The sequence below is a fragment of the Daphnia magna genome, linkage group LG7, assembly GCF_020631705.1.
Source record: "Daphnia magna isolate NIES linkage group LG7, ASM2063170v1.1, whole genome shotgun sequence".
Taxonomy (NCBI): domain Eukaryota; kingdom Metazoa; phylum Arthropoda; class Branchiopoda; order Diplostraca; family Daphniidae; genus Daphnia; species Daphnia magna.
In genome coordinates, this window is record NC_059188.1 from 2,308,674 (window position 1) to 2,446,904 (window position 138,231).

General features: G+C 39.2%; 10 protein-coding genes, 7 long non-coding RNA genes and 4 pseudogenes across 20 annotated transcripts in view; 12 read left to right on the forward strand and 9 right to left on the reverse strand.

Annotated features, from left to right (window-relative positions):
* The window catches only part of LOC116927885, a 10,566-nt gene extending 5,507 nt beyond the window's left edge, over positions 1-5,059 (reverse strand). The window contains exons 1-5 of one of the 2 annotated variants that reach the window (XM_045176635.1): positions 4,766-5,059; positions 3,057-4,200; positions 2,911-2,988; positions 2,410-2,844; positions 1-2,339 (exon numbers count right to left, since the gene is read on the reverse strand). The exon at positions 1-2,339 is cut by the window's left edge and continues 5,507 nt beyond it. In XM_045176635.1, the coding sequence (XP_045032570.1) occupies positions 1-2,339; positions 2,410-2,844; positions 2,911-2,988; positions 3,057-4,191 (3,987 nt within the window). In that variant the 5' untranslated portion in view covers positions 4,192-4,200; positions 4,766-5,059. Of the gene's footprint in view, positions 2,340-2,409; positions 2,845-2,910; positions 2,989-3,056; positions 4,211-4,765 lie in introns of both variants that reach the window. The other variant, XM_045176634.1, reaches the window with a different exon arrangement.
* A 1,819-nt stretch (positions 5,060-6,878) lies between these two features.
* Positions 6,879-7,432, reverse strand: LOC123474160 (annotated as a pseudogene).
* Positions 7,433-8,770: 1,338 nt separating this feature from the next.
* LOC116927891 lies at positions 8,771-9,825 on the forward strand. Its single transcript, XM_032934931.2, has 2 exons — positions 8,771-8,896; positions 9,003-9,825. The coding sequence occupies exon 2, from the start codon at positions 9,030-9,032 to the stop codon at positions 9,546-9,548; it is 519 nt and encodes a 172-aa protein (XP_032790822.2). The 5' UTR covers positions 8,771-8,896; positions 9,003-9,029; the 3' UTR covers positions 9,549-9,825.
* A 703-nt stretch (positions 9,826-10,528) lies between these two features.
* Positions 10,529-12,518, forward strand: LOC116927887 (chromatin assembly factor 1 p55 subunit). Its single transcript, XM_032934927.2, is given in 8 exon segments — positions 10,529-10,687; positions 10,750-10,897; positions 10,964-11,109; positions 11,167-11,336; positions 11,338-11,372; positions 11,454-11,826; positions 11,891-12,103; positions 12,170-12,518. Coding segments are annotated over 8 exon segments (1,287 nt in total). The 5' UTR covers positions 10,529-10,665; the 3' UTR covers positions 12,350-12,518.
* A 1,281-nt stretch (positions 12,519-13,799) lies between these two features.
* On the forward strand, positions 13,800-28,675 carry LOC116927894 (BTB/POZ domain-containing protein 6-A). Its single transcript, XM_045175873.1, has 5 exons — positions 13,800-14,002; positions 26,100-26,188; positions 26,590-26,886; positions 26,940-27,321; positions 27,535-28,675. The coding sequence occupies exons 1-5, from the start codon at positions 13,958-13,960 to the stop codon at positions 28,018-28,020; spliced, it is 1,299 nt and encodes a 432-aa protein (XP_045031808.1). The 5' UTR covers positions 13,800-13,957; the 3' UTR covers positions 28,021-28,675.
* Positions 17,327-18,058, forward strand: LOC123474048. Its single transcript, XR_006648667.1, has 3 exons — positions 17,327-17,554; positions 17,674-17,748; positions 17,830-18,058. It is a non-coding gene; the product is annotated as an uncharacterized LOC123474048 (long non-coding RNA).
* A 1,549-nt stretch (positions 28,676-30,224) lies between the features above and the next one.
* LOC123474049 lies at positions 30,225-31,800 on the forward strand. Its single transcript, XR_006648668.1, has 4 exons — positions 30,225-30,760; positions 30,944-31,137; positions 31,321-31,551; positions 31,634-31,800. It is a non-coding gene; the product is annotated as an uncharacterized LOC123474049 (long non-coding RNA).
* Positions 31,801-34,570: 2,770 nt separating this feature from the next.
* On the forward strand, positions 34,571-36,116 carry LOC123474050. The gene is made up of 4 exons (XM_045175874.1): positions 34,571-34,666; positions 34,739-34,900; positions 34,973-35,361; positions 35,419-36,116. Exons 2-4 carry the CDS (start codon positions 34,739-34,741, stop codon positions 35,690-35,692), a joined length of 825 nt encoding a protein of 274 aa, XP_045031809.1. The 5' UTR covers positions 34,571-34,666; the 3' UTR covers positions 35,693-36,116.
* An 855-nt stretch (positions 36,117-36,971) lies between these two features.
* Positions 36,972-38,541, reverse strand: LOC116927897 (apolipoprotein D). The gene is made up of 5 exons (XM_045176164.1): positions 38,063-38,541; positions 37,831-37,964; positions 37,642-37,736; positions 37,469-37,564; positions 36,972-37,389 (listed from the first exon to the last, which is right to left on the reverse strand). Exons 1-5 carry the CDS (start codon positions 38,195-38,197, stop codon positions 37,247-37,249), a joined length of 603 nt encoding a protein of 200 aa, XP_045032099.1. The 5' UTR covers positions 38,198-38,541; the 3' UTR covers positions 36,972-37,246.
* Positions 38,542-47,036: 8,495 nt separating this feature from the next.
* LOC116926811 lies at positions 47,037-48,746 on the forward strand (annotated as a pseudogene).
* A 4,027-nt stretch (positions 48,747-52,773) lies between these two features.
* Positions 52,774-56,192, reverse strand: LOC116927899 (alpha-(1,3)-fucosyltransferase C). The gene is made up of 6 exons (XM_032934938.2): positions 55,473-56,192; positions 55,330-55,404; positions 55,089-55,257; positions 54,805-55,001; positions 54,618-54,742; positions 52,774-54,545 (listed from the first exon to the last, which is right to left on the reverse strand). Exons 5-6 carry the CDS (start codon positions 54,729-54,731, stop codon positions 53,451-53,453), a joined length of 1,209 nt encoding a protein of 402 aa, XP_032790829.2. The 5' UTR covers positions 54,732-54,742; positions 54,805-55,001; positions 55,089-55,257; positions 55,330-55,404; positions 55,473-56,192; the 3' UTR covers positions 52,774-53,450.
* Positions 56,193-69,607: 13,415 nt separating this feature from the next.
* Positions 69,608-74,253, forward strand: LOC116927901. 2 transcript variants are annotated; one of them, XM_032934942.2, is made up of 10 exons: positions 69,608-69,786; positions 69,860-69,885; positions 70,080-70,760; positions 71,072-71,197; positions 71,393-71,472; positions 72,320-72,364; positions 72,514-72,604; positions 72,803-72,936; positions 73,029-73,368; positions 73,902-74,253. In XM_032934942.2, the coding sequence occupies exons 3-10, from the start codon at positions 70,700-70,702 to the stop codon at positions 74,021-74,023; spliced, it is 999 nt and encodes a 332-aa protein (XP_032790833.2). In that variant the 5' UTR covers positions 69,608-69,786; positions 69,860-69,885; positions 70,080-70,699; the 3' UTR covers positions 74,024-74,253. The 2 variants fall into 2 exon arrangements, with proteins under 2 accessions (XP_032790833.2, XP_032790831.2); XM_032934940.2 differs by having other exon boundaries at positions 69,608-69,885.
* A 1,462-nt stretch (positions 74,254-75,715) lies between these two features.
* Positions 75,716-76,137, forward strand: LOC123474190. Its single transcript, XR_006648823.1, has 2 exons — positions 75,716-75,856; positions 75,978-76,137. It is a non-coding gene; the product is annotated as an uncharacterized LOC123474190 (long non-coding RNA).
* Positions 76,138-76,148: 11 nt separating this feature from the next.
* On the forward strand, positions 76,149-77,508 carry LOC123474161 (annotated as a pseudogene).
* A 1,818-nt stretch (positions 77,509-79,326) lies between these two features.
* On the reverse strand, positions 79,327-80,876 carry LOC123474216. Its single transcript, XM_045176148.1, has 5 exons — positions 80,621-80,876; positions 80,389-80,559; positions 80,200-80,329; positions 80,029-80,135; positions 79,327-79,944 (listed from the first exon to the last, which is right to left on the reverse strand). Exons 2-5 carry the CDS (start codon positions 80,431-80,433, stop codon positions 79,624-79,626), a joined length of 603 nt encoding a protein of 200 aa, XP_045032083.1. The 5' UTR covers positions 80,434-80,559; positions 80,621-80,876; the 3' UTR covers positions 79,327-79,623.
* A 118-nt stretch (positions 80,877-80,994) lies between these two features.
* Positions 80,995-81,871, reverse strand: LOC123474217. Its single transcript, XR_006648833.1, has 2 exons — positions 81,277-81,871; positions 80,995-81,154 (listed from the first exon to the last, which is right to left on the reverse strand). It is a non-coding gene; the product is annotated as an uncharacterized LOC123474217 (long non-coding RNA).
* Positions 81,872-95,928: 14,057 nt separating this feature from the next.
* On the reverse strand, positions 95,929-99,596 carry LOC116927902. 2 transcript variants are annotated; one of them, XM_045176429.1, is made up of 6 exons: positions 99,302-99,596; positions 98,964-99,236; positions 98,415-98,751; positions 97,929-98,350; positions 97,092-97,859; positions 95,929-97,032 (listed from the first exon to the last, which is right to left on the reverse strand). In XM_045176429.1, exons 1-6 carry the CDS (start codon positions 99,479-99,481, stop codon positions 95,974-95,976), a joined length of 3,039 nt encoding a protein of 1,012 aa, XP_045032364.1. In that variant the 5' UTR covers positions 99,482-99,596; the 3' UTR covers positions 95,929-95,973. The 2 variants fall into 2 exon arrangements, with proteins under 2 accessions (XP_045032364.1, XP_032790834.2); XM_032934943.2 differs by lacking the exons at positions 98,964-99,236; positions 99,302-99,596 and having other exon boundaries at positions 97,929-98,173; positions 98,234-98,350; positions 98,415-98,877.
* Positions 99,597-103,531: 3,935 nt separating this feature from the next.
* LOC116933155 lies at positions 103,532-104,465 on the reverse strand. Its single transcript, XR_006648757.1, has 3 exons — positions 104,286-104,465; positions 103,886-104,213; positions 103,532-103,797 (listed from the first exon to the last, which is right to left on the reverse strand). It is a non-coding gene; the product is annotated as an uncharacterized LOC116933155 (long non-coding RNA).
* A 4,607-nt stretch (positions 104,466-109,072) lies between these two features.
* Positions 109,073-110,111, forward strand: LOC116926812 (annotated as a pseudogene).
* Positions 110,112-113,169: 3,058 nt separating this feature from the next.
* Positions 113,170-113,564, forward strand: LOC123474315. Its single transcript, XR_006648936.1, has 2 exons — positions 113,170-113,429; positions 113,498-113,564. It is a non-coding gene; the product is annotated as an uncharacterized LOC123474315 (long non-coding RNA).
* Positions 113,565-131,320: 17,756 nt separating this feature from the next.
* On the reverse strand, positions 131,321-131,872 carry LOC116927791. The gene is made up of 3 exons (XR_004396766.2): positions 131,586-131,872; positions 131,450-131,523; positions 131,321-131,386 (listed from the first exon to the last, which is right to left on the reverse strand). It is a non-coding gene; the product is annotated as an uncharacterized LOC116927791 (long non-coding RNA).
* Between the last annotated feature and the right edge of the window lie 6,359 nt (positions 131,873-138,231).

Genomic DNA, 138,231 nt, shown 5'->3' on the forward strand with positions numbered 1-138,231 from the left:
ATATGATTTGTTTATGTCTGACTCATTATCCTGAGGCACATCTATTTTCATCTTCTCGATGATATCGTCAATGTTTCTTTCGTCATATTCTTGACTAGGAGTCGCTTTCGAATGCAGGGCGTCTTGCAAAAGAATAACAGCAGTCTTCAATTCCTTAACTTCTTTTAATAACTTGTCACAATGATCTTCATCATTTTGGGATTCGAGTTCCAGTAACAAGTAAACGGCCTCTTTTTTTAGTTTTTTATTCTCTTTTTCAGTATTCAAATCGCTGATGGACAGCAGATTGATTCTTCTTTCCCACCTTTTACTTTTTAAATGGTAAAACCAATCGCTGAGAGGCAGCAGTTGGAGCTCCGGCAATTGCTGACTTGTAATTCCGTCACCTTGTTTGAGATCCTTTGCTATCAATTCCAGGAGTCGCAATAAATTCTGGGGTTGTAGTGCGGAACAGCTGTCGGATGTGGCAATCAATTTGCGTAATAGAGGCACCAGAGACGGCATTCCATTGACTATATCCTTCACACAATCTTTTATAGAGCGGATAGTACGAACATCAGAATCATCCTCCGTAAACCGATCGCAAATTTCAAGCATTAAAAAATCGCGTATCCAGTCGACGGGTAGTCCAGCTTTGACGATATTCAAGTAGAAGATGGGACTTAGATTTCGACTATTGTGTTCTTCTATCCATTCAGCCAACCAGCAAAGATCAATAGAATATAGGTTTACAAATAATTTCACATCGGAATCGTCTGGATTTTCGTCATTTCGCCGGCAATGTTTGAGAAGCAACCGAAACAACTTATCCGGTGTATCACCGTTTGCAGGGTTGAGCCTCTTCATTGAAGCGATGACCTGTTGGTTAGCGCCGTGTTTTTCAAGAGAGTCCAAAAATTCGCAGAAGTATTTACTTTGGATGGGCGGACATTCAAACAGATCATCGTCATATATCATGCAGAAATCTTTCATTATTATGTTTGGTTCGACTCTTTGAAATTCTCCATTTTCTTTGTGAAGAACGTAGTGAACGGGAACACAGTCTTCAGGCAACACAGATTTTAAGGATTGCTTGTACTTGAACGATGATGATTGATCGGTGTAAACATGGATGGTCTTCAAACCATCGATGATTGCTAGCATTTCCAATTCGGCTGATTCCACTGGGTTTGATGGCTTCTCAACAAATTTAGCGTATTCCTCATATAAGTCCTCAAATTCTGTTGCACTCTGCCAGTTGAATTCACTTTTCTCGCTGTTCGTCCGTCGGAACTTGAAATATGCAACTTTCACATCATTGGCGACGGGACAATCTAGTACATCACTCTTTCGTACACGTAGTACAAACTGCTTGATGAAACCCGAAACTTTAGCCCTATTTTTCTTTTCGCGGATGAATGTAGCGAGAGAAGTGCGAAGCCACGCTATAATCACGTCGTCGCAAATATACATCCCATTAGAATTCATCTGACCGTAAATGCTGTGTATAGCGCTATTGACGCCGCTCATTGTTGCCAGCATATCAAGGCACCTGACGTCGACCGGTGGTTTTTTCCGGAAATCGACCGGACGACGTCCAACTGATCGTCGACCGCTTAAAGAATGCGAGGTGTCTGAAACGCTAATCATATCCGATTTCAGATTCCAGTTTGTTTTTGCGGACTTAACGAATCTCACTGATCCAACGTTGTCGAGGCCCCGACTGCACTGCGACATCAACTGATGAAGCTGAGTTTCCTTGTCTCTCATTTGGCTGACTAATAAGTCGACATTGTCAGCAAATTTTTCTTTCTCCCAGTTGCTGAATAATCTTTCTTGGAGGCATTTTAACATCTGCTTCCGCTCGTCCACTTGAAAAACGTGCTGCGCAAGACTTTGGCGAACGATGACCTTCTTTTTTGTGGCATTTACTACTGTCGAATGCAGTGGCTGGACTTGGCCGTATGCGGGTAAACGACGGTAAACAATCGACGCATATTGCTCTTTGCTTAGTTTTGTGTAGTAATTCTCAGGATCGTTTTGCTGCCTTGTAGGTTTCGTAGGGTTGCGTTCCATCCGAAGGCTAACATTATTTTCGAAGCCGATGTAATGACCTGTTAGATTCTGGTTTGCTGATGACTTGGTAGTGTTGAGGCTGTGGATGAACGCAACGTCACCTACAGGTGTTCCCATTTCGCCATCATAGCCCATTGCCTCGTAGACACCCATTCGCACAGCCCTTGGTCGACGATCGTCCTTACCGACGACTGGAACCCTCGATTCTATTGCAAACGAGTCTTTTCCTGCGATGAATTCAAAAATGATGGTGCCTCCGTATCCACCTTGTCCGATGTTGCTTCCTGGTGATTAACATTTTTTGTGAGCAACCGATAACAACGTTTGATTTATAAGACAATATATGTTGTATACCTTGGCAGAAGATGAGTGTGTGTCGTTTTGTCTTTGACTGATAGAACGACAAACTGATCTTACTGCCATCTTTCGCAGTGCCTTCGATGAAAAAAGTACCTCGGTAGTCTGGTCGGATATCTTTGCCATATGTTCGATTTTCAACTGGCAACAGGTCCATTAGGTTCGTTAGAACCGTTTTTACTGTATCTTCTGGAGCTATGTCAGTTGTTTGTTCTCCATTATCGAATGTTGACATGGAAGGGAAAAATTTTTTGAAACATTCTTTGGACCACTTGCGAGGCCTTCCGTCTGATTTGCTTTCCCCGTTACTTCCGTTCTGTCCGTCACCTCCTTTGCCTCCATCTGATATAATCTTCCATCGTTCGGCGTCGATTATCTCGTTACAAATTATGTTAACGTTACCGCCACTCTTACCCGGTTGACCAGGTTCACCTGTGTAAAATCAAAATTAGCGAATATGGAAATAATTTCAAATCCTGTCGCTATTTGAAATATTACCGTTTACGCCAGAGACATCCCAACAGACGGAGAAGTTGTTCGCAACATCACTGGTCGCATTCCTCATGGTAGTTTCTTCTGCATTTTGAATTAAAAGCAATCAAATAAGAGTGAGAATAAACAACAACAACAAATATCTAGTATACCTTTTGCTTGGGCGTTATTTTGCTGGCATTTCCGGCAAACTTCGTAATCCACAACGATCTTATCCGTAACGATTCCCACGTTCGTTCCGTGCCAGGTTTCGTTCTCTAGGTGGCAATCGACGTGAACGGATGATAGCCCAACAATCTGGATTTCTTGCAGCTCTGGATATTTTTCTTTTAATCGCTTCATTTCTTCGATCATTTTGCTGACAAACACAAAGGCGCCTTTAATGAATATTATTTTTCTTCCATACTCATCCTTGACTTCGATCGTAGTTTTAGGTAATAAGAATGTCTTGCACGTCTCTTTGACCAGAACTTGCAATTTCGGTGCCCATGCCTTTTCCGTTTTCAATCGATCTAACCGTTCAAGGGATTCGTTTTCAGTTGCATCCCTGCAACTTGCAAAGATTTCCAACATTTTATGGATTAATTCTTGTCCGTTTTCGTTATTGAGGTCTGTGAAATCATTTTCCACCAAATTTGTCTCCAAAATGATTTGATTTCTTACGTCTTCACCAGCGACCTCCAAGAGTGCATTTAGTGCAAGAATAACTTCACAGTTTTTTTTGCTGTCAATTTGATCTTTCGCTATGTCATCTAGACATCTGGAAAAGACTTTGCCAATGCAAAATGCCTTAAACTGCTGGAAATAGCTGCCGACAAGGGCCGCGAAACGAGGTGTGTTTTTGAAAAGATCTATCTGATCGATTATTAATGTTATATATTGACGATCTTCGCCAGATAGATCTTTTAGTTGGCATGTCCCTTCCTTTAGTTTGAGTCCAATCCCTTCAAATGAATTGATGGAATTCAATTCTTTCAATATCTTGGGCATTTTCACGCTGAAATCAATCGTTTGATCATTTAGATAATTGACAGCGTTTTGTAAACTCTTTCTCAGCCACATTTCTAATACGACTTTAACGTATTGTCTTTCGACTAAAGTCGTTTCCAAACAGGAAAGTTGTCGCTTCACAACCGACTCGATGTGTTTGACGGCATTTTCGTGAAATTTTGAACCGACGTCCAGTTGGATCCAATTTCTTATTTGCTCAGTGACTTCATCATTGTTGTTAAGCGACTTGGGTGTTGGGACGTTAAAACTCATAGTGGCATTTTCCTCGTCCAGCATCGTAGGAAACTGCATGTTTCTAACATCAACAAGAAACTGAATGTAAACAACAAGTACAAACAAACTCGTAGCCTTTGGCAAATGAACTATGAGCTGTCGTTAAACTCTCTGGACGCTATCTGGTGTGTGCAGCCGTACAGTACATGAACTGAACCCCAAGTAAATATATCTCATCATCCACTTTTGCCTCCAACACTATCAAAACATTTTTATGAAAAAAAATTGAGACGAGCATTTTACTCGAAATATAAAAATTTCAAATTATTAAGATGCCTTTTTCGCCAGTCGTAATGACGCGTAGGTACTTTCTTAGCAATGGCTTGTTCGCTTTTTTTTACATAGAAATTATAAAGAATAGCAAAACTGATAAAGTTGACTGCAAAGAATTGAAAAGGAAACGAAAAAAAAGGATTGGTAAAAAAAAAAAAAAAAATGTTTGGTAAAATGGGTTATGGTCCAACATCCGATGATAACAGTTGCATGTACGGACTCGTGAGTCGTGACGTGGTTCTAACAGCCAACTATATAGTCCAAATGAACAACTAACGTTGAAGTAAAATAAACTGTTGCTTACCAAGTACGTGATTTTCTGTATTGGTATGATGGTATCAAGGAGCACTGAGGTTTTAGATTTTAAACCTAAGCATGTGCTGCAACCAGCATGTTGGTTTCGCAATCTCTTGATGGGATGTTCTACAGAAGCTTCTGCTCCGGACCACTCTTGGGACGTCAATGGCAGTCTAGTGTTTTATGACCTTGAGCAGAGTTTGTCTTGAAGCTAAAGTGTAGGAATGTCAAACAATTTGAAGACGGCTGGATTCTCCAAAAATGGACGTGTCCTCTGTGACTTTCTCTCCACACCGTCTAGTGCTTCGTATGGTGTGAATGTGTGATTGATAACTTTGGGCCCGTCTAGAGCCGGGAGTTAGATGGCGCTAGCATATGCTTATTGCGATTGGACCTTCGTGATTTAAACCTGCCCACCGATCCGCTCACCGTAGCTGCCGGTCGACTCACCATTCTGCATGTCAGCCAGTATCTATCCGCCAGCCGCCCGTATTATAGCCACATATGCACATATCTTTCACCCATTTTATTTGCATTTTGGTACATTCGCTAAATAGTAGCGTTCCGCACTTTAGCGTGAAGTATAGGAGGGTAGGTCAGAAAAAAAAAGGGTTAAGCCTAGCTGTTGGCGGTTTGAATGCTTTTAAACTAGTCAGTAGGGTGGGAGCTGGGAGGTAGAGATTTCTTTATTTCTTTATCAGGGAGTTATCTAAGCAGTGCAATAAATGGCCACGGACACGAAAAAGCATTTTGTTGTATAGGACCTACAGCAATCATCTGAGTCGGGAATAACAAATATAATGGTGAAAAGAATTTCACCCATAGGCGAGCTCTATTTATTGCTTGCACCTTTTGGAAAACAAAACAAAACAACAACAATAATTTTGCGTTCAGCGATAGCCTTAGACGCAATAAAGGAAAGATTTAAAAACGGTAAAAAGAATATACGTGTCTGCATAAATAAGCCAACAAGGACGGAGCCGCAAGATGCATAAAATGTAAATAGTTACTGTCAAGTGGTTTCTTAGATTTTTTCTTAGATTTTGCTTGTGAAGCCCACAGGCCGATTTTTAATACTCGCGGCATCCCCCCTCTCCCTCCTTCATTTTAACACAAATATCAAACGTTTTTCGTTGGTTTTTCCTCCCGTCGCAGTAGGGAAATGTGCCCTACGTGGCCGTAGGGCATGGCGAACTGTCCAGACGACTATCCATTATTCGACACTGTCTGTCAGGGTTCTGCACTTCTGCACGCTGTCCAGTGTCTACCTTACGTCACCAAGAAAATAAAATAGTTGCACCTCCAGCTACTGAAGCATATTTCTTGATGCAACGAAATTTCTTTTGAATAAGAATGAAAAAATTTGCATTTCTCCATCAGGTAGAAGATAATTAGCAAGATTATTGAATCTGCATCACCACTGGGATTAAAAGCAGCAGTGGAATTTTGTCATATTAACTTCAAGTGGAATTTAATGATATAAAACTACTAGGTGTTAACATCTAAGGTAACTGAAAAATATTGGATATTTATTCCTGCTTGGATTCCAAGAGGGTCATGGGGGTTTATTGTGGTGATTTCGGTCTAAAAGTAATTATCTGTGGGTTTCGTGCAAACTTTTACGTTTTTCTTGTTTGGGGTGGAAGGGCTCAGTAGAAATTGTTGATACGAATCGAATTACTTTATACTAAAATCATCTAGATCCGTTCAGCGGATGTCGAGCGCGGGTGATCAAACCGCTTTCGACGTTTTTAGCGGTTTGGATTCAGGGGAGGGGTCGATTTTTGGGGGGTTGGCTTAATGATGGCTTTTTAAAATGTCATCTGCTTTCATTCAAAACGTAATGTATTTGGAGGCTGGTCGCTCACGACTAGTCGAACCATGGTATATTATCTTAGAGGTAGGCGAGAGATGCCTAAATGGAATCAGGAATGTAGATAGCGCTGCGATCAGCGGCAATCGAGATTGTTCGGTAGGTATAGGGAAAAATCATGTTTTAGGGAGTATTATTAATTTTAGAATTAAGATAGGGAAATGAAAAATTTAATTTATATAGATTGAAACTAATCTTAATCTTCATAATCGTCAATCGACAATTTATTGATGAATTTTGGCGGACCGCTTATTTCGCCAGCGGTGTTTTCCATTTTTATGGGGGGGTTTAAAAGGATAGGTATAGATGCATTTTTTCCCCGTAAAGGCGCAAAATTTATTGCTGATTAGTACTAGTCTGTCCAGCTGAAAGTTTTTCAGGCCACGAAGGTGGGATTTTTAGATTTTTCTTTGTGGCAACATTATAAGCCAGCTTTCTAACATCATTTGGGGACAATCCAAAATAAATATCTGCTGAACGATGAAGGTAATCAGCTAGCAGAGCCTCATCTTCCTTGTTGAAAACCTGCATGATAAATGTTTACACACATAAGCTCATATTAACATAAACTATAACAAAACAGTTACCTGGCGCGCAGATGTTAGAGAAACACTATTAGGCCTGTTTTGTTCTTCTAAACCTGACTTCTTCTTGTTTTCAACATATCTTGTAAGACTTCTTCTTGGAATGTTAAAAAGAATAGCCACACTATAAACTGATTTTCTCTCGTCCAACACCTTTGCAACTGCTCTGTCAATTACATCAGAAGACTCTGTCAGTTTTTCTAACGTAGTTTCTCATTTTTCTGCAAAAATACAAGAAGAAAATTTGAATAGGCTCACTCTGACAGACGAACTCATGTTGGCCGACTTGCCCCATGGAAAAATGGCCAACCTTCCCCATGAGTCATTTTCATCGAATTATTAAAATAGAATCTAATGAAATTTTACTACAGAAAAAAAAAATAAACGGAAAAATAGCTTGAGGAATAAGCTATCTACGAAACATCACTACACAAATATGTTATTCATACCTTAGAAGAAAAAAGAAAAATAGTCCATGAAAAAAAAGTTGGTCGCCAAAACTGAAACACGATTTTGACGATTAAAACTTTACGAATGAAGTGCGGACGAAAATTTTTTCGGTGGGGGCAAGCTATGAACAAAAATACACATTTTGGCTATTCTGAAAAAAGTGAAATTTCAAATGGATACAAATAAGAGCCAAACGAGCATCTTACCCCGTATACCAAATAACCCCGGTCTCCCTTACAAGATCTTAAGGAAACAAAGCTAGCATCGTCGGAGGTCTTTATCAACGTCCTGTTCTAACACCCTTGATATTCCGTATCAGTATAACAGATACAATCAAGTAAACAATATGATGAACCAGACCGTCCATACCAACGGCATAAATACCCCGGACGGTCTGTACAAGAATAAACATTACGGAAAAATATACCCTACTAATAGCTTACTCCGTTTATGTTTTACGAAGAGCACCAACAGCAGAACACCTTTGTTCACTCATCAAAAATAGACTGGTTCTACCCTTCATGTTCATGTTGTATATAGATATCGAGCAACCGATTTCTACATCTCTATCACTTCGACACCCAACTGAGTAGGCCTAGAGGAATATATCGTCTTGCTATCAACTTGAGAAATGAATGTGAGAAATTAAAATTATGTCAATACTAGGACAGAAAATAAAATATTATCAACGGTATTGTTGCGGACAATCGGATTTAACACGGAAAATCGGAACTGGCAAATCGCCTGTCTCGCTACTGCCTAATTTTTATTATATAATAACGACGTAAGACATGATAAAGTTTTATTAATTTTTCCTTGTTTTTTGCTGGTGGAAAATCCCGTCTCGCCTTAGAAAATAAACAGAACAATGGGATAGACCCTAACCAGAATTAATAACAATTGCAACTTGATAAAAGCCTACCAGGTTCCGGATGGTGACGCATGAGTGATTGCAACATCCATCGGCGCTTCTTGTGGTCCACCAAGACCTCCATGGTGAGTGTCCGCAATTTTTTTTTTTTTTTCTTTTCATATTGTTTCCACGCATCACTGCGGTTAGCCAAGAACAAAAAATGAACAAAAGAAATGTGCAATGAACTCATGGAACGATTCTCAAGAAGACTCTGAGAAACAGTTTTGCGCTACCCTTTAAATAGGAGCGCAATGTCGTACGTTCGGCGTCACAAAGTGTAGTTGCTGCCTCCGTCTAACACCTATATCTAATTCCAAGGTAAGCTTATCATCTACAATAAAGTTTCATTATATTTCATAGGTGTAGCTACACATTTTCTGATTTTGTGTACTAAATTAAATTGCTGGATTCCCGATCTATATAGATCTTTCTTCCCATATTTTCTATCATCATGAGAGGAATCGCCATCATCTTATCTGCCTCAATCCTGGCAGTGTTCAGCTCTTCACCAGATCTTCCACAGACCTTCCAAAACTTAAATTCAAGTCCAGCAATGAGGGCCAAAGCGTTTTTTTACATGCCTCATGCTTTGCCAGAAACTCAATTCTACCATGGATTACCATTGACAAACTATTACCCTTTTCCCTATCCATACGTTCACATTGAACCGAAGTTAATACTGAATGAACCCGACGCTAGGATTGATGTCACCAATTCTGGACCTACCGTTCCATCCCACTTGATAGATCAGAACATCAGCGATGAAGAAGCAATGAAGCAATTAGAAGTTTTGAAAAAAATTTACACTCAAAACAGCGAGAATGGAATTGTTCTACCCAGCATAGTGCCGGCATCTCGCGGCTTCGTTGCGCTTAAAGCCAGTGCTTTAATCAATTTTTTGAATAGCTTTTCATTGGCTACGTCGACCAAAACGAAAACGAAACTTTTTGTCTATCCAACACTCGGTTGAAATGTTTTTCTTGTAACCGAATTCATTCTCTACTTTTCAAGCTAGTTTTAGCAACAGCTTGCCTTTGTCAACATACTCGGATTCCACTTACTATTTATTTATTTTTAACTTTGATTACAACAAGCGCGCTGCTAACCTTGCTCGCATGTTAAATTCAATTCAGATAACATTATGTAGTCTATTACCTTTTCATCTGCGTATAGTGAGTTTGACTTTAACAAAACCAATGAACGGATGGCCGCATTTCTCTTCTGAATAAAATTTGACAGTTACAGAATTGAATGATCTTACAAAACCTACAGAACCAAAACCTTGAACTATAAGCTACAATCAACTCTAAATACAAAATATTACCCGCAATATCGTAGGGTCTAATACTAATAAAATTCATCACGTCTGTTTTGCTGACAAAGTCTCACAGACAGGCAACTTATCAGCAGTGATGCGAACGTCATTTAGTGACTTACGTCAAATTTTGACGTCCAATTTTGGCCGCTAACTTTTGTTATCGGCTGATATAATACCAGCCGATAACAAAACGTACAATTATGATCCGAGTTTACGGTTTTTGCTTGTAGGGTACGGGTGAGACTTTTGGCACAAAAAACTTGCCATAATTATGTATTGCGAACCAATAAAAAGAAATGGATTAATGGTTTTAAATGATGGATTGATACTGTGTGCACGACGAAAATAGAATGTTAATAGTTAGTATCCAAGCTAAATCCATCACATCGTCATATCGATAAAAAGCACTATAGTCACGAATGACATTTCACATTTTTTGAAAGTGCTAAACACGGGATAGACAAAAAAGGGACCTTAGACTTACACTGCTAATCTTTTTGATCATTTGTTTCTAAGATCTCTATTTTAAGTAGAAAGAAATGGAATTTTTTATTCTGTTCTAGACACGTACGCCATCTACTGGTCCGACTATACCATTTAACTATCGATCTATACCACATCGATTAACCGCTGGATCGATGCATGGATAAATTTTAGTTTAGTTTTACCGCCATTTAACAAAGCAAGTACACGCCGAAAGAGAACTGTTACCGTACTTCTGCTTGACAGGTTCCGGCCGTTCATCATTAGCAACAAGTTCAATTGACTCATGATGGCAGATAAGGATGGAGGTATCTCTGGTTTCATTCTCAGTTATCCAGCATTCAGTGAATTTGAAATCATTGGTTTTTAGAGCCGTTTGATGAAGCAGTGGAGGAACGCGTCATCAACGAGGAATACAAAATCTGGAAGAAGAATACCCCTTTTCTGTATGATTTGGTTATGACACATGCGCTCGAATGGCCATCACTTACAGCCCAGTGGCTTCCTGATGTTACAAGGTCTGTTACCATTGATGACAATCTTGGCATACATTTTTAACCTTCTAGGATTTCCTTTGACGCCAGGCCTGAAGGCAAAGACTACTCAGTTCATCGACTTATCCTTGGTACCCATACCAGTGACGAACAGAATCACTTGTTGATTGCCTCTGTCCAGCTTCCTAATGAGGATGCTCAGTTTGATGCCTCTCATTATGATAATGATAAAGGAGGTAAACACTTGATGTGGTAGCCCTGTTACGCATTTATAAATTATTTTTTTCCATCAGAGTTTGGAGGTTTTGGATCTGTGAGTGGTAAGATTGAAATTGAGATCAAGATCAATCATGAAGGAGAAGTCAACAGGGCTCGCTACATGCCCCAAAATCCCTGTGTGATTGCCACTAAAACACCCTCGTCAGATGTCTTGGTTTTTGACTACACAAAACATCCATCTCGTCCCTGATCCTAGTGGGGAATGCCACCCAGACCTCCGGTAAGTTCTGCTTAACAATGCAACAATCTCCACATAACCAAAGATTTGTAAAAATGGTAACTAACGATGATCATTCTAAAGTTTGAGAGGGCACCAGAAAGAGGGTTATGGCCTGTCATGGAATCCAAACCTCAATGGTCATCTGCTCTCTGCATCTGATGACCACACCATTTGCTTGTGGGATATCAATGCATCACCCAGAGAGAATCGTGTCTTGGATGCCAAAACTGTATTTACTGGCCACACAGCAGTTGTAGAGGATGTTGCCTGGCATTTACTTCACGAGTCATTGTTCGGTTCCGTTGCTGACGATCAGAAGCTGATGATTTGGGATACTCGCAGTAATAACACTAGCCGACCCTCCCACACAGTAGATGCACATACGGCTGAAGTGAACTGTCTGTCATTTAATCCTTACTCTGAATTCATCTTAGCAACTGGTTCTGCAGACAAGGTACTCCAATTGGTTTCCTAAATTTTTTCACCTTTATCTCAGTTAATCTTTCTTGTCCTTATAGACTGTGGCTCTCTGGGATTTGAGAAATCTAAAACTCAAGCTGCATTCGTTTGAGTCGCATAAGGATGAAATATTTCAAGTACAATGGTCGCCGCATAACGAGACTATTTTGGCATCGTCCGGCACCGATCGGCGTTTGCATGTGTGGGACTTGTCCAAAATCGGAGAAGAACAATCGACCGAAGATGCTGAAGATGGCCCTCCAGAATTATTGGTAAGTTCAAGTACCGATATGATTGTTTACAGTTTATAGAGATTAATTCGGCTGAATTGTTTGTAGTTTATCCACGGTGGTCATACTGCCAAGATCTCAGATTTTTCATGGAATCCGAATGAGCCCTGGGTCATCTGCTCCGTTTCAGAAGATAATATCATGCAGGTTTGGCAAATGGCAGAAAATATTTACAACGATGAGGAGCCCGAGACGCCAGCTTCGGAACTGGAAACTCCCACTAACTAATGCATTTCCAGTGTATCATCACCTACCCTGTTTCTCATCGTTTGATTCCTTTATACTGTCCCACGTACACGCTCATCTTTTTTAGACATTAAATTCTTTGAATTTGGCCCTTGTGCCGCTTGGAGGCGAAGATGCCAGCTCTTGTATTCAATAAATAGCTTTTCACGAGGCTACTGTATTACTCTGTTTACTAAATTAATAAGAAGCAGCATTTAGAGTTTATCAATCCTCAATCGTTCGGATTGGCAACAAATCAAAAAAAAAATAGTCGATATTTCAAAGGAGGAAAACATGCGGCCTCCTAGTTTAAAATCCTGCGTTCCAAAACAAAATTTTATGTACTGTATAGATATACATATTTTAAGAGTCTAATCCGATAGTTTAAAACTGTGGATTTTATTAATACAGACTTTCCAACTACGTTAACAATAGAATGCTGTCAAAGTGGAATTAGTAGGACATTTGAAAACGGTGCCAAAACGCGCCATTAGTGTCAACAACCCTAGACTGTTATAGCCGGTTGAGCTGCACGGAAGAGTTTTTGACCCTCGCCTTGGAATGCCTGTGAAAGACAATCATGACCCCTAGGACGTATTCCCGTGATGGACGGTTGCCAAAACTTCCTACTAAACTGGCTTCTTCGTGATTTTTCGGTTTTGCTGCATCATCACACAACAAACATTTTCCCGATAGGTCTACATGATAGATTTTAGAAAATTCTTGTATACAACATCCTCGTGCGCAGTTTATTTTTTAATAGCCTTTCGGTAATAAATAACGCACGTTTCGGACGTGGTAACCCATGTTTTGGTCGAATTCTAACATCCTAGACAACTTCACCGCATTCTGTCATATTGAGATCAAACTGGATGGTACCGATTAATTAATTTGCTGATTGTTTCCAAATGAGACACAAAACATCCTTGACGCGTGGAAATGCAATTGATCCCTCATTATAGATTGGATCTCTCGATTAACAAGCATAATATTTGTGTTTATGATTTCACAATAAATTAAATTTGGTTATTTTCCCCGAGGGCTATTATACTTCTAAGGAAATTGTATGGTAGTTGTTCTCCTAGCTTCGCTTTATCCCAAGTGCATCTTTTTTATTAAACCCTTTCACCTAATTGATCCAAGCTGAAATATGCGGGGTTAGCCGTTCGGTGTGAGCATAGTATGGAAAGTACGAATTCCACAAATACTTATTGCCAATTATATGCTTGTCATGCGGCCTACGTGAAGTGTTGACACCGAGCTTCTGTTCGCAAATCTGAACGATGACTAATTAATTTCCCCCAGTTTTTTTTTCGTATTCTTATAAAAATTCTATTTTTAAGTTCAGCACGTCTGGGGGCTAGTGGCCGGTTGAGAAACGGAGACTATAAACGATGGCCGAGCTTGCGCACTCGGTTTCACGCGTATTTTCTGCTCCCATGGGCTCCTGGACTGAGTTCGATGTCGAACGAGAGACGAGCAGTCGATAAGGACAGCTCTGCATGTAGTCGATCGAATCGGTTCAGTCCTCATAGACTGGTTATAACTAACTCTCTCTTCTAGTTCTCTTTCAAATGGTACGCATGATCACGCAGGAAGACCAAGAAACATATGGGATTATCAGCATCAAAGAAGAGGACATCTGCTCTGACCAAGGTACAGCTAACCCTTTTCTTTCAACCACATCTCCATATACTTTAGCTTTTTGCGAATCTGCGTTAACCCACCTTCGTGCATTATTTGTCAAGAATAGGACGCAATTCATTCGATCCTTCTTTGGTTGTCATTATCCTTTGATTTTTCCTGCTATTCGAACTCTAAATTTGCAACTGATTGTAAGAAGCGAATAAAATAGCTTACATACCTTACGTAAAAATGCATGTGTATCATTGTAATAAGTTCCAACCGGCAGCCGGTACTTCTTGAGATCGGAACTAACCCGTATATTTGGGTCCAGTAAGAATGTTTTACCTTGAATTAAGCTGACCTTGGCCTGTTTTTGTGTCAACGATGAGTCCATGCTATTTCCGCTAACGTTGCAACGCAGCCCTTGTAGTGGAGTTGTTATGGTTCGAAGGCTGGATCAGGCAAAGAACCGATCGTTAACTGGAGCCAGCGCGTGACCTGACTTGCGCGCTTCTGTTTTCCTTTACTTCACTTGCATATTGCCATTTGAAGGAACTGTTACTTACGCAGTAGAATACATCTCCCCGCTAAATGTTGTATAGTGGGAAAACGTATCAAACAGTAGCAAAGAATATGAATTAGGAAAACCGATATCGTTTTATCTTCATCCCGTGGTTAACGTGAATTTCCAGAGCGTGAGAAGTAGGCTGGCATTGACGAGGTAGTAGCAGCTATTTTAGGTTCAGACAACTGTTCCGGATAAATCAATGCGCTTCAGCTTCAGCTATATGCAAACGATAAGAATCCAAACTTGGAAAAGAACAACATTTCAGCAGAAAGCATGCGCAATTAAGAATGTTAAACATTTTACTGTAAAAAAAAGAAACAATTTTGCTTTCGTTACAGAGCCTATTTGTTCGCACATGGCATTGTACAGATGAAGCTAGTAAACAGACAGTGAACAATCCTCCGCACTATCGATCCGCCATACCAAAAGATTTATTACGTGACATATTCGTGCTGTGTTATCTTTTTTTTCCTTTTGTCTCTCTTTGTGATGTAAAAATCTTAGTTTCTTTTCCTTTTTTGGGTATTTTTCTTTGTTGGTTAACATACGAAATTACATTGATTAATTTGTAATATCAAACTGCGCAGATTGCACGAGCAAATGGGTGCACGAGTTCCATATTTGTTTACAAATTTACAATATCACTTGTATTGTTATTTTTCAAAAACATTTTATTTTAAAATAACACTGTAATAGTTTCTAGACTGTGTATTTGCCAGTAAACTAACTCTACTTAAGACGATACAACCATGTGCTTATATACCAAGAGATTGAAGGTTAAGAAGGGAGGGGTTTACAATAACTTTTACTTTTATCATTAACTATTATCCGCAGGGAAGGTTGCATTCGTGACGACCTTCTTACTGGGTGGGGCTGCTGTTGCTAGGAGGAGTTGCTGCGGTCTATTACATTCCTTCCCCCCTTCGGCAAGAATAAATTGGTCCTCCAATTTTCTCCTTGTCTTCTACTTCTCTTCGGCATGTGGCGTGGCAATGGTTAGGTGAAAACTTGTTTTTTACCCGTCACCTACTTTCTTTCCTTCACCGTTATTTTTGTTTGTTGGGCTAAAGTATGAGACACAAAATACAAGATATGTTTTCTATACCGTTATTCATTGTCTTTTATGCTAATAAAGTGTTAGTTAATAATTGTTGGTCTACGTTCCTTTTTACTGGAATGCTACTGCAGATTTCAATCGTTTATTTTTTTTTTTGTATGCTTTTCTTCTCTTCTCTTCTTTTAGTTTTTTCTTAATTTGTTGTCGTAATGTTGTCATTTTAGTGTTTTTGTTGTAGTAGTGGTAATAAACTGTTGTTGGTTCTTCAATTTTGTTTTGCTTCAATCTTATTCATTGCCAGAAGCCTTTCTCTCGCGGCTTCTTATACGTTTCCAGTCTTCAAATATGTTTCTCCTATGTTCATCAAACGCGTAATCCCGCGGGGTGTTTCCATTGACATCAGTTATGTCTGGATCTGCTCCGTGTTCCAATAAGATATTTGTTATGAGATCTTGCCTATACATTGTGGCTAGGTGTAGGGTAGTAACCCGTATCACACCATTTTTTATTGGCACCTCCGGTACTTGTTCTAGGGTTAAAGATGCTGCCTCGGGTATTTCTTGCTGAGATGTTTTTTCAGTGTCATCAATAATTTCCATTATTGCATCCTCCGTAATGGTGTGATTTTTCGTGACTGGAGGGTCCTCTATTTTTTCAGTTGTTGTGAGAGGTGTTGTTGAATTGCTTATTGATTCAGTTGTTGTTGTCGCTATAGTTGTCGTTGATGATTGTGTAGTGGACGTGGTTTCAGTTGTAGTTGATGGCAATGTAGGTTCAGTACTTGGAGTTGTAGGCCTAGTGGTTGTAGTCGTTGGCTCAGCAGTTGTAGTTGTAGCTGTGGTAGTTGTAGTTGTAGGCTTATTTGTTGTAGTTGTAGGCTTTGTTGTCGTAGTTGTAGGCGTAGTAGTTGTAGTCGTAGACTTTGTTGTTGTAGTTGTAGGCGTAGTAGTTGTAGTAGTAGGCTTATTTGTTGTAGTTGTAGGCTTGGTTGTGGTAGTCGTAGGCTTAGTTGTGGTAGTCGTAGGCTTAGTTGTGGTGGTCGTAGGCTTAGTTGTGGTAGTCGTAGGCTTAGTTGTGGTGGTCGTAGGCTTAGTTGTGGTGGTCGTAGGCTTAGTAGTTGTTGTAGGCCTAGTTGTCGGTGGTGTGCTTTTAACGGTCGTTTTTATGGCTGTTGTGGCTATTGTTGTTTTAATTGTGGTTGTGCTTAATTTTGTAGTTGGTTTTACTGTCGTTGTGGTGCTTGAAGTAGATGAAATAGATTTTTGTGTGGTGGGCGTGGTTAAGTTTTTGTTGTTTGCTTTACTTTCTCTTTTGAGCAGAGGGGGTATAAGTGGGAGTTGTGTTCCGTCCAATGATTGTTGGGTGTGAAGCGCTATAATGGCTGCTGCTGAAAGCGTCCGTATTTGATGCGGGTTCCGATACTCGAAGCTAAACTGTTGTTTTCTACTTGAGCCGTGGCAATGCCCTAAACTCAGACGTCCTACTTTTAGTGTGAGACATTTTCTGTCTGACGCCAGTGAATGTAGGCCAGTTCTGTCTGTTGCCATGAGCTGTCCTGTGTGTTCGAAAGTGCCCCAAATTGAACTGGTGTTGGCACATTCCTGTAGAATAAGCATTGTTGTGTTTGCCTTGACGCAAGCGTTAGTGTTGAACGGTCTAATGGTGAAATCAGACGTATACTCGAAAGCTTGGCCTTTGGTAGTGGCTCTACTGCAGTTTCCTACGGATACTTGTGATTGCACCAGGGGATCGTTACTTGTGATTAATGTTTTTAGTTCTTCTTGACATTTTGTCCAATCTGTGTCACAATCTTCCATGGTTAGTTGTTGTTCAAGCCCATGATGTGTGACACATTTTCCGTTTGGATATTGTCCGTTCTTCAACAATCCCCAGGCGATCATGTCCCAGATGATGTTTCCGCTGCCGTGATTTGCTTTCAAGATACCGCCAAATATGGGTGAGTTTATTGTGGTTGTAATTGCTCTTCGTTGTTCTAATCGGACTTCTTGAATATCTTGCAATGTTACGTCGGGAAAATTTTCTATAACATCCGGATTGGTATTTATTGTTTGAAAGAACCACTGCTGGTTTTTCCTGGTATCTCCTTCCAAAGCACACTTTTCCAATTTTAAGGTTTCGTCGACCCCTACGGTAAGACACATTTCGGATTCTTGGGAAATTAGGTAGCTGTTTTCTTTTTCTAGAATCCATCTCGTTGATTCCTCTGAACAGGCTGCAGCAAATACGTAATCGTGTGTTGTCTCCGTGATGCAGATATGAGTATTTTGTACTCGTATCGTTTGGTCGACAATGTACTCGAATTTTGATCCTGATGGGATTTTGGATGAATTGTCCTTCCTGTTGGGTGGTGTTAAGTAATCCGAAAGGGCTTTCGATTGGACTATCTGGTTTCTCCTGACGTAGCGTGATCTGTTCCGCTACACAATTTAGTGTTTGGTATTCCTTGATGGCGTACCATTTACCTTCTCCTGTAGGAGTGGCTGTGAAACTGAGTCCCGTCGGTCCGGTTTGCATATTATTGTTGCCACATTTTTTATCATTGACCATCCGCCAACACTCCAAAGGGGTGATTAGTATTGTTTCCTGGGAGTAAACTGTATCGAAGGATCCAATCCAGAACGATCCGGTTATTTTCTTTGTTTTAGTCCACTGTCGACATGTCCATCCTTTCCAAGTGGCTGCTGGTTTTTGTTTGGTTACTAAGGTGTAACTAGTTGGTATCCTTGGTAAATGTTGTGTTTCTGGTTTTTCATTATCACAGTAGTAAGGCAATTCGAAGTCTAGGATTCCGCGTATTTTCATGTTGTTACAGTCGCAGATGGATGCGTAGATAGGGTAAGTAGGGTTTAGTGAATGAAGGAGGCAAAGAAGGAAGAGTAATGTCTGCATCTGTGAAAAATGAAAATGTTTAGTAATCCGGTCCTTGATATCGTCTTCTTAAGTGGTATTGGTGATTCGTTATAGGATCGTTTCGGTTTTGGTTACGGTAAAGGTTAGGTATTGTATGGTTTTCTGGTTCTCCTTCGTTCCTGCGTGGTTTGATGTTCGTCTTCACCGGATGTATCAGCTGCTGCTTCCTTTTCGGCGGCCTGGTCGGCGTTGGTGAATCGTTGGTTGTCGTTGTGCTTCAACATTCTCTGGTAGGTTTTGTAGTATTTCTTCTTCCTTAGTTGTTTCTTGTTTTCTTGGTGTGTAAAGTTTGAGACGGTTTGTATGTACGATAGATTTAAGTTTTTTGTTTTCCGTGTGCTGGATCTCGTAGTTGATATCCGAGAAACTTCGTGAAATTTGAAATGGTCCGTTCCATCGATTTATGAATTTTCCTGCTGCTGGTGGCGCCTTCAGTAATACGTAGTCACCTATGTTGTATTTAATAGTTTTCGTGGATACGTCGTAGTATTTTTTCTGTCTTGCTTGGGATTTGAAGAGATGTTCTCTTGCCAGTTTTTGAGCTTTTTCCCATTGCTGTGAATACACCATACTAGTATCTTCATAGGTCTCGTATCTTCTGTTAATCTTGATATCATTAGGCATTATTGGTTCTCGTCCGAAGAATAGAAAGAATGGTGTTTCTTGAGTTGAAGCTTGTTTTGCTGTGTTGTAAGCAAAAGTAACGAACGGAAGGTATTTGTCCCAGTTAGCAGGTTGGTCTGAGACATAACAAGCTAGCATGTCACAGAGAGTTCGATTGAACCTCTCAACTAATCCATCAGTTTGTGGATGATAGGCCGTAGTCCTTATTTGTTTGACTTTGAATAGTTTACACACCTCTTGTATTAGACTGGATAGAAAGTTAGTACCTTGGTCTGTTAGAACTACTTCTGGAGATCCATATTTAGTAAATATTTTATTAACTAAAATCTTCGCAATTGTTTGGGCAGTTTGATTTCTCATTGGAACTGTAAAAACAAACCTACTGGCATAATCTGATATAACTAATATATATCTGTATCCCTTAGCGCTTTCTTGAATTGGGCCCACTATATCCATAGCGATCCTTTCCCATACTCCTTCAACTAAAGGCAAAGGGTGCAATGGTGCTTTACTTCCACCTACCGCTTTTCTCTTATTGCACATCAAACAACTTTTAACGTATTCTATTACGGAAGTACGCATGCATGGCCATGTGTACTGTCTTTGAAGTCTAGCCAACGTTTTTCCTACTCCTAAATGTCCTGCCAATATGTGATCGTGATTTTCCCTTAAAATTTGTGGCACCAGTCTTACTGGCGTTACAATTCTTCTTTTGGTATCTACTAATAGTCCTTTGTCGTTTATTTTAAATTTATTTTTAACGTCCTTACTTGGATTGGCCTTTGCCATTTCTTTTAATATTGTTCTGCAATACTCATCTTTGTGTTGGAGTTCTATCCATTTTTCCGTGTCCTTGGACTGATTACTTTCCGTTTCAAAAATTACTTGTTTTGTTCTAGTTTCCTTGGTTTCGTTTTTTACTTCTGGTTTCTCTTTTGTACCTGTTGACCTTGTTTCTACTTTCGCTAGCGGCACTATTGGGGTGCGACTAAGTGTGTCAGCATTTTGGTGTGACTTTCCTGGTCGGTACCCAATAATGATATCAAATTCTTGGATCTTAAGAGCCCATCGAGCTAATCTTCCTGCTGGTTCTGTCTTACTCATTAACCATTCTAAAGGTCTATGATCTGTAAATACGGTAAACTTACGCCCGTATAGGTACGTCCTAAACACGTCGATGGCGTGGATTATTGCGTATGCCTCTTTCTCTGTGGTTGACCACTTGGCCTCGCGGTCGTTCAGATGTTTAGAGGTATAGGCTATGACGACTTCTACGTCGTCTGATTTACGAAGGTCCTGTCCGTCGGACTCCGCTAAATCCGCTGATTGAGGTGGAGGTTGTATTTGAGCCAAGACTGCTCCTATTCCATATCCTGAAGCATCCGTGTAGATGATAAATTCTCGAGAAAAATCCGGATAACCTAGAACAGGTCTAGTGATGAGACAGTTCTTAATACATTCAAAGGCGTCCCTTTGTTCCTCCCCCATTTCCAGTCCGCTGACTTTCTAGTGAGCGCAGTTAGTGGATGGGCTTTATCAGCAAAAGCCCTAATAAATTTTCTGTAGTAGCTGGCTAGACCTAAAAATGAGCTCAATTCTTTTACGTTTTTGGGAGCGGGATATTTAATAATTGCGTCTAACTTTTTTGTACTTGGTGTTATTCCTTTCCCGGATACGATGTATCCTAAATAATCTAATTTTTCTTTAAAAAATTCGCACTTCTTCCTTTTCAACTTTAACCCCGCTTGTTTAAGGAGTCTAAAAACTGCTTCCAAGTGTGTCACATGATCAGTAATTGAATTACTGAACACTATGATGTCATCTAGGTAAACCAATGCGAATTTGTACAATACCGTTTTCAAGATGTTATTCATTGCTCTTTGAAAGGTGCTGGGTGCATTTGTTAAACCAAATGGCATTCGATTAAATTCGTATTGGCCAAATTCACAAATGAAAGCTGTTTTGTGTTTATCACTTTCTTCTATTTCTATTTGCCAGTAGCCGCTTAGTAAGTCCAATGTAGAGAAATAAACCGATCCGCACAACGCGTCAATTGTGTCATCTATCCTAGGTAGAGGGTACTTATCCTTAACAGTGATTTTGTTCAAAGCTCTGTAGTCGATGCACATTCGCATCTCTCCATCTTTTTAGGTACCATTACTATAGCTGCAGCAAAAGGACTGTGGCTTTCTCTTATTATTTTGTTACTTAGCATTACCTCTATTTTAGTCTTAACAACAAGTTTTAGGGATTCGGGTGTTCTTCGCAGTCTTTGATTAATGGGAGCGTTATGGCCTATGTTGATGTGATGTTTCACTTGTGTAGTTAGACCCAAGTCGGATTCTTGGTCTGCGAAAAGATCTTCATGTTTCTTTAGTAAAATTTCAATTTTAGTTTGTATGTCGTCTGATACATTGAGTGCTTGTTCTTCTTTTTCAACAATCTTAGCTATCTGCTTAGTTTTATTATTAAAGTCTAATTGAGTGAAGGATTCTAAATTACGATAATCTTGTTGTGTAAGATTTTCGTCTTCTCTATCAATCGGGATTAGTGGTATATGGATGCCTGCTTTGCTAAATGTTACGCTATAAATGGGCATGGTATTACTTCCAAAATTATGTTCTACTCCAAAGTGATCATAACATATTTGACGATTTCGAGTGTTAATCTTCACATTATTGTTAGATAAGAAATCTAATCCTAAGATGCATTGTTCATTTAAGTTGCTCATAACATAAAAGTGGTGGTTAATAATATGGTTATCATTGATAATAACTGAAAATTCAAATTTCCCTATCGATTTAAGTTCTTGTCCCGACACCGTTCTAAAAATAGGAGGATTCGCATTTTCTACTTGTTTTAAGTGTTCATTACACTCTAGAGTATCCAATATTTTACTGGATACTAAACTAGCGGCTGCGCCAGTGTCCACTAAAGCTATGATTTCCTTATTAAAGATTCTAACGGGAATACGTATCAGTTTTGGAATTTCTACTTCTACATCTGATCCTAAATTGTATGTTAGTTGGGAGTTACTGATTGGTTTTATGGTGTTTATCGGGGACCTTGGTTGTTGGTACGTGCCATATCTGTCCAACATTCTCTTGCAATATGTCCTCTTCGGTTACACTTGTAGCAGGTTATTTCTCGATTTTCAGTTGTTCGAGGATTGTTGCTAGTGTGTTGTTGCTGCTGTGGATGTTGGTTGCTGTTATAACGTGCTTGTTGTCTGTAGTTGTTTGGTCCGCTGTAGTTTCCTTGTCGGTTAGGGTAGTCGTTCCGATATGAGGGACGTTGGTGAGATGGAAATCTGGTTTGCCTGTATCCTGAAGGATTATAATTTCTTCGTCCTGACGAATTGTAATCTCTGCGGTAAGGGCTGTTGTCTCTGTTTCTACTTAGACTTCTTTCTCGACTTGATTCTCGGCTGTTATGACTGTCGGCAAATCGCACTCGCGAATCACGTGATCTTGAGTAACGTTCACTTGGACGTGGTCTTCTGTTTTCGTATTGGTCAGTTGCAGCTATGGTAACGTCGTTTTCCTGTGAGGATCCACGTTTCGTATTAGTATATTTTAATTCTGACAGAGCATCTGATAATTTTTGCTCAAGTAGTTGGATTTTATCGTCTTGTTGTTTTTCGTGATGCGTTATCCCTGCTATAACAGCTGACATCTCCTTGTCGTCTGTAGCTTCTTTCGTGTGTAGAATTTTTTCAGAAATGAAAAGTTGTTTACATAATGCGTCAAAGTCTTCTGTGTTTTCTGGCATTCGTAGATAAAGTTCTGCTTTATACTTTGGTAGTAATCCTTGCAGTAGGATTTTGCTTTTTCTGTGATCCCTCATCTTTTTCACTTTGTTTAGTAATTGTCCTTCAATAATAGTTTGGTTATGGTCAGCCCTTTCTTCTTTACCAGCGATGGTATCGTAAAGATTATTTAACCTTGATACAAAAGCTCTGCAGTTTTCTTCCGGTTTTTGAGTTAATTTTGAAAGTTTTTTCTCCAGCGTAGCTAAGTCGTAGGTGTCTTGAAATCTTGTAATTAGTGCTTCTTTCCAATCCTGGTAATTTAGATCATCTCCTTCTTCCTCAGCGTAGTTTTCATGCCATTCGAAGGCTTCGCCTTTCAATCGATCAGAAAAGAAACGTATCTTTTGATTGTCGTCCCATTCATTGTTTCGTGCTACGTGTTCGGCGCCGCGTAACCACTCTGATATTAGTTTATCAGTGCTTTCCCTTTAAAGATTGGAATAGCCTTTTTGTCTTCTCTGGAGAATAGCTCTCCTAAAGCCTTCACTATTGGCTGAGTGAAGTACCTGTTCACTTTCTTTGCGTCCTCGTCGTCCTGTTCAGTTGCTGGAATATCGCCATCCTTGTGATTTTTCTTGGAGGTATTCACGAACGTTTTTTCCGAAGTGTCCTCGTCGTCGTGTGTTACGCCCATGTCGACCTTCTTTTTAAGCTGTTGATTTTCTTGCTCCAAATAGATGATTGTTTTGTTTAAGTGTTCTATTTGTGTTTTGAGGTTTTCTATTGTTTGTTCGAAATCGTTTGTTTGTTCTATTTCCAGCTCGTAGTGGAGTGACTTGTCTCCACTGTCTGTCGGCAAGGTTAGTTCGTTTATATCTCCCACTAGTTTGGTTATTTCTCCTGGTTCGTCCTCGTCTAGCCTTGAGTCGTTGGAGTCTTCAGTCTCGATGAATTTAACTTGAAGTTTTTGTATTCTTTCACCCGGTTTTCTAGAATTATTATTTGATTTTCTTGTCCTCGTACCCGATCTTGTAGTTCTTGAAGGTCTTTTTCAAGGGTTTTGTTCTTTGAAGTGAAATCTAGCAGGTTTTTCTTTAAATTGATTTTCTCTGCTGAGGCCTTGTCGAGTCTGTCTGCCAAAACTTTTATCTCTTTCTGGAGCTGCTCTGCTGTTTCTGATACTTGTTTTATCTGGTTTTCCGCACTGCTGAGTTTCTGGATCAGTTTGGTCTTCTCACCTTCAAGTTTGTTAATTATTTCTTGCCCTTCGGTCTCGACAGCTGCGTTGTTTTCCTCTTTTCTTTTGAGAAGATTCTGCAATTGACTCTCGGTTGCTAAGGTGGTTTCAAGGTTTTGTTCTAGGTCGGCGATTCGGGAATTGGCTTTTTCAAGGGAGTTTTTCAGAGCCTCGTTGTTTTCTTGAAGTTGCTCTAACGAACTGCTTAAAGTGTATTTGGAACTCTTTGCCTTCTTTTTGTTACTCTCCAATTGTTTTTGCGCGTTTGAAAGTTCAAATTTTAGCGTAGTTATCTGCTTTTTATCTTCAATTAGTGCGATTACTGACTCTTTCTGCAATACATTGATGGTACCGAACAAAAATTCTTTTTCTTTTCCGTGCAATGTGTGTAACTGTTGGAGTAAACTATCGAGTGTTCTGGTGCTCCCACCTTGTGCGACTATATCGTCTTTGAGTGTTTTAGTAGCATTAGCAATGGTTTCTGCTGTTACACCATCTGTTACTTTTAAAGTTTTTTCTAGAAGGTAATAAGTGTAAAAATGCAGCGAATTTTGCGTCGCCTGACTTGCTTCTTGTTTCTGTGTTTGTAACTGCTGGATATTTTCAGTTGTTGAGATTGTCTGGTATGCTTTACTTCTTTCTAAGTCTTGCTTAAATTCTAAGTCTATTAAGGTCTTCCAATTGTCCAAAAATTGTTCTCGATGGTGACTTAGGTTTGGGTCTTGGTCGGTTAAATCAGATTCTTGTAGTACGGGGTATAAAGGTAGTAGTGTGTTCTCGTTGAGAGCAGTCTTTTGTACAGGTGAATCAAACGGCATTCGCTTACCTCGATGATGTTCCGATGTCGGTTGCTTGAAGACTTGGTGATAGAAGCGTTGAATACTTGCAGCTGGCGAATGAAGCACAGATCAGAAACTTTTCTTCCAGAGTCTCGTTGTTATTCTTGTTGTCTCGTTGGGACCTCCAAATGTAATAGTTTCTAGACTGTGTATTTGCCAGTAAACTAACTCTACTTAAGACGATACAACCATGTGCTTATATACCAAGAGATTGAAGGTTAAGAAGGGAGGGGTTTACAATAACTTTTACTTTTATCATTAACTATTATCCGCAGGGAAGGTTGCATTCGTGACGACCTTCTTACTGGGTGGGGCTGCTGTTGCTAGGAGGAGTTGCTGCGGTCTATTACAACACTTTCAATCACTCACGCAGAGCAAATGTTTCATATACATATGAGAGTTCGCGTCATCAGTCTTAAGATTTTCAGTTCCCCATTTAAATTTTCCGGTTGAATAAAGCAGGAAAGGTCCATTGATTTTAGTGTCGGCGCCCACGCCAACCAGCCCTTTCCTTCGATATTTTTTGTTTTCTTTTTGGCGTAAAAGGGAATAAAAATTGAAATAAAAATAAAATAGGGACTATACCATCTCAAGCTCAACGCAGGGTTATTTTTGAACTCACGCTGGCTGAAGAAATAGGGAATGATTTCATGTATAAGCGGTTAGCGAGGTTGGATACGCCGAGCAAAACAATCTATTGTGTCATCAGTCATCTCGAAGCGACGGCTATTGTTGCATGAATTCCATTGTTTGCATCAAACCTATAAACTAACTGGAATGTAAGGTCGCATTATCATTCACCGTTTTATTTGCTTCTAATACGAATTTTGTAGCACACAACTTTTTGCAACAACAGTTGACCCAGAACTAGTTTTCAACGAAATTTTCTTTAGTAGAAATATGGGGCACGATATCAAGATCAGGGCGTTAAAATTCCAGACGCTATTGACGTCTACCTTTTCATCCTTTTTTTTTTTTTACGCCGAAAACACCTTAGTTACGAACCCGCGGGTAGATGATAATCAATTTTGACTTGAACTTGAGTTCAAATCGCTTCACAGACTTCAGTGGAGTTCGAACGGGCCATTAACGTCAGTGTCATTTTTCTTTTTTTCTTCAGTCTAGTTTTTCACGCGCCAAAGCAACTAAGGACATTAAAGGAACCATGGATTTTAGCGGTCAACTTGGAACACTTCATTCGCAACACCGGTTAGCATTTTTTTTTTTCTTCTATATCGATTGTTTGTGCTGTGTGAAAAACGATAGCGGATGCGTTAAATGTATTTCCCAAGGTGACTGTTTTGCAATTATGTCTCCCTACCCCCATCGTGGCGGCGTATTCCGACACAGTCTAAAATGTGTGGGAGATCGCCTAAACGTGGTAATGGCCACCGACAGTGTTTGGACAAGGGAAGTTTTTGCTTGTTACGTCTATACAATCGTCCTTCCGTGTATTTCGGGAAACATGAGTTGGCTATAGTTTGATGACGGTGCCCTGGTTTTTCTAACGTAATAGTGTAGCCTCAGTAAAACACAGAAGTTGGTCCCACATGAACTTCAATCGCCCCTTGTAATTAACGAATGTTGAACAAATTTGTGGCGCATTGCAGAATGCAGACGGATTCAGGAAATGAGTCAGCTGGATCAGAAGACGATGACGACGTCATCTTCCATGTTGGTTTAGAGACGGTGATGCGAATACCAGCAAGAAAATCGATTCTTTCCAACAAGAATGAGGTCTTTCAAGCAATGTTCTGCGGGCCGTACACACAAGCTCGTGAAAACCTACGACGTCGTCAATTATCGTCCAACGGTGACTCAACGCCGCAGCCCAACCACTTAACGCCAACTCCAGATCAAATTTACGATCCAGATGTTGACGGAAGAGCTTTCAAGAATCTGATCAGGTAATGGGGGCACTGGGCCTACATCTAAATCAATTTTTAACGCGTTTTTCTAGTTTTCTATACGGTGAAACCGTAGAACTTCGATCGGTAATGACAGCTCTCGAAACCCTACACGCAGCCGAGAAATATCTTTGCGATGGATTAATGAAGATCTGTGCCACATATTTAGTGGGCCAACTCAATCCCCAAAACGTACTATTCATCTATCAGAGGACTTCCATGTATCCCGAAGCTGACCACCAGCAAAGCCCGTCTTCCAACGTGGACAATCGGCCGAGTGCCCCACCATTAGAAGACTGTGGCGCGCCTGGCGGAGAATCTCAGCAGCAAAATGCAAATTTACAAACGCAGTCGAGATCGAGCTGGTGTTCGTTTTTGCTGAACAGCTGCCTCGAGTTTATCGACAAAAATGCATCAGCCGTTCTTTGTTCAGAGGTAACAACTTGCATATTTGTATCAACAAAAAACATTTTGTACCACTCCAATGCAGTTAGAGGGGAACGCTGCTAACTATTCCCATGCAAAGTTTTCTTTCATACGTTAGTGGTTTATCTTCAAAGTCCAGCAATAGTTTCATTCGCTGGAGGCAACAAAACACGGACTAGTCAAACTAGGATAAAAATAGAACCTTTTTCATCTTTATTTTAGGAATTTGAAGAACTGGATGCGGTTAAAGTGGAGTCTATCGTCAGACGAGACGGACTTCATCTAGAAAACGAAAGTGAAGTGCTCACGGCTCTGATACGTTGGTCCGTTTTCGAATGTCATCGTCGCCACTTGGATCCCAGGGCCAATAATCAGCGACACGTTTTAGGTCATCTGGTATGGCACGTCCGCTTTTGGGTGATGTCAGCCAACGAGTTGCAGCAAGCAGCAACGATTTTAGAAACACTGGAACCTGGAGAGCTTATTGAAACCCTGCGAGCGTGCAGCACTAATCAAGACATGGTTAACAGGTTGAAAGATCCTAGTCATTTCCCGTTTATTGTTACACAGCCAAGGATATACCTGAGTTCCAGAGCTGCTACAGTTCATTCTGGGTCAAAAGAACTGAACAAAAATATGACAACTTCAAGTTCAAAGACCTGTCTAACAGAGAAGTTTTTTATTTGTCTAGCCTGTATTTTTGAATGAAAAAAGAAATATTCAAAAATCAAATCTTCAGCCAAATGTATAAGTATTAATTCCTTCAATTTTATAGAAAGGCTAAATTTTTTTTAAAACTCATTGTTTGATTCTGAATGCCTGTTACGGTTAACGTTTCCAGTTGATTTTCAAAATGTTTTTCTTCTTAAAATATGAACGAAACTAAAGTCACAATTCCCGAGTGAAATTTTTGCGATGTGGATGTCTATACCGTTGGTACCTTTCATTATATGTGATTGCGCATTATAATTAAGTTATTAGCTAAATTGTTTGCCATGGAATTTGGTTGGAAGCCTCCATTTTAAAAAATTGGAAAATAGCGAGTCAGACGAACGATTTCGTTTCAACACCGAAATTTGTTTAAATTCTTCGTTTTTGTGTGTGCACCTTATGCAAGTTTGCCGTTCTACACAGCTGTTGATTTAATATTTTAATGATTGCTATTGAATACGTCATATTCGTGATTTGTTGATAGCTGAAAATGTTGGGTGTGATTGCATTTAGCGTTTACATCCTCGCGATCCAAAACTATATGCAAACTGTTACTTGCTTACTACCTTTCTGTATAACCCTAAATACACTGACCACTTTGAAAATGTGCCACGTTCGTCGTATTCAAAATATATCCACATCTTTCTTCTTCTCTCTTTGAACTTGTCCAACTCCATTTGCTTCGAATACAGCCGTACGTCACTCGCTGATCTGGTGGACTAACATTTCAGAGTTCATTAAAATTAACAAGGTGTTAAGCTCTAAGTTCCTTCCACGTTACATTTGTTTCTGTTATCGCTATTAACTGGTTTTCGTGCTGGATCTGTTTTATTCGCCTCAAATCTAACAGTAGCCTATCCAAATTCAAAGCATTACCCTCCATCATTAAGATTACCTTTTTGACAACCAGCAGTGGAGAAGCTCAATTCAATTTGTTCCTTCACTTCAACGGACTTGCCTTCTAAGTTAAGTAGATTGAGAAAGGGACTTTTCCTGATTAATTGGACATCAAAACATAAGAAAAAAAAGAACAAAAAAAAAAAAGTTGAGAGGTAGAAAAAATTGTCTGGAAGTGGACAGAAAGAAATTAGGTCGATTCTGGGGCGTGGAGGGGGGAGGTGTGGGAAGTATACTGTAACACTTGTGACGGCTTGTGACGAGATACGGACAAACAGGACGAGGGCCAAAAATCACGAAAATGGTGGGACGTCTTTGGACAGCCTAAGTGTGGTGTCGAAACGCTGTTGTCTGTTGTCTTACTGACAGGTCTTCCTCTGGGTAAACGATAACTATTCTTACCAAGCCTCTATACGGCAACGGAGTACTACCCTGACGCTGCACCTTACCACGTCATGATGTATGCGACCCGCAGACACCCCAGTAAAGGCGCCCAAGTGCTGAACGGCAGTATGATGCAAAAACATTCGCATCTCCCACGCAACTCTATTTCATTTTCTCTAACTAAATACGACTAAAGCTACGGTGTATTACACAACAATAAACAGTGGCAAAACAAGTTCTAATTTTTTTAGACTAATCACGGTTGAGCGCCGTCGGGAACTGCCCCCTAGGCCATGCCCGTGCTCCTTTTTGGCCCGTAGGCCGAGGCGGAAGTTAGTTCCTCAAGTCAGGACATTGATTCGAACGAATTCGAATGCAACGAGCACTAAGTACGGTCACAGTATTGGAGGCATGACCGTGTGCTTGGTTCGTGGTTTGGAGTTACAAGTGATAGGTGCATGCTGACGTGATCTTATCGCGTCGGGGTACCCATTGAGCGGGCGCGTGAAATGCGGTCTACCGACAACCCACAGTGCTACTGAATATTTTTTTGTGTAACACCACATGCACATGCTATCACTCGAACCACTGCACCAACCCGACAAATCGCATACTTACCCTCCATACTTACCTCGGGTTTGCCTTCTCTCTTTCTGCCCTTCTCGCGAAGAAGCATTTTCCATCAGGTGATCCAGCATCGGATCCAGCGGCGTACTGTCATTTGGTATAATTTGCTATAACGCCTAGGCCGGAAAAATACAAATACTGACCTTCCAAGCTGTTTTCCGTTCGCCTGCTCCCGTCTCTGCATCCCTGCATCCCTGCAGCTCTTCTGTAGGAGGAGAGTCACTCCTACATTAAGGGAAAATGCGTGCCGAAATTTCAATAATGATACAGCAGTTGTAGGATTCACCGCTAGGTGGCGTTTGTCATACAGGTCGGCGTTCGTCACGCAGATTATAGCGCAGCTGTTACTTTTGCCTTCTAGGTAAATAAGTTATTATTTTCTAAAGGTGAAACAAGAAAACTTGAAATAGCATCCAAAATGTAGTTGGAGGGATGATTGCTATTTGTTGTTTAAAAAATATGTATTCCCATTAACACAGAACAATGATATGTGGCCATACCCGCAAGCTACGTGAAGCCAGATAAATTTTTGATCTACTTAGTCAGGTGTATCTAAAGAAATTTTTGAAATTTACATTTGGCTGGTGAAGTTATTACACAAAGCCTGAAGTGGTGCACTGCTGGAGTTGCCACGCAGGCCTGGCATATGTCCCTTTTTGTGGTATTTCCCGTTTCTCTGTCTTTTGAATACCAACGTTTGGTGGTATATGTATACATTTACTGTGGTTTTATAAAGTATGTAACTATCTTCGAAATATGTTTACCCTGCTCGCCCCAAACGTGATGAATCATTAGGGAGGATAGTCAGGATACCCGACATCAGCAACACGTACGTACTAGTCTTAACGTGTATTTTGGCTGATTAGTCCCTTCTTCTTGAAAAGCTTGTTTCGCTTGTGCCTGAGGAATTATACCAACTTGTAAGCCTCATTCTCTGTCACTAGAGGGCTAAATCAGTAAAGAAAATGTGTTGTGTCAAATTCAAATAAACGTTTCCGATCATTTTCTACAGACGACTTTGTGACGAGACAGAAATTACGTTGCTCATACGTTTACATCCCAGTCGAAAGCCTGAATTCACAACGACTTGCAAATAGAGTTTCATTGAAAACGGACGTAGATCTCTTATCTCTGAAAAAAAAAAAAAAAAAGATGTTGCTGTCTGGAATTGTGCGAACAACTGCGGTAGAAGAGGCCATCAAAAAGGTAAGGCAATCCATCGCGCTCTTCCCGTAATTGAAAATGTTGTAAATCAGGCCTATCCTGAATGCAGTTGATGGCAATTTCAATCAAATGTCATTTCTCGATATGTTCATTTCAGATGACGAGACAAATTGAATTTTAACAATGAACTCATCGAATTTTCTTCTTTATTTCTTTTATTCGCAGCAGAAGTTAGTGTCCCCAATGCCAGCTAAATCTCCGAAATTGAAATGGATGGCCATTGGAGGCTTCGTTGTGGGTTTCATGGCAGTTTTGAAATACACCGGCAACCTGAACAAGGCCTTCTTCATTGATTGGTTTAAAGAAATTCCAACCGACGTTAAGCAACGTGCGGGTGGAGGCATGGCTGAGTCACCAAGCGACGTCAGACTACCTCCTGGATCGCGCAACAACTAGGTAAAAAAAAAACCGTACTACGTAGCTAATTTAATTGACTACCAAATAGTTAAACTTTTAATGCGATCTTTTGTTGTTGCAGAAGAGCTTTATGGCTGCGTTCGAGTAAATCCGAAACCAAATGTCCTTTATTTTTGATTTTTTAAAATATAAATTGTGTTTCCAAATTCTCACTTTTTATTTCTTAAAGATATCGTCTATGTGTACATGATTGGATTGAGGTTGGAAAATATATTCAGTTAAAAACTACGCAATCTTCGTTTAGCTGTCACATTTTATCGACATGTAAATACGTCACCTTGGCTTCACCGATTCGCAATGAATTTCTGTCGTTGGAAGAAAACCTATTACGGTGAATAAACAAGAGCATATACAGATGCCGCTTAATAAAGCCGAATAAAAATATTGTGGTTCGATAGAAGCAAGTATTCGACTGTCTTATGCAATTCTTAAATAGCTTATCATGATAGTGATTTGATACATTTTTCAATCACGGCTTAATTACCCCTTAATCATTCATTCTCTTGTGACTGATAACTCTTGATACTGTGAGGCAGAGCTTCACTTCTGATTATTGCCTTGCGGCAAATCGATCGATTCTTGATTGCTAAAATGCCAAACATAAACGTTTCCACACATCCCTTCACAATCGTCGAATGATCGACGATCGTCTCTTCATCGAATTAAGCTGTTTTTTTCTACGAGCATTGTCGAGTCCTCATTCCCGTTCCAGCGTTTCGACGAGTAAGATATCACATCAAACGTCACTATGGCCCAGTGGTTCGCATACAACAAATACACCGACGAAATGATGAAGGTAAAATAGCCGTACAATTTTCATATCCCTCCATGGGACCAGCTTTTGTTATTTAAGTGACACTTAGTAAGTATATATTTTTTTAAAAAATGGGATAGATAATGCGAACGCAAGGCTTCAAACGAACCATGACGGGCGTGGTGATTGGTTCGCTGGCTGCATTGTTGACGTTGAACTACAACAAGAAGAAACAAGGAACTTCCGAAGGCTCGCAGAGACACTAAAAGCTGCCGGCTTGACGTCCAAGTCGGTGAGTTACGGTTGCTGCCACACATAAATGAATCCGATGTCCATTAACTTTAGAATTTACGGCAGGGTTAAATCGAAAATTTCAACTGGACTTGACCAGAAGGAAGAGCAGCTCATATATTCATTACTATATACTCTTGCGTCTCATCGTTGTGCCTTGTAACATTCGTTCTTTGAATTTCGTTGCCGCGTTCTTTACAAGAGCGAAAATAAAAATAATGTAGATCAAATGAACACCTGTGTTTCAAAATTTGGTGTAGCACATTTTTACGTCTACAAATAATGTAGGCTACTTCAGCGCCTGGTTCTCTGTGCTGTTTACTGAATGTCTCAATTGCACCCGATCAAAAGGCTTTTTATCGGGACTTGTCGTATTCCGTAACCAACATAAATTAGGATTTACTTTCCAGCAATTTTGTTTCATTTATTTATTATATCGTACATCAACACAAATTACGCACAGCCAAAGATACGATATGAGCGTATACGAGCACGTATGAGCGCAAGAGGTTAAAAAAGCGCGCATCGGCTCTTATTTAATGATAATAGTGGCTTCCGTTCCAGGGGGTATTATTGGCTGTGAAATACAAACACGATTATATAGGCTATATAACTACAAAACACTTTTAAAGACATATTCCATGAACGTAAATTCGGAGTGGGCATACGCTTTGATTTGATGAGTCAGACTTGTCCGTCTGCTGGTGATGCGGAGCTTCGTGTGTTTTACCGTCCCGAGCCAACAGAAGTTCAGCGAAGAATTCCCTGTTCAGATTGCCGCTGATTTTCATAACACCCAAGAAACCCAAAACAACGCCTCCGATCGCTGCCCATTTCAGCCCATTTTTGACTGAAGGGGTTCTCTACATGAATCGGGAAAAATGGCGAAATTCAAGCATTCTAACTTTCAAACATGTTTAAACGAATTTTCAGCAAGAACAGATGCAGAGCGTCATGTGTAACCAGATACATTATAACGTGTGAACGAGAGTTTTACTTACCATTTGGGTATCATGAGCAACATTAGTTCGCTTTAAAGTCGTAAAAGGCATCTTATTGTCTCAACGCAACGATAACTATGACTATATCTATCCATTCGCTCTTGAAGAGACTTTGAGAACAACGTCTGTCGATCGAGGCTTATTTTGGTGAAGACAATTGAGCGTTTGGGGAATAGTTTCCCCGATTAGGAACACTAACGTAAAAGTGACGTCTATATGTTTGTTGAAAATAGCCTTATACATTTCCATGAGATTACATTGTGTCCGATGGTAGGACGAATAAAGAAGTGGTTGGACGTTTTGTTATTTGGGCAACGCGATTTCAGCGCCCCAACGGGTTACAACCAAGAACGTGACGTCTTTTAACGTGACGCAAAATCGAATTCTTTTGCCGGATAGAAAACGCAATACCCGCAATAAAGCCAAAAATAAAAACACAAACAAATAAAACTTCAAAGCAAAATAACAAACATTTCTAGTTCGTTGACCCGGCCGTTTGACATGGAACAATCAGACGCAGCTTGTATATAGGTCTTCAGCCTTTCGGTTGTTTCATATCTGTTCGGTCTAGTGCAATCTGCCAAATAAATCAGAAGAGGGGTTGTCCAGCGCCTCTGTCGCGGGGTAGAGCAATTAAGATGCGGTCGTTTCAAACGTGTTCCGCGCTGGCTAATAAACCAATCTTTTAATGGTATAGTTCGATGAGGGCACAAAAGATTTAAAAAAAAAAACAAACAAAATGACACTCACCCACATACCTGCAAGATTAACTACACCAACCAGCGAGATTCATTCGGAAAAGGATCGATACATCACCACGAAAACACCACTGTGGAGAGACTGTCAAAATATAACGCGGTAGTTATGAATGTCAACTAGTCAAAGGCATCAATTTGGTTTCACGACTTTGAAACAACACTGTCGATTCCGATAAGATCGTTCGGAAGTGAAAAGGGACTTGACCTGTCCGCGTCCTGCTCCAATATAAATAGGAGCCTCTTCTCCAGCAGCTGCCCAGTTTGTTTGCGACCTCATTGACTTTACAAAGGTAAAATATTCTTCTTGCTTTTCTTTTTTGTTTCCCCTTTGATTATAATGCGAAATATTGTTTGTTTTGCAGATGAAATTGACGTTGATCCTTCTCGTTTGCTTCGTGGGGGTTACCTACCAACAAGGATACGCGTGGTCACCTTTCCATCGTCACTCACCGCGCCTTTATCTGTCCAACAATTACCATGAAAATGACCACCAGCTCCCTGCCAAGTCTGCCTACGATTTTGAGGTATAGGATGTGGTTATCTTAAAAATGTTCATAAACTTTCACAATAAATAATTTTCATTTTGAAAAACTTAGTTAGCAGATTCTCTGGCCACGTATGACGATGATGAAATTGCTTCTTCACTATCCGACGTCCAGGCGAGAATTCCGTTTGGCAGCGCCAGGAAAGCGCAAAAGAAATTTTTCGTTACCAGCGTATTTCCCAACTCGTTGTTCCCGTTTAACTTTCGACCTGTGACCGTCACAACCTTAACCACCACCGCCCTTTCTGTCATAACGTCAACGGCTGTGCTTGCCACCGTGCAGTCGTGCATTCCTGCTGCACAGTTCCTTACTCAACAAGCAGCGGGAGGCCCCATGGTATTTACGACTGCTTGCGGCCGTCGAAGACGCGGCATCGACCAGTCAGACAGACAAATCGAAACACAATTCGATGATTCGATATCACCGACTGCACTTTTACCGTATTGAATATTTCGCAGTTTATTATTGATTCATAAAATGACGTCACTTGTGTTTAGATTGGCCACAAGCAGCGCCGCACCCAATTTTGACGGGTATGACGATGTCCAGCCGGAACTAAGGTCGTCGCAGACAAATCTTGAAGAAGACCAGCGCCAGATATTTCGTGTTGACGCGGGTAACGCGCGTCAACGTCGCGGCTTGAGCCTGGTACTGACTGTTACGTTAACCTCCACATCCTACTCGTTTTCCACTACGACCCTGAAGAAAACGGTGAATTTGAGTGGGACAGGACAACTGTCTTGTTTGCCAGCAGGTTTCGCAGTATGTTAGGCCACCGAATCTTTATATTTTCATCCCCCCTCTTTTCATGCATTTTTGTTTTTGGTTTTCAATACTCTTTACAAACTTAGCCTTTGTCAAGAGATTTCATTGCTTATGAATTTTTCGCTTTTTTTTTTTATCGGGGGGTAATAATCTCTTATTTATCTGTTCAATTTCGCATGACATCCAGCTGAATTGGCTATATCCTCGGATTGCTGTCCAGGATGGTCAGTTCGTGAAAGTCTGAATAATTAATTTAATTAGAAAACAATGACAGTTATAATTAACATCTCCGACATTTTGTTGTGAAGATACAGAAGAAAATTTTATGTATCCACTCAGATTGTTTTGTTTTTTTTCTCCTTCTGTTTCTTGCTTTACTCCACGAAATGTGTGCACAAGAAAATAGTTAAATACACCATTTTTTAACATTCGGATGAGTAACATCGTAAATCAATTCGTTAATCGACTCTTAACGACCAATGTTTGAAACCTTCGTTAATTTATGTCTGATACTTAACGTTTAGTTTGAAAAGATTTAACGCAAAAGAACTATGGCATGTCCGGTATTAGACTGTAGTGTGCAGGAAAATCTTGACCTTTCCACAAACTGATACGTATAAGATAAACAGCTGACATTTAAGTGCACCCATAGCTAACACTTGACGGCCGTTACATATTCATCTTTCTTTACGTAACGCATCAAACTGGAGAACGATGAGGTCGTCGGCCCTCCATAACGATAGTATTCGTGATGAAAACTGCCCCTCTAGATATCATTAGTATATATCCTTGTACGGTTTTCTACATGATTGTCTTTGCGTCAAATGGAAATCTGGGTTTTTACCAACGCAGAAGTTTAACGGCTTCTCTTTTCTGATTGTTGCGATATGCACACCCTGTTTGGTGCTATATGCTATGTGGTTTTTGTGGGATTTTCGATAGAGAGATATTACGGGGAATAGAAAAAATAAAAACAGTGGGAAAAACCCATAGATAAAAATCGTATGTTGCGTACGGTTTTAGTTGATGGGTCATAAATAAAAGCTATTAAGCGTCAACGTTAGGTGATGTATCTTCTCAGAATTAATCATAACATTTTTCGAAGGTCTAGAAGGGTCGGGTTTTTTTCATGTACGATATGCTTGTTCAATAAGCAAAGGCTCCATACGAAGCATTAGAAATGGGAAAACCACGAGTTAGCCAAACAACACCTCAGCATTTAAACAAAGAAGGTGTTACATTGACATTCTTTGTGTGCGAACAAGAAAACAGAAATTCACGGATGGCCATTATCAACTGTATATTGTGTTTGTCTTGTTTTTCATCGTATACATATCGTTCGACAAACAGGAAGACTTTTCGATATTTATATTGCATGTACCGTACACTGCCCACCGAAGCTACCTTCCACAACCCACCCATCCGAAAGTAACGAAAGAACAATTCTGATAATATCCCAAAAGTCATGAAGAAAGAGCGATTATGATCTGTGGTTTCAGATTGCCGCATTTGATTGACACCTCGTTAATCCCTACGTCTAAACAGAAAGGTACGTCATCCCTACAAAATTGATGGGCAGTCTTTCTGGTCGACCGGAATCAGATTGCTTGCTTTGAAAGGTCCTTTGGCGAAGAACTGCGAGTTGACTGTCTCCCAAACAGTTGCTGGTAGTGTCGTTTGCTTACCCAAAACCCAAAGTTGTTCTTTAAAGAAGAGAAAAAAAAACAAACAAATTAATCATTGATATTTTCATAAAATGTTCAAGAATGGTTTACTAATCACCTTGTCGGAATCCGGTGCAAAGAGGATTGCAACTCCAGGCCACCGCGTAGTTCGTGTAATCAGTGGAGATAATCCAGAAACGAATGGGCAAAGTTGCTAAAAACAGAATTTTATTTTTCATTCAAGATCCATTATTGAAAGTAATCGTATTTAAAAAAAAACATATATCTTACTATTCCAGCTAATGACGGGAATCTGAACGACGAATTTGCTCAATTCACCGTAGTCGAAATAAGCATTGCCTGCAGCCACTGTAGCGCCACCATCCCTGTTGCATAATACAAGAGCAAGTCGTAGTATAACACTCAACTCACAAACGCTTTTAATCAGTCGAATTTCGCAAGAACAGAAATGAAACTTACGTAGTACTGATTCCCTTGAAAGACATCTTGAGAGCACCTTGTCTCGAAGGCTTTATGTCCACCACAGAACACCTGGTGTCATCTTCAAAAGCCGACGGATACCGACTGATCTCGTACCACCTCGAAACGATGAACTAGACACAACAACAACAACCCAGCGAATCGACCAGGATCGTACAAAAACATCTTCAACATTAAACGAACATTTAAACTTTTGGACATTCAATTTTACCTGAGCTGGATTAAACCGAGCCTGCGTCGCGTATTTTGGGCATTCACCGGGTAAAACTACCTGGCCCATAACCAGCGATGGTATTCCGACAGCCAGAAATGCAGCCAACGAAATGAATGCACACAAGTTTGCCATCGTCGCTTGTTTTGATGTTCTCCGGATAACAGACACCAACGGTTTAGTGCAGACCCAAGTGTTGCACGTTTCTTTATATATATACAGAAAGACGAGAATTCACGCCTTCCACCTTGGACCGCGATAAAACGACGCTTCTAGCACTTGGGTTAGTAACCGACGTATAGGGCAAAGAACCCCGCTGCGTTTGGGAATGGCGGGAGGGAAGAATAATATATTAACATTTCGTGGTGGGACGTAATTGTTTCACGGATCGCTGGCTGGCGAGACCCTCTGGTTTCTTCTTTCTATAAGCAGGAGGTAATCAATTCAAAACTGAAAGAGTCTTCCCTCTTTGTCGAATGCTATCGAGAGGCACGATCACGTTGTTTCTACCTGCAAAGTCCTCCTCGACATTGCCTGCAATCCGTCTCGCTCGTCGTCATCACGCCCGCATCAGAGGTCGGAGCAGTTGTTTCACGCTGAGCGAGAAAGGACCCACCGCTTATTCAGCTGGAAATGGGCATGCATGCCACATGTAGTTTTTTTAGAAACGAAAAAGAAAAAAAAAAACAAAACAAAAAATCGTGTTTGTTGTTATTTCAACCTTGAAGGTGGAAATGAAACCCTTGGGGTTACGCGGCCAAGTCGCCGGTACATCACACACATCAACGCGCCCGATCGATTTCAGTTTCGTTGTATTAGTACCAGACAAAAAAACACAAAAAAAAAAACAAAAACAAAAAAAAAAGAACTCGGCGGGTGTGTTTTCATATCTTATAGCCTATCTTATTGAAGGAAGCGTTATTTATATCCTTGTATTAAAATCCTTCTGTCCGAACATCGGGAATTCCTGCCTCATCGATATGACGCGCGGTTGTAGAGGATGATTTATCGATTCAACCAGTCAGGTTTATTTAGATGAATCGTCAGATAGGTTTTATCTCGATGGAAGGGTTGTATTTTTTTCCCCTCGTCCTTCACCGTGTGCTTGTAAACGAAAAATTCTTGTATAGAAGTAACGATCAATCAGCCATTTTCTTGATGCTATTTTTTTATTTTCTTCTTCTCATTTGAATACCTATCGACGTTTTTAGTACTTCAGAAATGTTGGGAATGTGACAGAAAATGTTTATCGTTTTAATTTCACTTTTTCTTTTGAGGGAGGGGGAGGTGATACGTCCTTGATAAATCGACACGTCACGTTTTTGCACGGATATAAATTTGGAAAAATATCACGAAATCGATTTTTATTTTTTTGCGTTTCGCGAACCATAACCCACCTGCAGTGCGGCTGTTGCTTCGATCCCCAAAAACGGGCTAGAACTATGCAGGACCTTGGTCGGCGACAGGAGAAATACTTGGCTGCAGTCGTCGTCTTTCAACCTCAGGGTCTTTAACTGTGTTTTCAAGGCTGAATAACAAATACCGTCTGTTCAACTGTGGACGCGGAACCTTTTTATTTTACTGCCGCATGCCCATTCTTAGACAACGATGGTGGATGTTGCAGGCCAGACCACCAGACTATGGTTCATGGTCAAAAACGAGCTGCTCTGTCCAGCTCAACGGAGAGCAGAGGGGTAGTGGAGCAAAGAGGATACCCCAACGTTGCGTCGTCCTGGTGAAACAAGTCGAACAAACCACGCTGCTTATTGAATGGCATCTTTTAAACTTTCGATGTGAAATGCGATAAGGTATAAAGGAACCCGGATACATCGAAACAACTGACGGTGGTCGTGAGGTTATACCGATAGTCATGTTTATTTTTTAAGACAGTTATATTTTTCAACCTGCATTTGGGAGGATTTCGAATGCAAATATTAGTTTTGATCCGGAAAAATGAAATAACATGGAATCTCACATAAAAGCGATGGTCATTTTTAAGGCTGAGACAATGATGTCTGAACGATCCTTTCCATCCTTTCGTGTTGGAAGACAATTTCAATCAAGAATGGGCAACAGAAAACATTGAAAGGTAAAATATAAAGTTAAACTGATGTTGATTTCTGTATTATGCCCCCTGCAAGAGTCTATATGGGAGAAAATAATGGCCCAGTACCATCAACAGCGCTGAATTTATTTTTGGCATGTGAACTTGTTGACTTATTGCTTTTCAAGCTTTGTGCAAACAACGGCTTTACTGACGATGCTTAAATGATGAGAGATGGAGAATGTTGATTGTCCATTCTACCCTATTTATTGCTAACCGAAAAGGACCAACGAAATTGTTATAGAGGGAGCTGGCCAATTTGATCATCTTCTCTGTAGAGCCTACCTTTGTAGTTTGTGAGAAACGAAGAATAAATTCAAAAGAATCGAAAAGACAAGGTGATAGGCAAACTTTCTGTCATGGCAGTCGCTGCAAGCGCTCCGGAATTCAACCGGTCTAGAAAATTGCATTGTACATCCCGAAATACTAAAAGTTGAAATTGCATTGTTGACTTGCGATGCTATTTGACACTGCTGTCTGATCTCCGTGTTGCAGCGGTTATTACATTCCGATTTTTAGTGTTTCTAAAGTTTACTCTAGGAGAAAGCCCAACAAAGGCTAACACTGAAATATGCCACACCCCTTTCAACGGAACTCGCAAATACCTTAACTTTTGTGTCATATATAGTATAATATACTCTTCGAGTTTTCCATTGAAATGCAGAACGAAAAGCAGCTCGGTAAGATTTAAGAGGTTTCGAAAGTCCCCAGAATATGTTGGCAGAGAACATAACTGGCGCTGCGTTGGCGGAGTAAACCGGTGTAAAACTGACACAGTGCCAAAGAAAAGAAGAATATAATCAAACTGGGACACAAAGCTTGCGCTAAAGCACAGATCATGATCGCCGATTATCCTCTATTGACCAATGCCACGTTACAACTGCAGATACACAAACTCAAATACATCATATGTACCCGCAAACTGAGGCCATGCTCTGAAATGCCGAATGAAAAATACACGAAAAACATTTGATTTCGAATGGACGGGAAAGAAATTTTGCGACCGCATTATGGACGTAGACTACTTTGAACTATCTTTAGTTTACTCTTACGAGAACTAACCGTTGGTACATACTTATTGCAATTTAGAAATAACAAAACTAAGCGCCTTCACTCCGTTCGTGAAGTTTCCGATAGGGTTCGGCCCAGGTTACTATTGAATCGCGGTAACCGTATGCTCCTGATGTGAGTTCGTGTATGCCAACATGAAAACAAAGGGAATTTTTGTGATCCTAGTTGAATTTTAAGTCTAAATCGTGTATAGTTTTCAATATTAGTTAGTATTCCAAAAGAAAATAAATGGGACCAACGTGTTGCTGGCGCGCCAGCAGTAGCGCTCCGTTTTCTACATTTATTTTAAAAACCATAAGCCTCACGTTAAAAAGAACTTGCGTATCGTGTTGTGGTTTAATTACGAATCGAAATCATGTATTTTTAACTAAATCTAAAATTTAGCCAAAAATGAAAAAGTGAGAAGGCTAAATCGTGTATAGTTTTCAATATTATTGAGTATTTTAAAAGAAAATAAATGGGACGAACGCGTTGCAGGCGCCCTCATATTTTCGTCAAAATCTGCAAAAATTGACTTCTCTGAAAATTCAATAAAAACACTCACGTTATACTCAAAATTAAACGCTGATTCCGGCTGGAATACTTTGTTTTCCTATCAGGGGAGGGTGGGGCCAATTGAAACGCGGAGCAATTTAAACAAAAATTCTAGCTCTCTACGTATGACAGCTAGAGTTTTGAAATAATTTGGGGTAACAGAAATGGGGACTTCTTATTTTTAGTAAAAAGGTCAAGTTGATGGTCCTTAAAGCTTTTTAGTTATCCGTAAAAATTAAAATTCTGACTTGACTGACTTGTTTGATTATTTTTACCGTTTTATTTTTTTAGTTTCACCTATTAATTTTCTAAAGAAAATATAACACCATATAACATATTATTCTACATTCATTTACGTACATACTTATTACATTTGTTTTATCATAAACGTATTTTTTATATTTAAAAAAATTTATATTGGTGAAGATCCCTGTGTGGGGCAAATGAAATGCTTTATTCACTCGGCCCATCCCTAGCGATCGGCCCCGATTAGCCAAAATCAGGTTAACCGCCCCGCCCTGGAAAAAGGAAATCGGGGCTGAATCGGGGTGCCACTTCGTAAGCCTAGGCGGGGCGGGGCAAAAATCTAGGTTAACCCGCTTGCCCCGACGCCATTTGCAAAAATGGCGCCCGAATTCAAACTACGAAGTTGGGTCGGGATTTTATCGGGGCAACCGAGGCGAACTCCCCGAATTTCATCATAATAATCGATTTCGACTTGATCGATAATGTTTCTACGTCGATCGATTGATTGCAATCGAGGTTGCATCCCCGATTAGGTACTACGATACAACCACGATTGAGATCGGGGTTTAAACATTTTCACCCCGAACCTCGAACGCCCCGCATCGAGCTCCAAATTTCGCAAACCCGATTGGAAAAATGCGCCCCGATTAGGGTCGGGGCCGATCCCTACCCATCCCTAGTGCTCGGCCCCGCTAATCGGTGAGCTTTTTAGTCGATCCAGTGTGGGGATAATCTTAATCGGGGAAGTGATCTCGGTGCTCGGTGCGGTGATATCGGTGATCGGTGCCTTCCCCGATTATCAATGAATAGTGATCTAAAATGGCAGTTGCCCTGCGGCCAACAAGAACAAAATGTGACCCTAGTCACGTGATTCTCGTTGGACTATCAGAACGCAAGGTCACTGGTAAGACTAACCCCCTATGGCTGAAGCGGTGCTATCGGTGCAGCACCGATTATGGCACCGTTCCGCACTGAAAAAAGAAATCCCCGCACCGAAATTCCCCGCTTCATTTTTATCGGGGAAGCTTAGCGGTGTCCCCGATTAGAATGTGATCGGGGCCGAGCCCTACCCATCCCTGGATACGCGTCCTATTTCATTAATATTACAACGGTGTTCGAGTTGTCTGTAGCAAAACATTAGTACGCGATTTTTAAACCAAATTTGCCTGTGTTTTAAGAACAATAATGGTTAGAAGTAGAAAAGTTGTGTCAAATCGAGGACAAATACCAGCGGTAGTGTTTGAAGAAGCTGCAAATTCAGTTATGAACAAGGAAAATTTGTACAGGGCAGCTGCCGATAGTTTTGGTGTCAACATCACTGTTAAAAATCACAACACTTTTTCCGTGTGAAAAACCCCCAAATTTTTCGTTCTACCAGTTTTGGGGTTAAAATCCCGAAAAATTTAGACGATTTCGACAACAATAAACACGCGGTTTCTTCTACCTAATATTTGAGGATTAAACTATCAAATTTTGGGGTTTTATCTCATTGTTTTTCAATAAATAGTTGTCAGGAACGAAATTCGAACCTCTGAAGCTTGGAACTGATGGTTTGATTTCCAGCCCAGTGTCTTACTACTGAGCTATGTTCGATGTATGATAACTTCCAAATATATTTTCAAGTAAAATTTAAGTGCGTGGATGGTAGAAAAAAATTTGCGAAAAGTTTGAAAAGATTTTTAAACATTTAATATTACGTCCTAAAATTTTGTTTTCGAACATCACAGATGGATAAAAATTTATATTGAAACATTTTTAATTTTCAATTTACGACTAATTCGAAGGGTTTAAAAATTTTTTGGGGTGAAAACCTTTTGCTGTAATTATTTGAAAGTCCGTGAACACAATATAATTATGAGAAAAAATTATATTTTACAATATTTTTATGTACTATTAGTTTCTGTTCTCTCTATTTGTAATACATTTTTAAACACTGATTTTTTGGATTCTAACTTATGGGGCTTAAGCACCAAAAATTTTGTGTTACAAAAAAAAAATGTATTTTAAATCCTAGTTATTTCGTATCCGCTACGAAAAATTCGATCGGTGAAAATTTTTTCGTGTTTAAAACCCCCGAAAAACTTGTAACCTTTTTAACAGTGATCTCAACGTTACATAGGTTTATAGCCAGGAAAAAAAGGGTGTCCCATCAAGAATTGGCTATAGAGCAGTAAAACATCCTGCGTTGCACGTTTTCCACAAATGCGAAAATCTCATTTGTGTCCAAGTTGGTCTGCTGCGGCTGCAGCTCTTATGGAGAAACCATCTTCTTCACGTTAAAAATTAAGTTTTCATAACTATAATTTAGATTTCCCTTTTTTCTTCCTAGCACTGGGTACCCTATTCATCTTTTCATTTCCCAATTTTTTTTCTAGCCCCAGTTCTATCTACTTTATTTTTATTTTATTTTTGTTTGTAAGTTGCTCGTCTCTTTTAGCCGAAGAATTTCGTTTGCTTGCCAGAAATTCGTCTGCTACAAGGGAATGAACAACAAACCATTCACAAACAATAGCTAAATAAAAATAAACCAAATAGAACTAGGGCTAGAAAAAAAAAATGGGAAATGAAAAAAATGAATAGGTACCCACTGCTAGGAAGAAAAGGGGGAAAATCTTAATGATATTTATGAAAACTTATTTTTTAACATGAAGAAGTTGGTTTCTCCATAAGACGCTGCAGCCGCAGCAGACCAACTTGGACACAAATGAGATTTTCGCATTTGTGGAGAACGTGCAACGTAGGATGTTTTACTGCTCTATTATCCGGTCAGCAAAATTTTTGACATGGAACAAAAAGCTTCCATAGCAAAATACGTTATAAAGTCACAAAACAGGTAGGCTACTATGGTTTAGGTAGGGCAAAAACGCAAATTCGGACACGGAGCAGTTTCATGCTAATTCCGGACAAAAAAAATGCGACTTTTTAAAAAATTAATATCCGTCTAATAGGGTGTTTATTGGGACATCTAATAGACAAAATTCATACTAAATGCGGGGTGCGTTATTCGGCTAAAGGGCATTTTATGAAACGCAACAATAAACGGAAAAACGCAAATTAAAATCCGTGCGTTTTGTTTGCGGCCAAAGAACCCAGACAGTGCACTTTCTGCTACCTGATACCTAGATGGCTAAAAAAATATTAAAGGTAAGATTGCACAAATCCTGTTACTTTCTGTAGCAGACAAAAACTGGCGGGCTCCCTTATCAGCCCGCCAGTTTCCTCTACAACATCCATTTTTGTCTGCTACATAAAGTAAACACGTCTACAAAAAAATTAATAATAAATAAAGTACAGTCTATATCGAGGTCAAATAAAAATTACAAGATTTCCTGATAACGAAGGAATTTCGTGATCCAATTATGAATGGAAAGAAAGATAATTTCAATGGAAAAAATTAAAACTAAAACTACAACGGGCGAAACTCCGTAAGCCGCCATGCAAAAACTGTTACTAGTTTGTGTCCAATTTTTTTTTCACAATTAATCGAACTGGCAACTTCGGACGTTAGCCAACTCTATACAAAAAATTTTACCTCCAAAAAAGCTGTTATTTTTCCAGGAAACTTTTTGAAAGGTACTTGTTTACCTTTCCACAACACCCCCCCCCCTCCCCGTATTACAACTGTAGAACAAGAAGCAGACGTTTTTCTAAGTAAATTTCTTTTTCCTTATGAATAAATCCTTTAGCATAATCAGATAACTTAAAAAGACTAATTGTGTCAAATAACTCATTACTGACATCACAAACTACACTACTCATGACATAAAAAACGAAAACAGTTTGACACTACAGTCACTAGTCACAGTCAATCACTTTACGTCTGCTACGGTACATTGTAAACAAGTACCTTTCAAAAAGTTTCCTGGAAAAATAACAGCTTTTTTGGAGATAAAATTTTGTGTATTATATCAGCACAGAGGTATAGTACACGATTCCAAAAGATTTTGTAATAAAACTAACTACAACTTAATTAAATATATTATTTTTCATTTCCCTCCTATAGGGCCCGAGAGGAAAAATACCCCAGGTCGGAATTCAGCCTTGGCAACTCAGCATCCGATCTTGGTCTATGGACGCAGAATTTAAAAATCAGTCGATTTATGTATGATGTTTTCGTGTTAGTTTTCACAATTTTGACGGAATTCATGAAAAATGCATTAGGGACTTAGAATCTAGTCCGGCTTCATCCAAGAAACTTTTTTTTGCATTTTTTTGAAAAATAGCATTGAAGTTCAACGCCAATAAGGTTTATTTAATTTTAAAGACATTAACAAAATGTTACTGTGCCTCACAATTCTTAAAATGAGAAATATTTCGGGAAACATTGCCCCTTTTTCGGACACACGTTTTTAAAATTAAATTCTACCAAAACGCCAGAAATTTTTCCACTTTTTTCAGTCCTAAATTCCAGCGTGATACGCATTTTATTTTGAATTGTCCTATTATTGTAAATATGTAAAAAGTGTTTTTAAATTGCTCTTGTTGTATCCCTATCTCATTGCGTGTAAAACGGTGTTGCTAATTCCGGACACTTTTTTTTTTAAAACCAGCACATAGCTGGAAATTTTTAAAAATCATTATTAGAATTAGCTCTGTGGGTGAATTCTTGGATAGTGATGCGAAGTTGTATGGTTTAAGCCTCAGAAGCGACAATTTCATCACATGCGTTCAAAATATATTCTTCGCAATATTGTGCTGTTTAGCTAGCCATGTATACGTCTCTAAAACTTTCCGAGACATTTTTTTTTCTAAATTCATTTGGTGGTCTTATTCAAAAATCGCTTGTAAAATATTTGCGCCGCATCACACTGTATCATAACGGAAAGAATATAAATAGTAGTACAGTACCTGTGAGGTAAAGCACTTGCTTCATGATTAGCTGACCTGGGGTTCGATTTTGTGAAGCAATAAGAAATGTTTGTTGAATCTAGTGATTGATGCTGGGTCTTAGACTATTCGTAAAATGTTTTTGACAAAATTATCCTAAAATCTAACGGTTTTCATATTTATTTTTCAAAGATGGCTTACACTACTGAGGATCTGGAAAATACGGTTACCACTTACATAACCGGCAGTGGCTCTTATAGAAGCATCGCCAGCATGTTTGGCATTCCCAAATCTACCCTCAGGGAAAAGGTATTTGTAATTTAGGTTTTCAACAGTTATTAAGAGAGCCACTCATTTAGCGGTCGCTTTTCTATTTTAGACTTTTTTCGTAGTAAGCTGGTAAGCAGTAGTAAGCTGGTTTTCGGGTAATCAGGGCCGAGCTTACTATTAGAATGTACTGGCGCGACATACATAACATTTCCTTTTTCAAGTTTTTTTTTTGCTTAGCGCCAGTACCTTCCGGTAGTAAGCTGGTTCTCGGGTAATGAGGGCCGAGCCCTACAATCAAGGAATGGTTTCCTTTCTTCTCACTAAAATGAAAACAACTGATAAAAATTTATGCGGGGAAATAAAAGCAAGGAATTAAAATGGCAATTGTGGCTTTTCCGAATTGAAAATTCTAGTTTTCGCCCATTTTGAAAACCTGTCATTGATTCTTTAGATCTAAACTATTAGCAACAAGTGGTTTATTAGAAATAACCCAAATTCATTAATGTAAACTTGTATTTTGCTTTCCTTGCGTCATAAGATCTTAAAGTATGCGCAAGGTTGCAATGATGAAGGCCCCATCAAAAACAAAAGAGGAAGGGCAACTCTTTTGCTGGAAGAAGATTAACTTGTCATTGCTAATTGGGTCCGGAATATGGTCAAAGCTGGATTTCCGGTGACTAACAAGGAATTGCTGAATTCCGTTCAGCACACCTTAAACAAAGCGAAGAGGGTTACCTTATTCGCCAATAATCGACCGACAGAAACATGGATACCAAAATTTAGGCAACGGCGCAACCTGTCCCTAAGAACTGCGGAGATTTTGGATCCCGGAAGAGCCAAATCACTTCTCATGACCTTCGACAATGGGCTAAGCATGTAGAGGAATATTTCAAGTTGGTCATAGTGCCCTTTTTGCAGTAGCTGCTTTCCTTTGCACCCTCACTAGCTTAAACTGCACGACCTTATATCCATAGTATGTTTTTCATTAGACCTTCCACAAAGATTTTTTCATTAATTAAAGGAAATTTGGTTTCATAGTGATAATGGTTGGGAAGAACTACTTACTGGCCCAGCGAGGTCGTTCAACTGCAACGAAAGTTTTTTTTTGTTTCACCTGGAAAAGGGAAAGTCTTAGCAGAACTTGGAAGTAAAGATGTGTATCTTTCACTAAAAAGTTCTGCTAAGACCGGTGTTTCCATTTTGGCCACCATTTCAGCTTCTGGTTGGATCCTTGACCCTTTCGTAATCTTTCCATAGGAACGGTCGCAGCCTTGGATGGCCAAGGAGAAGATGCCACCTGGCATTGACGTTTTTTGCACCAAAAAATGGTAGATGACAGCTGATGCATTCTGCCATTGGCTTGTGCATCAATTTGTTCCACAACTGAAGGGCAAGAATGTTTTATATCCGGTAGTGCTGTACCTGGATGGCCCCCGCAGCCTTATCAACATCCGAATTTCCGATATCTGCATGGAAAACAACTTTGTTTCGATTTGTTTCCCTCCAAACGCCACTCACATATTGCAACCATGTGGCGTGGCTCTCTTTAAGCCCTTAAAGAGCTTGTGGAAAGCCAAGTTCACGAGTGGTCGGGAAAAAATCCAAACAACAGGTTCACCGTTAAGAACATGATTCCTTTACTTAACGAAGTTTGGGCAGATCTGTAGCCTAAATATGGCCAAAACGGATTTCGAGTTTGTGGTTTATATCCCTGGAATCCCAATGCAGTGAAGTAAGTTTTTAAGTACAGGAATATTCTATAAACTTTTGAACTGCAACTAGCCGCTTGGTAAAGATTGGACTTACGGATTTCTTTAAAAACATCCGCATTTGTTGCTAAGGACTTCTCAAGCCACCAGCTATGTCAGAGCGACCGCGTTCAACAAGCACAATGTGTCCTTGTTTTTTGATAATCTGAATGCGGTTCTTGTAAAACATAAAATCAAACCTCGGAATACTTACCATTTTGACGAGACAGGTAAATTTTAAAAAAAATGTATTATTGTAGGCTTCATTGTATGTTTAATAGGTATAACTGCATGTCATAAACCTGGGAAGGTTATATTGCTCGCAGAGGTAGCAAAACTGTAGGTTCAATGACCTCAGGTGAAAGGGCCACACTATTATAGTTACACTTGGGCTGGCAGTTAGTGCAACAGGAAATAAGGTCCTATCTATTTTCTTTTTTCTACGGAAAAAAGATAATCCAGCATTTTTACACGTAGGACCTATTGGTTCCATTTCAAGAGCAAATGGAAGTGGCTGGATGAGACAGGAAGATTTTCTCTTCTTTATGAAGCACTTCGTTTTATTTTGCAGGCTTAACAAGGAAAATAAGGTTTTGCTGTTAGTAGATAACCACCACTCCCACTTAAGCTTGGATGTTATTGATTTTTTTAAACAAAACAGTGTGGTTATGTTAACCCTGCCACCCCATTGCACACACAAGTTGCAACCATTAGACCGTTCTGTATTCGTCGCGTTCAAATCCTACTATAACACAGCTTGTACCTCATGGATGGTTAACAACTACCCTGGTTTAACTATGAAAAATTGGCCATGTCGTAATTAGTAAGTCAGGCCCTGCCAAGAGCCCCAAGTCGACAAAACATTACCAAATTTGCCATCGAGATACAAACATGGCCGCCAGCAGCAATTTCTCTCTTAAAATAGTAAGGTGCGTTCGTAAAACAGTAGGAGGTACAGTATCCTGCACAAAAATCCGAACACCGATTTAATTTGGCGGGGTAATGGGTTTTTTGTTTGTTTTTCTTTAAGAGGGAGGGTAGACGGGGTGACGGACACATAAGGCCGGGTTGGGTAAGTCTAGAATTTTTTTTTATGCCTTAAGCTATTACGCTTTAAGGCAAGTAACAGGTCGGGACATTTTGCAACCCCCAGGGTGATGTGTTTTTTTTAACGACAGTTGGAAATGTTGGATTTAGGCTCTGTAATATTCTTTACCCAAAATAAATTACACAGCTGCCCGTGCACGATTTTGTCGATACCGATGGCATATGTGTAGAGCATCTAATTGCGACGGCGGAATTCAGTGTTCGATTCCCGATAAGGAATTGCAATATATTTGGTATCCTTATAATATTCTTCATTCGCATATGTTGGGAATATTATTTTTCTTAGAACGAAGTAAATTATTATTTTTTTAAGTTATTTAAGGGTCATTCCACGCCAATCCAACAAATTGTTGGCGCGCGGAAAATTCCGATTTGGTTCAAATTTGGACCATATATTCCTAAACACGAAAAAAAAAAATAACTACTAAGTAAAAAAAAAATATTTTGAACGGTTCTTTAGTTATAGTCGTTTCAAAATTGGGTTTTTTCATTTTGCCGTACGGCACCGCTAAATTAAAAAAAAATTATTTAAATTTTTTGCGTCCTTGTTTTTTATTTTTTGAGAACGAGACCACAACCAATCGATAGAGAATTTTATTCTCTATCGAACTGTTATAATTTTTTATCAAAAATCAATTAAAAATAAACAGTTAAGAACATTTTAATATTTAAAAATTGGGCATTTTAAAATGCAAATAGCGTAAAAGGACTCTATTGCATTTTAATGCCAATTGTTTTAACCAATTAAGCATCTTTTCATCTTTAATGGTTATTATTTTCATAAAAGTATATGTTATAGTTAATTCACAAAAATTGTTGAAAGACAAACCGATTTTTGGTTTTTCGCCCTTTTATCAAACCAATTTTGGGTCCCCCTCTCCCTGACCTTGGCCTTGGGGCTCAGCCGGATTGATCTCGGTTCGGCATCGGATTGCCAAATTGCTTGTTATTAAAATTAGACTTAAGTTTTATTATATTCATTTTTTTAAGCAAACCAAATCAATGATCAGCAGGTCTCAACGTGAACTTTTCTTGTAGCACTATAACGTGTATTATGGTATTTTATAGGATTTTATAGCAATAATATTAACAGTGTATTCATGAGTGAATTGAATTCTTTTTATTTTAAGCAGCTTAGTTACAATTTTTCAATAGAAGTTGATTTAATAATCTTGCATTTTTTAAATAAACAAATCACAAATAACATCATGATGAGTAGAAATATAGAAAATTGAGGAATAATACACGTTATAGTGCTACAAGAAAAGTTCACGTTGAGACCTGTGATCATTTAATTTTTTCCAATCATAGGATTCTGAACGGTCTAGAAAAGTATCTCAAATTACCCGAAGATTGAGTCCGAGTTGCTGTAAACTAGTGACGACCTGTTCCTATTCGTCTTTACGCAGGAAACCGTTATCGATATAGATGGTCTGCACTCGCGACGAGTCGCCACCCTGCAGAAGTGCTTTATGGAAAAGGGCAGCACAAACGGCGGAATTGACTCCGCCGTTTACCAGCATGAGCACGATCTTATCACGTCCGACCGTGCGCCGGATGTAATCGTTACACTGCTGCTCACGTTTCTCCTATGTGAAACCTTTTTGCAATCCAAAAATGTCGAACTAAAGTAATAGGTCATGTTTGGTTTCATTTCACCAATTTACCATCAGGGTGGGCTGACTACTTGAAACTGTGTTGACCACGTATGATTAAGTATCCAGGATTCCACTGGGTTGGTCATTGGCTCATAATTTTTGGCTCGTCAGTTAAGCAAGCGATTCAGGTATCATCGTCGTTCAACTTTCTCGGACAAGGACAATAATCTCTGGAAGGGTGAAAATTTCGGACGCACAGTGAACAAATCGGTGAGCCAGAATAGGCTCCACGTTTCATGTGGATGACAGATTTCTCGTACGTTATTTGTGACCTGAACAGATGAGAATGTTCCGCTACAACTATGAGCACACCAGGATTCCAAAGATAAGTGCGGAATAAAATGTTGATCCTATATAAGCCAATAGAAAAAATAACCAGAGTTGAAATACTAACAATTCTTAAACAATTCTTACCAATCCATGCTCTTTTGCCATCTCAACCAACAGTTGACAAATCACGTCCCAAATTGAAGCTTCACCTCCACACAAAAATTTGTTCCAACACTTGAAAAAAACAATAAAATTAAAAATAAATTAACAAAATTGTACATACTGTTGAAGCTATAACATAGCCAAACATTTTCAGTTAGGAAGGATGTAGGTTATACTACACAGTCAAAGCGGACCATGCGATTGCTGGACCCTATTGGCTGACGCAGGCCAGAAGCTTGTATGAAATTGTTGTGCATCCGCACAAAGGAAAGGGGATGTGGCGGTATGGCAACAGGGCGAACGAGTGGGGGCAGACGACGAACGGGGATCGGTGAGAGAAGACGCGACGGCAGACTCCGAAAATATAGCTGAGGGCACATGAGTTGTAATTGTCGTGTTATCAGGTGTATTGAGCCACTCTTCGTTTTGTCAAATACAGCCCACTCGCTGATCACGGTGTTGTATGTGTGTGTGTTAACATTAAATCAACCAAGCGGATAGCAATTGGTCACATTGGTGCCGAAACCCGGGCGGTTCTGTGGGTGGGTGTGCATTGCTTCAACTTTTTCGCCAGCAAAAACCCTGTGACGTTGCCAGAAAACCTAAAATAGGTTTTTTTTGTTGTAAAAAACCCTAAGAAAAAACCCGACAGTTTTCATAAAACAACCCCGAAAAAACCCCGAAAAAAGCCAGAAAAAGTAATTAAAAACGCTGTAGAAGTACAACAGATATTTTTTCTCATCAAAAATAAACCGACAACCATAGAAAATCTAATTTCTATATTGCATTTTGATTAACAAGGAAATTTTACGTTCAAAAGCACACATTTCTGAATAACTTATTTTGGACGGCAGCAATTACACATTACAAACCCTGTGTTTGATCTGGGATGGGCAAATTGGCCTGTTCTATGCTGCAGTGTTCTATTACGCTAGGACTTTCGACTTTCGACGTTTCGAGTTTTGACTTTCGACGTTTCGAGTTTGACTGAATTGTTTTTCTTGTCGTCTGCAACTTTGCATGCATCTATGTTTGTAAAGGCAGGCAGCGCCAGAGCTGCCAATCATTTTTTAACGAGTATTTTTAAAAAACCCTATAAAAAACCCTTAAATGTTGGAAAACCCCAAAATGTTTTTTAACCCTAAAGTTGTAAAAAAATAGTCTAAAAACCCTGAAACGGGGTAAAAACCCTAAAAGTGGAAGCACTGTGGGTGTGTGACCGATCAGGAAATGTCCGTCGGGGCAATGTGATTTTCTTTACGAGCAGTATTTGACGTCATCGGTAAACAACAACAACAAAATAAAGTGGGTGATATCAGTCGATACTTAAAAACAAGCGATTTGATGGCGAAATGTGAACGACAAAGGAGAAAGAGGCAGAACGAGAACAATTAATTGATTGTTGTGTTTGTCCAACGGTAGTTTTCACACGGGTATTTATCAAAAAACCACGTCTCAATGACTGGATAGCTTTTCGGATCGGCACGCGGATTGTTGAGCATTTTGCACAGGTTACACCAGCCGGAGTCGCGCTTTAAATCAAATTCTCCCCTCCAATCAAAGTAGCGCGAATAAAGATCGAGGTTCTGACTCAATTCGACTAAATACTCAGCCAGCAGTTTAGGCGTTTGAAAATCGCGCGCGTTGATGTAAGAATGCGACGGAGCCAATAGCGAATAATTGGCTCCGCCAAAAACGACGGGAACGATTCCCGATTGAAAGGCTTTAAAAAACTTTTCAGAGGCATAATCAGGGCAGAACGAATTTTCGAAACTCAGGTAGAACAGGTAATCTCGTTCGAGCATCACCTCGCAATCCGATTTTACGTAAAACAACGGCTGGTTCTGAGAGTTTCTCGGTGTGGGACAAGATTTGTAATTCTCGAGACACTCGCCAAACACATCCACCTGAATGTAACGTGAAAGTTCACGCACGTAGCCTTCGCGATTGATTGACGTTTGACAATTGCTCACAAACCAAGCAGCCATTTTTGTTTTGGACGTAATGTTGAGGCCGTAGTAGTTAGTCAAATTGTTTTGACCGACTAACGGTGAACTTTTGTTTTCAAACTGAAAGCCGTAAAACATTTTTCCAAACAAATCAGAGTCCAATCGGTAAGTGGCCGTCCAATTAAAAAAGTTAGGCGGGATTTTTTTCCACGGAAAAAAATCCCGGCTACGAATGGCCGATTCAAAATTCAAATAGATAAAGCGTTGATCCGGCCTGCGAAAAGCTGGTAGACTATCTAATTCATCGCGCCAAAAGTGAAAAACAACGGCGTCGCTTTTGTTTAACAAGCGCCGATCGGTTGTCAATCGGCAATTGTGGTCTGGACAGCTTTGTTTCAAATCCATTCGTAGTTTCCTCCATACATGTCCACCGTAAAATGTCGTCCAAAATAAGATCGTTTTGGATTTGTTGTCAAAATTGCGGACGTCAAAAAGATCCAGCATTTCCCCTTCCATCTCTGGATCAAACGAGCCGTCCTTAATTTAAGAGATTTTAAAGACATCAAGATTGGGGATCCCTTTCAAAAGAAAAAGAAGTCATCTTTTTACATGCATCGCCTGATTGGAAACTACGTGAAATTGGTGAGGGAAGCAGTACAGCAAAGAGACGCTGAAGAAAGCAACTCCTAGTAGTATAGCTACGTATTTCTTGAAGTCTGGCATGACGGCAACCCCTTTAGTCAAAACAAGTTTGTCAGCAAAATAAACATTTTTATTTGGTAGAATGTATGAATACCTTGGTGGCCTCGCCCCTCGCTTTAAAGAGCGAGTTACGATCAAATGGGAATCGTTTAAGAATGAGTGCGGTGACAGTTGCTTTTAAAAAAGCAGTTGACACGTTAATTGTCAGATACAATCAGTCGAAAACATTTGGCCTTACGCAGCAGAAAATTTCGATTTCTTGCGAATTTGTTTAGTTTCCCGTGAAGAAAACTAAACAAATAAAAACAAAATAAAATTTTTAAAAAATGGGGTCATCATAACGTTGACGATCAATTGTCATTTTAACGATGCTTTTACCAGAAACTGAAATTCTCCGTTGAGTGCCACCAATATGCATCAAATGCATCACCCAGTCAATTATAAAACAATTATAAAAATTTAAACATTCAAAATGCAAAAGCATCATCTGTTTGTCTCAGCCACATGTGACTCATTCCATGGTTGAACATTGTTGAAGGACACCATACTGCATCAACAATATAAAATAAAATTGCAATGAAACATGTTAAACAAAAACAAGAAAACTTCTGACTTTCACCTGTATGGCTATGTTCTGTAATTTCCTCTCGAGACACCCAAGCACTAACACTGTGCGTATCTTCAACTGGCGAGTCTAAGAACAAAGTGAGAAATTATTCCATAATTAATTGCCTTACATACCTTTATTATCAATACGATTACCAACGAGACCTCCAAGGTGTGCAACGCTCATCGAAATTCACAAACGCATATAGACCTTATTAGTATCCATAAGTATGGGTCAAGCCGACCCCCTAGCGGCGCGTTGCAGTGTAAAGGGGTGCCGTGAACAGCCGCTTTTTATTTGGCTCGCCCGATGTGGTTGCTCTCTAGGCTTTTCAACGGTAGCAGACGACTACCACATTTTTTCAAAAGTTTTCTGTCATATGTTGTATTACACGATTATGCTGAATTATGACTAGTGATACAAGTATCTGTAGTTTAAAGCTCTCTAAATTTGCTCAGGAGTTAATCCCAGAGGAGAAGAAGTTGTACTGCGAAAAATTAAAAGAATCGGGGTGTGTTGACCCTCTTACAATTCCCCTATCAGTGTATAAAAGTGGAAAAAAAGTGAAAGAAGTGCTTCCTCCTATAACAAGTCAACATTTAGTTCTATATTTAGTTATTGAACGGAATGGCAGTAATGGTGAGAAGTTTGAGGCATACAAAAATCTAAAAGGTTCTCCCCAATATGTAGATAACACTTTTGCCGAGAAACTTCTTGCCTTTCCACTTCCCAATGGCACTGTGATCATTCGCAGTCATATAACTCACTCACAAATAGAAATACCACAAATAAAACACACTCTTAACTTTGGCATTTCTTGTATGTTGTTCGAAACCGTGTAATCCAACATATGACAGAAAACTTTTGAAAAAATGTGGTAGTCGTCTGCTACCGTTGAAAAACCTAGAGAGCAACCACATCGGGCGAGCCAAATAAAAAGCGGCTGTTCACGGCACCCCTTCACACTGCAACGCGCCGCTAGGGGGTCGGCTTGACCCATACTTATGGATACTGATAAGGTCTATACTTCCAATGCGTGACGCCATTAACTGTGCAAAGGCAATCGATATCGACCTAACAATCGATCAACAATAGTTAGGTAGATTACTCCTCCATTAAAGCGTCATCTATTCAAATCCCACCTTCAAGTGACGATTTTGACCGCTAGATGGCTATGCAAGTTATCTATTTATTTGCAAAATAAACGGACAACCATCGAAAAAGAATTGTCTATTAAAAAAGAAGCTGTTCATGGAAGCTGGTTTCGGTGAGACACATTCAAGAGATGTCATTTTGGCCGATTTTGACAAAAGTGGGAAAAATAGGAGATCAAAATGCTTATAATGAAAGAAAGTCATGCGTGTGGACCCTTCCCACTTTTTGGCCAAATTTAAAATTTTGCTTAAAATACATGATTCAGATTCAGAATGGAATGAAAATCACCGAAATCAGGTTTATTTTTCTATTGGACTTATAGTTTTTTATTTAAATGTTAAAAACCATAAATTAACTTGGTGCACTAACAGATCTGTTTTCGTTAATTTTTTTAACGGCTAGTTAAACGAGAAAACCAATGACGAAATCGAAATCAGCGTTTATTTTAGATTATGCCGTGTGATTTTTGGAGAATTTCAAGAGATGTCGTTTTTGGTCGATTTCGACAAAAGTGGGAAGGCGGGATGAAGGCGGGAATGATCACCGCACGCTTCATAGGACATGTATACGGAGTCTGTTTTGCCGGAAGAGCAAACGGTTTCCGAGATATTATGGCGAATCGGCGACCAGGCCATACCCTATCGGGAACTTCCTGAACGGAGTGAGGGCCCCTAGTTAATGGGAAATCTTATATTCCAATTAGTAAGTGTCTGCTAGATGATAAGTGTCACTCGGCTCCATAGAAAAAGTACCCGTGCAGCTTTACCATAAACATCATCTAGTTGAACGTGACCAACCTGACACAACCATAAAGCCGTATCCCGTATAGCGTATTCGGAATATTACAAGGCCTTAAAAAAAAATCCGTTGTCGTAGCCCCGCCTTGAAAAATAAGTTCGCGGCCTGATTTCCTTCGTTTTCAGGAGATTTAGTCGTAACCGCCATCTACCATGAAGAAAATCATAGCCGAAACTCGGACCCACCGTATAAATTGCTCGGCAATCCTTTGGCGTTCAACCTAAAATTGCGGGAACACGACAGTACACTGCAGCGTTATGTCCTCTATAAAACGACACCAATATCCGCGTTCTAACTTGGGAGGTGGAAAAATGATGCAAAGGTTAACGCAGGAACCCTCCACCACTAGACGCCATCTATCGGGAGAAATCTCAGAAAAACGTGGATCAGTTGTGATGAAATGATGACATATGATGACAAATGACTTATGACAGAATCCCTATCGGGAAATTAGAATAGTTATAGCGTTCTTGAGATATAGTAATTTTTATCCTATTGGGAAGATTCCAGAGTAGATGGGGCATCTGAGTGGCAAGCCAAACCTTCCCGCGGACGACACCTTTCGATGATCTCTGTTGCTCTTATAATAACACCATGTCGATCTATCAGGCACAGACATGCAAATATATTCGAAACATGTTAGAAAGTCGGTGGTCTTTTTGGTGGTCGATCTGCTTTGCGGTAAGCGGTGTTTAGGGATATGTTCAACTATTGGATCTTATCACTTGCAAAAGGATCTTCAGAGTGTTAAAGAGTCTGCTTTTCTTTTAACGTATGATGGCGTTCCAAACAAAGCTATAGTCAAGATTTAATGCTCATTGACAATATTGCTAGCCTTGCACCGTTTGGATAGACTGGCTGGCTACCAAATGTCCAGCTCCCACGCCCTGCGCTTCTATCATATTAGTATACACAACCGCTTTTCAAGGATCTAACAGCCCAAGATAAACACTAGATCTCTGAAGCACCGCTAATTACTTCTGCCCACATCCATCATGTCCACTTACTGTAGCGCAGTGTATAAACAAAGTTGATGCACAGTAAACGAACGGCCTCAATCATAACAAAAGTTATACTTGCGTGACCCGAACACGTATATAAATGTATAGACTATAACAACAATAAGGGCGGCAATCAAGAATATGAACTCAAATCAATGATTTCATTTTCGTGAATTTTTTTTTTCTTTCTTCGACTTGGCTTTTCATTTGAACAGGCAGCAGGAAGATGGAATTTTTAAAAAAGGACGTTTGCTGCCAATCTAATGAAACATTTTCAATTGAAATTTGAAAAATGCTGTCTCTCCTCTTTGGCGGCACAAACACTTGATGTATTTGCCTGTATACAATAACAGTCAGGACGGATCAAAGTGTATATAGGCTCTGATGCAGAAAAATGTAATTACCACTATACCGGTGATAAATGTTTAGACCAGCAGCATCCACGAATTTCGGAATGTTCGTCCTCCCACATATTTATCTTGTTGCAATTGACGTTAGAAAAAATGAACGACGAATTTTTGTTACGATGTGTGGCTTGTATACACACTTTTGCAAAACCTATTATACAAACAGCAACGAGGCGCCAGCACAGGATAAAAAAAAATAATAATACGGCTGCCTTGTTTGATTGTCTCCGTGTTTGCTTTCCATCATGCTTCGTATTGGTTTTCCGGTTTGGCCTTGTTAGCCGTTGTGTACATGGGAAATAAGAAAACAAAATCACCGACTTCAGCGCAAGGCACTCAATACTGACAGTAGCGAGGACTGACGAGTCTGGCTATTACGTTACGCACGCGATTGGTTGTTGGGTCTGCCGAATATTTGTATTTGCTCTTCACTTTTCCCACGCTTGATTTCAGCCGGCCTTTCTTTTTTTTTTCCTCTCTTTCAAGCCAATGCAACAACTTCGAAGAATTTAGAATAAAAAAAAAAAACAACAATCAAATTCGCTGGATGTTTTAGTTTGAAGAATAAACTTGAGCGTTCATATAGACATTAGGTTCTTTAAAGTTATATATATAGACTATAGTAGAAGCATATTTTGAATGCTGCCTATATTGTTCATTCGGAGCCTTCATGTTAAGAATTTTCAAAGGGTTTATATGTCATCTATATATTCATATACGTGCACTAGTTTACCGAAAAATTGCGCCATCAGGCCGTGATTCGCTCAATATTATGTAGATCTTCATCCCGCTTGAACGTTGTCGTGCTTCCCAGCTATTCACGTATACACACTTCATTGTATTCACGTGTGCAATGCTCGATTGGGACGAAGATTTCCCCACCCCCTTTTTTTTTTATCGATTCACATTTAAAAGGCAAAGTTTGAAAAGTTGGCAAACCATATAGTAAACATGGCAACCACTTATAGTCCATATATACTTTTACGGTCTAAAGGCTGTCCAATCATCAAACAGTCAATAGTCTCATTGTATACACAAGTCCTATAGATATAGCCTACACACAAAAAAAAAGGGCTATAGGCTACTATTATAGAGTAGCCTATACATGTGCACATCGGTAATAGCCAAAGAACGTTTGCGTTGGAAGGGCCTACATACAATGCGCGCTGCTGTTGTTGGATCTATTATCGCGATCCACTTGGTAAGACCATCACTCTTTCGATAATCCAATTGCTGCTTGGATAGCCCGTAGTGTGTATAGAGGCTATAGCGTAGGCTATACATATACTGCCCACGATATATTCGGTGCAGATAAAAGGCATAAGCAATGTCCTTTATCCCGGCCCGCGGTTATTTGTAAATACAAGCATGACCGTATTTCGACGTTTCATCTCTGTTATCTTGTTTGCTGTTACTAACGCATGCCGAGCCTGTCACGACAAAAGGTCACGTGCCGGTACGCTCCGTTTGACGGAAGCCCGAATCGATTGTATATAACATCGCTCAAATTCCGCCTTTTCCAATCCTTCACACATTCTTACAGCTCGGCTGCTGCTCTATACTGCTTCATATACTTGGCTGTATATATGTTTATATACTTCAGCTTTTAGTTAATATACACATATGTATAAGATATAATGTTATAGAGGTCTACTATATACACAACATAAAAGTGATGGAGCTAAAGGGATCCAGCAATCGACTGCTGCCTCTGTATGTACCTACAGGCTATAAGAAGATTTCGATGAAAATAATCAGATGTGACAGTTGTAGTTGCGGTTTAGCACTGGCTGATGGATATGATGTGCAACACCGAAATATCATTTACAAGCTCACTGCGTTCGTATATATATAGGCCCACGCAATGTTGTCGACGCCGTTTATTGTGTATAATGGGTGTGTCTTATATATATTTATGGCCTCTATATATTGATGAAATAACCAGGAGTGTATATAGACCTATATCTATATATGCAATAGGTCTATATAATACGTCTATCATCAGCCGTAGCAAAGTCTCTGTCGTCAGAGCTGTGTGCGGAAGGCAGCAGGGACAGATTCATTGTTGAATTCCGCTCATGTGTAAAGTGGATGCTCACGGCCATTCCCTCATTTTTCTCTCGAACGCATACAGTATAAAGCCTAGGCTGGCGATCGCGTCTGCGAAACAAATGTAATGCACTAGCAAACTTGATGGGCCGTGAGAAGATCCCTTTTTTCTTCGCCTTGGCCAACCGTGCTCAGTGCCCTCTTTGAATAGTATAGACGTCCGACCCTCTCTCCCTCGCTTTGCTCTCTTCCGTCCCTCGTTTCTTCTTCTTTTCTCTCGTGGAAAAAAAAAAAAGGCCTACACCCTCCCCCCCTAAAGCAGCGCACGAGCCAGACGGCTATACGTGTAGTGCATCAGCCTTTCGTCTCTTCTCTGTGGGGAAGCAGCGTGACGGATCATCGATTTTCTTTTGATTTTTTGCATTTCCTCGTCTGCGGCAAAACGATGACCATTCCACTTGAGAGTGCGAAGAATTTGAAACTGTTGGTCGCCATGGGCTTGTAGATATTTATATATATACTGAATCGAAGTTAGACTACATATAGATGCTATAGACTATATAGTATTATATATAACCAAATATATATAACGAAGCCCATTTCCCAATCGAATTTTGGAACACGACTTGTCAACAAAATATCAAGGGGCGGCAAATCAAAAATGAAATAGAAATAAAACGAAGCAAAATAAAATGGGTAAAAAACTAAAAATCATAATAAAAACAAAAACAACAGAGTGGGAACAATTATTATTTGGCCTGAACTATAGAGCTTGGCTACAAAGTGCGAGTCGAGAGCTTTCCGATTGAACGCGTCTTTATCGACTCACTCGACGAAGCATTCACTGCTGCGTTTTATTTATATTTCTTCTTTTTTTTTCTTTTTTTATTGATGGCAGTGTGAAGGGCTTGGTTGTTGAAGTAGGGAACTATTATATATAAAAGGCCTACATTTAGACTGACAAGGTTGGTTGGCATCCCGATTCTCTCTATAGAAAACGGCGAACAAATAACAAAACAAAACCCAAAAAAAAACAGAAAGAAGAAAAGAAAATGGAAAAAACTTGGTTTATCAGTTTATCTAATTGATATATATGGCCGCAACATACGAAGGAGGGTCTCTTTGTTGCGAGTTCTATACACTACATATGCCATATGCACATGTATAGCAGCACAGCAGCAAAGTTTCAACATCAATTGATTCATCAAATGAATTGTGTCTGGTGTTGGCCCATTTTCGGACGTTATCAGTTCTTATATTCATTGAGAGACCGAGCGAAGCAAACAACGAGAAGTGTCTTTGGGGATTTGTTTATTTATTTTATTTTTCTATTTACAGCAGCAGTTCTTCCTCAGCTTTTGATAGAGGCGCGAGAGCCCACAGCATATAAGGCTGACACAAAAGAAAGAAAAGTCGAATGAGAAAACTTTCTGATGCCATTTGCTGCTGATGTGGCACATGTTTCGTGGCCGCTTCGCAACTCAAAGCGGTCATGGTCCATTGCGGCTATTTTAGAAAGAAAGAGAGGAGGGGGGGGGGATAAGCTTATCTTGTCTTTGCCATCATTTATTTAAAATAAATAATAGTATAGTAATAATAATAAAGGAAGATCCATTTCGCTGTTATATATATGGTTTTCAACGCCAACGTCATTTCCGACATAGCTTACCTACCTTTCTTTTTTTCGTTTTCTTTGTTGACTATCATACAATGCGGATCATCAAAAGTATATATCTACATCACCCGATCAATATTGTGTTTATATATCGTTATAGACTTGATTCTATACAGCCAAGCCGCTATATGTATATGATGCTGATGTATATAGATCTATATGCATTTCTGCCTTTAGGCAATTTAGATTGTATAGAGAAAAAAAGCACGCAATCTACATGATGTAGCCTTTATATATACTGTCGGTTGCTGTATATAAGCTGTGACGAAGAATGATGCACACTATTCTCATCTCGGCTCTATTTTTAATTGTTTATTATTTATTATTTATCTCTTTTATCTTTTGCCAATTTGTTATAAATACACATATATATATTTTTTTTTTCTACTTGAGTTCTCTATATTTGTACGTGCGTGGGGCTGTGATGTATCTGGTACACGCGCGGCGATGATCCAGCAATTATAGCGCGCACACAACACGTTCGGGAATCATAACGATCTTTGAATGATGATGGCTGATATGGGTCATGCAGCCTCCATCTCTTTCTTCGCGAGGATATCGCAACAGTTTTTTGTTATAGTCGGTGCCAAGGTTGCCTTACTATATATCCTACATATAAGCCTAATAGGACCCCCAAAAAAAAAAAAAAAGGAATAAATAAAACAAATAGGCGAGGCCTGCAATGCGTGAATGTCGCAACACGCCTTATGTAAACGTCTTACAAAGCACATATGTACATTATAAGGGCCTGCTGCTGTAAGGAGCGATGTATTTTGTTTTTTAAAAATATATATTTGCTGATATTACATCCAGAGGGCCGCATTTGGCCGGCAACTTGTCTATGTATGCCTTTTCACACTCGTTTATTTTCTCCGCCTGTCCGCCGTTATATTGTAACAAGATTAACTCGTAATCCCTGATATGATTATGAAAGGGATGATTGGCTCTGTGTCATTTCGGACTGCGTCTTAGATAAATAATGGAACAACCGATCAGTTTTATTTTATTTTTTTTTCTTTTCTTCTTCTGTGTTAATAGCAAATCAAAAAAAGTTTTCATTTCTATATAGGATTATATATACTGCTGTATATACACACGTGCAATGACTTAGTAGGCCCTCAAGCTATGGAGTGCCCTGTCTATAGCTATATAACAGCATATATTTATACTGCATCTATATAGAAAAATATTTCTTAAAAATCTATAAAAGAAGCCCCGAGGTCTAACTGTGCCAAAAGGGTAAAAGAAAAAGAAAAAAATGAAATGGATAGTAGTATACTAGTTACGTATATAATATAGCGACTGTATAATTTCTTTGAGGAAAAAGCTCTGAAAAAATCACGGAGAATTTCGTTCTCTCGCAAATCATCAGTTATTCAAAAATTTTAAAAAATGAAATTGGTATTTGGGATGTATATATATGAACAAGAGGGGGGGAGGCTAGAACCAAATAATCTAATGCCAGGATACATAATATATAGTATAATAAAAAGGATATATAAATTTACAGCGGCGCTGTAATATTCAACGCTTTCTTTATTTCTCCCCCTATTTTAAAAAGCGTTTTTTGTTTGTTTTTTGTTTGTTTTTTTCATATTCGAAGAGGAATTTTATATATAGCCGTCACCGATTATTTGAATAAATTGTGAATTTGGCAGCCGAATCGATGGCTGACTGCCTCGATTCAACTTTTCTTTTTTGTTGTATAGCAAAACCTAAAAGCATCACACACCCGTAAAAAACACTAGACACACAACAACAACAACAACAACAAAAAGTGTCATTCACTGATAGAAAGACACCCATATAAACTGCGCATTTAAGAATAATTCAATAACTCTATCTCTCCCCCTCTTTTTTCCCCCCTTCTTTTTGCTGGTTCATGATGTTTTCTCTCGTGCATTACATCTCGTGCCGCATGTACTATACACAACACAAAACTATATACGTATATATATGTATGGCAAATGCAGAGGGGGGGGGGAGAGAAAGCAAATGCAAACGGCAATGACTGCAACCGAGAGCCATAAGATAAGAACTGAATATATATATAAGAATCCCAGCACATTGCACTGCGTTGTGTATGGCATCTCTCAACCCTCGTCTTATATATATCTATATGTTATACAACATATATACACATGCCTTTCCACGCGACAATTGCTTCCTTTACTCCCGCCGATGGTTGTGGAATATTCCAGCCGCACACACACACACAAAACACGTCATCCACACTGTGTTATATATACGTACATATACGCAGTGTCTAATATATACTCGCTGTTGAGGAAGCTTTTATTGGCAACGCTGGAACGCGCTGGAAGAAGATGAGCAGTGTATTATATAGTATATGCAAACTATACGATGTTTATATTTATTTATACATGCATAGTCCTGAATGAAGAGAAAGACGAAGAAGAAGAACAACAACAACACTTGCCATCGTTTTGTGTGTATATAGATATTTATGCAGTTGACAGAATTCGCCAACGCATTGGAAAGCGATAATGGTGTATAGGAGACGCAACCTCCTATCCGCCCTGATGTGTTCCATAAATATCCATCGTATAGACTATGGCCTACAGTATATAGTCTCCTCCTCTTCTTTTCACTGGGGGACAAATTTCATTCCCCATCAATCACGTCGAAAAGTGTAACGCTTTTTTTTTTTTTTATATTCGCGTCCGGGATAGTTATTGTTTTGTTTTTTGTTTTTGTTCTTTTCTTTCTCTATAGCGAGAGAAAGAGGCAGAAAGAAGAAAAAAAGGGGCGTGGCCAACCAAATCGGATCTGCTGTTACATATTCAACAAATTCGTTTACACCATCTTACAAAGTGCACTCATACCTATTTGAATGGCGCACATAAATATCAACATTTTCCATTTGTTTTTTTTTCATCGCAAAACATTTTTAATTTCATTAATTTCATTCCAAAATGGAACAATCGAAATCAGTCAATTCATCACTTATATGTCAAAATGTATGTTATCGTTACATGATTTTGATGGACAATAATCGCACATCAACTATAAGTAGATCAGCTGATTGTACATTCTCTCTCCCCCCCCCTCTCCTTTTTTTATTTCTTTATTTTTTATTCTGCAACTTTCCGAATTAAGAACTTCGTTGCGGACATGTAAGAATAAGACGCTTCATTGTTAATAGTTTTTGCGTTACAGCTTTCCACGTATATATACAGACCCACTGCATACATATACTACAGTCTAGACCTACATACATTTAGAGCGTATATACTGCTATACAGTGGTCAATCAGCCCCTGGTGGCCGGAACAGGCAACATGTCCCGAAATTTTGCCGCATTCCCTCCGCGATAGAAACAAGTTTCCTTTTCGGACACAAAACCTATATAGCTAGACTATATAGACTATACAGCATTCGTTTTCAGCAGGCTGTTATATGTCTTTATGATGACTTCTGCTGGTGATTTCCTCCGGGTCTTAACCTGCCTCTCGAGGCGGCACTGTGTATATTATAGACTAATGCACCAAATCAAGAAGTCATCGCCTTGTTTCGCATCGGCAAGCAGCCCAACAGAGCCCCCCCCCCCCCCGCCCCTAAAGGTCCTCGACTTCAGACTCTTTTATGTACGTACGTATTACGTACAGTATTTTCCTTTTTTTTTTCTTAACCCAAAAGTTTGCTCAAGCTTTTCTATTGCATTATTACTTGGACAGCTGCATTCTCTTTTATTTTTTTTTAAAGAAAGAAAGAAAAAAATAGAAAATATATAAGATAGAAACTTATTGTGTCTCTACCGATGTGATGGCTGTTCTGCTGGTTTATATACTCGTGATGTGCTTTATATATACAATTCTCAGAGATAAAAAAAACAAACAAAAAAACTGAAGTGAAACAAGGGAAATATAGACGATCAACTTGCGGTTTTCCCGCAAAACCAACTTGCAAAACAATCAGGTTATTCATATATTTTTTTTTATCTTCTTCTAGTTCCTCCAGAGATGAGGCACGTGCATATACACATCCGTAGCCTTATACATTTGCTGTGTTCAGTTGAGGTATATAATACAACATGACAATAAGCCAATGATCTTTGTATATATTCTATATATAATCATATGCTTTCAATCAAACGCTTCAATTGGGAATATAAACAAATGCCGACCATCCTTGCCTATATATATCCATATATAGGCTATATACACATGCAAACGGAATGAAGTATATTAGACGTTTTCCAAACGCTTTTATACTCAAAACCGCTCCCATGTACAATAAAATGTCCAGTCAATCCAATTCCGTTCTTTGTATTTCAAAGGCCAACATGTACATGCGTTGGCCTATATATAAACAGTGCATATATACTATATATAGTCTATTACGTGCATATAGACAGCACAGTAGTTTACCCAAGTAGTTAGCGCATTTTAAAGGCGTTGTGCCGTGTAGATTCTATACTCGCGTTCCCCCCGACTCTATATATTCACTTTCATTCACAAGGGCTGAATATATAGCGTATATATACATCGCACAGCAGGCATTGACTTTGTCATCAAAAGCCCAAACGGCATGAAACCCAACAGTATATATATAAAGAGGACGGTCTATCACGCATCCGGTTCCGGGGAGTGTGTATAACGACGAAAAGGCGACAAACAACGGTTGGTTTTACATATATTAGTATAAAGCCCTGCGTCTCTTTCAATCCACTGTATAGACTATAGGCTATACTGTATATACGTATTATACTCCTCTTTGCCCTCGTGGTGCCCAGTTGTTTACATGGCCATTGAGTCACAGTGTTGGCCCAAGTCATTGATAACGCCGACACGGTTAAGCTCTCTTGTTGGTGACACTATATATATATATGATGCTTTAATGGGATATCCCTCTTATATACGTCAGCCACTCTCTCGTTTGATTTCCGGCTGCCTCTTTACTCGTTTGGAATATATACATTTATAGCCACCACGGGACGAGCCAATTGGTCCGACGATATATTTAAATGATGTGGTGCATGCCGTTCGTTAACTGAATGGAGCTAATATGTTAACATCCCCATCGAACACTTCTATTAATAGAACATATGTGATATGCTGACTTCTCAATATCTCTCCCTTTTGAGTCAATCGTTTGGATCTATTGACGTACGGTACACATCAGCATTCGATGGGGTTTTGTTGACAATCAGATTCTTGGCAATATATAGCGTTCGAATGATTAATTACCTTCTTCCAAAGGATTGATGGCCATCAATGAAAAAAACCGAAGAAAGGGGCGTGCAAATATAACAAGCCATATTATATCCTTCACATACAGCGTTGCAATAATTGCAAGGTAAATATAGAAAGGCATCAACCAAGCAGAAATTCCATTATTAATACTCTGATTTCAGTTTGGTTCTTCACTGAATCGAAGCGATCAAATACACCACCCCCCTTCCCAAAAAAAAGGCTCAATTACTCAATCCCCCCTAAAAAAAGGGGTGTCCTTTTTTTGTTGAAATCTGGGTTTGCATATATACACCCGATCAATGTGAATTTGCTTTTGTAAGGATCCCTCCCTGTGGGGGGCAGAGGAGGTTATTCACATATAAACGTTATAATATATCTGCCGATGCATATATAGGTCTATATATATATAGTCTATATACATAACACAGAGTAAATATATATAGGTCTGCAAATATCGTGCGGTGCGTCGGAGGATGTGTCATCGGGAAGACCCTGCCCTGCGTGTATTGACAATTGCTATATAGCCCATATATAGTAGCTATATAGTATATTTTCCTTGCATAAGAATATATACGTATATATTAGGTCTAGAATATCAGCATGTTACGAATTGATTTGGTTGCCGTGTGATGCCCCACTGATGTTCTCTTTTTTTTTTTTTAAATAAGCAGAAACGTTTAAAAGCTGACATTATCGTGCACAACCGCTGTAGTCTGAAATCAGACAAGTTTTTGGGGAAAAGAAAAAACTAAGGGGGAACTACGTCGTTCGCAACGTCCACCTACCGATTCAGTTAAGTCCATATAGAGATAAAATATATCAAAGATGTAGTGCATATTTCAAAAAAGAAAAAAGGAAAAAGGGTGGGCTTGAAAAGTCCGACGGATGTAAGTTGTTGATGTCGTTAGTTTTCAACAACGAGAACCTATATTGTGGAACACGGTGTTATTTATACATATATGTTAGAAACTTAATCTCTCATCGTCGTTCTATTTCCTTTTATCTATTTCTTTCTTTCTTTCTTCTTCCTCGATCGAATTGCAGCCAATAGCGTCTTGCGGCGGAGTGAATTATTAGCATAATCTATAGATATATATAGAAGCAAGTATCAGGAAAAAACAAAAACAAATGATCAGAAAACATTGTTTTCGTGGGAAAGACAAATTTTTATATTCGATTGAACCCGAAGAAGGTGCTGCTGGGAAAGGTGAGGCGCATGGCTATCGCTGATGACGACCAAGGCAAATCCAATCAACGTATATCCACAATGAACAAATCAATGAAATAGTGGACTATATATGTGTCATTGAATTGCGTTACTTCCGAATGAACGAGAACCACACACACACACACACAACTTGAATAAACTGTCTGTTGTATTATATATATACAGTATGTGTGTGTATAGCCTATATAGCTGCACATGTGTGTCACATTGTGGTCGGATATGATATACGATGACATCTTAACAAGAAATCGTTTTCTATTCTTTCTTTCTTTTTCTTTCTTTTCAAAAGGCGTAATATAGTACATATATAGCCTTGCCCCTATATATATATATTACATATATTTTACATGCGAACTAACGAAAATCGTCCTCCATTGCTTTATATACAGCGTGTTGCTATTTATTTCCCACCCACCCCCACTCGTCTGCGATTAACGAATGAGCTGTATATGCACTCTAAGGAATTATGATAGCTGTCTAGATCATGTCCTGTCAGTTTATATATACATCCCCTGCCTTCAGAAAAAAACAAGGAGGGCCCTCCTCTCCCCCAAAGAAAAAACAACAACAACCAAATACTTTGCATTACTTTGCACAGCGGCGAACAGGATGCGATCAAATACGCGTTGAACACATCCTCTGTATATATAAATCTACATCACAAGAAGCGCATGCGTTTTGTTCGTCAAAGCGCCTTGCCGTCATCGTTTGGAGATGTGAAGGCCCATACGAAAAAACAGTATACGAAACCAGGCGAAGAGAAGAGAGTGACTTCAGTCACGAACCAGAGTGTCGTCTTGTTCAGTTCTTTCAACATCACGCGTCCTCCCTCGACCTGTTCGCATATACTATACATACAGACAGAACTGCTGATTGCGCCAAGTTCGAGCTGATATATATTACGTATATATACAGTATAGACACAGTCATTTAAAAACCAAGTAATTTTGAAACCAAGCCCAAAACAAATGTTTATATACTATATTCTTCATTATGTTTGGCGTTATGTTTTAGGCCGTGTGGATATCAAACATTTGTCAGTGAGTATACATGTTATTATACAACTCCTCTTGTTTTGTTATATGTTTATATATATACAGAAAGAGAGAAAACGTATATGCACGATGATAACTATATAATATAACTTTTGAAACAACTTGAACAACTTTGAATGGTCTATAAAGCTTCATACATATATCAGACTTTTGTTGTTTGTTTCTCTATGCGCATATAGGCCTTTCTCCGGACTCTTTGACGTGCTGAAGAAGTTTGGCTGTTTGGCAAAAGTGTATAACGACGTCGTATATATATTATATAGGCTATATATATTATATACGATGCCTCAAATGAGATGCAGCGCAGGCTGTTATCGGCAGCTTCATCATAGCGCGGTCCGACCTTGTGTGTGAGGTCAATTGCTGACTGACGAAAAACGAGTCGTATTTATATATACACACGACAGACTTTGTATATTTGAAAGAAAGACTTTTAAGCCTTTGGCCATTTTGCCTGCGACATCACGTGCGACTGTGTCCCTTTCTGCTTGCCGCGCGTCGTCATTGAAGAACGAGGGACGAAGACGAGCAACAACTTAATACTATATCAAGGCTGGCTTTGTTGTGAAGTGTGACAAGGCGGTAGCAGCTGATTGCAACGGTTGTGAGAGGGCGATGTGTTGCCGGTTTCGGATGGCCACATATAGCCCCGCCACTTGCGCTTAAATTGACAGCGACAAGTTCCAACATCGTTTCCGGATTTCCACTGGGATAAAAAAAAAATATATATATATAGTCTATATAGCCTATATATATATACATTTAAAAAAGAAAAGGACAAGTGTCACCAGATATCAAGATGAATTGTCGCACGGCTTTCTACCCCTTGTTGAGCGTCGTTTTCATGGCTGGCTTGGCTGGTGAGTCATTCTATATATATATATTATATGGTCTTATATATAAGAAGGACGCCATGTTTATACTTTGTTACTTATCCCTGAACCTATGGCATGTGTTTATCTTGTAACCCCACCCAACAGCCGACACCGCAGTTTTTCTCTCCTCATTTATTTTTAAATGATTATATTTTATTTAAACCTTTTTTTTTTTAATATATTTATTTATTTTCTTTGTGCTCGTTCAATATGCATATATATATATACGTGTGTGTGTCTGTCAGTTGGGTGTGTAAAATGTGTATTTACGATCTTATATTTGCTGCTGGTAACAGGTGTGACGTGCATCCGCGTCTCGCATCTGATTGTGCCCGCACAAGTCGGCCGCGGCCACGACGCTCAATTACATTGCCATTTCAATCTCGGTGGCAACATCCTTTATTCAGTCAAATGGTTTAAAGGTATATTATAGGTCTATTGTTTCAATACGTGCACGTATATATTGTGCTGGAAACGTGCGATATTGCCAATAATATATAGAAACGTTGTTGTTGAATTGAGGCCTATATATTTAATTTGTTTTGGGTTTTTTTTTGGTTTAATTCTGGCCCTGTTGTTTGTTGTTATTACATATTCGCTTATTTTGGTTCTTCAAGGGTCTCGCGAGTTCTTCCGCATCGGTCCCGACGGTACCCGACCTCAAGTCTTCCCTCATCTTTCCAACATGACTGTTGACGTAACGTTTCATTTTCTTTCACAATATGTTCCCCTTTTTTTTTAATCAAAATGTTTTCAGGTCTATTTCATTTTGTCCTTTACCTTCAAATTCTCCCTAAAAAATAAATATGATTCGACATGGCAGAGGCCATTCCAGCAGCACCCGTTTTTAACCGTTAATCGATTAAAGGCGTAGGGTCTATACTACGTGTATATTATACAGCGAGTCCATCACTTGATGAAATCGAAGACCTTGCCGTTGCTAAACTGCTGACCGCCATCAGGCTTATAGAGCTCGGCTGGACGAGCCTCGGTATAATCATCGTGGATTACTTTGTCTGTGGCAATAAGCTGAGAGCAATCTGCCAGCAGAAAAGACATGACATCCTCTTGACCGAGTCTAATATGAAGGGAACTTGTTGTTTGTTTGTTTTTCTTTTTGTGAAGGGATTCGATGATCTATCTCAAATCTTCTAGCCTATTTAGTAGAGTCCTTTTCGTGGAAATATATATATTAGTTCCACTTGTTATATGTATACTCGTACATACTTGGATGATTGATCGAAAGTGATAAGAAAACAAGTAGATGTACAGAACAAAATTCAAAGCAAAATTGAGTGGCAAACATTGATTTTATTAAACATCAGTTAAAGACTTAAAGGGACGTCCTCTATGACTTTCCATCGTGTTAACGGGGGTGATTCTGCTGTTTTTAATCCAATAAATGAATGCGTATATACAAAATCTATAGAGTATATTTAGTATACGTATATTAGCTATATATAGGCTTAGTAACGCCTACAAGCACGAGGTGATCAAAAACAAAACAAAATTGACATTTTCTCAATCATTTTTTGAAACGGCAGATCCAGCGCTCCAACGTCTCAAGTGTTTATCTCAGGAATATCCAGGTAAACAAGTTGGCAGGTTGTATTAGAAGTATATAAGGTCGTTCTTGTACAAAATAATAAATGTAATAGGCCTATATAGTAGTCTAGGTATAGGCTATAACTGTATATTATATTCTAATTTGGTCGACTTTTATTTTTGCATATAATAGAGAAGCAACGCCGGAACGTACCGATGTGAGGTGTCCTGCGAGGGCCCCCATTTTGAAACGGATTTCAGAGAAGCCATCATGTCAGTCGTTGGTGAGTGACTATATTATATACAAGTCCAATTGACTTCAATCTGTTTCGGGTCCAATTAATAAGAAAAATGAAAACATTTGGAATATGTGCTAATGTCATCAGTATATCAAATGCATTGGCAATCATATCTATATATAGCTAAGAAACTTATGTATAATCAACACCATCTATATAAAATCCGCTTTGAAAACACCAAAGATTTGCCACTCCAAGGACCCATCATCATCAACGTGCAGACGAGCTACTTACCAGGAGAGCGGGTGGCGTTAAACTGCACCTCAGCTCCTTCGAAGCCAATGGCGATTCTTCAATGGAGTATCGACGAGGAACAAGTCAGTTCTTTTCTTTTCTTTAATTTCATTTTTCAATTGCGAATGATTTAAACATTCTTTTCAACGGCCATCACATGCTAATGCGCTTTCAGGTGGGCGAACCGTACGTCAAACGATACATTGACGGTTCGATTGCGACGTTAGGGACCCCATCGTCTGAAGCGAACGGCAGGCCATCGGCATGGCAAAACGGCCGGGAAAGTGATGGTGAATTGGCCGACGATAGCGTCGCCACCGTCGGATTGGAATTCGTCGTCGATTTGCCGAAACAGATGGCCACTGGAGCGTTCGCCATTAGACGGGTCTCGTGCACGGCCCTAGTGGGAGACATTTATCAAAGCGTTACGTACGCAAATCTGTCGATCGTTGACGGACGCTCAGCTAAGTCGATCGCCACAGCTCGCACTCCTTCTCACCTCCTCCATTCTTCCAGTAAGCAATGTATATATTTATACTGTCTCATTTGTGTGTTTTCTCTTGTCATATTATATAATAGGCTATATAGCATTTAATATAAGGCATCAAAAACACGCTATATTCGTTTTAAGGGAAAGGGCTGCTGATATTATATATAGACTGCATAAGACGTATATATAAACGCATAGACTATTTATCTTTAAGAATTCGGTTAGAATATAAATGTTAAACTAGCAATTGATGAAAACAGCTATTTTTCTATATTGAGAATTGGCAATTTTCGTTTCGGAATTTGATTTGATGCCATCCCATGTTTTATTTTTTTTTATATTTGAAATGTTTTCAACTGGGCCTGTATATATACAATGTGAACGGAGTATAAGTTTGTTGTAGTGCATCAACTTGTTAGCCTAACGTGCATGTCATACAACGAAGTTACACGCACGACAAGTGTAAAAAAAGAAAAGAAAATCGAGAGAGAGAAAGAAAAAGATGTACATAAGCGACTATAACTTTTTGTTATATACGATTTTCTGTTTGTTGTGTAGATGGAAGTTCGGCAAACGGACGGAGTTGGCATTCGACTTGGATCGGTCTTGTCTTTTGTTGCATATTTCATCTGGTACGTCAAACGGCGGTCGATATTACCGCGGCCGTCCTTCGCATATAGTTCCTGCGTTCGGTTTCATCAGCGTCATTTTGAACAAATAAAAATCCATCGTATTTATAATTATTAGTTATTACTACCCACCAAAGGCAGCGCAACGCAACGCGTCCAGCAAAACCTATCTTTATTACGACTATAAACAGAAGTTTTTGCGTTAACTGATGGTGATCTTTTATTCATGTATAGAACAAAGTTGCTCTTGATGTCCGAAATAAACTGCTCTCCGTGCGGCCGATGACTTTCTAAAGCGAAAACAATCTCACTTCACATCATATACTGCTGTATAGACTGATATTGAATTGAACTGTTGATGCGTCATTGACTATATATATGATATTTATACCGATTTCGTTAGGTCTATTAATAATATTCCAATCAACATCACGATGAATTGAAAGTGTTAGATGCGACCAACAAGTCCAATCACAGTTGCAACATGAAATAAGACATTATAGGTCTATAGTCTAATACATTATTGGTTTTCACAGCAGTTGCATACATAAGTTATATAAGCGGACGTTTTAGACATGACGTGTGCTCTTTCCAGAAATCCATTCAGATTTTTGTTAGTTCAGACAAGTCATCACGACTATAGTTTTGACACCTGCATCAGGAAATTGTATATTTGCATTGAATATGGCGGTGCTGTATAGTCTATAATATATATATATATTAGCTTCATTGTTAACTGCAAGTCCGAATGTTGTTCTCAACTTGCGCGTGTCCGGCTTTGAACGGAAGTTCCATTCAAACTGTCCGACCATCATCAGCCATATAGGGTTATATATACTATAAAGGGTTTCAAATGGTGCGTTTGAACTTTCTTATATCAAGCCAACCATCTTTTGTCTTTTGTTCGCCATGTTGGCTAATTTTTGTCAGCTTTACCTTTAAATTATAACTATGACCTATTGTATATAAACAAGTTGGTCAGTATTTGCAAACATCTTGCTTATAGAAATAATGACAGCAGTATTAAACTACTATATGAAATATAGTGTAAAGATGTACATAGTTAACGCATTATGAAGTGTGTTGTCTATTTCTGAACAAACTGCTTGGAATACATCGCTGATTTACACGTTTTTTTTTTTTAAATCCAAATAAGCAAGAGTTTTTCTTATTTTCATCGTCGTCACTCTTCGTGATTTCTCTATCGTTACGTAAAAGTGAAAACGATTAAGTATATATCGCTTGATTTTATTCCCATATGTATATAGTGTTAATCGCTTATTCATGCACTCTCAGTTTTCAGGGGATATTCTAATCTTATACGTTGGTTATCCGAGATTCGAATACCTCTTAGCTAGAATAGGTCTGGTAGATGGTCTTACCTATTCTAAATCTTCGACTATCTATAAGACAATCCTTATTCGAAATAGAATACCCTTCGTACTTCCGGGTATTCGAAGATCGAGTTTGAATAAAACGCCCCCTCCGTATTCGAATTCGAATACCAGGTATTCGAATTTTTGCATCAGCGTCAGTAAACGTTGCCATCCAAGAGATATTTATCAATAAAAATCATTTTAAAATACAGAATACTGGATAGAAATCCCACAAATAATTCTTAGACACCGGGATTTGATTTAATATAACAGATTTAGCAATATTGAAACAATAAATATTTTTTGTCAAATCTAATTTGAAATATGGCAAACATCCAGCATGCAAAAAAAAAAAGAGGGGCGTCAGTGCAGACAATTTTGACAGTTATGTGATTGAGGGCTTTAATGGAATCTAAAACTTGTATCTCAACTTTATCTGCAGAAGACCTGCGGTTGCATCTCCTGTCGACTAACAAACTGCCGGCTGGAATTCCAGAAAAATTGCTAGGTAATATCTATGTAGTAGGAATCTATTTTAAGTTGAACATTTTCTGTGCTGTGTGTTTGTTGGTTGGTGAGACCCTTTTCCAAAATGTCCATTGATTCTTTTAAATGCTTTTTATGTTCAGTTATAGTTAAAGGCAATTATTCTCAACTGACAAGTCACTTGAAACTTTTTCATGGCTTCCTTAAAACAACAGGTCATAGTAACAGAACTTTGTATTGTGGGAACGCTGACTGCAAGGCTGGCTTCAACAGTTTTGCTAAATATAGAGACCACGTTATCAATTGTTTAAAAGAAGCGCATCACAATTGTTCAGATCCTAGTGAATCGCTTAGTGACATTGACTGGAAAACTCGACTTATTTCCCCCGACGGAGAAAAGAAAAAATCTTGGTGAAGCCATAGTGGCTGCGTTTCCTTGCCTGGGAATCAACGTGGATGGCAAAGTGTTTTCTTGTCATTTCTATAATCAAACAACTGGATCTGGTTTTATTGAGACAAGGCTGAAAAGACTGAGGGAAGTTCATCGTGAAGAACCACGCCGGAAGAGGCCAACACAGGACTCTTCTCCAATCCAAAAAAAACCGCGTGTCACGAAACGGCCTCATGTAAAGAAAAATGCCGACTACATCTTCAATGAAGCCGAATGCCAGTTTAAGGTTTATTTTTTAAATAACATTCAATCCACAATAAAAGCTTTAACTTTGTTTATATTTACAGGTTGAATGGTTGAAGAGTCATCCGCCTGGAGGAGATAATGACACAGTCATCATTGAGTACAGCAAGGCGACTTTTGGGTATCGCCAAAAAGAAATCAAACAAACTCTGACTGAACCTGGTCTCATCATGAAAGAATATCCCCGCTTCAAGGACTTCCAAAATGGATCTCTGGTAATGTGCTACAGCAATACGTTCGAGATGTTTCAGCTAACTTATTTTTATTCCTAAAGTTTCAGGTAGAATTTCAGTTACTCTATCCCGATGCCAAGAACTTCGAAAAGTCTTTAAAGAAAAATTCTTATTTAAAATATTGGCTCTGGCTAATAAAAAAAACATTGACATTCCTGACTGCCCTGACGGTAAGTTGATTATAGTCTACTTTTCGAGTTAATTTGTCATTTTTCACGAAATACCTTTTAACAGAATGTCTTAAGGCCGTTTTCGTGTTACTAAAGCTGACTCTCAAGCATCGTTAAACTCCGAAAAGTTAATTTTCGTTTGATTACGGAACGACTGATAGTCTTTTTAAAGGCAATTTTCTTTTCAGTTTAAAAGTTTACTCTTTTTCGTCTTTATTTATAACTATAGCAATTTTTTATTGTGTTGTGTTTACAGGATAATGCTGACTTGATTCAATTAAGCGAAACGCGAGACCCTCATTTGAAGCAGCCATTCATCTGCTGCATGGGAACGATGGAAACTCCTACAAACTTCTGGATTGTTATCGATCGTGATATAATACTGTGTGGTAACGACTTTGCAACTGCTTTCGTTAACTTGTTTTGCTCGTTTTATGCATTTAATTTAAATTTCCCTCAGTATTTGGAATCATTTTATGGATTTTTTGAGGAATGCGTTTTCGATATTAAAATTCCTTCTCCCTCAGTAACAGCCTTTAGAGCATCCCTAGAATGTTTAAGAGACCTACAAGGCTAAATTGCAATGCTAACACAATCGAGCTTAAAAGAAAAGGGCGCCCACTTTTATAAAAGTGGGCGCTTTCAAGCTTATAAGCTTGATTGTGTCATCATGTGCAATGATGTTTATTTTTAAGTTGAGGTGTTCCAAAAATGCAAATACTGTTGTCTTATTTTGTTCTCCTGTTCTTTATAATAACAAACTGGGTTTTTTATGATAAAAAATTTGTTGTATTTGTATAAATGTTGTCTTGCACCGTTGTAGTATGCTCCTTCCCATGGCCTAATCTCAGATGAATACAGACTTCTGAAAGACATTTATATTTTGTAATTTATTCATAGTCGTGAAGCAGTATATTTATAGATTGGTGAGTATGCATGAAGAATCGGGGGAAGGGTAAATTCAGGATGCTAGTAGGAATCGAATATCCCTAGTATAGGGGGTATTCGGGGGATATTCGAACCCCTATTCTAGAACAGGTATGCTACTAATAGAATACCCTCCCTATACTATTAGTAGCAAAAACCAAAACGCTACTAGTTCGAATACCCTCGAATACCCCCAAAAAACTGAGAGTGTGGTATTAAGCAGCAGCGCGTTCTATATTACATAAGCTATTATCTATAACGTTATTTATATAAGCGAAGCGGCTGCCATCAATGTCAATCTTTCAAGGTCTATATACCAGTGCTTTTGATTATGAAATGAAACGGACGTAACCCCGTTCCTGATGGCGCTCTAAAATTTTAAGCTGACAAGTGCGCAGCCAACGCAATTACCCCTTTTCACCTCCCACGAGGTTTATCGACGATTATTAAAGAATGTTTTGATTGATCGGCTTTACTTCCGCCTCCCCAGCTTATAGGTAGGTCTAGCCTACTCAATATGCTATATATTTAGGTATATATAGCCTAGACTATATTATAATATAAACACAGAACGCTTATGACACTATAGGTAATAATGGGATTTATATATATCTAGGCTATACATGTCAACACAAGTTTTATTCTATATTATAATAAATACGGCCGCCATAAGTTTGTTGGCAAAACTGTTCTATAGATATCTATACAAAGACTATTGTTTTTATGTGCGTTTGCTGATGGAGAGGAGGTATTAATCAAGCTGTTTCATTAAATGCAAAGAATATCTAGTCATGCAGCAGACAACCGCGCAGAAGAGACCTCTCATCATATAACTAAGCAAACAAACAAAAAACTAAAACTAATCTATAAGCATCAAGTTTCTGGCTTTTCGAACATTGCCCGGCAGCAGCAGCGTATATACAGCATGTCATCAAATAGTTGTAGACTATTAGCCTAGACTATAAGAAATAATCTAAGAAGCAGCTACTTATGTTGTCTCGGGGATGCACACGCGGCTAAAGGCATTGCTTCATATTTCCCAATCACATGAAATAATAATAATAATAAAAAAAAGTTACTGACCCATTGCAATATAAATCAAGAAAATATGTAGACTGATGTGTATACCAAAATAGATAAATGTATAAACGTTTTGAGCAGAACGTATATTATATACAGCCCATTGCTCAGTGCCGACCTCTTCTACACTCTCAGTTTTTTGGGGGTATTCGAGGGTATTCGAACTAGTAGCGTTTTGGTTTTTGCTACTAATAGTATAGGGAGGGTATTCTATTAGTAGCATACCTGTTCTAGAATAGGGGTTCGAATATCCCCCGAATACCCCCTATACTAGGGATATTCGATTCCTACTAGCATCCTGAATTTACCCTTCCCCCGATTCTTCATGCATACTCACCAATCTATAAATATACTGCTTCACGACTATGAATAAATTACAAAATATAAATGTCTTTCAGAAGTCTGTATTCATCTGAGATTAGGCCATGGGAAGGAGCATACTACAACGGTGCAAGACAACATTTATACAAATACAACAAATTTTTTATCATAAAAAACCCAGTTTGTTATTATAAAGAACAGGAGAACAAAATAAGACAACAGTATTTGCATTTTTGGAACACCTCAACTTAAAAATAAACATCATTGCACATGATGACACAATCAAGCTTATAAGTTTAAAGCGCCCACTTTTATAAAAGTGGGCGCCATTCACTTTTAAGCTCGATTGTGTTAGCATTGCAATTTAGCCTTGTAGGTCTCTTAAACATTCTAGGGATGCTCTAAAGGCTGTTACTGAGGGAGAAGGAATTTTAATATCGAAAACGCATTCCTCAAAAAATCCATAAAATGATTCCAAATACTGAGGGAAATTTAAATTAAATGCATAAAACGAGCAAAACAAGTTAACGAAAGCAGTTGCAAAGTCGTTACCACACAGTATTATATCACGATCGATAACAATCCAGAAGTTTGTAGGAGTTTCCATCGTTCCCATGCAGCAGATGAATGGCTGCTTCAAATGAGGGTCTCGCGTTTCGCTTAATTGAATCAAGTCAGCATTATCCTGTAAACACAACACAATAAAAAATTGCTATAGTTATAAATAAAGACGAAAAAGAGTAAACTTTTAAACTGAAAAGAAAATTGCCTTTAAAAAGACTATCAGTCGTTCCGTAATCAAACGAAAATTAACTTTTCGGAGTTTAACGATGCTTGGAGTCAGCTTTAGTAACACGAAAACGGCCTTAAGACATTCTGTTAAAAGGTATTTCGTGAAAAATGACAAATTAACTCGAAAAGTAGACTATAATCAACTTACCGTCAGGGCAGTCAGGAATGTCAATGTTTTTTTTATTAGCCAGAGCCAATATTTTAAATAAGAATTTTTCTTTAAAGACTTTTTCGAAGTTCTTGGCATCGGGATAGAGTAACTGAAATTCTACCTGAAACTTTAGGAATAAAAATAAGTTAGCTGAAACATCTCGAACGTATTGCTGTAGCACATTACCAGAGATCCATTTTGGAAGTCCTTGAAGCGGGGATATTCTTTCATGATGAGACCAGGTTCAGTCAGAGTTTGTTTGATTTCTTTTGGGCGATACCCAAAAGTCGCCTTGCTGTACTCAATGATGACTGTGTCATTATCTCCTCCAGGCGGATGACTCTTCAACCATTCAACCTGTAAATATAAACAAAGTTAAAGCTTTTATTGTGGATTGAATGTTATTTAAAAAATAAACCTTAAACTGGCATTCGGCTTCATTGAAGATGTAGTCGGCATTTTTCTTTACATGAGGCCGTTTCGTGACACGCGGTTTTTTTTGGATTGGAGAAGAGTCCTGTGTTGGCCTCTTCCGGCGTGGTTCTTCACGATGAACTTCCCTCAGTCTTTTCAGCCTTGTCTCAATAAAACCAGATCCAGTTGTTTGATTATAGAAATGACAAGAAAACACTTTGCCATCCACGTTGATTCCCAGGCAAGAAAACGCCCCCCCTATGGCTTCACCAAGATTTTTTCTTTTCTCCGTCGGGGGAAATAAGTCGAGTTTTCCAGTCAATGTCACTAAGCGATTCACTAGGATCTGAACAATTGTGATGCGCTTCTTTTAAACAATTGATAACGTGGTCTCTATATTTAGCAAAACTGTTGAAGCCAGCCTTGCAGTCAGCGTTCCCACAATACAAAGTTCTGTTACTATGACCTGTTGTTTTAAGGAAGCCATGAAAAAGTTTCAAGTGACTTGTCAGTTGAGAATAATTGCCTTTAACTATAACTGAACATAAAAAAGCATTTAAAAGAATCAATGGACATTTTGGAAAAGGGTCTCACCAACCAACAAACACACAGCACAGAAAATGTTCAACTTAAAATAGATTCCTACTACATAGATATTACCTAGCAATTTTTCTGGAATTCCAGCCGGCAGTTTGTTAGTCGACAGGAGATGCAACCGCAGGTCTTCTGCAGATAAAGTTGAGATACAAGTTTTAGATTCCATTAAAGCCCTCAATCACATAACTGTCAAAATTGTCTGCACTGACGACCGTCATTAACTTTTTTGCATGCTGGATGTTTGCCATATTTCAAATTAGATTTGACAAAAAATATTTATTGTTTCAATATTGCTAAATCTGTTATATTAAATCAAATCCCGGTGTCTAAGAATTATTTGTGGGATTTCTATCCAGTATTCTGTATTTTAAAATGATTTTTATTGATAAATATCTCTTGGATGGCAACGTTTACTGACGCTGATGCAAAAATTCGAATACCTGGTATTCGAATTCGAATACGGAGGGGGCGTTTTATTCAAACTCGATCTTCGAATACCCGGAAGTACGAAGGGTATTCTATTTCGAATAAGGATTGTCTTATAGATAGTCGAAGATTTAGAATAGGTAAGACCATCTACCAGACCTATTCTAGCTAAGAGGTATTCGAATCTCGGATAACCAACGTATAAGATTAGAATATCCCCTGAAAACTGAGAGTGTATGTCTATGCGCACGTCTCAAAGAACTCGTCCGCCAGACATCACGCAAACCAATCAAATTAACTTTCAATATGTCTATTTAAGTGTCGTCCGGTGAACTTTTAAACATATAACGTCAGCACGGTTATATATACGCACGCAATGCTATAGGTTGTATATATACGAGTGATGTATAGCTACTGCTGAATCTGAAAATTATATTTAAACTCACTATATACGCAAGACGGTTGATTATACGCGGGAATAATCGTCAAGGTTATATACACTCACTGACTTGTAAAGGCCTAACGTAGCCTATAAATAGAACTATACATTACAATTTTTTAGCTTGGAATTCTATATCGCATTAAAGTTACATCATTTCCTAGATTAAACTATATTACGTGGATGCCGAACGAATTTCACTATGAAAAATCTGCAAATACAAGATGAGACAACATTTCGTCTAAAGAGTTTCAACTTTCATCCTTTATTCAAATCGCAGACAATGCGTTTTACATCTAGTATACACAACACATATATAGGTCGGTGCTTTACGTGCATATATACTGTATACTACATACCTATATAATATACCATAAATAAATACAGCCATTAAAAAAACAAAAAAAGCATTTGCACTGTGAATTCCGTTTTACTGATGAAACACCATTTAGAAATGGAAGAATAAGTTCCATGTAGCGCGTCTTTTAACCGTCACTCGTCAGATTGAACATGACGAGCAAAACGTATATAGATGTACACATATAGGCTTATCTACCTATTGAAGATGTTGACGTATATACCACGTCTGTGTGTGTATGAACACTTTCCAATAGTCACTCACAGCACACATAAGAGATCTGGAATCAAAAGGAATGTAATCTAATCGTTTATATACATATATAGTATATACATAGGATTAAAAAAAAAAAAAAAATTGAAAGAAAAAAAAAAGAAAAAGAAAGTTGGTTGTTATATATAGAGAGAGAACTGATCATTTCAGGCAGCACCAAAGAGAAATAGCGCAAAACTCGTTGCTTGATCAATGCCAACAAAGTAAGGCCTATTTGAGTTCAGTGGAACTGAATGTGATTGCTTTCGACTATACAAATCTGTGTAGACCTACGTATGTATATACACATATACTGTAGCCTATACACAGCTTTGGCTCTCTTTTTTGGGCGGAGAATAAAAAAAACCAAAAAAACATGCTGTTTGAGGCCGAGACAAAATAGGAAAGCGAACGACGAAAAGGGCAGGAAATATAAAGACCAGCATGCATACAGATGTGTAGACTGTAAAAGCCTTGCAGTGTAAGGCCTAAGTGAATAGTCTGTCGCATTTATTCAACTTTTTCTAGATGGGAGATGAAGACCCTCTATTTATTTTGATTTTTTTTCTTCTTCTTTCCCTTCATCTGTCTCTGCTGTGCTCTTTGCTGTTGGCCCAGAGCTATACATCTATATACTGCTGGCGTTGCGTGGAACTCTTCTGGACAACGCCTAGAGGTAATAAAAGATGCGACCGAAATGTTCTTGAAGTTTATATACTGTGCGTAATAGACTACATCGTCAATCTTAAAAATGATTAAAAGAGCGTATATTATACACAGCAGCAGGTATATATAGAAACGTTTTAGAAGCTTCACTTTCATTTGGACGTATATAATAAACGGAAAAGCAGCACATCAAAAATACGAAATTGCGCATACATGGGTTCGATGCTAGTTATATCGAGCACGTTGCATATCAGGCTTATATGCGTTTCTTATATGAAGTTCACACCACAATATACGGAACGAAGTTTATGGGAACAGCAGCCAACTTTCGACAATGTTATCAATTCCTGATGTTCCTCCATCGCGTATTAAAGACCACCAAATTATACGGTAACCATATATATACGTCATAAAATGGGTAGCTAACACATACGTCAATAATATTTGTTGTCTGCTTATACTTGAATTTCATAGATTTCGAAGAAAATTGATCGGATTATGAAGGAGTCGCTATGCACGGGTGGGAGTTCTCCAAGGCTTTGCTATGGAAAACTGATTCAATTCCCAATCATAATAAAATTTAAAGAATAAAATAAAATAGTCTACCGGATATGTTAGGCTATAGACCTATAATATTACAGAGTGACATATTTACAGAATTTCGCTGTCTGCATGTCGACAATTAGTATAGAAAACTAAGAAACGTGACTTAGGTGAACAAGCAGTCAGTTAGAAAGAAAGTGGAAAAAAAAATGGACGAAAACATAAAAAGAAAAGGGAAGGGAAAATATATATAAACAAGGTCTTCCCGCTTTTCCTGATGCTAACGCATCCGTGTACATCAAGACAGTTAGTTGGACGTATTGCCCTGGAGACCGCTACAGCGCCATCGTATATATATAAACTTGTAGAAACATAGCCTATATAATACAAGAGAGGGGCATGCAGCCTCAGCGTGCATTCGTTGTTAGGCCTACAGCAATGCAGCCGCATACGTATATGAAACCCATATGGAATAGGGACGTGAGTGGTCGGTTGGCACGCCATTAACCAATAAAGCCATTATTTTTCTGGCCGTATAATTCTAAATATATACATCTATAGTCAGGGTTTAATCCACACACACACACGCGCGTCCAAAAGGTATTCCACTTGCTGCTTTTGCTGGCTATATAAGTGTAGTATTAAATACATATATACGCCAACAGGCAAGTTGCTGTTTGTATTAGACATTTATAGACAATAACGTCTGCCTCTGCCTATATATCGTACGTCCTGGAACCGTATTCTTGTTATGAAAGGAACTCTTTTGCTTTTATATTTGCTTGCGTATATTCTCTCTCTATATATAAAAGGTGCTGGGACGCTTTGTGCTGAGGACAGATTTCCTGTTCTCAGTCTAAACCTGGCGGTGAATCAAATACTATATGGTCACTTTCTGAGAACCGTATTGTTTTATATACCATCGAAAACGTATAGTGAAAATATTACTTGAGCTATATTATGTATATATATACTCGATAAAGTTATATTACGTATATGTGTCTATATATATTACAAGTATTCCCTTCTCCCTTCCCCCCCTTTTTAAAAAATCTTATTACAACAGCTTTATAGAAGCAACAGTGTTTCAGGTAATTTAAAAATGCTATACAGCAAAGTAATATATAATAGAAGGTTTCAACTCTGACGAAAAAGCCAATGTGATGGGTTCCTGGGCACCGTGTAGATATGAGATTATATATCGAATTTGTATATGGGATAATGTTACGGAAATCTGTGTTCCTCGTCAACGTGTCGTAAAGCACTGTTGATGGCAAACGAGTTTTGTATTTATTGATAGATAAATTGGATAAGGAGAATTTAGTTTTTGGAGACGGGACCAATATATTTATTAGTTCCCGCTGTTGTATTTTATATATATTAGGACAGGTGAATTCCATCGCTTTATACTGGAATCCCTGGTCCAACTCGAATATGTAAAAACCCAACGGTATACATATCTATAATACATTTCATCAGACAAAGGGTTTACAAAATTTCTGTCCCAAAATATCCATTTTGCTCGCTATAGGATTCTCAGCCCTTTCTATGTAACTTGCTGCTTGGTAATTCTTAGAATAGTTTTGCCGTGAAAAAAAAAAATTATAATAAATAAATCGAATGGGGAAAGCCGGGAATATGATGGAAACGGGACATGCTTAGGGCAAATCGCGTATTTATTTATATGTATTTTTTGAAATCCCAATAAAGGAATTTGCAATAATGTGTATAGTCTAAGCCTTAAGAAAACTGGTCCAGTGAGGTTCTTTCGCAAAAGCTCATATACAGACAATAGCATCAAAAATGTTATATATCGCTATCATCCAATCAAAATGTTTGCAGCCAACGCACCCACAAAGAAATGATGCGGGAATGCAGAGAATAGCCTATATATGGGCAGGAAATCTTTATACACGATTGAGTAACCGCCCTGTTGCCAAACGCAAAACTCAATGAAAACAAACAAACAAGGAAATGAGCTATACATCCAATCAAATCATCAAAGGGAAGCCAAAAACTATAGCCGCGCTTAATCGAAACATATTCGCCACACAATCAGCCCAACGCTTCCCCGGCAATCTGTTCAAATCCTATATATATAGAATCATACATAGGTCTATCTATAGGCCTACTATATGTAAATTATACATGATCCAAGTATAAACGAAACTCGTGCTGGTTCAGTAATATACTATTATATCTGTCTGATGCGATAATCTTTCCATGCAAATCCTGAAACATATAGGCAATTCATCATTTTATGCATGTTGTCACATCACACACACAAAAATCGAAATCAAAATCAAAAACAAATGAAAAAAAAAAGGGAATTGTTCGTTGCGGAAAGCCGCGGTGATGCCATGCGCATGATACTGAATAAAACCGGGCCATCTTTTTGCGCGTGTTCCTGTCGGAATCGATGATCAGCGTGTCTAATGCCTTTGAAAGACTCTTGTCTTTATATCTTTCTTGACAAAGCTAGCGGTATATGCAGGGCGTGGTGCGCTTTCGTGCATTCTATATGTTGGCGCAAAACGTGGCAATTCATGCATTTGGATGCCACAACTCGTCGACCAACAACTCGATTTCAAGGCGAAATGTTTCACATCGTCAGCAGTTGTCCGAGTTGTGAATATTCAACGACGCATCGTGTGACGCACTTGATGTCCACTCTGATTTTTCCTCAATAACTCCATGCCACAATGTATATCCTATATGTATATGCGACCTAAAGACTCCGGACAGGGCCAATGATGCATGCGCTATTATGACAAGAGATTATATAGTATACAGCTATAAAATCGCGATGCGTATATAATGAATGCCTCCTACGTAATACGGATAATATAAAAAGCTTTTTTCTTTTTTCCATATTACGGAATTAATGCTGACAGTCTATTGTCATTTGCATACACCAAACAATTTTTGGCAGTTCAGACTCCCAACTGATGATCTTTTCAGATATATTGTATATACAGGACTATATTAAAAATGACCGTATATATTTTACGCAACCCCCTGCTATGCATAAATAGGCCTATACACGGATTTGCCTTTATCAGGTATATATTATTGAAAGCCGGTAGCAATTTGATTTTATCTTAGACATCAACAAACATACAGCCAACATTGCATTGGCTTTATTCTGCTGTTTTATATGAGCGCACTGTGGCCAGGTTTAGCCTATATATTTATGCCTGTCTATATATAGTGTAAAAATAGCAATTTCAATGACAACAAAGGTTGAATTAGTTAACGGCTTTACCGGCAAATTTTGCCATAATTACATGCATGTTTGTCTCCCCTTCATTGAGCTTCGCGTGCTGAGTTATATACAAAAGTCCGCATATACTTAATAGATCGGCGATTGTTTGCTCGTCCAAGGGTCGATGCCAATTCTTAGAAGATTCGAAGCAATGAAAAAAAGGCATAATAATCAAAGCGTAATAAATTTGTACGATTAATCTTTTGCAGTTTATTTTTTCCGGTTCAGCAGCCCGTTTAGGGGGGGAGAGGGGGGATGCTTGAGTTAGTCTGAAAAGGTTGTTGAGGCCTGCCAGGGCTGTGGCATCATTTCCTCAATGATTTTTTTCTTTGTTGCTATTGACTAACGTGCCCAGATAAAGAGGGAAACCCGGAAAGAAAAAACAAATTTTGAAGCATAAACAAAAAATGCAAAAAATATATAGTAATTCATGCTGTCGTTCTATGGACTAAAAATAGGCTCAATGAATAAGTTTGCATTTGCAATGAGTATAAATTCAAAAAGCACATGCAAAAAACAAACAAAAAGTTGTTGCTATTTTTCAGTTTTTGTTTTTGTTTTCTTCTACCGATTTGCATGCAGCGTCCACCTATATATATATATAGACCCAACGCTGGTATAGTATACGGATCAACAACAACAGCTATACGAAAAATGTGATAATGATCTCTATACAAAAGCTCTAAAAAAAAAAAAAAAAATGTTTGTTTCCTGGCGCGGAAATAAAAAGAAGCAAAAGCTGACTGGAGTATATCGGCTAGTCTTTATAGGTTATACATCAACGGGAAGGTTGCAATTTCTAAAATGATCTGAAATCCATCCGGCCGACGCGTGCGCTTCACCGACTCGGAAGGAACAAACATTCCATTAGTCACGCACTGACGTCTTCTCGGCCCCATTGACGCGATCTTTTATTTTTTATTTTTATTTTTTTGCCCGTCTCTAGCAAACAGCCGCTCAGCCGCCAACCCTTGCGTATATATATGACCCTGGACTTTGATGGTATAGACATAGACAGCAGGCCTATATAGATTTCAAAAAAAAATCTATACATAGTCTACATAGTTTAAGATAGATGGAACTGCGGTCCAACGTTCATTCATAGACAAAACTTCGATGTGCCACCCTGTTTTCTAGAGAGAGTTTTGGCGTAGACGAGGATGGTCTATACCACAATATTATTTTCAAGAGTTCGATCCCAAACATACATAGAATAGCTGTACCCACGTATATACCATTATCTTGCCGGCCTATATATTGGTAGCCTATATTTTAAAAAAAGAAAGTTTTGGCTTGTGGTAGGCTATGTATAATGACCATCGTGCGAGAACAACATCTTATCATTCACCCTCTTCCTTGTTGCAGATGGATGAACTGAAGCATTAATCTCCCGCGGCTTCATGACACCGGCGCACAGCAGCATATAATATAGTCATCAACGATTGCATTCTAAAACGGATCAAAATGCAGAAGGAATGCTAAACAATAACTCGACAGCGATCGCTGTTTTGCGCTGCTCTATATAATATTTCATCTGCTCGAGAGAAAACGTTTCTAATAACGAAGAAGAATCTGAGAGATGGTTCACGAATCTCGAGTACGGGGGGGCTATTCTTCTGAGAAAAAGTGTGCAGGTATATATAAAAATAGAGAGGGCCTAATGTTTAATCTAGATGAACTATAGGCTAAATGATTCCAGGAAAAAACTTTTGTTTCGTTTATAGTCCACAGAGAATACAGCACTTCTTATGAATTTAATCTATGTATTATAGTCCTAATATAGTATAGGCCCTATATAAAGTCAAATGCTGTGAGCTTGATCCTTGGCGATTCACTAATTAAAATGAAATCATTGGAATTATTACAGCCAGGTAATTAAATTGTTGAATCGTTCAATTGGCACTGTATATTATATATATACTTGTGGCAGTTGTATTCATCGTTTTTCTCAAAGAACTATTATACGCGTTTGACGATGAACGTTGATGTTTGCGCGTGTTCAGCATAATACACATCCATATATAGAATTGCTTTGTTGAATGAAATGTAGCCTATATAAGCTAGCAGAATTGTAGACTAAATGACAGCCTCACTTTGAATAATTGATATCAACAAAACTGTTAGTCTGGCGACTATATAAAGGGGGCAGAACATTTGCATATTTCGGGAGCCTATATAATATAAGTAATAATATACTCTCATGCTTGATTGGAGTGCCGTACTTCCGTTGCCAACCATTTCTCTCTTTCCCGCTGCTAGTTTCTAATATTATTATTCAAGAAGGGGGAGAAAGGCAAACAAGGGGAGGCGGAATTCCACACCCCACCCCCTCCTGCCTGTTATGAAATGTTCAAAGAGAGACAAAACCCAAAAGATTTCCATATACGTCGGTTGGTTCAATCTTCTTGGTATGTATTACGTATAACTTCCTGTTTTTGAAGTTGCTTCATTTTTTTCTATACTTTAGGCTATATAGTCTACTTGCGCCGCCCACTGTTTTTCGAAAGCTCGGCTACCGCGTATATAAATATCACATGGAGTTCTTATAGACGTGATTACAATTGTGCTGATGTTCACTCACGAATAATTAAAAAAAAGAATCGTCATGTCATGCCTTGTGCATCAGTGGCACACAGAGGAACGAATGATCAGCAAACGTCTTGCGTGGCTATTATGTTATTCTTAAAAATATGCCTCCGCACCGAGACTCAAAGTAGATAGCTTCATGCAGGTTATATAAAGTTATATTATAAATGGCAGCCAGACATCAACGAAGACTATAGAGAGAAAAAGAAAAAAAAAAAAATCTTGTTATTCCCTGCTGTGCTGGCCAATGCAGTTAAGAAATTATTATTACTGCCTATCTACAGTTATATACTTAATAATGGTGAGCCATTACCGTTTGATAATTCATTATACGTAGGCTATACAGTATAGGCTAGATAGAGCGATAAAGGCTCAGTTGAGTTGTATATGAGGCATTCGTCTTAAAGCTTTGGATCTCGTCACATGTCGCACGGAATATGGCCACACGTCAGCCTTGACGAAGACTGTGTCTAGGGCTATATACAAAACCAGTTGCCGCGGAAACTATATGGTTACAGGACTGTGAACGCAGCCGCGACAGACATCTGCTATTGAAAAAAGACCTCAATATGGTAATGCACTGCTCAGCAATTCATCTGTTCAAGTATTAGACGACCTAATGAGCTAATTTTTAACTAACTGATGGGATTAGATAAGGGCCTTGTATTTCAGATCAATATTACAGCGGCCAAACAAAGGTATACAAACAAAAGGTGAACGACAAATGAGATGCGAATCAAAAATGCATATAGTTATATCTGATCTTGCATTGTATTGACCCGCTTCCTACATAAACGAAAAAGAGTGAACTATAAAACAACAAAAACAGCAAGGTTTCTTTTGTCCTCACGTTTATAATGCCGAGGCAGCTTGATTATAGCGGACACAGAAAATTCAGTTGAATGTGAACGAATTCCTATATACTTTATCTATATACTAGGCTATATGGAAGTTCGCGGAAGTTTGTTACAGAAACGGAAAAAAAACAATTGAGGTTCCACCAACGTTTTCTTTTTCTTTCTGGTATATAAGTAAAGTATTTGTATACAGTTATATACAATAGATTTCCACACTGACAACTTTATGATTTAGATTGACACGCGCTGTTATATAAGGGTGGCATTTTTGTCGTTGAATCGGCGATAGAAGCCTCTTTAAGTGCTAATATATACTTTTTCAGCATCTGCTCGCAGACAACACAAATGAATGCTGGGGCCAAGCGTTGCTTATTGTCAAACGACCGAGTTACGTTGACGCTTTATATATATATGCGCTGTGCGATTCGATTGCTTTCGCGACGATATATACGAGAAGAATCAACTTAAAGGCGCCGATGTATACGTGACTAGCTTATTCTGATGTTACTTTTGGGAATCGTGAACGGCGCACCAAATGTTGTTGGACGAGGCCGTTAAAGAAAACACAGGAAAAGAAAAGCAAAAACAAACGTTCGCTTTCTGCGGCCATTACAATTAATCCGTATATATACTGTATAGGCTCTTCAAACTTATTGAGCTCCTTATATGAAAGAAGTTAACCAGCACCAATCGAAATGGTTTCCACAGCAAATATACTCTTGTAGCCTATAACCTATATTTATATGTTCGTGGGGAGTTTGGTTTGTGCAGCAGCACTCGAGTTTCGAATTTGCAGTGAAAACCATTGAATAAAATTAAGAATCCTTAATCATTTAATGCAGAATTTGTGACGAATATCAGCACCTGCTGCGGTTGATGGAAGCCAATCGACGAACAATATTTCCGTTACGTGCAAATCACATAATACTGATGCATCATGATTACTGTTTTTGTCTAAATCAGGCTTACACTAGGTTTCTCCATGCTCGTAAATGACAAATCAAATTATCTTAAATATGCACGCAGTTCCTGCAGCCTTGCAACTTAGATTTTATAGTTATCAGACCTATTTTTTAAATCATCAGTGACATGATAGGCGTTGGTGCAACGCAAAATAACTGTTACCCTAATGTTCTAATTCAATAGAATTGATTAGCTGCATTACGTTAACAAGTTTAAAATGTTTTATTGCACGTCGTACGTCCTTAATTGTCTAGCCGTTTACCAGCGAAGGCCAGAAAGGCAATTTGAAGATGGTATACAGACGAATGAGTCTCGCGAGGATTGCCTGTATAAATGTGCACAGTTGTGCACGAATGTGATCACGTCACAAGGCTTGTTGCTTTTGTCTTTGTATAAATCTTGGAACAAGTGTAATCGATTGTCCTTGTGATAAGAATATCAAGTGGGCCATACATTGCGTTGATAAAGCCAAGGTTTTCACCAAAAACATTGCATCCTTCTTACATCTGTCAGCATTCCGAGTCCTATACAAATTGGGTGCTGTGTGTGAGACAAAGCACCATTTAGACCTACCTGATTATGAACGATGTTTGCAGACGACGACCTCATTTCACAGACAAGCGAATAATTCTAAATGCTTTGTCCACATTAGTTCGATTAGACGTTGTGGTTTCACCCTTTTTAAGTGAAAAATTAATTTGAACTAAAGATTTTTACTTATATATACTGTATATATATATATTACTGTTTAGCCTATTCATTTTCTTTATAGGCTATATGACATTTCAGATTAAACGGTGTCAGAACTTCCTCGTATAGAATATCAGCCTTCATATATCCCAAATGAAAATACTATAATGCACAGCAAACGACGTCTTTTTGATATATCATCCAAATGCTGAGCAAATCTAAAATTTCCTACTTTCCACTCACTTCGTTATTGCGTAGACCTATAGATATATTGAAACCTTATAAAGTTATAAGCAGATAGCGAACATTGTGGATAACAAAAATAGCTTTACAGAACAAGGATTGGAAAATCGCTCAATGTGTGCAAGACGAGCAACGCAGTTTTACTATTTTGAATGACAGTCGTAGGCGGATTGTGTATTATATTAATTTATGAGAACAACTGTTGCCGTAATATCATTCCACTCTTCAGATTTTTAGACTACGGAATATACATTACAATCCAGAAATATGAACCGAGTTGATCCAACCAGCTGTCAAGTCAAATCTCTTGTCTCATGTTCTTGTCACCGCTGCCTCCCTGTCACGGTGTGCTAGTCTGGGTCTAGGTCTACTTATATATCTTTTATATAGCCGACGTTCACGAAGAGGATAATAGTGCACTTCTCGGTTAAGAAACCGAGAAGTGTGTGCGACTGGAGACAACATCTGCTCCGGTTTCTCCCTCTCCAATCACGACGAATTTGCTCCGGCCTCCAACTTCGACCGATTTCCAAGAACAAAAAAATGACCACAGGTTGAAGGATTTCGAGTTTTGATGCAGCAAGATAAAAGGTGAAAATGAACAGTTGCACTTCAAGTCAGAGGTATAAAACTGTAGGAAAAGCGCGGGCAACACAATTATGTCCCATTTAAAAAATTTTTTAATTGATTGTTCTGTTCAGCACCCGACCGACTTGAAGAAAGAATTGTGAATAATCAACAAATCGAGAAAAAATATTATCTTCAAGTTTAGCCTATTTTTTTTTTAAATATACAATTTAGTATGGACAGATATGCTGCTGCGCGTTTCCATGATTGATTTAAAAAAGGAAAAAAAAATATGAAGGCCCTTGCCTTATAATCGTGTTCTTGTCCAACCTGACAAATTCCCTTGCTTTAGGAATTTTCCTTAAAAAAAAAAGACAGCACGCCCTCAGCTGTTAAAATTATTCGGACATCATCTGTCTCTTTCTCATGTTAACATATAGGATGCCATACTGAATGAGGAAAAGAAGGGAATAAAGAGGTAGCCTTATTTGCTTCCGTAATCTAGCCTATATAGCTGTACACTTATACGGTGATCCAGGCTCTTTCTTCTGGCTAACGTTTCCGGATTAACATATAGCTATTTTGCCAACTGGGTGCTAGTCAGGCTACATACTACGAAAAGCTCCATTTGTTTTTTTTTTTTTAGTTTGTTGACACTTCTTTCGTTTGCTTTCAGCTCGTTACTTTTAGGTTGCAGTGCCATGCTTACTCTTCGTTTGTTGATTCAGTTGCTATAGTCTCCATCGGCTACCACCTGGTTGCCCAGAAATCGTCACACAGAAAAGATATTTGCCTTGTCTTATCTTCAAGTCGGTGTTGTCTTTGAAAAAAAGTATCTTTTAACCCATTTGTGATTTTTTCTATTTGATTCTTTCATTTATGATAACAGATAGTTTCCCGATATTAGGGGTTCTATCAAAACTCTATTCCCTTGTGCCCATCCCCAACCGAATTTCCCGATAGGGATTCTATCAAAACTCTTTGGTCTATACCCAACATTTTCCCGATAGGGATTCTATCAAAACTCTATTTCGTTACCATACCCCAAATGGATTTCGACCAACTTTGTTCCGAGACTTTCCTCCCGAGATGGCGCCATATTCACGGAGGTATCGGCACTTTTACACGTTTTTTTTTTACCATCGATGCTGTGACGCGGAAATTGGTATCTTCGTGTAGAAGACATAGCCTAATTATACCGTGCAACGTCGAGGTTCCATGATTATCGGCTGAACGATGAAGGAATGGGGAGCAATCTAACCGGCCGACTCGAGTTGCGGTAGTTTTTGTTTTCACGATAGATGGTGTTTTCGGGCAAAACTATAAATAAAAGCCGCGAACTTAGTTTTGAAGGCGTGGCTTCGAGAGGCTACTCTTATTCTAAAAGCCGTGGAATTTCTCATCTCTTATCATAAAATAAATATACATTGTTTGTTTCTACTTTCTAGGGCTCGGCCCTGCGGTGATCAGGTAGCTTTTTCGGTGATCGGGTAGCTAATTTTGATTTTCGGTGTGAATCTGACAGATCGCAGATCGTCCATTTTCTTACCCATGGGTAAACAGATCCAAACCGGTTCCAAAGAAAAAAAGGACCCACCTAGAACCAGTTCCTAGACCCGGTTCTAAGACCCTCTTCTAAGAAAAAGTTCCCAAACCCGGTTCTAAAAACCGGTTTCCCCGGTTTTTTACCCGTTTACCCGGACTGTTCACCCATTTACCCGGACATTTTACCCAACTTCTTTTAAGCCGCCATCTCAAAAAATGGCGGCGGATCTAACCGATCGCACCGCAGAAACGCACCGGAACCGATCTGTTTCTGGAGGACCCGAACCAATCCGATCTCAACACATAGATCATTTTTCGGGTAGATCAGATCGGTTTACCCGATCTCGGCCAATCGGGGCCGAGCCCTAATTGTTTCTAGCAAATAAAAAGGGATAAGGTTTGTGCTACTCTTTGGGATATCAATGTATTTATTTTCCCTAAATAATTTCTCATCTCTTATCACTTATCATAAAATAAATATATGTTGTTTCTAGTAAATAAAAATGGTCGTGCCTATTGCCCCTCAACTCCAGATGGCACTAGTTACAGGGAAGGGTCGGCCTTCTGACTTCTTTTTCTTTTTTTTATTATGTAATACCTTCGTCCTTCGTGTAGTCTGATATTCACGGTCGATACTGATATTTACGTTTTTTTCCTTACTTATTTTATTGAGGTAAAATCTTTCAGTGGGTACTAATTGCAAATGCATTCTTTTCTTCAGAGACGTGCGTGTCACAAGATGATGCTTTTTTGGTATGATTTTGTTTTTTGAGATAGTTTTATATGATTAATGTCATTTGAAATGACATTGATGACGAATATAATACCTAAAGCACGATATAATAGTAAGGTACACTATCACCTATCCCAAAATCGGCGGGTGTTAACAAAGTGGTTATGTGTTATATTCCCGATTTTTGGGACCAAAATCAAAATGATGGTGCAATTTGGTAATCTTTTATTTATGTTTTAAATTATCCCTATTTTGAAAAATTGCGCCATTTGCGGCGTTGCCTAATTCTTTTTGTTTTTTATTTCAAAGCAGAAGCATACCGTATACGGTGTCAGCCAGTATCAAAAACGTCTAATCCGGGGGGTTGGCAACTCAATATCTGGGTGTACGAGGATTCAGAATCTTAAAGATTCTCGAGATTCTGTAAGATCCTAGGGATTCTGTAAGATCCTAGGGATTCTGTAAGATCCTAGGGATTCTGTAAAATTCTAGGGATTCTATCAGATTCTGAAGATTCTATCAAATTCGAAAGATTCTGAAAATTTAAAATAAGATTCTAATGCCTTTTAAATATAATCTTTCTTGTCCTCAAGGGGTTTATTGGGTTCCAATCATTAACACATAGCATTAAGAAGGCAACAGCTCGTTGACAAATGAATATAGATCACTAATTATGTGGCGAAGAAGAAACAACCGGGAATTGCTGGGATCTATAGTTGGTGGCGGAATACTACAAACATATGTCTCGCAGGGGTGGAAACCATGGGACGAGACTATAATGTCCTTTAATTCAGACTGGATCTCCTTCTTGGTTGAATTCCACACGACTTCATACCAAATGCATAAAGCGCCTAAATTATTTTGATCACCATCATACGCCCATTCCAAAACCCGTTTTCCTAATTCTTTTTTACTCCCAACTCGTAGAGAAAAAGACAAAACCCTACCCAACAGGAATTTATTAGGCAAAGGACAGTCTTCATCTGTTTTGAAAATACACCAATCACCGATCCTGACAATTCTTTTTTCTACGGTCTTTACAATAAGATGCTGTCGTTGTACATAAGGTGAAGTAGCCCGAACTCGATAAGTTCTATCGTTGCTAAGTCGACGAACCCCGTGTTCCAAAAACCAAATAATGGCACTCTTTTTGACCACTCTCAATCGACTGTTTTTGTCAGCAATTTTGACAAATGGAGTTAACTCCAAAGGGACAGATAAAGGATCAAGAGTTTTTTTGTTTGTTTTACTAGCACTCAAGCGATTTGTGAAGTCCGTAAATTCAGCATCAAAAAGTAGATTTAACATCTCGATGTCTTGGCGATCCCTTTCGTCTAATTGATCGTCGATTTCACTTACGCCTTCAATGTCAGGCTCATCACAATCGTCGACTATCGGACCGGCAATGTTTTCCAATTCAGACAAAGTTGACGTTACAGCTAGACGGGGGTCGTATTTGAAACATTCGCTGTCAGCGGCATTCACCAACACTCCCAACTGATTGAGTTCAGACTTTGCCTCTTGCAATGCACGTTTGATTATTGATACAATTTGGCTCTTCGATGGGTGTTCCACATCCTCCATGGCACGTTTAGTCCCACCACACCGTTCTAGTTGCGCAATATGCCTTGGGTAGATGATGCCATGCGTATCCCCTTCCGCCGTTGCAATCAAATTTGCATCTACCTAAATAATTGTAAACAAATTATTGATTATTTCAACTGAAAAAATTAAAATATTTTTACCTTCCATCCGCGACTCGTTATAACCTCTCCGACAGTGAAAATTGTTTGAGTACTTCCTACAGGAGTAAATGACCTTAAGGCTTTAAAGTACGATTCACATTGTTGGCTGCCAAAACACCAAGGCAAAAAAATTTCTGTCATCTTGGCCTCCTGTAGTCTCAGTTCAGTTAGGACTAATGAATGAGCGTTCAGCTCCAAGCACTGATACGCATTGCTGGTGAAAAAATGCTTGGCCAATGGATAAGCTTGGTCACACATCATCCAATATCTCCAGTAACGAACGGAAAATACTGCAAACCAGAGGCGAAAAATTCGTTCTAAAGGAGACATTTGCTTATCAAGGAAACTGGTGGTGGCATATTCCATCAGTTTTAAATAAAAAATTGTTCCCTCGGAACCTGGAACATGTTTTTTGAGAAGCTCGTGGAGACCAGGTCGAATGAGTCTTGAAACGGCGTCATAATTCATTTTATCTTCGGGAAGAAGATCACGCTCTTGTAAAAGGTGTTGGTCTTTGGTCACCAGCCCACAAAGGGTCTCCAAATTTTCGCGACATGCGATTTTGTTGCCAAATGGCATAGGCCTGTGGTCCTTTAAAAGCCGAGTACGCATTTTGGCACCCTCGTGAATTGTGTCCTGAACGGGAATTGGTGCATCCTTTGCAATGGTAGCCACAAACCAAGGGCAAGTGTTGCCTGGGAAAACTTTGTCAGCATTGTTGCGTTGTACATAGCCCAATTGTAGCATTACTCGCATAGATTTTAATTCCTGGAAAATAATAATACACGAAATAGTTAGTAATAATATCACGTTTTATTAATGGTAATTAATTATTACCCTAGAGTCTCCATCGGCACTGTAGGTTAACACACTGATGCCTTTCTCTTTCAGCAATGACACGATCGTGTCTAGTCTGTTTTTCACGTCTGTTGCCGTGAACGAGTTATCGCTACCGAATGAGCAGATTCTCATGGGTGGAATTCCGTCACCCAACGGTTGGGCCATTACAACAATAATCACGGTCGCCCTTTTATAAGTTGAAAACATTCGGACGGCATCGAGGGTGTTTTTCATCACAGAATCTTCCCAATTAGGGAGTCCGTTAGATTTTAACGGTAAACTGAATCCATATATTGAATTACTTGTACTGTTGTATTCTCTCTTTCCCACAATCGCTGTTGCGTCCTCGCTCAAGGATACCACCATTGGTAGCTTGTGTGAAAGTAGGTAGTCTACAAGACCATTGACGTTAACACATCCTTAAAAAAAATATTAGTTAGATTTACGGATAAAAATTTAGATTTATTATATAAAACAGCTTACCTTCTGGGACAAACGTTTGAAATTTGGCAAGTCTTTCCCCCATCGTTCGAGGGGACGGGAATACTCCTTTAAAATTAGCGTGAAAAATTTCATACATACGCCTTCCTCCAAGAATGTACGTGTTGAGGCAGAAGTTGTTTAAGCCCTCGTCCATATATCTGTAACCCTTCGCCTTTTTCTTGCTATGTGAGATTGACTGTTGCAGCATTTTCTTCAAAAGGGACCCGGCTTCTTCACTGGTGGGCGAATTATTGGCAATCGCCTTTAAACTACGATATTTTTCACAGAGAGCAAGAAGCTGGTTAGATAAAATCACGTTTGTTTTTGCAAGTTGACTAAATTGATCAATTGCGTCAAAATACATTTCGATTGTTCTTTGAGATACGTCTGACGCTGAGTTGCACAACTTTATTTTTCTTCTGATTTCCCGTGAATTCCAATTCTTGCTGATGGAGCCATACGGGGAAGGTCCATCAGCAATTAAAAATCCTTTCGAGAGCCTTTCTTCGAATTTTGTTGTCCACGAGAAGTTTTTATATCAGTCTTTTTTTTTTTCGAGGGTGGTTCAATCTCAGTTTCAATCGTTTCAATCTCATCTGACGGATCCATAGTCTGCATGGGCTGCATAGGGGTGATCTCGGCGGGGATCTCAGCGCTATCTAGCAGGTCTACTTCTTCAATATAACTGGAACCTTCTGCACTATCCATTGAGGTATTTTTGGTGTTCTCTCCAGTTTGTTGTTGTGTCGCAAATCTCTCCATAAGAAGTTTGCTGCCTTTTCCACGTCCTTGACTGTTTTCTTTCGTTTTGTTGTGCATATTCTGAAATTTATAAAACAACATAACTCTTGTGTTAAAAGCAGCTTACTAATCAATGTAATACTTACCGAAAGATGACGTGTAACATTAGAAATTCTAAATTGTCCACTTTGTTCATTCAATGAAATGTTGATTTTGACTTTACATTGTCCACAGTTAACGAAGCCTTTTGATTCATCAAAAGTCCATTTAGTTTTGTCAAAGTTGATTTCTTCATGCTTTTCAAGCCACTCGGTAAGAATTGTCATGAGGGACTTCTTTGATTGAGTAAATTTCTCATTTCCTTGTATCTGTGGTTCAGTCAGTATGGAAGTTTCAGCCAGTGTTTTTTTAGCTTCTTTTAGTGAATTTTGAGCAACATTTCTTAACACAGTCTTTTTGTGTTGAAAGATTGGAGGTTGTGGAAGAGTCAACGTTGGCAGTGTTTGTCCTTCGATAAGTTTCTGGCTGACTTCAACTGCAGCTTGTATGGAATCATTGTCACCAAGTGTGAAAGTGAAATTTTCAGGTTTATTCCAATACAAAGGTCCAAATTGAGGGGTGTTCCTAAACGGCGGAAGCGGAATGGCGGATTGGCGGAACCTAAACGGCGGAATCAAGGCGGAATAGACATTTTTTTGGTTTGCCCGTTCCGCCAACTAGCCTGCTCCTTGTATACCTATGCCAGGTCTAAATGGCGGAACGGATTGGCGGAATAAGTTCGCAGAACACTACAGTGGCGTATGTATTTTAAATACGTATGTAAATCATGTACAACTAAACAAATAATGGTAAAATACATAAAATAAAGAGAGTAAAATTGTTCATTATTTTAACTTCAGCTTCAAAGAAATGGAATGCCATGTACTAACTACTGAATAACTGAACTAGCACTTTAGCACAATTAAACTGATTTAGTCTCCAAGGTCAGTTGCTGAACCCCAAACCCCATTAAACCATTGAAGGTTAGTCATCAGCAACGTTTCACCCTCACAGTGTGCTTTCCTATACGGCTTAGTTAAAAAATGGCTAACCCATTTTCTGATGTGATGGATTTATTTGAAGACGAATCAGTTCCAGTGCTAAGTGAAGTGCCATTCGATGACAAGAACTGCGGTATGACTGAAAGGTTTCGCACGGTAGTGGGCTGCATTAATTGTAAGAGGTGGTATCATCCCAAGTGCGAAATTATTCCACCGGATGTTCTGAATGAAAAACGCGCAGTGTGGCGTTGTTCCAAGTTCGCTAATTAACGGAAAATATATGTAATTTATTTGCCCGGAAACGTGTTTTATAAAGAAATATAACTCTTTTTTAACTTACAAAATTTAACTATACCAGTTTTTTATTTCTTACATTATAATCAATTAAATATCCCTATAGAAATCGTTAAATATAGGATCAAAAGTAAAGTAATGTGGGTATTCCGCCGTTCCGCCAATTAGGCGTATTCCGCCGCCATATTTTGATACCCATTCCGCCTACTATTCCGCCATTTAGGTTCCGCCAATCCGCCATTCCGCTTCCGCCGTTTAGGAACACCCCAAATTGAGACATCTTTTGCTCTTTAGATAATTCATTTGTGAGGGTTTCATCAGCAAAAAGAGTTCGAATGAAGTTTTCAATGCTACTTATTTTATCTTCAGTAATTTTCGATATAGCTCGAAAAGAAATATAGCCAGAAGTTTTTAATATGAAGACAACATGTGGGGCCAAATCAGCTCCATATGTTTCAAGGATGGAAAAGATGTTTTTGTTGGGAACCATTGACATTTTAAATAATGGATTTGATATCATTGATAGCTTTTTCCATTTATGAGCAGACGACATAGTGCGCGGATTCTGAAGATTTTTATGGGATTCTATAAGATTCTGGTGATTCTAAGGGATTCTACGAGATTCTGAAAATTCTAGGGATTCTGTGAGGTTTTGAAGATTCTGGCGAGATTCTGGCCAGGGTGTACGAGGATTCTGGGAGTTGCCAACCCCCCGGTCTAATCCACAGAGTCTGTCTGTCTCCCGCTCTCTCCCACTCACAGCCACTGCCTCACTGGTCGAGTCATACAATACAAAACAGGATGTTGAAAACTAGGCAACGCCGCAAACGGCGCAATTTTTCAAAGTTGCCTGTGCAATGTTTTGTCGATAGCGATGCCATATGTGTAGAGCCTCTGATTGCGATGCTGGATATCAGTGTTCAATTCTTGATAATAATATTCTTTTACAATTCCTGATAAGTAATTGTAAAATAAAAGGTATCTTTACAACATTCTTCGTTTGAATATGCTGGGAATGTTAATTACATTAAAAAGAAGGGAATTACTATTTTTAAAATTATTTAATAAACAAGAAAAGCACATATTTCTTAGTGAAAATTTGTTTTATGTATGAAAGAGAATTTCTCATAAAGTAACCACAATCATTCATTACCTCATCTAGAATCGACAACCAATCTCCATCATCGCAGTCAGAAACGCTACCCCTACGCCATTGACAACGACGTAAATATTCACAGGCAGCTGGAACATAAGCTTAATTGTTTCGGTAAGCAACATTAACAAGCCCAAGCCCTAAATTTCCAACTATCGTTTTAAAAAAACCCACCACCCTGGGGGGTTGAAAAATGTCCCGACCTGTTACTTGCCTTGAAGCGTAATAACTTAATGGATTAAAAAAAGGTCTAGACTTACCCAACCCTGCCCTGTCGTGTCCACCCCGTCTACCCTCCCCCTTGAAGAAAAACAAACAAAAAACCCGTTATCCCACCAATAAGTGGCTTTAAAAAATTAAATCGGTGTTCAGATTTTTGTGCAGATGCCTTTTCCGGGTTTCTTGCTTGCTCTTGGAATTCCAAGAGAAAACCAAGGGCAGTATCCTAATATCTCTAACTTTTAGATAGAAACTTATAATTAGCATTGAAAGATTTGTCTCAATTAGACGAATTTAACTATACCTAGTTTATGGGGGTGCAAATGATGTCTTGAGGTAGTAAATCCACTTTGAAAATATTCATTTACCGTAGCTTCCCCACGCGTCTGGGGGGGAAATACCCGCGTCGTCCTTGTCCCTTGTCAAATTTGGGGTCGACTCCATGTATTAGCTCAAAATACCCAAAAATCGTCAAAATCGCAAATTTTCCTGAACAATCGAAAGCGTTCTGGATGTTTCTGGATGTTTGAAAAGTCACGATTTTGGTCAAATCCGACTTTTGGCTAAAAACATGTCTTTCCAACCCCAACTTATGAGTGGTTTTATTGGAACTCTTCAGCTGAAAAAAAGAAAGTTTTTTACAGAAAAACTAAAACAGAGGCACTCCAACATAAAGACAGCTCTGATCATGGCACTGAAAAATGCTTTGTATGTATGTACCATTTCGAATATCTGGTTGTCACACCATAGAAGTTTTATCGGCATGACAGTACACTGGTTGGGTGATGATCTTAACCGAAGAAGCGCTTGTCTGGCAATCCGCCGCTTAAAAGGATTTCATACTTACGGCATAATTGCAAAAGCAATCAATGACATTCATTTTGAATTCAAATTTCAAAGAAAGTAAGCGTCAAAATAACCTATAACGGTCCAATTTTCTCAAGGCGTTCAGAGTATTTGGCCCAACTACGAATGAGCAAGAAGCTTCCGAATTTTAAGAAGATTTTGAAGAAGCATTCTATGAAGAACACGATTTGTTTGTTTACATCGACATTGGCGAAATTCTTTTGAGCCATGAACAGTCACATTCAGAAGATATTGAACACGATTCAAATTTAGCTGAAAATATAAACATCGATGAAAATAAAAAATAAAAGACCAAATTACCACCTCACATGAGGTGTCCTTGTCATATGCTCAATCTCATAGCAACAACTGACATCCACAAGATATAAAACGTGTTGTTTAAAAGGATGAAAAAGACAATTGATTCTAAATTACAGAAGATTTGGAACAAACAAGCCAGAAGTGCCTTAGAATTAGACTATATAAAAGAAAAAATATGCATGCTCTTCATTCTACACAACGCAACGCACTGGAATTTATACACTGTTAAAAAAACGGGTTGATTTTCGGATTTCAAAACTCCAAAGGACGTGTCCGCCAATTAGGCTTTTGATACGCCTAAAAAAATTTTAAGAAATTGCGCCCTAAAATCGGACAAGGGAAATACCTAAAAACGGTCATAAGTAAACCTAATGAAGTTCAAATAAATCCCTGATAACAGTCCCAACAAAACCTTTAGTCGACATTAAGGCTATTGAATACTGGGTCGTAGCCAAAGCAATTTTTTGCTTAAAAATTTAGCTAATTAAAAGGAGTATTTCACATAAGTCAGCAAATTCTATATTGATTCAACAAAGACAACACAGACAACATAAAAAGTCTTGCAAAATTTGTAATTGTACAGCTTGCAAGTTGAGCAAAACACTCAGTGTGTGTGCACCCAGAATCTTCTAAGCTGGCTATTGCTCGAGAGAGTACAGCTAAAATTTTCTTGTTGACAAATTCTTTTGTTGCTTCCATCACAGTCTTCAAGTCCACTTGGTAAAATTTTCTCTCATGTGAGAGGTTCAGAAGATAAAGGCCAGAATCACTACAAAGATAAAAAATAAACTCATTAGCTGATGACAAGTAGGTATTCAACCTACATATAAAATTTGAAAGAGAGGTTAAACACTTACTGCTGATTGTTTGGAGGATACAAATCTTCGATGAGAGAATTGGCTGATGTGTGTGATGAACACTCAAACTGCAGGTCGCTGTTAACACTTTGTTAACACTTGGTACTTCCAGAGCTGGAATCACTGCTGCAGCTTCATTGTTGAAGAATAAAACATGATGACGGCTTAGGTGTTTTCTTAGAACACTTTCGGTCCAAAATTGTTTTCTCGCACTCAAAGCAAGGGGCCTTGAAATCTGCATCCCCTCTGTGTACCACTCTGTAGTGAGAAAGCATTTGTTGCTTCGTTCTTGTTTGTGCATTGCAAACAATTACAGCATATGAGATTTCTAAATTGAAATAATATTAGTAAATATATAAGTAAAAAAACGTATAATATCAATAAATAACATAATACGTACCAAAAGCATAATCCATATTAGAAATATAAGTCTGAGCTGTCAAACTCAAAAGTATACTAAACAGTTTGCCAGTGTACGGAAAACAAAGGATAATTAAAGTCCTTTTTCGGATTGGCAACTCTGACTACATTTTAAATTTCCAATAAGACTTTAAAAGTCCTTGTTTAGTGTGATGTATTTTTAATAAAACTATAAAATTCTTTTTTTAGATTAAAAACCCACAAGCCTTTAAAACGTTGATTTTCCGGTCAAAACCCGATTTAAGACATGTTAAAAAGGCGATTTTAGGAAAGATTTTTAACAGTGTACTATGACGCCATGAAATACATCAATCGTTTAATAGCGACAAAAACTGTGAATTGAGTGATGTTTTCAAACATTTCAAAGTTATCCCGCTGACTAATCGAGAAGAAGAATTTATTGGTGAATTTGTGAGAATTATGCATCTTTTCACCCAAGCGTTAAATGTACTACAAAATGAAGAAGAGATGAACATTGGCTGCGTTCTACCAATAATGAATCTCCTAAAAAAACAATGAAGAAGTTTTCCAATGAGCAAACAATTATCCACTGCCAGCCTCTGCTTGATGCAGTTTTGATATCCATTGAGACAAGATTCTCACACATGATGCGAAATAACAACCTTAAAATTGCCGCAATGTCAGACCCAAATTTTAAATTAGTTTGGGTCGAACAGGAAGACTTAAACGATAATATAACCCTACTGAAAGGAGTGACACGGCGATTGAAGTTGAAGTCAAACTCAAATCTCTCTGAGTAAGTCTTATACATTACACTTATCATTCATGTCTTCACGAATCTCATAGTATTTTATTGCTTTGGCCCGTAAACTAATCAATACTGTATATATTTTAGATCTGTAGTTGAAGTTCCCGATAATGCTAAATTACAAAATAACAAATTGCGATTTTTGGATGGATATAAAATAGACAATTCTTTGGAAATTGACGAGGTGGACAGTTATTTTGCCGATTCAAATGGGGATATCACAACGTTGAATCGTTTTCCCACTATTAAAAGGATTTTTCAGTATGGAGGCTTTAGTTGAAATTGTTCATTGAACATTGATTAATTTCTTATTTTTTTCTCATAGAGAGTAAAATATGTCATCATCAGCCGCTTGTGAGCGGCTATTCAGTACGGCTGGCTTGATGTTTACGCCAAAGCGATGCAACCTTTCCGACCCAAATTTCTGAATGCTAGTTTTTTAAAACTAAATCGCGTTTGCGATTTAAAGTCGAACACCGATCTCCAGCATCACATTCAGAAAGGCTACACTTACGCCATTTACAACGACGCAAACATTCACAGGCAGCTGAAACATAAGCTAAATTGTTTCGGTAAGCAACATTACCAAGCTCAAGCCCTTAATTTTCAACTGTCGTTTAAAAAAACACACCACCCTGGGGGTTGCAAAAATGTCCTGGCCTGTAACTTGCCTTAAAGCGTAATACCTTGAGGCATTTTTTTTTAATGTCTAGACTTACCCGATGTATGCAGGATACTGTACAGTATCCTGCACGAAAATCCAAACACCGATTTAATTTTTTAAAGCCACCTATTGGCAAGGTAGTGGTTTTTTTTTTTTTTTTTAAGGGGGAGGGTAGACGGGGTGATGGACACGTCAGGGCAGGGTTGGGTAAGTCTAGACATAAAAAAAAGTGCCTTATGGTATTACGCTTTAAGGCAAGTTACAGGTCGGGACATTTTTGCAACCCCCAGGGTGGTGTTATTTTTAAAACGACAGTTGGAAATTTAGGGCTTTGGCTTAGTAATGTTTCTTACCGAAACAATTTAGCTTATGTTTCAGCTGCCTGTGAACATTTATGTCGTTGTTAATGGCGTAGGTGTAGCGTTTCTGAGTGTGATGCTGGAGATTGGTGTTCGATTCCAGATGAGGTGTTAAATAATTGTGGTTACCTTACGAGAAATTCTCGATTATATATGAAACAAATTTTTATCGAGCAATATGTGCTTTTTTTTTTATTTTTTAATTTAAAAAATAATAAACTCCTTCGTTTTGAAATAATTAATATTCCCAGGAAATTCGAATGAATAATGTTGTAACGATACCAAATATTTTCGCAATTCCGTATCGGGAATCGAACACTGATCTAGGGCGCCGCAATCAGAGCCACTACACATATGCCATCGGTATTGACAACAATGTGCACAGGCAGCTATCTAATTTATTTGGGTATAGAATATAACACAGCCTAAGTCCAACATTTCCAACTGTCGTTTAAAAAAACACACCACCCTGGGGTTGCAAAAATGTCCCGACCTGTTACTTGCCTTAAAGCGTAATACCTTAAGGCATAAAAAAAATTTCTAGACTTACCCAACCCTGCCCTATGTGTCCATTACCCCGTCTACCACTGTCCATTACCTCCCTCTAAAAGAAAAACAAAAAAAAAAAAACCCTTTACCCCACCAATAGGTGGCTTTAAAAAATTAAATCAGTGTTCGGATTTTTGTGCAGGATACTGTACCTTTCTTATTATACCGAAATTAAACTACCAAATTTTGGGGTTTTTTCTCATTGTTTTTCAATAAATAGTTGTAAGGGACGGTATTCGAACCTCTGTACCTTGGAACTGATGATAGGAATTCCAGCCCAGTGTCTTACCACTGAACTATGTTCAATATACAATAAGTTCCAAATATCTTTTCAATTACAATTTAAGTGAGTGGATGGTAGAAAAAATTTTGCGAAAAGTTTGAAAAGATTTTTAAACATTTGATATTACGTCCTAAAATTTTGTTTTCGAACATCACCGATGGATAAAAAATTATATTGTAAAATTTTTAATTTTCAATTTACGACTAATTCGAAGGGTTTAAAACTGTTTTGGGTGAAAACCTTTTGCTGTAATAATTTGAAAGTCGTGAACACAATAAAATTATGAGCAAAAATTATATTTTACAATATTTTTATGTACTATTAGTTTCTGTTCTCTCTATTTGTAAAACATTTTTAAACCCTGATTTTTTGGGTTCTAATTTATGGGGTTTAAGCCCCAAAAATTTCGTATTACAAAAAAACTGTATTTTAGATCCCAGTTATTTCGTATCCGCTACGAAAAATTCGATCGGTGACAATTTTTTCGTGGTTAAAACCCCCGAAAAACTTGTAACCTTTTTAACAGTGATCTCAACGTTACATAGGTTTATAGCCAGGAAAAAAAGGGTGTCCCATCAAGAATTTGCTATTATCCGGTCAGCAAAGTTTTTGACATGGCACAAAAAGCTTCCATAGCAAAATACGTTATAAAGTCACAAAACAGGTACTATGGTTTAGGCAGGGCAAAAACGCAAATTCGTACAAGGAGCAGTTTCATGCTAATTCCGGACAAAAAAAAATGCGATTTTTTAAAAAATTAATATCCGTCTAATAGGGTGTTTATTGGGACATCTAACAGACAAAATTCATACTAAATGCGGGGTGCGTTATTCGGCCAAAGGGCATTTTATAAAACGCAACAATAAACGGAAAAACGCTAATTAAAATCCGTGCGTTTTGTTTTCGGCCAAAGAACCCAGACAGTGCACTTTCTGCTACCTGATACCTAGATGGCTAAACAAATATTAAAGATAAGATTGCACAAATCCTGTTTCTAATTACACCTAAATGTAGACCAGGAAAAGCTCTATAAATTAGATATAAGTCTGTCCAGTTTAGTGGTCAGTCAGAATGTTAGGAATATAAACGAACACCCAACTTTGCTAATTTCGGACAGCCGATGCTAATGTCAGACAGTGATTTTAGTAAAAAAAAAATTTAGAATTTATTGTTTATGTTTTTACCTCAATCGACACAGAATTTTAAAATCAGTCGATTTATGTATGATGTATTCGTGTTAGTTTTCACCATTTTGACGGAATTCATGAAAAATGTATTAGGGACTTCTTGGCTTCATCCAAGAAACTTTTTTTTGCATTTTTTTGAGAATTAGCATTGAAGTTCAACGCCAATAAGGTTTATTTAATTTTAAAGACATTAAAAAAATGTTACTGTGCCTCACTATTCTTAAAACAAGAAATATTTCGGGAAACATTGCCCCTTATTCGGACACACGTTTTAAAAATTAGATTTTACCAAAACGCCAGAAATTTTTCCACTTTTTTCAGTTCTAAATTCCAGCGTGATACGCATTTAATTTTGAATTGTCCTATTATTGTAAATATGTAAAAAGTGTTTTTTAATTGCTCTTGTTGTATCCCTATCTCATTGCGTGTAAAACGGTGTTGCTAATTCCGGACACTTTTTTTTTAAAACAAGCACATAGCTGGAATTTTTTTAAAATCATTATTAGAATTAGCTCTGTGGGTGAATTCTTGGCTAGTGATGCGAAGTTGTATGGTTCAAGCCTCACAAGCGACAAGTTCATCACATGCGTTGAAAATATATTCTTCGCAATATTGTGCTGTTCAGCTAGCCATATACGTCTCTAAAACTTTCCGAGAAAACTTTTTTTTTTCTAAATTCATTTTGCGGTCTTATTCAAAAATCGGTTCTAAAATATTTGCGCCGCATCACACTGTATCATAACGGAAGGAATATAAATAGTAGTACAGTACCTGTGAGATAAAGCACTTGCTTCATGCTCAACTGAATTGCGTCGTGTGATTTTGCATTATTGTGTCATAAGATCTTAAAGTATGCGCAAGGTTGCAATGATGAAGGCTCCATCAAAAACAAAAGAGGAAGGGCAACTCTTTTGCTGGAAGAAGATGAACTGGTCATTGCTAATTGGGTCCGGAATATGGTCAAAGCTGGATTTCCGGTGACTAACAAGGAATTGCTGGATTCCGTTCAGCACACCTTAAACAAAGCGAAGAGGGTTGCCTTATTCGCCAATAATCGACCGGCAGAAACATGGATACAAAAATTTAGGCAACGGCGCAACCTGTCCCTTAGAACTGCGGAGATTTTGGATCCCGGAAGAGCCAAATCACTCTTCATGACCTTCGACAATGGGCTAAGCATGTGGAGGAATATTTCAAGTTGGTCATAGTGCCCTTTTTGCCGTAGCTGCTTCCCTTTGCACCCTCACTAGCTTAAACTGCACGACCTTATATCCGTAGTATGTTTTTCATTAGACCTTCCAAAAAGATTTTTCATTAATTAAAGGACATTTGGTTTCATAGTGATAACGGTTGGGAAGAACTACTGACTGACCCAGCGAGGTCGTTCAACTGCAACGAAAGTTTTTTTTGGGTTTCACCTGGAAAAGGAAAAGTCTTAGCAGAACTTGGAAGTAAAGATGTGTATCTTTCACTAAAAAGTTCTGCTAAGACCGGTGTTTCCATTTTGGCCACCATTTCAGCTTCTGGTTGGACCCCCTTTCGTAATCTTTCCATAGAAACGGTCGCAGCCTTGGATGGCCAAGGAGAAGATGCCACCTGGCATTGACGTTTTTTTCCACCAAAAAAGGTTGGATGACAGCTGATGCATTCTGCCATTGGCTTGTGCATCAATTTGTTCCACAACTGAAGGGCAAGAATGTTTTATTTCCGGTAGTGCTGTACCTGGATGGCCACCGCAGCCATATCAACATCCGAATTTCCGATATCAGCGTGGAAAACAACTTTGCTTTGATTTGTTTCCCTCCAAACACCACTCACATATTGCAACCATGTGGCGTGGCTCTCTTTAATCCCTTAAAGAGCTTGTGGAAAGCCAAAGTTCACGAGTGGTCGGGAAAAAATCTAAACAACAGGGTCACCGTTAAGAACAAGATTCCTTTACTTAACGAAGTTTGGGCAGATCTGTCGCCTAAATATGGCCAAAACGGATTTTGAGTTTGTGGTTTATATCCCTGGAATCCCAATGCAGTGAAGTATGTTTTTAAGTACAGGAATATTCTATAAACTTTTGAACTACAACTAGCCGCTTGGTAAAGATTGGATTTACGGATTTCTTAAAAAACATCCGTATTTGTGGATAAGGACTTCTCAAGCCACCAGCTATGTCAGAGTGACCGCGTTCAACAAGCACAATGTGTCCTTGTTTTTTATAATCGGAAGGCGGTTCTTGTAAAACATAAAATCAAACCTCGGAATACTTGCAATTTTGACGAGACAGGTAAAAATAAATTTATTATTGTAGGCTTCATTGTATGTTTAATAGGTATAACTACGTATCATAAACCTGGGAAGGTTATATTGCTCGCAGAGGTAGCAAAACTGTAGGTTCAATGACCTCAGGTGAAAGGGGCACACTATAGTTACACTTAGGCTGGCAGTTAGTGCAATAGGCAATGTGGTCCTACCTATTTTCTTTTTTCAACGGAAAAAAGATAATCCAGCATTTTTACATGGAGGACCTATTGGTTCCATTTCAAGAACAAAAGGAAGTGGCTGGACAGGAAGATTTTCTTTCCTTTATGAAGCAATTCGTTTTATTTTGCAGGCCAAACAAGGAAAATAAGGTATTTCTGTTAGTAGATAACCACCACTCCCACTTAAGCGTGGATGTTATGGATTTTTGTAAACAAAACGGTGTGGTTATGTTAACCCTGCCACCACATTGCACACACAAGTTGCAACCATTAGACCGTTCTGTATTCGTCCCGTTCAAATCCTACTATAACACAGCTTGTACCTCACGGATGGTTAACAATCCTGGTTTAACTATGAAAAATTGGCCATGTCGCAATAAGTAAGTCAGGCCCTGCCAAGAGCCCCAAGTCGACAAAACATTGTAAATGCATGGTATAGGAACATGATACGCGTACTTCCCAAAGCAGTCGAGTGTCAGAATAGGACGAAAACTGGAATCGTCAAAATCGGCAACTCTGGCCGGGTGTGTAACGGAGGAGTCTATTTTAACATGGGGTCTTATGGGACTACCCCCTTTGAAGCCCAATATTTATGTACTTAAAATTGTTTTTCAACTTCTAACATTTTTTATCGTGCGTAGAATAAATTTTTTTACAAAGTACATTTTGATAATTTTAATTGAAAAATGTAGAAATAATTAAAAAAAAAATAAAACTGTCCGAGAATTTTGAACCTTTCTAAACTTTCCACTTCTACTTTACTGTTCCACATTATTGGTTAAGTGTGGAATTTGTTTATTAGAATTTTTGTTCGTGCATTCCGTTTGAGTTTGACGTAATTGAATGATCACCAACAGTTCTGGCACGTGGTTTTCTTAGATTGGTATTTAATACAACATGCCTGCAACATGTTGCATTAACCCTAATTGCAAGACGGGATATAGCAGTAACTCAAAAGAAAATTCAACATAGGAATTTCTCAAATTTTTTTCTACTTCTGATAAAGAGTTGCTTGCTAAATGGTCCAATGCGATTCCTCGTAAAGATTACGTGTTCACAAAGCATTCTCGTGTGTGTATTAAACATTTTGAAGAAACTGATGTTGTTAAGGGATACACAGAATATGTTGATATCGAATATGTTACTGTCACACTGATGCCTCCTGAACTAATTAAATACAGAAATAAACTGTTTACAAAGAAAAGTTAAGAAGTCAACTGTTTACTGTTGTTTTACTTTAATCAACAATTTTACTCAAACCAAAGAACACTGAAATTTGGGCTTAATTTTCGGTTTGACCAGCCAAGATTACATGCAACCTCCGTCAAACGAGATCCCAACGAACAAGAATTCCAATAAACAAATTCCACACTTAACCGATAATGTGGAACAGTAAAGCAGAAGTGGAAAGTTTAGGAAGGTTCAAAATTCTTGGACAGTTCTATTTTTTTTTTATTATTTCTACATTTTTCAATTAAAATTAACAAAATGTACTTTGTAAAAAAATTTATTCTACGCACGATAAAAAATGTTAGAAGTTGAAAAACAATTTTAAGTACAGTATCCTGCACAAAAAGGTGAACACCGATTTGTTTTGAAAAAGCCATCTGTGGGTAGAAAATATTAATAGTTTACCTTTTTAAAGAGAGGTAGGGCGGTTTTGGCGCAAAATCATTATAAGGGGGTTAGGTAATGTCAGTCCAGACACCTTTTTTTTTGCCCTAGGTATTAAATGTCTGGAAAAGTGTAGACTGTATCATCGGTAGACTCCCCTACCCCCCGGCTAAGTAGAACTATTTTTGCAATACAAAATACAGTCTTTCCATTACTCGTTATTGTCATTATCGGGTCGGGTAATCGGGTAGCATATGGAAACCCCGAATTATTCTTATCAGTAAGCTAGCTGTCTGTTACTAAATTGTTAGTGGCTTATTGGATACGTTTCCGTCAGTGACGCGGGAGATCCGCGTTCAAAGCTTGTTTGCGTTAATAGTATTCAGAGCAAATCTTACTAATGAATATAATTAAATAAAATTTTGATGAGATATATAATATTTAAAATTTTGAAAAAAGTATTTGTACATGATTATTTAATTCGTAACGATTACACTGTTTAAACAGTTATCTCATCCAAGTCTAGAACGCGGATCTCCCGCGTCACTGACGGAAACGTATCCAATAAGCCACTAATAATTTACTAACAAATAGCTAGCATACTTATAAGAATAATTTGGGGTTTCCATATGCTACCCGATTACCCGACCCCATAATGACAATAACGAGTTATGGAAAGACTATTTTGTTTTGCAAAAATAGTTCTACTTAGCCGGGGAATAGGGGAGTCTACCGATGATACAGTCTACACTTTTTCCAGGCATTTAATACCTAGGGAAAAAAAAGGTGTCTGGACTGACATTACCCAACCCCCCTTATAATGATTTTGCGCCAAAACCATCCTACCTTTCCTTAAAAAGGTAAACTATTAATATTTTCTACCCACAGATGGCTTTTTCAAAACAAATCGGTGTTCACCTTTTTGTGCAGGATACTGTACATAAATATAGGGCTTCAAAGGGGGTAGTCCCATAAGACCCCATGTTAAAATAGACTACTCCGCTACACACCCGCCCAGAGTTGCCGATTTTGACGTATCCAGTTTTCGTCCCATTTACGCTCTCTCATCTACGCGTATCATGTTCCTATACCATGGTAAATGGCTTCAAAGTATGTGGGATTTATCTCTTCGATCGCGACATTTTTAGCGAAGAAGACTTTGTACCCTCGGCGGTTAGAGATCGACCTTCAGAAACCCCATCAACAGAAAGTAAAGATAGCAGGGGTAACAGCAAAATACTATAACTAGCAATATGCAGAAGATAAAGTAATTTTAAATTCTTATTCCCTTAGATCCAAGCCATTTTCTGATGGAAACATCATGAATAACACACATAGTGCTTCAGATTGTGAAGCAGGTCCTAGTACGTCCCTACAAGAAACACCTGTTGTTCCTATGTTTGAAGATATAAGTTTTTCCAATTCAATTGCTGAATTTGATCCAGAAACTGTTTCACCAATACCTGTAGCCCCCTCTAGAAAAGCTAAAACTCGTGGTAACCGCCGACGAACTGCCGTTATAACCGATACACCTGTAAGGAATGCTCTATTTATAGACGAAGAGAACAGCAAACTTTAAAAGTCAAAGAAGAGAATTATTTTTATTGATAGCACTAAAGGAAATACATCACAGGGAAGAGAGACACCTAGCAAGAAATCAACATGCTCAAAAAACAAAAAGAAACAAGCTAAAGATAAAGAAACGTTGATGACAGTACCATATGTATCACTTGTCAAAATTTGTTTTCCGCAGACAAAAAACGGTGAGAAGTGGGTAAAGTGAACTCTCTGTGATGTTTGAGCACACGAAACATGCATCACAGATTTTTTCAAAATAGGGGGAATTTAAAACATAAATAAAAAATTCCCTAATTGCACCGTCATTTTGATTTTGGTCCCAAAAACCCGGGAATGAAAAAGAACCCTCCTAGTGGATTTACTTTTCTTGAACAAAATAAAAAAAGGTGTTTTGCCCTATCACCCAACTTGGCCTCCGCAAGACGGTCTCGAAGGGTCGAGACCGTCACCGCTACATCCCAGAGGGACTATTCCGGCCCTCTGATTGGCTCTCTCCACCCTTACACCCTTCCACGTCTTTCTGCTTTCCGCTCCCACATTTTCCTGAGGTACAAGTATCCTCCACAAAAAAGAGGCACCCCCCCCCCCGGTAGCCCAAAAAATAAAAATTCCTTGTGAGCGCTAGATGGCATTGTTTTTCATTGCACAATACAAACAAAAAAAGCATGCAATTTTTTGTTTGTTTGTTTTGACTGCAAATGCGAGACGGTTGCCATGATTTCAATATTTTTTGCTGCGAGCAAAATATGAAAAACGGAGAATTTGAGAAAAAAGTCGGGGAAAGGCTAACCTCTGAATTGTTACCTTTCCCCCACCCCGACTTTTTTCTCAAGTTTTCCGTTTTCCATATTTTCTCGCAACATGAAAACTTATTTGAAACCATGGCAACCATTTTAAGCTGTGTGATTTCGACGGACGCGAAAGCTTCCCGAAACAAAGAAGAAGATTTTGCCCATACACAGACCGCTTGGCAAAATCTTACTGAAAAATACGCTTATCGTAAAAAATTAGCGAATGACAAAAAGACTTCAATTATGCTTTGAAGCTAACGGCTGGTGGAAGAAATATTAAACATATTTCATTTGTCAGTTTGTTTAAATTAAATAAATCCTCTTAAAAAAAATTTTTTTTTAATGTTTTCTTAGATTTATTTTCTAAATGCTATAATTTTATCCGTCTTTTAAAATCGTCTGTAACCAATAAGTTTTCATGTTGCGAGAAAACATGGAAAACGGAAAACTGAAGAAAAAAGTTGGGGTGGGGGAAAGGTAACAATTCAGAGGTTAGCCTTTCCCCGACTTTTTTCTCGAATTCTCCATTTTACAAATTTTGCTCGCAGCAAAAAATACGGAAATCATGGCAACCGTCTCGTTTTTGCAGTCAAAAGGAACAAAAAAAAGTTGCATGCTTTTTTTTCGTTTGTATTTTGCAATTAAAAACTATGCCATCTAGCGCTTATAAGTAATTTTTATTTTTTGTGCTACCGGGGAGGGGGTGCCTCTTTTTTGTGGAGGATACTGTACAGTATCCTGCACAAAAATCCGAACACCGATTTAATTTTTTAAAGCCACCTATTGGCGGGGTAAAGGGTTTTTGTTTGTTTTTCTTTAAGAGGGAGGGTAGACGGGGTGATGGACACATAGGGCAGGGTTGGGTAAGTCTAGAAAATTTTTTTGAATGCCTTAAGGTATTACGCTTTAAGGCAAGTAACAGGTCGGGACATTTTTGCAACCCCCATGGTGATGTGTTTTTTTTAAAACGACAGTTGAAAATGTTGGATTTAGGCTGTGTAATATTCCTTACTCAAAATAAATTAGAGGGCTGCCTGTGCACAATTATATCGATACCTACGGCATATGTGTAGAGCCTCTGATTGCGACGCCGTAGATCAGTGTTCGATTTCCGATAAGGAATTGCGAAATATTTCGTATCTTTACAATATTTTTTATTCGAATACACTGGGAATGTTAATTTTTTTTAAATGAAGTAAATTATTATTTTTAAGTTATTTAATGAACAAAAAATGCACATATTGCTCGATGAAAACTTGTTTTATTTATGAACGAAAATTTCTCGTTCGGTATTCACAATAAATTCATCACCTCATCTAAAGTCGAACACCGATCTCCAGCATCACATTCAGAAAGGCTACACTTACGCCATTGACAACGACGCAAACATTCACAGGCAGCTGAAACATAAGCTAAATTGTTTCGGTAAGCAACATTACCAAGCTCAAGCCCTAAATTTTCAACTGTCGTTTAAAAAAACACACCACCCTGGGGGTTGCAAAAATGTCCTGACCTGTAACTTGCCTTAAAGCGTAATACCTTGAGGCATTTTTTTTTTATGTCTAGACTTACCCAACCCTGCCCTGTCGTGTCGATCACCCCGTCTACCCTCCCCCTTTAAAAAAACAAAAACCCTTTACCCCGCCAATAGGCGGCTTTAAAAAATTAAATCGGTGTTCGGATTTTTGTGCAGGATACTGTACTTGGTATAATTTTACGCCTGATATGATCTCTAATTTGGAATTAATTTCTTTATATTTTTGAAAATATGCAGGCTCCACTCTAGACCCGCGCTTCAAGAAAGGGTGGATAAAGCGCTCTGGAATTCCAGAGACCGACATCATCGCCGCTGTCAAGCTTGAAATCGATATTCGTTACAGGGCTTTGAGGGATTTTCATATTATGTAACATACATTTAGTAGCACACACCAGACACAACAGACAAGAGTTCGATCTAGTCATTGGGTTTGATTACTTCTGGAAGACATGACCCACCAAACAAAACAAGGGAGTGATGGGTCGGTAGCCTGTGTGAGAAAATTAGGATGGATTATATTCGGGGCATCGGAAGAGAAAAAAGAAAGCTCCGTCTTACTAACAACGGTCAAAAACAGCGCTAGACCAGTGGTAGACTTTAAAGAATTTTGGGTGCTAGAACACATGGGAGTGACCAAAGAGGAACTGGAGGACCAGGGTTTCTTAAGACATACCAGAACACGATCAAAAAAGGTCATGACGGGAGATATGAAGTCCTATTTCCATTCAGGAATAACCGCAGAGCCACAGAGACAAACAAAAACATAGCCACGATCAGGCTAACAAGCATGTTAAAAAAGATGACAAGAGAAGAAATAACTGAATATCACAAGATATTCGACCAGTATGAAACAGACGGGTACATAGGGGAAGCAGACACCAGTTACGACGGAGCCTGCACCTACCTACAACACAGACCAGTCATCAAAACAGACGCGAAAACAACAAAAATCAGACCTGTGTTTGACGGATCCGGCACCAGAAAAATAAGCCGAGTATAAACGACCTGTTATAAACAGGGCGGAACTTAAATCCAGAAATATTAGCAGTCTTGCAACGATTCAGACAGAACAAAATCACATGGACGGCGGACATAGCGCAATTGCATTCTGCAGTCCTTCAGATAGGGATACAGCATGAACACGAACAATTGATCAGGTTCCTATGGATCGATAATCCTGATCAAGAGCCAGTTACAGTCAAAGAATATAGATGGAAACGGGTACCTTTTGGACTATCTTGCAGCCCGCTCATTTTAATAGCAGGGATCTTAAAATGCATGGAGGAACACCAAGCGGCCTTCCCAGAACTAACAAAGCAATTGGAGAATAAACTCTATGTGGATGATTGGTTCGGGGGAGCTGATAGCATCAGCGAAGCGCTCTTGCTGATAGACCAAGCAGAAAAGTTGTTCTAGTCAGCAAAAATGGAACTCAGAAAATGGACGACGAACAACGACGAGCTAAGAAGAGCGCTGGAAAATATTTTGCAGTTCCAAAGCGACGTTATTGGTAAGGCAAACTCAGACGCATCCATAAAAGCGCTAGGGGCTACGTAGAACCCCACGACAGATACACTGCAATTCAACCCAGACAAAATGGTTGAAGATGCCAAAGAACTCAATAAAACACCAACTAAAAGGAAACTGTTTAGTCTGGCACTAAGGGTATTTGATCCGTTAGGACTAATATCACCAGTGATGGTGGTAGCGAAAAATTTAATGCAGAGAATAGGGATGGCTAGGACAGGTTGGGATAAATCCATACCTGCAAACATCATGCCCCACTGGGAAACCTTTGTCAAGGGTCTACCAGAGCTAGCCCTAATAAAAATGCCTAGATGGTTTGGGGAAAGAAAGAAAAGGTTACACCTATTTTGCGACGCAAGCGACGACGGATACAGTGTAGCTGCCTACATTGAAGTAGAAGATAGCGACGAAATAAGGCTTCTGTGCAGTAAAACCAGAGTCGCACTGGACCCGAAGAAATCAGTCTCGACACCAAGGTTTGAACTGTTAAGCATCCTGCTAGAAGTAAGGCAAGGGGCATACGTCGAGAAGGCGTAAAGTACAAAAATTGAGAAGGTCCTGTGGACAGACTCAGCCATAGCCCTATGGTGGATCAAAGGAGAATCGGGCAGATGGAAGCAATTCGTAGATAACAGAGTGATGAAAATTAGGGAAAACATTCCCACAGAGGCATTCTCCCATAAAGAGAATATCTGTAGAAAAATACGCTGACGCTTCGGTGTTAGGCCAGAAACAAAAAACATACGCTGACACTCCGGTGTTAGGCCAAGAAAATAAATATACAGTAGATTTAACTGAGTCGGCAGTTCCGACATTCAGAAACACTATTCTGAAAGACAGTGGATGCCCAGAAACCAATGACGGATTTCAAAGAATTTTGGAGTCTGGAACAAATGGGGATAACCCCACAAGAAAGGTCAGAGCCCGAGTTTCTAGAAGCATATCAGGAGAAGATCCAACGAACCGAGGACGGGAGATCCATTGTGTTGTTCCCCATCAAAATCGAGCATCGATCGATTCCAACTCGAGGATCGAATCCAACCGTAATATAGCATTGATACGGCTGCAAGGGCTGCTGGCCAAAACACAGCTTGAAGACAAGTTGAAATACCACGAGATATTTCAACAGTATGTCAGAGACGGTTTCATTGAAGAAGCCGACCGAAAATTTATTGGTACCTGTACCTACCTGCCTCACCGTCCGGTGATCAAAGTGGGTGCGGAGACGACAAAAATTCCGGCTGGTATTCGATGGATCAGCCCACCTGAAAGAAAGACAGAGCATCAATAATGGACTAGAAACAGGACCAAATCTGAACCGGCGGTCGAATGCTCCGTTGTGCGATAGAATCAAATGCGAATAAAGATGTCGAACAGCCCTATTCAATTCCCAATTCTATGTGGAAACACGAATTCGATTGTTCCCAAAATTTCCCCATACCAGACATATTCATCTATTTAGTCGAAGCCAAAAGTTATCAAACCACTTGGAGGACCTTGGTGCATACAAGAGCATTTCTTCTGAATAGCAGCAGGCTGTTAGAGATGGCTGGGTTAGAGAGTTCATGGCAATTGCTCTCGCAACCCAAGTTGTATTGATGAAGGCCAAGGTATCTTAAAGTAAAACTAAATTTCCAATCACATAAATAATAATAATCCATTTATTGTTAGGTCTCACCTTCCCAAGCAAAAAGTGAGAGCCCACACAAACCATGTAATTTACATAAACTATCAAAGTTTAAACTAATAGCGTAACTAAAATTTAATTTAAACAGAACTATCCACTCACTCAGCCATATAATATCCCAATGCGTGTAAAAAAACACGTTGAAAAAAAGGTAAACGAAATCGTCTCAGAAGATTGGAATATAGAAACTATAAAAAACTCCCACTACACTATTTATAAATTCCTAACTGAATTGATGTCGTCAATTTTTACGAATGAAAACTTAAAAAGTAAGTATTAAAAATTTCTACCAAAAAAAATAATTCTTCGAAGCTCTATTTTTTAGCGCATAAACGATCTGGCAATGGTGGAAAACAACGAACCATCCAGAGGAAAATAATGGACCCTAAATATGTGGAAGAAATATCAAGTAATAACATAACAATAATAATTAAACACAGAATTCCTAATGCATACATGGAGAAATTTAAAAGGCTCAACCCCGCATCTGCTGCGACAAGCATCATTAAAGTACCGCAGCCGCACCCGCAGCCGATCCCACACCAGCATCCACTGCCATTCCAACTTACGCTTCATCTGTCGCTTCAGCTGCCGCTTTCACTTCCGCTCCCGCACCTAACTCCGCTCACGCATTGGAGGATACCACTCCTGCTCCCGTAAGAGCTTGCGAGAGAAGAAGATTTTTACCATCCCACCTGGACGACTACATTGTTTAAGTGCCTAAACGCCTTTAGTTATTTTTTTTAGTTCATTTAGTTTTATTTTGAAATTTAATGGTTTTCACATGATTAAATTTTTTTGTTTTGTACATTGTATTTTTCATATTGTAACTATTTTTACTGTAACGTAAGTTGTATATTTTATTATGTTTTATTATGTTATGTTATGTGGTTCTTGAATAAATTTGCCTCCAAGCGTTCAAAGCACTTGCCTCAGGTATTCTTACGTAAAACGCATTAGATAAACGCTTTCCTGAATTCTTACCCATGGTAACAAATTTCCATGACACGGCCAACCCTGCCTTCTAGACCGAGAGCCTGCGACGGTTAGGGGTAATTTTTTTAACAAAAGGCAGACCGCCAAAAATATTTAAGTTAAGGTATTTTATCGGCAGAAATGCAAGTCTGCCGTGCCGCAGAGGGTTCCCCTGGGCGGTACCGACTCCTGAAGTCGGCGGTAAATGCCCAAGTAGGGCAAAATTTCAAGAGGGATAAGATTTTCACTAAAAAAAAGAGCGTGAAAAGTTATACCTAAACCGCTCAGACCAGACGAAAAAATCGGGTTCCCAATACCGACCAGACGCAGGTGTGTAACGGTTTTCCACCTGTCAAATTCCTTTATGAATAGTGGCAACGTCGCATTGACGGCGGCAAATTCAAAAATTTCATGTTATTTTTTGACAATTCGAACGATTATTGATAAAAAATACTAACAAATACTAAAATATCTTGGTGTAAGACAATCTGGGTTTGTATTTCATGATGAGCATAAACAGATGGCATTTAATTGCACAAAACATGAATAAATTATTAATTATTATTAATCTTCGAAAGCTGAATCGTCATCGGAATCGGAGCCAACAACATATCTTGCATCGTAGGTGGTGTCAGTTCACCGATGTACCAGTTAGGCGTGTATTTGTTATCACGCAAAATCCACCCGTTTTTCTCTGGATGGAAATTTATTGGCATTCTTTCATTTGCATTGTTCCATACGGAACAAATACAGTTGGCCCTCATTATTTGTTGCATGAGAACGGATGAACAGGGAGGCAACATGCTGAAATCAATTCCCCTGACATTCTCAATAGGTTTTTTGCCTTTTTAGTAATTGCTCTCGGGAACTCATCAAAGTTCCCTGACTGTACAATGGACCTGGAAGTCGGTCATCATAAAAATAACACCCTCTGATTCATTGACATCACGTCTCTTAGTCTGAAGTTGGGCCCTGCATTATGTAAAGCCTTACCTGGCTTCCATGCCTTTACTGGATCGGACTACACCCCTGCGTTTTCTTACAAAGGAAAAGTTAGGCCTTTGAAAATCTTAGAGAAAAGCGATAACTATATGAAAGCGTTTGGCTTGCTAGGGTCATCTGAATCCCTTTCCACAGCACTTGTCTCTGACATAGAAGAATTCGTATGCGAAATGTATGCAAACAAACGACTTTCATCAGTTAATGAAGCTCGTTTCTTTGGGTTTCTGAAAGTCTATAAACCAAAAAAAGGCAAAAAACCTATGGAGAATGTCAGGGGAATTGATTTCAGCATGTTGCCTCCCTGTTCATCCGTTTTAGGTATAACTTCATCCGTTCATCCGGTTTAGGTATAACTTTTCACGCTTTTTTTTTTAGTGAAAATCTTATCCCTCTTGAAATTTTGCCCAACTTGGGCATTTCCCGCCGACTTCGGGAGTCGGTACTGCCCAGGGGAACCCTCTGCGGCACGGCAGACTTGCATTTCTGCCGATAAAATACCTTAACTTAAATATTTTTGGCGGTCTGCCTTTTGTTAAAAAAATTACCCCTAACCGTCGCAGGCTCTCGGTCTATTCCTATTCGCCGACTGCATGGTGAGTGTATTAAGGGCTTCCCAAATAACGAAGGATGCCGATGTTTGGACAATTACGAGGGTCATCCAGCTGCTGGATAGCAGTTATCAGGTGATCCGACTAACAGCTCGAGCGCAACTATCCCAAAACATCACAAAGGGATTTTGAGGCACACCTCCGGACCCTCTTCCTCTCTCAGATTACCCTTGAGGAGCAACACGGGGCTGACTCAATGACACCCGTTTCTACAAATGTGGCACCAACACTTGGTCACGGGCCAGAAAAGCAGCTCGAACACTAGACGTTAGAATCGATGTATCCGGTGATGAATTTTCTTCCAAAGGGTTCGCTGACGACATCTCCTGCCAATCGGTCAAAGCTGTTCGAGGCCTAAGATCAGTCATCAGGAAACGATGAACCACGTCCCTTACGAACGCCCCTAACCAAGGCAGGGTTGTCAGGGGCTGGACACATCTAACGACATTTCAAATCTCACCTCACGTCACACCAGCCTCTCCTTTGATGAATGGAACTTAATCCACGCCATCCGCTTAAACATCCTTCCTCTTTTCGGCACCCCAGGCATAGCCGCACCGAATAGCCAATGCTGTAGATGCAAAGAAGACGTGGAGACTACCTCACATGTAACAAGCAAATACCGCAACAACATTCCGGAAATCGGGCAGTGACATGACCGAATCCTTGGCGAGCTGGCCAAAATGATCGTGAAGGCTGGCCATGCAACTCGAGTCAATAAGGTATTTCCCGGCACAAGCCTAAGACCGGACATTATCATCACGTCCATCACGCCCATCATCATCATCGACCTCACAATCACCTTCGATGCTCCCGATCCCTTCAAGCTGGATCCAATAGAAAAGTGGCCAAATACAATAGCTTGGGTCTCATCCTACCCGTTCTTTTGGGGCCCTAGGTTCTTGGATGCCATCCAACAACACTGTGGCATCCATACTTGGCATCCGGCCCAACTCCCAAGACGTGGCGTTGTTTCTGGCGGAAGGGCCGGCTAATGGCCATCCAAGGCTCCATAAGCATCATCACCAGACATCTCCGAGGTAATCATGAAGAAGATGGCAATGAGACGGGACATTCAGTCTCCCTGTAGGTGCTGGACATTCCACTCGCTGCATCCCAATAAACGGCGAAACCCCACATTTGGACTGCCAGCCATGACCGTAACACAATGTCATACAACCATACAACCATCACATCCCAGAGCCTTTTCACTTTAAATCATAGTTCATCTTCACAACATCTCACCTCACAGGCTTACCTGTCCCAATCATCCTCTTTTAGACATAACTGATACATCTTTGTCATGTTAACGTGAAAATACAATCTATGACTCATTTTGACTATTGCTGATTTGAAGGCTGTAGCCTTCCTATTATTTTATTTTTGCCTCAATTTTAGATTTAGTAAAAAATGCAGGACTTCGATTTGCAATAATAAGGCAGGTAGACTTAAGACCCAATCGACATAAGACCCCGGAGGGGGTCGACAGTAGACCCCCACCTTACGATGCAAGACCCTGACATTAAAACAAAAGTTTTAATTTGGAAAAACTCTGTAATACATTTTTCATCCATCCAGCAACGGAAAATGAAATTCACGAAGAAAATAAGGAAGAAAGCATGCCAGAATATAGAAGAAGATACTAGTGAAATTGAGAGTTCTGATAATGAAACATATATTACACTAGAAAACATGGTATTAACGGTAACGAAGTAGATGACATAAAATGGATAAGTCTATTTTACCCGACCAAAATTACTTGGTTTTTACTTTACTTGTACTGAATTCAGAGACACAAATATACTGAACTGTTCTGCATCCACTGGTTGACAGAATACTAGCTATTTTAGAATCACAATGTTGCCAAACATAGAAAGGCAATGTTGCCGTCATTAAATGGTTATATGTATTAAATGGTGTATATAATCTGCAAAAAATTATTTAAATTCATTGTTGGGTAGCTCAGTTGTATAGCACGGGAATACTGTGATTTTGATCTATGATTCAAATCTAGGAAAGTAAAATGTTTTAGTGAATGTTATTAAATGACTGTTTATGAAAAATAAAGTTACTTTATACCTTACTATTCATCAATTATTTCACTTTTTAAAGTTTATGAAAAAAATTAGTGCAAGTTTAGTAAAGTTTAGTAGTATTATTTCTATATCTAGTCTGACAAACATGTAGTTAAGTAATACTTCACTAATTTTATTTAGGTTAAATTTGTTTTCTGTGTTTAATGCAGTGTTCTGTATTTGTCAAATAAAATAAAATTAAAATACAAATAAAATACCAAAAAAACGGAATTTTTTATTTAATTTTCAGCGTTTATTTTTGTTTAATTTTCCCTGTATTTTATTTTGTATTTTCTGCGTTTTTATTAAAATACTCAAATAAAATACTCAAAATATTCGACGATTTAAAAAAAATTTATGTCAATTCTCGACATTCTAGTTCCTTTTCCTACTGTTCAGTATTTAAGAATTTCACTAGCAGTCGACAATAAAACAGTGCCCACATGTCAAGCATTTAAGACTCGGTAAAATTGCACGACCTACCTCAACAGTTTAAAAGTATTGCAGTGCACACAATTTATCCTTCTGACTAAAGACTCTGAAGTACTGATTTTGTGATTTATCATTGGTAATATATTTTTACTTTTATTGTTACATAGGGATATCAGAGGTTCGCCAAAACCGACGGTTTTCCGAACCGTAATCGTACCGCGGATCAAAAAATCAAGGATCCGAACCGCGCCGAAGCGTCCCAGATCGATACAAGCGCGGTTTCGGAGCCAACAAAAGAAATACGCTCCGTTTCGCACCGTACCGATGGATTTTTTTGTGGGATGGGGTTAAATAATATGCACGTAGATAATTGTAGACTGCTGTCAGTGCTGTGAAGTGTTTGGATTGCTGTTTCAAATAACAATATTAAAAGTTATTTTTTTTCAGTATGCCCAAAAAAAATTCGGCTAAAACAAAAAAAACCGTGTGCGGCCAATGCTATAGCATATAATTTGCCTCGAAAGGCAAAATTAAAAGTCAATAAAAAGTAAGTTGTTTTAGGTTATTTGTTTACATTTGGTGTGTCATCTAAAATTTTTTTTATTTGTGTTACTAGTGCTGTAACTGTAATGCCTATTCTTGAGACGTCTGGCGAAGCTACTGAGGCTAACTCTAGTGCAAATGTAATTGATCTAGAGCCGGAACCAGAAACGGTTTCAAAACAAGTAGATAATGACAGCATACCCAACGCTCTTGCTTCAAGTTCTGTTTTAAATTGTGATAATACAGCAAATAGTATTATCCATGATGCTCAAATAGATTCAGTTGTTGACGTGGTAGCTGCAAGCTGGGCTGAATTTGACGCAGAAAGCCGGATTGGTCAAGAATTTGGGGACATTCCTGATTCATTGGCTTCAGAGCTACCTGGCTCAGAATTGTCTGATTCCACTAGAATTGCTCAAGTTGTGAAAGAAACACCAGGTAGGCTATGTATCTGCTTTATAGAATAGCCAAAATAATACTAATTCAAAGGCCCTGTCAGATGTAGAAAATGTTGCCACAAATTTTTCAAATAGGAAAAAAAGGGTGTCTTGGGTCTGGAACTATTTCCAATTTGACGAGCTTAAAAATAAGAATATTTGCCAGCTTTGCGGGTAATTAGCAATTATGTCTTTTAAGCCGCAATCCTATTGTAAATTTATTTTGTAATCTATAGTTTCCAATACTATTCCTTCTAAAAGCCAAGGAAGTACCACTGCCATGGAAAGATATTTAACGGGAATCAAAGGGCGTCATGGATTTTTGAAAGGATCGACAACTAATCTTAGGGCATTTGATTCCAACTTAATAGTGAAATTGGTAATAATAGTTTTGCTGTTTTCTTTTTTTATATTTTGCCAAGTGTGAATTTTCTAACGAATCTTAACAGCCTTATTCTCAAGAAAATTTACGTCGGTGCATAGCTCACTGGATAGCAATGTCAGACATACCTTTTTTAGAAATCGAAAACCCTTTTTCAAACAAATGATTCTGTGTGCCACAGACCAAAAATTTCAGCTATCATTGTCACGTTCATCTGTACAATCAGACATCAAAATGCTCCATTTATTTGCCAAAAACTGGATAAAAACTAAAATTCAGGTAGAAAACTTAAAGATTTATTGTTTTAAAATTTAGTAAGATGTTTATTTGTTGAGGAAATTTCGTCGAGGAAATCATTCACCATGGATGTAGTCTCCACCAAGTATCGAATGTTTCCCTTCAGTGGAATTACAATGCATTGGATTCAAAACGGACAGATGAATGATTTATGCCTAAGTTTAACTCATCTGAAAGGGCCTCATACTGGCGAAAATCTTTTCGATAGGGGAGACCGGGGCTAGTTGGCCTGGTTTTTACACACCCTGTCTTACCACTTGTAATTTTTCCTGTAATGATAACATTTATGGCCTAGCTGATGCTTTGTTATCTTATCTAAATTGTAGCGTTAAAAAAAATGCTAATTTAGAAAAACTTTCTGCCCAAAAAAACAGATTGATTCGGACACTTTCAGCTGACAACTTACCCCGTAAGTGAGGCAAGTTGCCCGTGAAGTCGGGGCAAGTTGGCCTTACATCTTTGCAGAGCACTTTGAACACACGTATGAATTTTCATCTTTTCCTCTGTCATCCACACACGACTCGCACGCCCATAAGCAACATTTTTAAATTGTACAACGAATCCAATCTTCTTTTTTGGTCGAATAACGCCCTCCGCATTCTGGGCAAAATGATTCTTTTTTCTTTACTTCTATTTTTTCCCGCTTTGCTGGCTTGCTTTTCTTGAACTCATCAGCTTTAGAGTTGGGCGGCTGTTCAGATAACACAATCTTCCTTGCGGCTTCTCGTAATTGTCAAAAAAGGCGTCGCAGTTGTGTTTGTTGAAAGATGATGTTCTTGCCAAGGAGGTAGCCTCGGGTTTCCTAATTGACAAAGTATTATGTCTCTTAAGAAATGAGCTAAACCGGTCAGGGCCACCTAAGCATTTTGCAGTCCACGACAAGGGAATTTTGATGTTCATTTTGGTGGCCAATTGAAATGCTAGCTTCCTAACGTCCAGTGGTGACAATCCAAAATAAATATCTGCTGCTCGATGCAAATATTTCACTAGTATAGCCTCCTCCTCATCTGTGAAAACCTGCTCGACAAAATGTTTACACTCATTAGCCTAACTTACTATGCCAATAGCCTAAACTCAATGTATTTCTTACCTGACAGATCTTTGAATAACCATATTTTTGTTTACAGGGTAGCTCATTCTTATTCTTGTCTACGTATCTAGCAAGACTTCTTCTGGGAATCTGAAACATTTCTCCCACCTCAGTTATTCCTCTTCCTTCTGTAAGAACAACATCAATTGCTCTTTCGATAACCCCACTAGGCGTTTTTCCCCTGTCAGTTTCTCGTACATAGTTCCTCATCCTAGTGTAATACTAAAAAAACAGAAGATTTTGACACACAAATAAACAAGGTCAGAAGCTAAAACAAAAGGCCAATTTGCCCCCAAAAAAAACAGTCAACCTACCCCATCGGTAGGGGTCATTGTTTTCTTTAAAATAATTTACTTAAAAAAAAATTATATTGAATTTTAGAATTGACTGACCCTTAGCTAAAAGACTAAGGTATCTAAAGAAAAAATTTCATTAACATGCACTACATACCTTATTTCTGAAAAAGAAAAATGCACGGAAAAAAAAGTTCGCGTCGAAGCGTAAAACGGTTTTCGCAGTACAACGTCAGCATTTAAGTGCAGACAAAATTAAAATTTTGTACAGACCATCTAGTGATATTAATTAACACTTCGGCTATCCTGAAAAATTCTACTTTTTAAGTGGCGTTAAATAATACGCAAAAGAGCGACTTACCCCTAAGCCAACTAGCCCCGGTCTCCCCTACTTTTATTAAAGTGGTTGACAAAGATTTCGGTATACTGCATAAGGTAGAAATAGTCAGCAATTCGAAGTGTTACAGTACGTAAATTTTTACTCGATATTTAACTATAGATAATGGCGGTTACTACTGATTCGGCTTCATCGAATTTTTCATTTATGCGTCTTCTTAGCGATTATTGCATTTCAAAAAATATTCATCACATTAACTGTACGGGATCACGCATAAGTTGTTTTTCGCATATCCTGAATTTGGCTGTGCAAGCCTTTTTGAAAGCGGCCAACATAGAACTTTCACAAACAGAGGAAGGGCTTGATTTGCAGCTAGAAGATGAAGACGAATTTGAAAATGAGGACATTTTTGCTTCTAATAATATCATCAAAAAGGTATAATTTACAAAAATATACAAAAATATCCTCTTCCATATTGTGTTGTAAACGTTTTAAACTGGACAGCTTCGCAGAATTGTAAATTACATAAGGAGTTCTGGTGAGCGAAGAGAGCTTTTTGAAGTAAGCTGTAAAGAAGTTAAAATCGAGCCCTTAGAATTACTCATAGACCGCGCCACTAGGTGGAATTCCTCTTGCGCAATGATTGAAAGAGCTCTAAAGCTAAAACAGGTTTTTATACACTATGATGCTTGTCGTTATTTCCCTTAAATATTTTCCGCTCTTTAGGCAGTAAATCGATTTGTACAGAAGTTTAGTGAGAGTTCTGCAGACAAACTTCCTCTTAGCAGCCGAGAATGGGACTTTTTAGCGTCTATCTTTGAACTTTTGAAGGTAATCTGAAATTTTCAGTTACAAAATAAGTTTAATTTTCGGTAATGTACAAATAAAAATATACGCTTTTCTTCATAAGGATTACCGAATGACTGGCGAGGCTATGGGAAATGCTAAATTTCCAACGATTTCTCAAGTTTTGCCGTTTTTCCGTTTATTACTTCATAAGCATAATGCTTATTTAGGCTGCAAAACAACAGAAAAACCAAACATTAAGGCTCTTGTATCAACTGGCAAGCCGAAAGCGCTGATTGAAGCGGTTTTTGAAGCCCGAAACAAGCTCATAAAATATTTTTATATGGCAAACAGTTCGGAATCGATTCACTTTCTGGCTACAAGTATAAGTTTATTAGAATTTTGGAAATATCTTCAAATTAATGATACGGTTTTTTAAATTAAATTGTTCAAAATGCAGTTCTCGACCCGAGGTTTAAACTCAAGTATTTCCAACAAGCTGGATGGCCATTAAGAAAAATCAATGAAATGCGAGAGAAAGCAAACAGTTTTTGGATTTCGGTATACAAACCAATTTCTCACGAAGACCAAGGGGTTTGCTCATCAAAAGAAATGACAATTGCAGAAATTCTTTGGTCCGTTTGCTCGTCTGAGGTAATGATTAATTGTGTTTTTATTGGCTGTGTATTGAATTAAATATGCCCATCGCATTAGAATTTCCCCCGGACAAACGATGAAGAAAACATCACTTCTGACGAGCTCGAATGTTATTTAAAAGAACCAATAGTTTCAGCCCATTGCTTTACGGACATTATTAATTGGTGGCAGGTTTGCTTATTGAAATTCTCTTTGGGAATTCTTTAAAAATTACTTTATATCATAGGGCCAAATTAATAGTTATCCTGCGTTGTCGAAAATGGCGATGGATATTTTGGCTATACCTGCCACTTCCGTACCTGTCGAAAGGGAGTTTTCCGGCTTGTCAGACATAATAACGCCAAATCGTGCAAAGCTTCGGGGGAAATTGCTGTAACAAACTTTATTCAAATAATATGATGAGTGCAAGTGTCTCGTTATTTGTTGTTGCAATAATATGACAAACATAAAATACCATTTCGTGTTCCAATATTTTTTTCAATAATTACGCAAGATCTTACGTTTACATATAGTAGAGACGTTTTCATATAGTAAGATACCACTTCGGTTCCGGTTCGGTTCGGGTCCAGACGGTTTTACTTCGATCTAACCGCCAAAGAATCGCACCGATCGAGTTTCATTCCGATAACGACCCAAACCGATGACGGTTCGGTTCCGGTTCGGTTAGTTCCGAACCGTTGGCACCCTTAGTTCCTGGTTACCATTTGTCCTCGGTTTATGTAATGAGAAACACACTCATACCACAAAGATATGAACAAATTAAAGAATACATTAAGAAGAAACTGTCATCCTGCACGGCTATAGCAGGGTTGTTACGGTTGCTAAACTCCATAAGAGGTAGTCCCATAAGAGGCTGTCCTGAAAATTAAAAACGTTCTCAGAGCCGCCAAGCGGAAATTTTTGAACTTTTTTCGCATGACAGATAAGGGGCCGTTCACATATGACGTCACGGACTTTTTGACGATTTTACACCCCCCTCCCCCCTTCGTCACAATTCGTCACAGCAGGTCTACCCCCCCTCTAATACGACGTCACAAAGTCAGATACCCCCCTCCCTTTTTAAAAATTGTTTAAGCCACTAAAAATTCTCTTGAATATCAGATTCTCTTGAATATCAGACAGCAACCCTTTCTTGTCCCGATCTTGTAGCATGCAAATGTCTGAATTTAAACAATCAATCTCTTTTTGCAGCTGTAGCTGAACATGAGGGACATATCTATTACACTTTAATTGAGCTGGTGAATCAATAATCTTTACTGTGTTGATGCCTTCAGAAACAGTTTCAACATCGTGGTCGGGTTCATCAAATAGTGATGAATTGGGGGCGAATTCTAATGTTGGTGACGATGAATTTGTTTCTTTATCTGACTTTTTAGGAATTAATGCCTTAGCCCAAGTTTGCATCAGGCCACCTTCAGCTCTCATTGAAATTGCTCGATATTCTTTCAGCAAAATGGCAATTTTGCCGGGCAAAATTGGCCGGCCCCTGCATCGTTTTTGATTTCGTTCCATTTTTTAATGACGTCTTCTTGACAAGACTTTCTACTCTTAGTTCTCTCGAAAGCGCTAACATAGCCTTTAAAAAGAGACTGATATAGTTCGTTTTTGTTCATTATTTTCTTAATTGGTCAAGCAAACAAGGTGCTGACAATCACTTTGCTCTAACGATCCAGAAAAACTAAAAGAAATTTAGGAAGTTGCCAACATATCCCATTTGGTGGCGCTTGTGTAGTGCCTTGTGACGTCCCACTGTGAATACTCCCCCTACCCCCCTCGTCACAATTCGTCATACAAGGTGCACCCCCCCCCCCCCCCTCGGCTCGTGACGTCATATGTGAACGGCCCCTAAGTGTCAAATTTTTTCTCCAATTTTTGTATAATGGAAGAAGTTGTTCAATTTGTGTAATTTTTGTATACCGAAATTGAAAGCTTGAGATTTCCAATTCCAACACGTAGAAATTACAGTATTAATAAAAGAGTCTTAAAATTTTATTTTAAGGAGGCTGTATTTACACATGTTGATTTCTTTTTGATAGTATGTACATTAGACTATGATAATTGAGGTTTCTGCTGCAGGTTTCATGCTTGTTTTCTGGTTTGGTCTGGTTGTTAGTCTGGGAGACGGATTTGTAATCACCTTTGCATCTCCTGTAGAAAAACACATTTTATATAACAGTTGAATAGGTTTTTTGAGGAATAGTTGTTACTTACTGTGCTTTGTTTTACATCCAGACAAATTTTCAGTTTTGTCGACTAGTGCTTATGCTTCATTGGTTTCTGTGATGCTGAAAGCAAATTAGATCATTAATACATCGTAATTAAAATAAAAAACACGCTGCAAACTTACTGAGGAAGTATTGTCGGATTGCATTTTCAGCAACCCTCCACCTTTTGTAAGGACATAAATAGTCCAGCATGAAAGATCCTTTGATAACATCATGTGGAGCAAAATGTTTTTCACACAATTTGTCCCCAACAGTAATTCCGGCTGCTTTTTACTGCCAAGATTCCAAATGAGTTTTATTTACACCAAATGTGGAAACTTTCTGGTTTTCCTTGTCGTAAATAGCTTTGCAAATGAAACAAAATCCAACAAGTTTACCGACGCCGCCATGTTTTCTCAACTAGATTGATACTAACCGTCACTGAGCTAAAATTTGTTTTATTTTCGTTACCTAGATGGCGAAAAGAACGAATTTAAGATCTATTCCCATTGGCTGCTGGCAATTGACGTCACATGAAGAAAGTCTCCTCCCCTTTGAAAACTAGGACGTCTTCCAATGTAAAGAGCTCTTATGGCGTTGAGCAACCGTAACAACCCTGGCTATAGAGTGGTTCGTGGTTGCCATCTTGGATAGGTATTTCTCCCAGTTTAGTGCAACCTCACAAAAAAGCATTGGCAATTTTAGATAAATAGTGCCAACCAACTGTCAGTTTACAGATTATTTCTCATTCTCTTCTATGTAAAAAAAATAATGGGTAGGCCAACCAGTTTACGAAGTTCTTTCCACTAGTCCCAGAGTCTGTCGAGAAGAGTAGCAGAGGGACGGTATTGACAAAATTAAATCAGGTTCAAATGTAGCCCAAGGTTAATAACTAAACGTGGAACTTTGTGGAAAAAGTTTGATTCCCTCACCCTCTAAAGGCTGTATAGGTCAGTAACTGCTTCTTTGGCATTTCACGAAAGGTTATTGACCCTGTGTGGGGCTAAAAGAAAAGGGAAACCGATGATGTTGGGTATCGTTTGTCTACCTGGAACTACCTTCTTTTTTTCCAGTTGCCTCCATGTGAATCCAACTGTAAAACCTGTTGCTCAGGTAATATTTGAATTTCAAATCAGCCGTACCACAATCGTGAGACGAGCTTTTTCCAGATAAGTAAGAGGCCCAAAAAGTTGAATCGACCCATTGAACCTTTGTCCCCCATTCTAGTCAGTAACGTCAGAATATTCCCCTAGTCCATGTTACAACTAGTTGAATCGTCATGAGGTCATCAAGTCTCATTGGAACAGTGCTAATAGCTGTTATGGTAAGAAAACTCGTCAACACGTTTTTTGTTGCAAATTGACTTTGCAATCCCACACCCTCTCCCTCTTTTTTTTGACCGTCTCGTACCCCTCCTCCCACGCGCCACTTCTCTCTCTTCTCATCTAATAACCCTCTAATTTCGGCGCGCAGAAACAAGGAAAAAGAGGGTGGGGGAGGAAAGGGAAGAACGAAAGAGGAAAGGACAAGACAACTCGGGGGGGGCAGTCGCAAGCAAAAACTGGACCAAGAAGGTTGTCTCAGAAATCTAGGACAAATTACTCTTTTCCATTGTTAGCCTCCACTCTTTCAACAAATACAAAATTGTTTCCAGCCAGCAATCGTTCTTGTCATTCCCTACAATTTGGTGCATCGACCGGGAAGACAAAGAACGAAGTAGGTAGGAAATTTCCAGACCAAGAACGAGCGAAGCCAGCCACCACGCTGCTACCACGCCGCCACCACGCTGTCACCACGCTACAACCACGCCGCCATCACTGCTTCTAAATCACCGCCGTCGTTACTGCCACTAGATTTTCTCTGCCATCTTCTCCTCCAATGGTAGGAAGAGGACCACGCCGTCGAAGAACCGAAGCGGGCAAAAAGGCCGAAAAGGAGAGGCGAGCTAAGAAGCGCCAAATCGCAGCACAGCAACGCGACGAAGACATAGAGAAGCAGCTTTCCCAGCTGGAAGAGACGGAACTTCACCACCCACTCAACTATGGTAAATTTTAATCTTAACAGAAGAGAAAAACCAACAGATTCCGTCTAACTCCCCAGCCCATCCAGTTAAGCCCCAAGAACAGTGTCCGGCCATTGACTGGCCTGGACCTTCTACACGTGGTACACACCCGAATCGCCCCGAACCGGCTGAAACGAACCGCCCCGAATCTGGTTGTCCTGAACCCGATCACCCCGAACCAGCGAGACCAAATCGCCCTGAACCGGATCACCCCGAACCGAATCGCCTCGAACCGTTCCACCCCGTGCGTACTACTCACGAGTCTACAGCCTCGTCATCATCATACCAGTTGCGTTTAGCCGAATACCGGCGTGAACCAGGTAAACAGCGCCAACAAACACCAGCATACAACCGCATTCACCCTCACACTCCTTCCTCGTTGTGTTCAGTCGTTTACCGGCAGGAACCAACTTCGAATTCCCCGTCTACACCTCCCCACACTAGTGTTCAGCCGATAACCGGCACGAACCTAGCAGACCCCCCCCCCTCTCACACCTGCGTTCAGTCGTATATCGGCAAGAACCAGCTCCAAACTTCTTCTCTACCCAATCCTACACTACACTCCCGTCGCATACTGTAACTAACCTCTCCACCACCCACCCGACGTTGCGTTCAGTCGTTTATCGGCACGAACAAACGTTAGATCCTCCCTCTCACCCTACTTATACTAGCGCTCAGCCACACGCTGACCTGGATCAGCGCGGATCTCTATCGCAATCCGAAGTCTTCACTGACGACGAGGAAGACAATCTTCCCACTTTCCCACCCGAGTCTGACGAAGACGTCGCCACTACCCGTAAGGCTGAACCAGATCTACCAGCAAGTAGCCAAGCACCTAACAGCAACAACATAGCAGCCAGACGCATACTGCGGAAGACGGCGATTTCAACACGAAAACGTTGCAACACCGAAAACGTTAAGTGCCATCCGCCTCCACGTTCATCTCTCCTTAAGGATTTCATCCCCATCAAGTTGGTAGGCAAACGACGCTTCAATACCAGAGGCCTCCCGAGACCACCTCGTCACCGCGACAAAGACGCCGACACCCCAGCTGACTGCTTTGCTCTGGGACCAGCCAGACGGCGCTACTTGCCACCACACCTTCGAGAAGAAAGGGTCATCTTAACGAAGTCCATTACGCCCGGTACAGCCAGAAGATCGCAGAATTAATCCATCAATTGCATATAACTATAACTTTTTCACCCTGCCGCCATTACATGTGGGTTGACTGTCACATCAAGTCAATACATTTCTCTCGGAAGCCCATAAAGTCGTCGTTATTTAGCAATGGATGAAACAGACGCAAATGATAATCTAGAAAGGGAAAGCCCGGAAACCCTAAAACGTATGCGAACCACTGAGAAAACCCGTCTTTCGAAGATGATTACTCGAATATCCAATCACATGGAGGAGAGAGGCAGCAGAAAGGTACTTAGAGTGTACCGCAATCAACTGGCGGAAATTCTGCAAGAATGCAACTGTCTTAACAGCGCATACGCCAGCTCCCTGAAATCCGAAAACCGTACCGAAGAAGATGCGTGGCAAACCGAGCTAGACACACGAGCGAATGAGTGCTTCACGCTAATTGAGGCCCACCTGTTGAGTAGAGAAGATGAAGAATCAACCACTTCTGTCGCTTCCGCCCACAGCTCTCGCCATCACCCTAACGAAAGGAAACGCATGAACCCTATGCAACAGTCAACTCAAAACATTACAAGAGTTTGGCCCGCAGACACGATGGTGACAGACTTTAACCCACTAACCAAAGAAGGGGGCAGTGAATCCATCCTCACAACGAAGAGAGCCCGTAGCCTCAAGGATACCCTAACAGTTACGGTCTCCGACCTAGTCAACCCTGGCCCAGCCTCCGCTCCCGAAACACGCCGCGACCATACCACAGTTTCTGAACTCCCAGCAACGACATCCGCGTCCCTTCGCTGTCTAACCACCCCACATGGCCAACACGAGCGCGTTAACACTACCGTAGCACGTCACAATACAGAAGGGCACCACGCCTCGGAGATAGCCCTTGAACCACCGGTCTCGACACCCGCGATCTATCGCCGTCAGATGGCTTCAACAACAAAGGCTACGGTGAATACCTTCCCACGGCACCCAGTCATGACATCCGCGACATCTCATTATCAAGCAACCCAAGCCGCCGAAATTTTCGGGCCACCGCCTGTGAGTTATCCAGTAATTTCTGTCAATCAACAGACCAACGAGCCCACCCACCGTGCCATGAACACTGGGTCGGCCAGCCGAGATATCATCCAAGTCACCACGCAGACTTCTATTCCACGGCAGGTCAGCTTCATTCCAAACGAAGCTAGTGCAGACTATCACTCCGGCCAGCTCCGATCTTTCACCTCAAACCCACCAGCTAAAAGTTTAGACCTACCCGATAAAGACCAGCCGAGCAACCCCAACCACCAGTCGTTGGAAACACCAGACTCCTGGATTCACGCCCTTAATACACAGCGAGGTAGCACCGTGGGGCAAATGGCGTACCCCAAAACACCACAAATGTCCATCCAGACTTTCTCGGGGAATCCTCAGGAGTGGCCATCTTTTATAGCAAGTTTCAAAGTAATCATACATGATGCCTGTAGCTCCGACGTAGAACGTCTTTATCATCTGAGGAATCACCTCGCGCAAGAAATCCGTGATCGAATCGGCGAAGTTCTTCTTCACCCAGGGTTATATCAACACGCCTTGAAAGAGCTACATCGCAAGTACGGCAACCCGCAACTAGTCGCACAAGCATGTAGCGATAAACTACTCTCGCTCACTTCATTCAAGGAGGATGACCACAGGTCACTGAGAACGTTTAGTGCTAAGGTGCGAGGAGTTGTTGCTACGTTAAAATACGGGGGATACTCATCTCAGCTAGAGTGCTTTTCGACAATTCAACAACTATCGTCCAAACTGCCTCTTACTCTTCGAAAAAGTTGGGGGAAAAAGAGTTGGAGCCTCCAACCAAAGCTACCAACCCTCATAGACTTCGATGACTGGCTTCACGAAACGTACACGGAGGACTCAAGAGCGCAAATTAAAACCCAAAAAGAAACCGTTAAATCCCCACGCGATCGCCACAGTATCTTTGCCGTAACCTTCGAAGAATGCCCTGCAGGCTGTCGCGAACCCCACCGGCTGGAAAATTGCCAACGTTTCGACAACCTAACGGTAGACAAGAGAGCTGAATTTATCAAAAACAGGAAGCTATGCTTCAGATGTCTAAAAGGGAGCCATAGAAGCGTCGACTGTACACAAGATAAAGCTTGCCCAAAAGAAGGTTGCAAATACAGACACCACGTCTTACTCCATGGGGCCCCAGTAATATGGAAAGGAAACCGAGCATCACGTAACCACAACAGAGCGTCTTACGTAACTTCCAACTTCCGCGGCTCTACCTCCTCACACGCTAGCTATACCTACCTACCAATTGTACCAATACTCGTGTGTGCTAACGGGAAGGAAGTCCGTACCTACGGACTCTTAGACAGTGACAGCCGAGTAACACTTATCAGAGAAGACGTCGCAAAATCTCTGAAGCTAAAAGGGGAATGGGAGCAGTCGCAATTCCGAACCTTTCACGCCCAGGATCCACTAATCAGAGTACGAAAAGTACAGTTCACGATCACCCCACTGGACCGTAAAGAAAAATTCTACGTGGAAGAAGCATACTCCATAGACAAGCTGAACATCCAGGGTCGCGTGGTTCCACCAAACGAGTTAGCAGAATGGCCGCACCTAACACGCATCAAAGTACCAGAATTACCTGGCGCCGAAGTTACAGTTCTGATAGGTATGGAGCTCACCGACGCCCACGACGTAATAGAAATAAAAAGGGAAGTCAATCAGAAGAACGCACCTATGGCGATTCACACTCCCTTCGGTTGGTGCATCGTGGGGCAAATGCGCAAAAGACAAAAATCAAACACCCTCGATGTGTTCGCGACAACTCAAGACGAAAAGGTTGACTTTCAAACGACAGTTCAAAAATTCATCACCGGCGAAAAACTAAACACCCACCCCGACGTTAAGGTTCCCATATCTCCCAGAGACTAAGAAGCGCTAAGGAAAATCAACGCTTCAATAAGACACAACGGAGAAAGATACGAGATCGGCCTACCTTTCAAATCCTCTGAACCAGCACTACCCGACAACTACCATGCCGCTCTAAGACGGCTTTACACCCTCGAAACTAAATTCCGATCAGACCCCACGTTTACCGCCAGATACGCAGCTAACATGAAAGATTATGTCACCTTAGGGCACGCCAAAGAACTCAGCAAAGAAGACATAAACTCTACCAAACCGGGAAGATCTTTCTACCTGCCCCACCATGGGGTGGTAAACCCGAGGAAACCACATAAAGTCAGAACAGTCTTTGATGCCTCGGCAAGGTGCAATGGCGTATCTCTTAACGACCGACTGCTTAAGGGTCCCGACCTTTTAACCAACCTAGTGGGTATTCTCATTCGTTTCAGACGATTCAAGATCCCAGTAACCGCAGATATCGAAAAGATGTTCCATCAAGTAAAAGTATCTCCGAAAGACCGCCCTGCCTTAAGATACCTCTGGCGGGAACCAGGCTCTTTATATCCACCCAAGGTTATGGAAATGCAAGTACAAATCTTTGGAGCGGTCTCGTCGCCAACCATCTGCTCGTTCGCCCTTCGTAAAACAGGAATAGATAACGAGCACGAATTCCCCGGAGTAAC

Coding starts and splice junctions, on each gene's coding strand:
- LOC116927897 (XM_045176164.1), bottom strand. CDS start 38,197: ATGGCAAACTTGTGTGCATTCATTTCGTTGGCTGCATTTCTGGCTGTC. Junction 37,737..37,830: donor TTCAAGGGAATCAGTACTAC/GTAAGTTTCATT, acceptor ATTATGCAACAG/GGATGGTGGCGCTACAGTGG. Junction 37,565..37,641: donor TCCCGTCATTAGCTGGAATA/GTAAGATATATG, acceptor TTCTGTTTTTAG/CAACTTTGCCCATTCGTTTC.
- LOC116927894 (XM_045175873.1), top strand. CDS start 13,958: ATGGGATTATCAGCATCAAAGAAGAGGACATCTGCTCTGACCAAG. Junction 26,887..26,939: donor GCTTTCAAGAATCTGATCAG/GTAATGGGGGCA, acceptor GCGTTTTTCTAG/TTTTCTATACGGTGAAACCG. Junction 27,322..27,534: donor CAGCCGTTCTTTGTTCAGAG/GTAACAACTTGC, acceptor TCTTTATTTTAG/GAATTTGAAGAACTGGATGC.
- LOC123474216 (XM_045176148.1), bottom strand. CDS start 80,433: ATGAAAGAATATCCCCGCTTCAAGGACTTCCAAAATGGATCTCTG. Junction 80,330..80,388: donor ACTTCCAAAATGGATCTCTG/GTAATGTGCTAC, acceptor TTATTCCTAAAG/TTTCAGGTAGAATTTCAGTT. Junction 80,136..80,199: donor CATTCCTGACTGCCCTGACG/GTAAGTTGATTA, acceptor ACCTTTTAACAG/AATGTCTTAAGGCCGTTTTC.
- LOC116927891 (XM_032934931.2), top strand. CDS start 9,030: ATGAGAGGAATCGCCATCATCTTATCTGCCTCAATCCTGGCAGTGTTC.
- LOC116927899 (XM_032934938.2), bottom strand. CDS start 54,731: ATGCCAGACTTCAAGAAATACGTAGCTATACTACTAGGAGTTGCTTTC. Junction 54,546..54,617: donor TTTCCAATCAGGCGATGCAT/GTAAAAAGATGA, acceptor TCTTAAATTAAG/GACGGCTCGTTTGATCCAGA.
- LOC123474050 (XM_045175874.1), top strand. CDS start 34,739: ATGAAATTGACGTTGATCCTTCTCGTTTGCTTCGTGGGGGTTACCTAC. Junction 34,901..34,972: donor AGTCTGCCTACGATTTTGAG/GTATAGGATGTG, acceptor TGAAAAACTTAG/TTAGCAGATTCTCTGGCCAC. Junction 35,362..35,418: donor TCACCGACTGCACTTTTACC/GTATTGAATATT, acceptor ACTTGTGTTTAG/ATTGGCCACAAGCAGCGCCG.
- LOC116927901 (XM_032934940.2), top strand. CDS start 70,700: ATGAATTGTCGCACGGCTTTCTACCCCTTGTTGAGCGTCGTTTTCATG. Junction 71,198..71,392: donor TTCAGTCAAATGGTTTAAAG/GTATATTATAGG, acceptor TGGTTCTTCAAG/GGTCTCGCGAGTTCTTCCGC. Junction 71,473..72,319: donor TTTCCAACATGACTGTTGAC/GTAACGTTTCAT, acceptor TTGAAACGGCAG/ATCCAGCGCTCCAACGTCTC.
- LOC116927902 (XM_045176429.1), bottom strand. CDS start 99,481: ATGACAATTCTTACCGAGTGGCTTGAAAAGCATGAAGAAATCAACTTT. Junction 99,237..99,301: donor ATGTTACACGTCATCTTTCG/GTAAGTATTACA, acceptor TATAAATTTCAG/AATATGCACAACAAAACGAA. Junction 97,033..97,091: donor TAACGAGTCGCGGATGGAAG/GTAAAAATATTT, acceptor ACAATTATTTAG/GTAGATGCAAATTTGATTGC.